Source organism: Lutjanus erythropterus, chromosome 9 (assembly GCF_056507025.1).
Source record: "Lutjanus erythropterus isolate fLutEry1 chromosome 9, fLutEry1.hap2, whole genome shotgun sequence".
NCBI classification, from domain to species: Eukaryota; Metazoa; Chordata; class Actinopteri; order Lutjaniformes; family Lutjanidae; genus Lutjanus; species Lutjanus erythropterus.
Window position 1 is genome coordinate 27,108,184 of NC_139325.1, and position 140,791 is coordinate 27,248,974.

General features: G+C 38.2%; 13 protein-coding genes across 17 annotated transcripts in view; 9 read left to right on the plus strand and 4 right to left on the minus strand.

Annotated features, from left to right (window-relative positions):
• The first annotated feature begins 1,863 nt into the window (after positions 1 to 1,863).
• On the plus strand, positions 1,864 to 18,544 carry mex3a (mex-3 RNA binding family member A). The gene is made up of 2 exons (XM_084726945.1): positions 1,864 to 2,399; positions 9,686 to 18,544. The coding sequence occupies exons 1-2, from the start codon at positions 1,979 to 1,981 to the stop codon at positions 10,837 to 10,839; spliced, it is 1,575 nt and encodes a 524-aa protein (XP_084583071.1). The 5' UTR covers positions 1,864 to 1,978; the 3' UTR covers positions 10,840 to 18,544.
• Positions 18,545 to 18,821: 277 nt separating this feature from the next.
• Positions 18,822 to 37,478, minus strand: rab11al (RAB11a, member RAS oncogene family, like). The gene is made up of 5 exons (XM_084726946.1): positions 37,165 to 37,478; positions 31,102 to 31,297; positions 28,693 to 28,886; positions 24,232 to 24,312; positions 18,822 to 20,628 (listed from the first exon to the last, which is right to left on the minus strand). Exons 1-5 carry the CDS (start codon positions 37,202 to 37,204, stop codon positions 20,489 to 20,491), a joined length of 651 nt encoding a protein of 216 aa, XP_084583072.1. The 5' UTR covers positions 37,205 to 37,478; the 3' UTR covers positions 18,822 to 20,488.
• Positions 37,479 to 41,783: 4,305 nt separating this feature from the next.
• Positions 41,784 to 56,364, minus strand: LOC146321691 (ras-related protein Rab-25-like). Of its 2 annotated transcripts, none has more exons than XM_084726948.1 (5): positions 55,910 to 56,364; positions 47,388 to 47,580; positions 43,306 to 43,499; positions 42,788 to 42,868; positions 41,784 to 42,568 (listed from the first exon to the last, which is right to left on the minus strand). In XM_084726948.1, exons 1-5 carry the CDS (start codon positions 55,944 to 55,946, stop codon positions 42,450 to 42,452), a joined length of 624 nt encoding a protein of 207 aa, XP_084583074.1. In that variant the 5' UTR covers positions 55,947 to 56,364; the 3' UTR covers positions 41,784 to 42,449. The 2 variants fall into 2 exon arrangements, with proteins under 2 accessions (XP_084583074.1, XP_084583073.1); XM_084726947.1 differs by having other exon boundaries at positions 47,388 to 47,583; positions 55,910 to 56,353.
• A 3,532-nt stretch (positions 56,365 to 59,896) lies between these two features.
• Positions 59,897 to 64,715, minus strand: lamtor2 (late endosomal/lysosomal adaptor, MAPK and MTOR activator 2). The gene is made up of 4 exons (XM_084726951.1): positions 64,518 to 64,715; positions 62,398 to 62,560; positions 62,135 to 62,224; positions 59,897 to 60,464 (listed from the first exon to the last, which is right to left on the minus strand). The coding sequence occupies exons 1-4, from the start codon at positions 64,583 to 64,585 to the stop codon at positions 60,408 to 60,410; spliced, it is 378 nt and encodes a 125-aa protein (XP_084583077.1). The 5' UTR covers positions 64,586 to 64,715; the 3' UTR covers positions 59,897 to 60,407.
• Positions 64,716 to 67,040: 2,325 nt separating this feature from the next.
• Positions 67,041 to 73,742, minus strand: ubqln4 (ubiquilin 4). Its single transcript, XM_084726952.1, has 7 exons — positions 73,557 to 73,742; positions 71,468 to 71,619; positions 71,241 to 71,380; positions 70,163 to 70,425; positions 68,493 to 68,608; positions 68,083 to 68,233; positions 67,041 to 67,807 (listed from the first exon to the last, which is right to left on the minus strand). Exons 1-7 carry the CDS (start codon positions 73,701 to 73,703, stop codon positions 67,667 to 67,669), a joined length of 1,110 nt encoding a protein of 369 aa, XP_084583078.1. The 5' UTR covers positions 73,704 to 73,742; the 3' UTR covers positions 67,041 to 67,666.
• Positions 73,743 to 75,157: 1,415 nt separating this feature from the next.
• Positions 75,158 to 77,318, plus strand: LOC146321694 (uncharacterized). The gene is made up of 3 exons (XM_084725726.1): positions 75,158 to 75,241; positions 75,401 to 75,465; positions 76,220 to 77,318. Exons 2-3 carry the CDS (start codon positions 75,422 to 75,424, stop codon positions 77,064 to 77,066), a joined length of 891 nt encoding a protein of 296 aa, XP_084581852.1. The 5' UTR covers positions 75,158 to 75,241; positions 75,401 to 75,421; the 3' UTR covers positions 77,067 to 77,318.
• A 1,612-nt stretch (positions 77,319 to 78,930) lies between these two features.
• On the plus strand, positions 78,931 to 85,917 carry LOC146321695 (uncharacterized). Its single transcript, XM_084726953.1, has 7 exons — positions 78,931 to 78,976; positions 81,184 to 81,378; positions 81,465 to 81,581; positions 82,749 to 82,805; positions 83,393 to 83,608; positions 84,758 to 84,880; positions 85,434 to 85,917. The coding sequence occupies exons 2-7, from the start codon at positions 81,202 to 81,204 to the stop codon at positions 85,488 to 85,490; spliced, it is 747 nt and encodes a 248-aa protein (XP_084583079.1). The 5' UTR covers positions 78,931 to 78,976; positions 81,184 to 81,201; the 3' UTR covers positions 85,491 to 85,917.
• Positions 85,918 to 87,035: 1,118 nt separating this feature from the next.
• LOC146321696 (membrane-spanning 4-domains subfamily A member 5-like) lies at positions 87,036 to 91,502 on the plus strand. Its single transcript, XM_084726959.1, has 6 exons — positions 87,036 to 87,239; positions 87,610 to 87,738; positions 88,381 to 88,437; positions 88,830 to 89,045; positions 90,565 to 90,687; positions 90,951 to 91,502. The coding sequence occupies exons 1-6, from the start codon at positions 87,063 to 87,065 to the stop codon at positions 91,014 to 91,016; spliced, it is 768 nt and encodes a 255-aa protein (XP_084583085.1). The 5' UTR covers positions 87,036 to 87,062; the 3' UTR covers positions 91,017 to 91,502.
• Positions 91,503 to 91,810: 308 nt separating this feature from the next.
• Positions 91,811 to 98,085, plus strand: LOC146321697 (membrane-spanning 4-domains subfamily A member 4A-like). 2 transcript variants are annotated; one of them, XM_084726956.1, is made up of 8 exons: positions 91,862 to 91,921; positions 92,762 to 92,800; positions 93,269 to 93,456; positions 93,687 to 93,815; positions 94,953 to 95,009; positions 95,314 to 95,535; positions 95,886 to 96,008; positions 97,754 to 98,085. In XM_084726956.1, exons 3-8 carry the CDS (start codon positions 93,280 to 93,282, stop codon positions 97,817 to 97,819), a joined length of 774 nt encoding a protein of 257 aa, XP_084583082.1. In that variant the 5' UTR covers positions 91,862 to 91,921; positions 92,762 to 92,800; positions 93,269 to 93,279; the 3' UTR covers positions 97,820 to 98,085. The 2 variants fall into 2 exon arrangements, with proteins under 2 accessions (XP_084583081.1, XP_084583082.1); XM_084726955.1 differs by lacking the exon at positions 92,762 to 92,800 and having other exon boundaries at positions 91,811 to 91,921.
• Positions 98,086 to 98,095: 10 nt separating this feature from the next.
• On the plus strand, positions 98,096 to 104,710 carry LOC146321698 (membrane-spanning 4-domains subfamily A member 4A-like). Its single transcript, XM_084726954.1, has 7 exons — positions 98,096 to 98,652; positions 100,415 to 100,602; positions 100,852 to 100,980; positions 101,949 to 102,005; positions 102,347 to 102,571; positions 103,774 to 103,896; positions 104,385 to 104,710. The coding sequence occupies exons 2-7, from the start codon at positions 100,426 to 100,428 to the stop codon at positions 104,448 to 104,450; spliced, it is 777 nt and encodes a 258-aa protein (XP_084583080.1). The 5' UTR covers positions 98,096 to 98,652; positions 100,415 to 100,425; the 3' UTR covers positions 104,451 to 104,710.
• A 520-nt stretch (positions 104,711 to 105,230) lies between these two features.
• LOC146321699 (membrane-spanning 4-domains subfamily A member 6C-like) lies at positions 105,231 to 112,509 on the plus strand. Of its 2 annotated transcripts, XM_084726958.1 has the most exons (8): positions 105,237 to 105,352; positions 105,866 to 105,987; positions 107,759 to 107,953; positions 108,532 to 108,651; positions 109,828 to 109,884; positions 110,295 to 110,495; positions 111,116 to 111,238; positions 111,820 to 112,509. In XM_084726958.1, exons 3-8 carry the CDS (start codon positions 107,777 to 107,779, stop codon positions 111,883 to 111,885), a joined length of 744 nt encoding a protein of 247 aa, XP_084583084.1. In that variant the 5' UTR covers positions 105,237 to 105,352; positions 105,866 to 105,987; positions 107,759 to 107,776; the 3' UTR covers positions 111,886 to 112,509. The 2 variants fall into 2 exon arrangements, with proteins under 2 accessions (XP_084583083.1, XP_084583084.1); XM_084726957.1 differs by lacking the exon at positions 105,866 to 105,987 and having other exon boundaries at positions 105,231 to 105,352.
• A 1,910-nt stretch (positions 112,510 to 114,419) lies between these two features.
• LOC146321700 (lysosomal thioesterase PPT2-A-like) lies at positions 114,420 to 119,947 on the plus strand. Its single transcript, XM_084725727.1, has 8 exons — positions 114,420 to 114,642; positions 117,303 to 117,456; positions 117,707 to 117,802; positions 117,981 to 118,088; positions 118,210 to 118,293; positions 118,391 to 118,475; positions 118,849 to 118,903; positions 119,074 to 119,947. The coding sequence occupies exons 1-8, from the start codon at positions 114,451 to 114,453 to the stop codon at positions 119,215 to 119,217; spliced, it is 918 nt and encodes a 305-aa protein (XP_084581853.1). The 5' UTR covers positions 114,420 to 114,450; the 3' UTR covers positions 119,218 to 119,947.
• A 5,940-nt stretch (positions 119,948 to 125,887) lies between these two features.
• Positions 125,888 to 140,791, plus strand: part of LOC146321701 (uncharacterized) — a 15,614-nt gene continuing 710 nt past the window's right edge. The window contains exons 1-10 of one of the 2 annotated variants that reach the window (XM_084726961.1): positions 125,888 to 126,039; positions 127,699 to 127,927; positions 128,026 to 129,038; positions 131,528 to 131,674; positions 135,102 to 135,179; positions 136,495 to 136,599; positions 138,487 to 138,636; positions 138,772 to 138,939; positions 139,208 to 139,345; positions 139,532 to 139,723. In XM_084726961.1, the coding sequence (XP_084583087.1) occupies positions 127,756 to 127,927; positions 128,026 to 129,038; positions 131,528 to 131,674; positions 135,102 to 135,179; positions 136,495 to 136,599; positions 138,487 to 138,636; positions 138,772 to 138,939; positions 139,208 to 139,345; positions 139,532 to 139,723 (2,163 nt within the window). In that variant the 5' untranslated portion in view covers positions 125,888 to 126,039; positions 127,699 to 127,755. Of the gene's footprint in view, positions 126,040 to 127,585; positions 127,928 to 128,025; positions 129,039 to 131,527; positions 131,675 to 135,101; positions 135,180 to 136,494; positions 136,600 to 138,486; positions 138,637 to 138,771; positions 138,940 to 139,207; positions 139,346 to 139,531; positions 139,724 to 140,791 lie in introns of those variants that run through there. The other variant, XM_084726960.1, reaches the window with a different exon arrangement.

Sequence of the window (140,791 nt, forward strand, 5' to 3'; positions counted from 1 at the left end):
TTTTAAGAGAAAATGTAAAAAATCATGTTTTCAGCTTCTCAGATGTGAATATTTTCTGGCTTCTTTAGTCCTCTTTGACAGCAAACTGAATATTTTTGGGTTGTGGACAGAACAAAACATTTGAGGACTTCACCTTGGGCTTTAGGACGCAGTAATTAACATTTTTCACCATTTTCTGACATTTTATGAACCAAAGAACGAATCGATAAATTGGGGAAATTATTAACATTTTAATCAATAATGAAAATAAGTTAGTTCAGCCATAAGTGTATCCTCATATCTTTCTTTATCGTAGTGAGAAGTGTTATAATCAGTTACAGCTCACTAATAAAATCATTATATCATATGAAAAATATATAAACTCTATTTTTTCTGACTACTGACTTATTTCTTTGTTGGAAATAGCTCAAAATTTCCAGGTAGAAAATTGCAGGCAGAGATGCAACAATCAGCGATTCATTGATTAGCTGTCACATATAAAATTAATCACCAACTATTTTGATAATCAATCAATCAGTCCTTTTTGAAGAAGAATGCCCAAAGTTTCTGTTTTCAGCTTCTCAGGTGTGAATATTTTCTGGTTTCTTCAGTCCTTCTTTATAGTAAGCTGAATATCTTTGAGTTGTGGACAACACAAGACATTTGAGGACACCACCCTGGGCTTTGGGACACAATAACAAACATTTAAATAATTTTCTGACATTTTATGAACCAAACAATGAATCAATTATTTGATAATGAAAATAATTGTTAGTTGGAGCCCTAGTTGCAAATACTTTGTTACCTGTTTGAAACCTAAAAAATCTCCAAAAAGGGGAGAAGTCTGACTAAATCCATTGACTGTATAATAATACTGATAATAATAATAACAATATTAATAATAATGAACATTGTTGTTATTAATAATGAGCATTACTATTATTATTATTATGACTGCAGTTTGAGTCTTTGTGTTGTAGTACAACCATGCCGTCAGGCGTGGCTTCTGTCGAGGACATCTTGGGGAGTCTGTACGCGAAACGAACGGCGCGGTTCTTTGTTCACCGGGGCTGCTGCTGCAAAACCCTTGTTTTTTTACGGGAAATGTGCGAGGGCTTTTTTGATGTTCCCCCGCTGCATAGGGTCTGCAACGCCTGTCTGACAACTCCCTTTCTCTTCTCCTCCTCGTATACAGCCCCCACCGCCCCCTCCAGACACCCTCTTTCCCTCCTATACATAACATCCTCATGCGCAACGGCGCCCGAGACAACAACGCGGTGACCTGCCGCAAAGCACGGCTACAGAGAGGTGGGCGGACCCCCCAACCCCCCAAAAAAATGTCACTTAAAACTCCTTTACTCTCAAAATTCATATCAGGAGCTCCACGATCCCTTCTCATAATACACAGGAGGTGCTTGGATGTTAAAGTTGACATCATCTTTTGAGCAGCAGCACCAGCAGATGACCATGTGCGCACTGTACTTGCACCTTTTCATACGCAAACTGTTTACATCCTGGATTCTTACATAAGTCGCCGAGATGCGGTTTTCAGGCTGAACAGCAGCTCTGGATGTGAGCGTTCAAACGTTGCAGGAGCAAAAAACGATTAGGTGTTTTTCTTCCTTTTCTATATGTGCCGGGGAGGAAGCTGGATGCGAGGTGCCACGGGCTCGGCAACCTGAGACGGAATGGTACAACGGGAGGGCGGCTCGTTTTGTCTCGGCGAGGAGGGGAGCTGTGTAAACCAGACTGGGTGGAGCAACACATCGCCCGCCCCATCTATCGTGCAGACGGCCTTGTGTCCCGTTCGCCTGGAGCTCGCAGAGAGACTACTGTGCTGAGAGTCTGGCGGATAGAGAGAGAGGGGGCCGGTCTATGGGAGGGACTAGCGCAAAGGGGGGAATTGGAAGGAGGAGGGGGCGAGGAGGAGGAGGCGGCACGGGTGCTGTTTCTCCAGTCTCTTTCCCCTGTCTTTGTCTCACACACTCTTTTGTTAGCCATGCCTAGCCTGCTGGTTCTAGCAGGGATCATGGAGAAAAATGGGGGCTACGGCGGGGATCTGGCCGGCTCCGGCTTCGGAAGCGAAGGTCTCCTTGTGGCGCCCGACGAGGAGGAAGACGACTCCCGTGCCCTCAGGGTCGCGCTGGGCCAGTTGTCTCTGCTGGGGCTCGGGGAAGGCGAGGACGGCGGCGGAGCCCCAACAACAGGAGTACAGGACCGGAGTAACAATAACAACAACCACCACAACCACACGAACAGCGTCGGAGGTGGCGGGGACACGGCGATTCTGCAAGGGAAGAGCAAGTTGTGCGCCCTGTACGAGAGCTCCTCAAGTGAGACGAAAGGACGAGGCTGCAACATAACAGAATGCGTCCCAGTGCCCAGCTCTGAACATGTGGCCGAAATAGTGGGGAGACAAGGTAAACCGCTGGCTTGCAAATAATTCCCCCCCTTCAAACTTGTGCTTTTATCCCACTAACAGCTGTGCATTGTCCCCGCCGTGCTCTCCTGTGTGCTTTGTTTCTTCTTCTCTAACTGTTACCTGGTGTTATTTGACAAAGAAAAGGGAGTGGTGTGTGTGTGTGTGCTCGCGTGTTTTTTGTACTCCCCCGAGACATCAGCCTCCCACTTTTTCTGCCACAATGTTGCAAGTTCCCGTGTACTCATCATAAACACTCGTACATTGAAACAAGTCGGTCGCCTCTTTGTGTTTATTTTCTGCTTTTTTTTTCTAAAAAAAAAATTGAATTTGCACAGAAGGCATGAGAGAGATAGAGAGCCCCGTTCCCTACTGGGCGAATTATTTTACATCCACGCCATCAATGTCAGCGCACAGACACACACTGGAGCACGGAGAGCACTTGCTTCCTTTGTCGTCTGAGACGCGCCAGACTGTTCAAAAAGGCAACGTGCAGCAGGCGAGGAGAGGAATGTCTTTCACTTTGAGATGGTTGTGCAGGAAAACGAGCCATTTTTTTTACACATTTGGTCTCAATGGTGGAGGGTGTTTTGCCTCTTTCCAAATTTATTCAGCTCGTTGTTTATGTTGCGCACTGCCCCAGTGACACAATTGGACAATAGAGCCAGCGTGGTCCACTTGTTTTTTTTCAAACGAGGGAGTTGGAAAGTTCATTTCCAGACACATTGCACATTCTGCCCCGTTTTCTTCCAGTTGGAGGTTTTTTTTTTATTGAACAAAGAGCTGAAGTTGAATGACAGCAGCTGTCAAACAAAGGTGTGAAAGTCGGGGGATGGAGGGGAGGGGCTGCATTAAGACAGTGTTGCTGCTTGGCACACGGGATGGCCTTAAAGGGTGACTCAGCGAGAAGTTGCACCAGGAGGTGGGAATCCTTTTTTTAAAAAACAGAATATTTATTCTGTTGTTTGTGCTTATTTGCAGCAAAGCTGTTGTCAGGTGATTTTTCACTCCATCCAAGTTCCATATTTATGTGCAGTCAAGCTGTGAACAAGCTTGAACCTGAAGTTGGTTTTGAAGTAGGAGTGGGCGATGTGGCTCGAAAAATAATGTAACGATATACGGGGTATTTCTACGATGACGATATTCTTGACGATATGACAAAATACAGAAAACAAATTTTGTTCAGAGCTCACAATAGCTGTTGAGTTCTCCTCACAGGATTTCCTCATACTCAAGCGGGGGCCTGCTGGAAGTGGTGAAATTAGTTTGTTGTGTTGCCCCCTTTTGCAGGTACAGTCTTCTTGCAGTTCTTACATATTAACATGACTTATTGTATAGCTTATGTTTTTTTAATCAAACCACTGAAGTCACTCCCCTTTTTGGAACTAACTCCTCCATTGTCGAGCCGGTACCAGCAGCACTTTTTCTTTTAGTTTGTTGTTGCTGTGTGCAACAGTGTGACGTCATTCTGTCAACAAGCCACAATATTATTATTATCAGGATATGATTTTTTTGGATCATGAAAAAAATCATAATTTATCACAAACTGTGCAAAATGGTGCACCCCTAAGAATCATGCAAAACAATACGTATCAAGATACAGTTGTTATAATTCAATATGTTGCGATGCTGTTAGCCAGGCAAAATATTGCTATTTTTTAACGCTAATTTTAGGGAAACTGTGGTAGAAACCCACCACCATGTACATAAAAATCTGAGTTTAAAAGTTGGCAATTTTATGTAATCAGACTAGTAACGATAGATAACATCACTGCTATCTAGGTTTGAACACGACACAAAATTAACCACAGCAGTGAATCTTTACATATATCATGATACAGTGTTTTTGAGAATCGATATAACGCGAAATATAATATTTTGATACTCAAAAGTATTGATATTTCTTACCCCCCTAGTGTCTTTTAGGCCTGTGTATTGGCAACAATCTGTCAAAATGATACATATCATGATACAGGGGCTACGATTCAATATACTGCAATACTGTAAGCAAGGTGATATACTCCTTTTTTTAAATTTAATTTTAGGAAAACTTTCATAGTATTAAGAACACACCATCATATTGGAAGTTTACAAAGTTGTTTGCAATCAGAACAGTGATGACCGATAACAACACCACTACCTAGCGGTTGAGATTCAAACACAACACAAAACTAACCACTGCCACAAATCTTTGCAGTCATCACCATACAGAGTTTTTGAGAATTCAGTTCAGTATCACAAAACAGAATCCTGCAATACTTCAGTGTAACAATATTTTCTTATACCCCTACGCAGAGGTCGATTTTTTTGTGTGTCTTTTAGGACTGTGTATTGGCAGGAATCTGATGATATCAATACAGTGTCACAGGGATCAACAATAAGGATTGCCTTCGTGCCTGGGGCAAGTAAAATGCCATGTCAGGCTTGTAAATCTAGCAACTCACTTGTCCAGCTCGGCATTAAAATATTAAACTATTTTGAAAGTCAATTAATAGTTAAAGTAATTTTTCATGCGTAAATTGCTGATATGCTGTTTTCAGCCTCTCAAATGTGGAGATTTCCCACTTTTCTCCATTTATTATAACTTAAACTGAACATCTTTGGGTTTTGGGCCGACAGAACATGACATTTAAAGACGTCCCCCTGGACTTTGAGAAACTGGGATGAACATTTTCCATAATTTTCTGACATTTTATAGACCCTGTATTGAACAGGACAACTAACTTTAGATGATGTTGTTATTTGGTAACCGATAATAAAAAAAACTTTTCGGGCACCTAAAAATCAACTTCGGGCGAGTAGATTTGCACCCCGCTTGCCCAGAAAACATTAGCGATAAACCCTGTATCACTAAACAGAATATTGCACTACTCAAGTATATTGATATTTTCTTACACCCCTTGTGTCTTTTTTCCTTCTGCTTGGTGGTGTTGTTTATGTGGCTGCACCCATTGTTAACTGTTGTGATGAACCCATGGGTGAAAGGGGCAGAGAAAACAAGGATGGGGACGGAAGGGCAGTGCAGCATCTAAAAGCTGAATGGGAGTCACGCCTTGGAGCTCCGCACAAGGGGCTCCTCATGAGCCCCACTTCACTGCACACTCTCAATACCACATGGTTGTCTGTCAGGAGAGGGAGTCGGCCTAATAGGCGGTTGGACTGAGCGAAGAAGTACAAAGACTGCAGGGTGGGTAAGGTACCATTAGCAAATCCTGATTTATCTCGCAACAAAAACAAACAGGTCTCGAATGATGTCAAAGGGGGTTCAGAGGAGTCGAGGTGGCTTCTTTTACCGATACTCCCCTTTCTTGCTCCACTGCTGTGGTAATGTGGATTCACTTTGTGCTGCTAAGTGCCCCTTGTCTCCCATTGCGGCTCCTGTTCTTTACTCTGAAGTGTAAGTTTTGAATTTTAATGGGGTAACTGAAGACAGCCGGAGGGTGGATCCAGTGAGCACAAGTGCAGTGAGAGGACCCTTTTGCCTTGACCGAGAAGAAGTGCTGATTTGGGGGGATTTGAGTCGAGCTGCTTTTAAATCAGGCCCTTCGTTAGTTGGCACTACATATACACACCCCCTTCTTCTTCTCAGCACCCTGCATCACAGCCCGCCTGGTGAAATCTGGCAAACGGAGCATCCTGTCATGAAGAAAGGGTTGGATATGATTGTTTTCTGCTGTCAGAGTCACAGGCATTGATTCCCGAGGATGCTCTTGTATCTTCCTCTGGAGCTCTTCAGATCAAGGGGTGGCTTTGTTTTGAATCATAGGCACCTCTTACGCCACAGCCTAACAGCTGAAAATAAATTTGTCACCAGTGACCTCAATTTCTGGTTGCGATTAATTAATCTTTGCCTATTTTGTTTACAGATAATTCTTTAATTGAGACATTAATTTGGACTAATTAAAAGGTGCAGTGTAGTTTGTGAAAAGGAATTTGGCAATTGCTCTTTGATCCCCCATGGCATGAACAGGTCTATTAGCTTAATACCAGACAGTGGCCACAAAGGGCATTTCCAGATTTTGGGTACGAGCAATAACCTTCAGAGTATCATTGTCCTTCTGTTCGTTCCACTTGTCCCTGAGAAGGAAGTGTTCCTGGACAAAGTGGACCTATTTAGTAGCATTAGAGGGACATTCGTCTATAACCTAAGGTGTTTTGATACCTGCAGCTATGATTTCCAGATACGTAAAGCAATGATGTGCTGTGTGATCTAAAGCACCTGGAGTCTGATGAGATGAGCTCACGAGATAGATAAAAAGGTGCCCGATGGTTGTTGCTCGTCAACAAAAGACACACCGGCCTCTTTAAGACACCATCGAGACAGGAAAGGCATGGTTAAGTCATCAATAAATGTGCATGTCTTAATGAGGAAGCTGAATTTCTGAATGAAAACTGACCCGTGCGATGCTTGATGCATTCTTTATGGGCTGTAATATAAACAGAACTGCTCTGTCTTTCTTACCACGTTCCACTTGACCTCGAATGTACTTGACAATCCTCCAAAATAATTACTGATTTACTGTATGTTCTGTTCTGTCCCATTACAACATCAGGTAATTTGTCATGAAATAACATTAACCTGCACTCTCTCGTGTTAAGACTGCCTTAAAAGCACTTAATAGAGTAAACTATTACACACTGATCAGAAACAGGACAGATGTAGAGGAATAAATGGCCAAAAAACGAAGCATACGTGGGTGGACTGTATTGTCTCGTTAAGTTCAAGGAGAGGTCAGAAAGTGATTGCAAATGTATTGTGTCTGCTGTAGCTCTCAGCCCTTCAATACAGCCATGTCTACGTTTGGTCAGTGCCTCTGCACCATCCGCGTATCTCTTTGTCAGATGTGTGTTTGATTTAGAGCTATTAAATAAGTACACTAATGATGTATATTGCTTAGGTGTTGGGAAAACTACTACATTTTGATAATTACTCCTTTGCAAGTAAAACCTGCAACATATTTAAGCTAAACTGGTCATAATCAGTGAATATGTCTGAATTTAGAATGGACAAAGGTGAGCTGAGGATTTCTAAGTGTGTTCTCACTTTTAACCTTTTCTTAGTAAGATGAGTGTCTTACTTAGAGCAAATAAATAAGTACACTGAAGAAGCACACCAATGCATTAGTGTTGGAAACCTCATACATCACGATAATTACCCCTTTGCAAGTAAAAACCTGCAGCATATTAAGTTAAACTGGTCATAAGCAGTGAATAAATCAGAATTTGCAGTGAACAAAGGAGAGTTGATGGTTTATGTTCGCTAAAGTTGATAGATAAACATGTCCTCAGCTGTAACCATTACTTAGTAAAATGTGTATTTGATTTAGAGCTAATAAATAAGTACACTGAGGAAGTACAGTAATGCTTAGGTGCTAGAAAGCTCATAAATTACGATAATTATATCTTTACAAGTAAAAACCTACAACATATGAAGCTAAACTGGTAATAAATGATGACATATCTGAATTAACAGTGAACAAAGGCAAGCTCAGGATTTGTGTAAGTTTAGGTTGATAACTAACCGTGCTCTCACTTGTAACCATTTCTTAGTAAGACGTGTGTCTGATTTAGAGCGAATAAATATGAATACACTGAAGAAGGACAGCACTGCTTATAAATCATGATAATTGGTGCAAGTAAAACAAAAAACTGCAACGTAAGATAACTGGCAATAAGAGATGACAAATCTTAATTTACAGTGAACAAATGTGAGTTGATAACTCCTGCTAGCTAAGTTTGATAACTATTTGTCCTCTGGTAACAATGTCTTAGTAATATGTATGATTTAGTGCTCAAAAATAAGTACGCTGAAGAGGTATACTAACACTTGGATGCTAGAAACCCCATAGATTATGATCATTACAACTTTGCAAGTAAAAACCTGCAATACGTAGAAGCTTAACTGGTCACAACCAGTGAATAAATCTGAATTTAGAGAAAACAAAGGGGACTTAAGGGTTTCTCTTAGCTAAGGTTGATAACTAAGTGTGCTCTCGTAAGCATTTCTTAGCAAGATGTGTGATTTAGAGCTAATAAATAACTGCACTGAAGAGCTACAGTAAATCTTATGTGCTAGAAATCTCATAAACTATGATAATTACATCTTTGCTAGTAAAAACCTACAACATATTTAGGATAAACTGGTCCTAACCTGTGACAAATCTTAATTTATAGTGAACAGAGGGGAGGTGATAACTTCTGTTAGTTAATGTTGATAACTAAGAGTGCTCTCATAACAATTTCTTAGCAAGATGTGTGATTTAAAGGTAATAAATAAGTACATGGAAGAATTACAGTAATTCTTATGTGCCAGAATCCTTATAAATTATGCTAATTACAACTTTTCAAGTAAAAACCTGCAACACATTTAAGCTAAACTGGTCATAACTGGTGACAAATCTGAAGGAGAAAGGAGAATTGAGGATTTCTGTTAACTCAGGTTGATTACTGAGTGTGTTCTCACTTGTAACCATTTCTTGGTAAGATGTGTATTTGATTTAGAGCTAATAAATAAGTACACTGAAGAAGTACACTAATGCTTATGTGGCTGAAACCTCATAATGATATTCATTATTATATCTTCATTATTATTAACATCATCATGATAATTACAACTTTGCCATTAAAAACCTACAACATATTTAAGGTAAACTTGTCATAAATAATGACGAATCTGAATTTATTGTGAACAAAGGAAAGGATTTTTGTTAGTTAAGGTTGACAACTAAGTGTGTTCTCACCTGTAACTGTTTTGTAACAAGATATTTGGCTGATATAGAGCTAATAAAGAAGTACATTTAAGAAGTACGCCAATGCTTGGGTCCTGGAAACCTCATAAATTATGATAATTATTACTTTGCAAGTAAAAACCTGCAACATATTTAAGGTAGAGTAGTCATTAACAATGACAAATCTGAATTAAGTGTGAACAAATTAGGATTTTTTTTTAGTTAAGGTTGATAACTAAGTGTGTTCTCACTTCTAACCATTTCTTCATAAGACGTGGTCTGATTTAGAGCTAATAAATACACTGAAGAACTACACTAATGCTTAGGTGTTTGAAACCTCAAATCATGATAATTACCCTTTTCCGAGTATAAAATCTGCAACATATTTAAGGTAAACTGGTCATAAGCAATGACAAATCAGAATTTATAGTGAACAAAGGAGAGCTCAGGATTTGTTACTGTTCTCTCTTGCAACCATTTCACTTTCTTCTTGAGTCAGAAAATAAAGCCAATGTATCATATTTACTTATTTTAAAATGTATGTTGGATGTCTCTGCAGGTTGCAAGATCAAAGCCCTGCGGGCCAAGACCAACACCTACATCAAAACCCCCGTTAGAGGAGAGGAGCCTGTGTTCTTAATCACTGGCCGGAAGGAGGATGTTGCACTGGCCCGCCGTGAAATCATCTCTGCTGCAGAGCACTTCTCCATGCTCCGGGCATCCCGCAACAAACTGGGAGTGTCCTTTAGCGGCTCCCCGCCCACACCTTTGCCAGGTCAGACCACCATTCAGGTGAGAGTGCCATACCGTGTCGTGGGGCTGGTGGTGGGGCCTAAAGGCTCCACCATCAAACGCATCCAGCAGCAGACCTGTACTTACATCGTCACTCCCAGTCGAGACCGCGACCCTGTCTTTGAAATCACAGGGTCGCCGAGCAACGCCGAGCGGGCCCGCGAGGAGATCGAAGCACACATCGCTTTCCGAACAGGAGGCCTGCACGACCACAACAATGAGAATGACTGTCTGGGGCCGAACGGTGGAAGCAGCCCAGCGGGCAGCAGCGGTGGTCTGGAGAGCCGGTTACAGCAGGTGTGGGGGCTGCAGGGGGGCCAGCGCAAGCCTCTCACCAGCAGCTACCGCCAGAACTTCTCAGATGCCATGGTTGGAGGGGGAGGAGGAGGAGGAGGTGAGGGAGGGGGGATCTATAACAAGGGCAACTTCTCCAGTTCTGGAGAGAAGCCCTGCTCTTATTTTGGATCAGAGGGCACCCAGAGCTGGGGCGACCCTGACTACCCCAAACAGGTGGCCTTCTACGCCCAGCAGCGTTCCAAGAGCTTCGGAGGCCTCCCGCTCCCCCTGACCAGACTCTCCCCTGGCTTACCCGAGCCCTGCGGAGGCGGAAGCACCAACAACTCTTCAGTCACCAGCATTGTGCCCGTAGCCGGCTCACCTCATGCCCAGGCCCGCCGCGCCCACAGTGAGCCCACCTCAGCTGGCGAGGGTTTCCCAGGCCGTCTGCCAGTGCCGGACTCGCCACCGGCCACTGTGCGGGACTGCATGACCTGCTTTGAAAGCAAAGTGACGGCTGCCTTGGTGCCCTGTGGCCATAACCTCTTCTGCATGGAGTGTGCCATCCGAATCTGTGAGCTCAACCACCCGGAGTGCCCCGTGTGCCACACCCAGGTCACACAGGCCATCCGAATATTCTCTTAAGGAACCACATCAGTTTTTATCATTAGTTTTGTCAGTGTTTGTTCAATAATTATTTACTGTTATTATGATTATTATTATAATACACATTTTTGTTTTTCAGAAAATTTAAAAACAATCAAGCAGATATTTTAGAAGGCACTGCTTGCTTTACTAAAAAGTATAAGAAATATTTTTAAGTTTTTCTTTTATATATATATATGCATATATATTTTATAAAAGTTTTGTTTATAAGAGAAGTATAGTACCTTGCATTTTCAGTTTTTTGGACTGCTGCTGTTTTTCATTCATGAATCACAGTGTAGGCAGAGGTAGACAGTAATGTGAACATTTTATTATTCAAATTTTTTATTTTACCATGAAGTGGGTTTATATGGAAGGAAGAAGATGATTGTTGAGGTACCCAATCTGCACCTGACTGACCTAGAAAGTCAATGTTGTTATTAGAAGGAGAAAAAAGCTAGAATTTTCATTGCACCTTACAATCATCTTGGTCTAAAATAGGATTTTCAATCATACCTTGAAATTTCGAGAGCTGATGTGAAGGTGAATTCAGCCTTTTCAGTTTTATTGTGATTGTGGTTTTGATATAATTGGTCCAAAATAGATATTAATTTTAGCAAAACTGAAAATGTGAATAGATTGGTTCCAGTCGAAGCCTTGTAATCTTTACAACAAAAGACATGCCCTTATTTCATACTTGTACCTTAAAGTCTTAGAAACCAGAATAATCCTAAAAAGGGATAGGACACTACATCATTTATTTAGAGTAATTGGTTGCATTTTATTGGTATCCTTACTCACAGAGACAGATGAAAGTTGTACAAAGAATCAGTAAAATTTTCTTTCCAGTAGCCATTGATTACACTTTGGTCACTGCAGTTTGTTGAAAAGATTCAGTAATGCTTGCTCCTCGTGGCACTTGAAAAGCATGTGGTTCCTCGGTTGGCTTAAAGCACTGATTTAATTTGTGAGGCCGAAAGCCTTGGAATTCATCCAGTTGGCTAGTTCTCGATATCTGTCTCCCCAATGGACTTGTTTCAAAGCCACCTTAACCGCGCTTTATTGTCTTGTGTGGTCATTTGGCCACAGTCGCTGAACGATATAGGACACAGTCAACAAGCATTTCTCTGAGGTGTGCACTGTAAATAAAGAGGCGAATTAGAGTGTGGACAGAAGCCGAGCATAACTGTAAAATGTTTCCTGAATCAGCAGCAGATTTACATAGATGACACTGTAAAAATACAGAGTCCCAAATCAGTAATCCTCACTCAACGTCCCCAATTCTAACAGCATTATGCGTGAGCTCCGAGGGGCCAGCTGTCTCCCCTGTAATTAGCAAAGCTGTACAGGAGCAGGTGTTTCATGGCACACTGTGGCTGTGACCCCAAGTTGGAGGTCTCGCCTAGCCCCCTTTCTTTCTCTCTTTTCTTTGGCTTTTATGTCTCCCCCTGCTTACAGTTCGACCGTTTGCTTTCGAAGGCCTCTCTGAGTGGGGTGTATTGTCTGGGCCTGGTAGCGGCGTGGGCTGCGGAGAGCTCGGACACGGCCTGGATCTACTCATTCATAATTAGGCAAATGGGTTGGTCCAGGTGCGGACCGTGTGGGGACTCTGGAGCTGTAGGGTCCCGCAGCGAGCCCCTTACTGCCCCACCCCACTGTTACAGGCACAGAGGGGGCTGGATGGTCTGGATGCAGCTGGGCGAATAGGACCCCCTCCTTCCACTCCCTCTTGCCCCTTCCTCCCCCCTCTTTTTCCTCTCCTTTTTCTGCTTCTCTGAGCTATCCCTACTGGGGAGAGGGGGCCTCTTTTGTCCCAAAACACACACTCACACACACACACACAAAATTTGAAAGACACTAGCTGAATTTGGCAGCGCCTGTGAAATGAGGGGAGGCTTAGCAGCGAAATAAATTATCTACAGTTATCAGGATATAGCAGTTACCTGTTTTCAACGTTAATGTCATACAATTTGAAGTATACCCTTTGCAAATGATGAAAACGTACGTGCTCTCCCGCAAAAAGGAAGATTGCGTGATCTTATCGCGCGGGGTGCAGCATTAACTCCCCCCTCTGCTCCCCCCAACCGCACCGCCCTGAAATTTGTATAGGGTCCTGTTTGTGTGACAGCGCCAGTGCAGATTGTGTCAGCTCGCTACTGTATGGGACATCCTGCAGCTGCCCCTTCACTATGGACACCCGCGCTTCAGCCAATGGCAGCCCCTCCCTCCTCTGCTTTGAGCTTCCAGAATGAAATCAGACAATTGTAATTGACAGGAAAGCAGAGGAAACGCCCCATTTAACCAGCACTCATGCTGAATCAAATTACACACCCTCTGCGTCTGCCTTAGCCCCAGCCTGGGGATTTCAGAGGGCTAGAGGAGAGCGGATGGGGGTAGGGATTAAAGCTGTTGAATGATAGGGAGGGGGGGGGGTCATTTTGGCTGGAGAAAGAGAGAAGTATGCTCTGGAAAAAAAAAAAAATCAACCGTGCTGCAATTTTATTGATCATTCAAGTCTAGCAGTGAGTTTTGTGTTGTTGTCACACGTGTGTTGACAGGGAACACCGGTGATTCAGCAGGCCCCTCGTGTCGTACCAGAGAACAATTCAGCTCGGCTTCTGTCTCAAAAAAAAAAAAAAGAAAGAAAAAGAATTGACAATTACAAACTGTCTTCTAGGACACAAAGCCCCCTCCTTTTAAAAAAAAAAAAGCAGACCACTTGCATTACGTACGTGGACTGCAGGGAAAGCACTGTACTTGCAAAAAGTACCTATCAGATGTAGACATAAAAGAATAGTTATGATTTTTTATGGATGGAGACATTGCACAGTGGTTTGGCTTAAGCTTTCAACATCAAATTCAAGGCAGTATGACACTGTTCTTTGAACTTAGTATTTTTGTTATATTGTTTTCTGCCTTAACGTTTTTTATTAAAATATTGCCATACAAGGTAGCAACTTTGGCCTTTTGTAGTACCGCCCCCTAAAACGACTTTTAAAATACTTATTTTTGGAGAAACGAATGTGAATCAAACTGCTTGGGTGGGGAGTAAAGGGATTCAGAAAATTAGGTCCTTCAAACACTTTACTTAAAATATAAAGTAGAGCACCTTATTGCAAATTATGCGCATTTGATTAATACCAAACCGACCACTGATGGTGAAATACATTTCATAGAATCTGAAAGACATGCACATAAGGATTCCCTATCATTTTTTTGTATTATGGTGGTTCTTGTTCTTCTTAATACTACAGTAGTACTAGTGGTAATTTGGGAGACCTCTCATCCATTCAGTCAATGCTGATGACTTGGTTGAGTTTTGCACTGGTTTAATGAAGAGAGGGCTTATTGGAGATTCTCCCTGTTTAGACGCTGTATAAGTTAATGAGTATTGTACTTTATGGGAAAGCACTCTGAGCATCTATGTAAATACAGTATGTGTATCGGTTACATCCAGACAAAGGCCCCGCTTTAAGTGAGGTTTTGATTATTTTTACAAGCTGAAGGTGTCATTGTCAATGTTTTAGCATATGGAATTCAAAATGAGTTTTAGGGAGAGTAAATCTTTTATATATGCGCCCCATCATCCTTTTGACTATAATAGTATATTAGATAGATCCATACATTTAAGAAATATTATTTAAACTGATTAACTTAGTATTTCATCCAAATATATAGATAAGAAATTAACCAGACGCTACTATAAACTGTAATAATGAATATCCTTTATGAAGCCGCTGATGTATAAATCCAATCTCAAATAAAAACCCGAAGGAATAGTATGTGTAATAACCTAACCCCTAATGAATAAATCAGTTTGTATGTATATTAGGATGAAAAGCAATAATAGGACTATACTGGGACAATAAACAGAAGAGCCTGCTTAGTAAGTTCTTTAAATAATTATTCTATTCAGAAATTGACCTTGATTATTAGGATAATACCGCTGCATTTCTGTCTCATATCTGCTTAAAATTCATTATGGATTCATGCCAGTGTAGAAACAGAGATATAATTAATTAGCAACAGTTTCAGGATAAGTAATTGTTCTTGTTGTGTTCATCAGGGTCTTAGCTATTTGATTGCTTAATTTTTTTTATGTTGAATATCAATCAGATCATAGGGTGGGTCAAGACAAAAAAAAACTTAAGGATTCCTTGTCCTGAGTAGCACTGAAATGATGAAACTGCAATTTCTGTGACTGAAGAGGAAATCTCACCGCTGTAAAAGTGATCCCTCAAGTGTAAACAAACAACGAGACCAGAGCGTAAGCACTGAGAGCAGTCCTGTTTGTTAAAAAGCAGGAGCTGGTGACTTTACTTATGACAGACTGATTGTCTTGAAGGCTTTGGTGGAAAACGTACTCGCAGACAGCAGTGAGAAGTCGAGGGTAGGACAACACTGCAGCCATGTGAAGAACTGTGATTCCTTACACTCTTTATTACATACAGGGGCAGACGTGTTACTTACAGCATATCTTTAAGATTTTTGTTTACATAGTAATAATAACTTTCTGATTTCACGGCTCTATTTGATACTTGCACCTACTTTTTTTTTTTTATCTTTATTGTTTTTTTGTTTTTTTGAAAGAAAAAGGTCAGACATAGCCAAAGAACAAAACACAAGGAGAGGACATGAGCTAACTTATCACTTGAGTTAACTTATTTTAGCATCAAAATCTGCTTGGTTTAAGAGTTTATTAAATCAGGAATATTAACAAATAATCTCATAGCTAGAATTGCTCTGTTTACCCAAAAGTCTTAGAGGCCACTCAATCGATATCTGTGAAATGAAGGCATATCATGTTTCAGTGTTGTAAGATTAGTTTAATACTACAGAGGCGCCGGTAACAGACTTACTTCTCCCCAAAGAGATCAGCTTAAAGCACATCCTGGCACTTACACAGTCCTTTGAGTCGTTTTTCTATTGTCCTGTTTGGTTGTTGGGAGAAAAACAGTCCAGGGAATGTCTTAATCTTTCTGGAAAACTTGACCGATTTTGAGATAAAAAAAAAAAAAAAAGGACTGCCCAAGTTATTGAAAAATAGATTAAGAAGGAATTGTGTTGACAATGTCAAGTCAGTGAAAATTCAGGCTGAATTCCTAATTTTTAAGACCCTCAGAGTAAACCGTTATAGGGATTAGATGTGAACAAGGTGACAGTGTAATAGTGAACAAAACAACACTGTGGTTTTAGTTAATATTGTTTAGAGAGCCATTAAGTGTATCCTTAAGTTCAACTGCATGTTAGTAAAGTATAGTACAGTAGGTAAGATTTATCAGAAAAAAAGTTAAGATCGCATAAAGAATTCATCAGCCTGATACCTGAAGTGTATAAAAAGCTTTAAGACCTTAAAGTGAACATCGGTTTAAAATCATATATTTACCATGTAGTTTAACTAATTGATACATAAAGTTTAATTATGATTCTTAAGAATATGCTAAGGTGTAAGTTTCATTTGTCCAACTCACCCAATATGAAATACTTTTTAATCCAGTGGTGCAACAAAGGGGTGGGGTGACTCACAGTGACATTTGATTCATTAAGTTCTTGTTAGTATTATTTACAATATTGTATTAAGCTTACTATTATAGTAATGGTAGAAACTGTTGATGTTTTTCTTCTCTTGATATGAAAGGGTCTTTATGCATTTATGTAGAATCCCTTTTAAGGAGTGATAGGAAATCCTTATTTTCAATGGATGCACTTAAGCAATTGTACCAACCTGTCTAAATCACACATTGAGCAAGTAATGCATTTGAATGTAAAAAAAAAAGACCACTCAACTCAATGCACTCCTTATGCTTATATTGTTTTTGTCAATTTACAAGTGAGCTTTAAGTTTTTGTTTGTTTTTTGGAAAGGATTTGCGACAGGTTTTCAACGTAGACTATATTTGAGTTCTTCCACATACATTTATAGAAAGTAACTTAAAATGAATAAAAAAAAACATATTACAATTTCTCAAATCTATTTTGCTAACATGGGTTATTATTTCATAGAAAGCAGAGGAAAAAAGTCAGTATCTGGATGTTATTTATGAAAAGTAAAAAAAATGAAGCAACATATTTATGAGTAACCTCAAGACATTTTGTTTTTTAATTAAAATTACAAGAAGTTAATATATTTCTAAACACAGGGAAGTCAGTTTCTACTAATAAGTAAAAATGAGAAAAGAAGTTTAGAAGTTTTATTTATGAAAGTTATGGGTGCTCATCTTTCCCATGTGCTTCATGGTAAATGAAGTAAATGGAACGGGAGTCAGCCATAGCTTAAATTTTAACTTCAGACGTGCACTACTTCAACATCAGTGCATTCACAATGGAATAATTACAGAAAATAATATAATATTTTTTAGAATTTGGAGATATTTTAGTCACAGAGCATCAATTTTGTGCCTCAATTATATATTTTTCCTGCATCAGCATTCTTTGTGTAGTGCTGCTTGCTGTAACCCCTTTTCCCCCCTTCAACTAACCCCATGTTACTGACTGAAACACATAACTCATTTCCTCTGTAATCTAAACTCGCTTTTACTTATCAAACGTATAGAACATGTTATGACTGCAATGCTTGGAATGAATGAGGCAGCTGTGACCCTCTCGCCAATTGGGGCCACACATAACTTGTACACACTTTCATTCATACATTTTCTACATCTACTACTCAGACAGTTTGTGATCACTAGCGACAGAGCATAATCAGCTTAAAGGAAGCCTTTATGAGAGACTTTCCCCTAATGTGTTCATTAGGTGAAGTGTGCAAATCGAGCGGAGGCATCTAGGAGGGGACAACAGCGCACTGTGTAGTAGATCTATGTAACTAGATGCACACATATACACACAACAGATTCATTACCGTACTAGTTTGCATGTATGTTGTATGGTCACTTAGACAGGAGAAACGGCGCAGGTTTCTGTGTTATCTTTTAACATCGGTGCACTTGGGCTGTTTCTCCTCTGTAGATTTTCATAGTTGGAGTCTCTTTGGAAACTGGAGAAGTTGACTAGAGTTTGGAGCCAGGTGAAGAGACCATTTCAGTCCCCACATCAAAGTTGGATTTTGTATTTCTCAGTTACCTGTTTAGCGATGAAAGACTGCTCGCACCTCGTGAATTAACTTGAAGTTCTTAGTTTGCGGAAGAGTTGATACAGATGAAAAAACTTGACAAAACACTACGATGGCACATTTTCTGCTGCATGTAAAGGATTGGGACTGAAGTGGTGCTCGCTGGTGAAACTCGCAACCTTTTCCAAAGAGGCCGATACAGTCTGACAGTTTGTCTTTGGTAGCGTTTCCAATTTTTCCAGCACAGTAGAGGTGTTTCATACCGGTCTAATAGTGGTCGTAGTGCATTAGTTTTTGGGCCAGCATCAGCTGGCGTTAGTTTCTGGTTTCTCTGTGAACAGTGAAAGAGGGTTACCAATGTGGCCCTCTGTGGCTGACCGTCAACTTTGATGGATGGAAAAAAAAAAGAAGTCTTTGAACTCTGTTACAGTATGCCATGCCCTTACAAGGCATGTGATATTGCAGGTTTATTTGTTATAGCACATGTTTTTTTGTGAATTACATTTTTTGGAGACATTTTTATTATTATTATTGTATCTGCGCCATGTTAGTTCTGGTTCTTTGTTATTTTTCCAAGATTCAAGATGTATTGTAAATGTTTCTAATAAAACAAAAATGAAATGATCTCCAATTGAAACCAATTGTGTTTTTTGTTGTTTGAGGGGTTTTATGGCTAAATTGATCCTTGGGTGATGACTATTCATATTTTAATGACAGTGATGAGAGGAACAGCATAATTTTAGAGCAAATATCTTGTGTAATTAAAATTACAGTATTCAATATTCTGTGATTACCTAAACTTATGACTCATGCAACTAACTCTGCCTTCTACCAGATTCACTAATGAAGCAGCCAGCTACTTGCAGCCTTTGTCGTTTAAAAACATCTTAAAGAGACATGAGAAGAGGCAGTGCTATAACAAATGAAATTTATTTATACATATGCAGTCCAAATATACATATATTAGAATAAATGTTAAAAAGCCCTAACCTACACCACCCAGTTTAAGACCTGTGAAGTCAACAGAAGTCAGTGTTGATGTGGAAACACATCAGCAGGATAAACACCATCTGTGTGCATAACCTTTGGATTTAATTAAGCCCCTCCTTACACTACCATCATTTCTCCTTTTCCTCATCTATTAAACTATTAGATACTACAAACCCAATCCTGGCTCCCGAATGCAGCCCCTGCCCCCCTCCACAGGAAATAAAGACAAGTGAGAGCGAGGGCAGACCTCAGGGAGATCCCAGAAGGCAGAGTCCTGTTCCAGTTACATACAGTGTAGAGAGAGACAGAGAGGAGTAGGTGAGCAGGCAGTGGAGGATTTCACTTACAGTAAAACAAGCCATCTCGGGTACATCAGAGACCACAGGAGCAGGGCAGGGCTGAGTGCCCTCACTACCTCATCCCCTGAAACATTATCCATCCATCTATCCCAGCTAGCAGGCAGCAGCAGCACAGGGTTGTCCATGCATTTAAACCTATTCCCTAACCTCTCCCACTGCACCCGAAAGGGTCAGGGCAGGGGGTGAAACAGTCAGAAGAAGAGCCAATACTTCTATCCCGCAGACGTGTGAGGCAGTTAACCCGTTCACTAGTGATGCAATGATCCCATCTCATGTAGAGTTAACGCTGTGCAAAGCTTGCGAGAGCATGACTCATCCGTGGAGTACCGAGTGTGCACAGAGCAGGAAAGCCTTCCAAACAAAGATCAAAAGCAATCAAAAAGAAATTACATGTCACTGTTAGGGAGGGATGTTATTGCTATGAGTGGCCTGGTGGAACACAACTTGAACCAACTTCGACCGAATTCCAGCATGTGGATTTAGGAAAAATGACCTTGCTCCTCCATTAGTGAGCGTCTTCACAGAGAGATTGTGGGGGGAAAAAAGCAAAAGCGTCAAGAGAAAAGAAAGCAAGCTCCCTTTGCTGTGCGGAAAATCTAAACCAACTAGTGTTAAACTGCAAACCCTTTGGCCAAACGAGACCTCAATCTAGTGTTCAATAAATATCGTGAGGGACATTGTTTTCTCAATATTATACATGAAAATGGGAATGACAGTGGTGACAGAGGGGTTGCAGTTCAGTCTTTTGGATGTGGATTTTTATTGCCCAATATCCTGCTAGTGGGAAACTGAGGGAAAGCATTTACTAGCTTGTAAAATAGAGCTTTCAAAGGGAGACAGTTTGCAAAGACAGAAATCATGATGAGATACAAAAGGGGCCTTATAATATGTTAAATTTTTCATTAGCTTGTGAATCTGTTCTGATCATGTACCTCTTTCAAAGTTTAATGCACTAGGTACAGTGCATTTCACCTGTTTTCTTTCCTTTGATACTAATCCTCCTTCACCACACCCCCCCGTCTGTTAATCTAAATGTCTTTACTATCCCTCCTGCACTTGTCCCCCTCTTCATACGGTGTTCTTAACCAGACAGCAGACACATCAACCCCAGTACAAGTGTCCTTGTGTGAAATGGTAATTTCTACCTGTCTCCTCATTTTCCCTGTCTGTTTGTCTATCTGGCTGTTTCTCCAATTGCCTGGAGGTGAAGGAGGAGGTCGGTGGGTAAGGTCTCAGTTGTTCTGGCAGCAGACGCCCTTACTGGCTGAGTTTTGGGTGGGCTCGACTGTGATGGGCACTACGTTGGAGGCTGGTGAGAAGTCTGAGTCGCTTCGCCCTGACATCTGCCTCTGTGACACGATGTTGTAGATGGCTGTGATGGAGAGAAGGGTGAGAGGGAATGAGTTATGTGTAGATGCCTATAAATCCAGCCAACAGTGGGACATATTGTGATAAGGACAAACAGCATGGCAAAACTGAACAACAACTGTTCTATCCAGACTCCTGGCAGCAGTGAAGGATTCTTTCCATCCTAAACTGGCATCGTTATGTCATGTGGCTGTACCAAGTCTCATTTTAGGCATTCCCCAATGCTACACTATGCAATACATTTTACATTTGAACTGCGATACCTACGAAATATTACACTGGGGCTGAAACTAATGATTATTTTCATTATTGATGAACCTGACGATTAGTTTCATGATTAATTGATAATCATGCAGTTTATAAAATGTCAGTAAATTCTGAAAAAAGCTCATCACAGTTTTCCAGAGCCCAAAGTCACATCTTCAAATGGCTTCTTTTGTCCAGCCACGTCCAAAACTCAAACTCATGCTCATGCTGGTAAGCAGAAAATATAGTGAATCTAAAAGACAAGACCTGTTCAGACACCAAGCTGAACTTCAGTGTGTTGCTGTCAGCAATTGCTTCTTCAATACTTTTCCGAATGCCGTTTGCCTAAACTAGAGCTGCAATTATTAAATTGTTTAGCTATCAACTATTATACTAATTGCTAAGTATCTTCATAACTGATTTGAGGTTAAAAAATCTTTGTTGCAAGCATCTTAGATGTGAGTATTTTCTGTTTTCTTTAGTAGTGTGACAGTAAACTGAATATCTTTGGGTTGTGAACAATACAAGACATTTGAGGTCATCACCCTGAGCTTTGGGGAAACACTGACCAATATTTTTCACTATTTTCTCACATTTTATAGATCAGAGGTTTTCAAAGTGGGAGGCGGGCCTAAACAGGGGAGATGTGATTGCTGTTTCAGGGGAGGCTCAGTGAACGGAAGTGAAAAAATACATTAGTGATCAAAAGAAGATCACAGAATAGCCTAAATGTGTGTGATTTGGTTAAAGAGATACTCCAGAGATATGGTATTGGGGAACTTTACTGTTTTTCCCACTTTCCCAGAGTCAGAAACTAAAAAAGGCCTTTGAACAGTCCTTTTTATGTATTTGCTGTAGTCTGAGGTTTGGTAAACCAACAATATTTGGCTGTCTTGGCTCAATTCCTGAGTGTCTATGGGATCAAATAACACAACCCTGATCTAAAAGACATCAGGAATCGAACAAAGCCAAGCAAGTAAACTAAATGAGGCACCTTTTTCCAAACATCATGTGAGTGGAGGTTCACAGTCTCTTTGAAAACCCATGTTATAGATCAAACAACTAAACGATTAAATCAAGGACATATTAATCAGCAATGACAATAGAGCTGCAACTAACAATTATTTTCACTGTCAATTAATGTCTTGAGTATTTTCTCAATTAATCCAATTGTTTGGTCTATAAAATGTCAGAAAAATTTGAAAAATATCGGTGTCCCACAAAGACCAAAAATGTTTTGTTATCCACAACCTAAAGATATTTAGTAGTTTACTCTTATAGAGGAGTAAAGAAACCAGAAAATATCCAAATTTAAGAAGTTCGAGCTAGAGAATTTTGACTTTTTTTCTTTAAAAATGTACTCACATCAATTAATTGATTATCAAGTAGCCTGCAATTAATTTAATAGTTGAAAACTTAATCAATTCATCATTGCAGCTCTAGGTGTAAATAATCCGTTGCAGGCCTAGCCTAAACTTTGATGTCACTGGGCTGGTCAGTTGATAATGTTGAGAGAGGAGAGAAGGACTGGTGCTAACACCCGTCTGACTTACTGTTGCATACTGCCTCTTTAACTCTAAACTACAGCCAGATGTGGAACAAAACTGCCCCGAAATAAAAACTGCCTATGAAGCCAGGAGGTTTAAAGCAAAACAAGACTCCTGGCTGACTGTGACGTGACATGTCAGGTGGTGAAACTGTGACTCATTACAACAGACATTACACAGCACCAGCTGTTGTGCCTATAGAGACAATAATCCATCAGGATGACCCTCTCTGACCGATGATGCTGCTGATATCCACACGTGACATCTTCTCTGCTCCATTGGGTCTAAAGCTCAGTTCTTACCAACCTGCTAATGCACTGCAAACTTCCCCTCTTCTCCTCCCTTAATGAGCCAATTAGCAACGTTAGCTCAATGGGGCTTGTTGGTTTGAAGTTTTTTATGGTTTACAAATTACTGATAATGCTGTGGTTTGGGCAGAATGGTTCAAACAGCTCAAGCTGAGGCATCTGGGAATTGAACATGGAGCAGAAGCAGAATACAAACAGCAAGTGGCACATACTTGCAGACTGATAGCCCCTGGAGCAATTGAAGTGGAAGCGCCACTCACTGTTGGATTGTCCCTTTAGGCACTCCAGGGGTTGACTCAGTCACAACAACCGCTTTTGACTCCACGTTACCAAATCTCCAACACATGAACTTGTTAGCGTGGCTATATGCCTACTGGGGAAACACCTCATAGATATTTACAAGAGAAATCATATCTCTGAGCTGCTACAAGAATTTTTTTTTTTTGAACAGATGTATCTGCTACATGGGTCAAAGTGGATTTGTGACCATAAACAAAGACAAATTCTTTCTGGTTCACTGGCAATTGACCATCTTCATACCAGCCCTCATCAGGACTGATAAGCTGAGTGGTCTTTCAGTGTACCAATTACCCATATTTTTCACCTTAAAAAAGATTCAGGTGGTATTCTTGCCACAGACTACACACCAGTGATGGCCATGGAGAGAGTGATAAGATGGATTTTGCTGCCATCTAGTGGCAGACAAGGGGTGTTGTTATGTAAACCATCACAAATCAGGATAGAAATGTAACACTTAAAGACAAATCAACATTTAATTTATCAGGCCTATTCAACTGACAGCCCATGGGCCAAATCAGGCCCCTGAAGAACCTCAACATCAGGCCCTTTAATCATTTATAAATGTGGGAAAAACGTATATCGTTGTTATTTTAATTAAATAATCTGATAACATTCAAACTTTATGGATGCTTAAAATGTTTATTAAAGAATCACAATTTTATTAGTTTGCTATAAATAGCCCTTTGATTGCTTATGTCTGCTGTTAATCACAGACACATTTATTATTTTAAATAGTTTTAACTCAGGCTGTTAAAGCCGGGGCAATTTAGGGAGAGTCGAACCGAAGGACAAATATGTTAAATGTACCATTTGTGTTACATACATACTAAAACAACAAACTACTTCTAATCTGTGATTACAAAGGTGCTCTGATTTTCCCTGTACTTTTGTACATAATATTTTCTTCCAATTAAAAAAAACAATAAAGTGGAGAGAAAAAAATAAATAAAAAAGGTGCATTGTATTACACATTGAAGTTCCTGCTCAACTTTACAAATCAGTCATGGTGAATGTGAACATCCAGCCCCTTGGCACTTTACTTTTGTCAAATCTGGCCCTTCTAAAAAACAATACATAAATAAATGAATAGGCCTGGCTTAGGAGCTTTAGACATCAGTGCCCTTGACAATCAAATGCGCTTTCATTCTATGATTTGATATGAGCACTAAAAAATGTAAAGAAATTAACAAAAATGGGGCCTCTCACCTGTGAGAATCGTCTGGAAAGCCAGCTCCACATTAGATGAGTCTAACGCTGACGTCTCCAGGAAAGACAAGCCATTCTTCTCTGTAAAAAACACATGCACATAATGCCACAGTATGTTACTGGCCTGTAATAATTTTACCTTTCAGAACCACACTGAGCTGAGGTGTACTGTATGGTTGTACTGTACTGGCATTAACACTGCACTGATTCAGGAATTGATTTCCTCTGCATAATGCACTCGCTCCAGGGTTCTCCCCACAAATGTAGTCATTTCAACCGCTCCTTGTTTGATTGCTCACTATGAACTGCTTTGTAATTATAGAAAATTTAATGGGTTGTGTGACAGCTGACTGGTCTGTTCTGTAATGTAGAATTTCAGTCTGACGAAATACAATGATGTTAACTCACAAAGTAAAGAATATAATGACTTAAATGCTAATACTAAAAAAAATTGTAACGAAAGAATAAGGTCTGCTGGGATATACACATTCCATTAGAAATGATTTACAGGGATAGTTTGGATCATTTCTAGTGGGGTTGTATGAGGAATTTATTGATAATTAGTGTGTTAGCTACAGTAGATGGCGGTCTGCACACTCCCAATTTAGTGAAGCATAGAGGAGTACCAGCATGCCAGCTAACAATGTACTATTGTTGACAGTGTCAGCTACAAAATACATTTTAGCCACTTAAAAAAGGTTCACCCAAAAGAAAAACCCAATCAGTTTAAGTGCACACTATATTAAGAATTTTCACTGCTTTACCTTGCCATCATACAACTTTTTCTGACAGAAAACTGTCTTTAATATTGCGCTCTCCAAGCCAACCAAACTCCATCGGCAAAACCAGTAATTTTACCTCACAAAACATGAGAGTGATGGTCTACTGCTACCTCAATCTGTTAGTTTGTTTGTGTTATTGTGTGACTGTAATGTTTTAAAAGGATAGATTGGATTCAGTGAAGCCAGACAATAACACAAACAAACTTGCAGATCGAGGCAGAAGTAGAGCAGCAACTCCAGTGTTCTGTGAGGTAAAATTAGGACTTTGCCTATGGATCCTGGCTGGTTTGGAGAGAGAAATTTGGCTTATATAATGGTGGTTTCCCTTTGGAAAAGCAAAGCAAAGCGGTGAAAATATTCTAAACTCCTACACTCAAACTAATATTGATTTTTTTAAGGCATACCTTTTTAAGTGGCTAAACACCTTTTGTTGCTGACCCTGTCCACAGAAGAACATTGCTGCACTTCTGTGCTGGTAGCCCCCTCTGCTTCTCCTGTTTGCAAGTTGACTGCCATCTACTGTGGGTATTACACTGACTGAAAATAAGTACCTCATACAACACCATCTCAAATATTTTGAACATTCCCTTTAAGGGTGTTTTCACACTTGCGCTTTTTAATGACACTGGTTCGTTTTACCCCTTTATGTTTTACCCCTCAGTTCGGTCCCAAACAATCTCTGGAGTGGTTTGTTTCTGGTGGGAATGTGACATGACCTTGATCTGACACAACTACCAGCTGTACTCCGCAAGTCTGAGCTATCCAGTTTAACATGTTGATGGCTAGCATATTGTTGTACATGCTTTATATTAGTTCTCTTGTTCTGCTCAGTCAACTGAAGGCAGCACGTCTTCTTTGCAAAGTGAGAAGCATTGTAGTGGTCAAGACATTGCACTCTGCATTCTGTTGGTATAGTTTCGTCTGGTAGTATATTGCCAAGATATTTACCATGGTTATGAGTAAATGCCAACTCTGCCTTTGCTCCAAGTTAAATTGCATAGCAATGTTTCTCTCACAGAAACAGGCACTAGTCCAGAACACAACACCTTCTTCCTGTATTTACTTTCTTGCTCCCGGCCCAGACACATCTGACTAATAAGTGGAGTGAACGCTCTTCCGTGGTTTGTAGTGATGGATTTTGACTTACTTGTATTTTTGTCTGTGTGAAAACAAACTGAACCAAGTGGAAAACAGCAAACAAACTACAGGTGTGAAAACGCTGTAAAAGGTTAAACTACTGTATTATACTAATAGACTACTGTATTACATTTACTTAGTATTTTTTCAAATAAAAAATTATCTGTTAAATCTATAAAATGGTCCTTTTTCCACAGTTAAGATTTCAAGTTGTCATAATAGGAAACGCTCAGGTGTTACTATTAATGCTGATTTTGTTCCACTCATGGGTCCCAGTAAGTCCAGACAGTGAGCCAGCTTGCACAGTACCAGCATTCTGAAAGTGAAACAGCTGAATGGAATCAAGCCAACATTCGTTTTAACATTTAGACCTGTGCTTTCCCTGTGTGACACATGATTTTCCAAGGAAACGGCCAGTGTGAACAAATTCCTATCAAAAAGACAAAAACTATGTTTTTTGCTTTGTTTGTTTTTAAGACAATATTCAAGCAAACCTGCAGGCCATTTCATGCTTTTCCAGCTTCTTAAACATGTGAAATTGCTGCTGTTACAGATCTTAACATTACAGTAAATTGAATAGGTTTTGGTTTTATACTGCTGGCAAAACAAGACATTTGATAACTTCACCTGGGGCTGTACGGAAATTGTAATCAGCATTATTCAGTGTTTTATGATGTTTTATCAACCAAGAGATTCATTGAGAAAATGAATATAATTGCTAATTGCAGTCCCAAATGATAAGATACATTATGAAAACTGAAACAGATCAAATAAATCAATCTGTCAACTGATTTGTTTAATTGACTACTTGTTTCGGCACTAATCATTGCGAATATCACTTACTGAATATTTTTTCCAGATGTTTCATTGTAATCTCCTCATTCCAATTCAGGGTATGAAAGAGATCATGAACGAAAGTAAAATTAGTATAAAATAATTACTATCATAGGTGAGGGGATAATTGTCACACAATAGTGCAATTGGCAAGTGAGACATCAGATTGATTCACTGTTGGTGTTGTGTTCTTTACCTTCATTTGTGATATTATAATACACTTTGCATGGATGTGTCCACCACGTGGTCTTTATGTAAATTAAGTATCATAAATGAGGTCAATGGTATATCAAACAAATCAGTACCAACAGAAAGCAGTGACCGGTAAAAACATTATTTATGTAGCAACAAAAATTTATTTAGTTTTGTCTAATATGGATCAACACAACTCATGCATTTGACTTTCTTTCAGGCTGTCCTATCAAGAGTCATTTACCAGTCAAAGCAGGTGCGATACTGTGTCAGACAGAAACCAGTAAACACAAAGTCAAGAGTGAACACATGGTGCAACCATTTTAAAATAATAAGAGTGGTCAGAGGGTTGACAATTTTACTTAAATTATACTTAAACTGAACTGCTGAACTGCAAGGCTGGGTGTGAAAAATAAACCTGCTCTGAAACAAAGCCCTGAAATTCTCAGGAGGCCGAGATAAATCTAAGTTTAATTAACTTAAATCAAGTCCTTTTGACCTTGTGCTTGTGCTTTCTTAAATATAATCAAACACATTTGAGTCAAGGACATTATATGCCATTTGGTGGACACATTAATGTAAAATGCCTTACAGTATCACAGTGCAAACATTTCTAACATGGGTGTTCCCAGTGGGAATGGCTGTTTTAAATAAACAGTGCAAACCAAACTGAAAGAAAACTTATGACAGAAGTATGAGCATTAATTAAATTCACTGTCAGCAAGATATGATATGTTACTGAGTACTCAAGGACATAATTGACGCAGCTAGGGGGCCTGTCCATCTATGCTCATTATCACAGCTTCAAAGGGATATTTCATATTATTTGAAGTAAGGTTGTATGAAGTACTTATCAATAGTCAGTGTGTTAGCTACGGTAGTCAGCATGCAACCAGTTTGGAGAAGCACAGAGGCACACCAGCAGAGAAGGTAAGCAATGTACTGCTGTGGGTCAGCAGCAAAAGGTGTTTCTGCTGATCTATCAATGCCTCAATCAGTTAGTTAGTTTGTGCTTTTGTGTGACTTTGGTGAATCCGTGCTATCCTTTAAAAACACAGAAGTCACATGATAACACAAGCAAACTAACTTTTTCAAAAGATCAAGGCAGAGGTAGACCAGAAACTCCTGTCTTCTGCAAAGTAAAATTAATAATTTCACCCATGGAGTTTCCCTGGTTTGGAGAGAGCAATATTTCCCATCAGAAAAGCCTCTGGACAGCAAGTTGAAGCAATGTAATATGTTGAATGTGGCTATACACTTAGTATTTCAGCCATTTTTAAGTAGCTAAAATACCTTTTGCTGCTGACCCTGTCCACAACAGTGCATTGTTAAGCCTCCTACACCAGTACTCCTGCTGCTCCGTCAAACCGGGCACGTAATACACTGTCTACAGAGTACCATCCCTTTAACCTGACAATAATCTAATGAAGCAGAACCTTAGAACCTCACAGGCTTACACACACTAGATATTCTGCGCTCACACAACACACACACAAAACCAGCACAGTGACAATACCTGCAAAGGCCTTGGCCTCATCTGTAGGAACTGCCCTGAGGTGGCGTAGATCACTTTTGTTCCCCACTAGCATGATGACTATATTGCTGTCAGCATGGTCTTGGAGCTCCTTCAGCCAGCGATCGGCATTTTCGTACGTCAGGTGTTTGGCAATGTCATACACCAAGAGAGCTCCGACTGCTCCGCGGTAGTACCTGGACATCATGAGTAGAGGTACATAACATAAATGGGAGAAGAAAACTTTCTTCTTGTCACAACTTGTTAATTTCAGGATTCTTTGTGGGTGTGTCACATCATGGGCTCAGCCAGCTTTGAAGCACAAGGATGTCTGATCAACAACAACAACTGTAGAAACTGAGACACACAAGAAATAAAAACAGTAAAGCCAAAATATTCCTGCAGACAAAGCTCATAACATAAATGAACATATAAGATTACATTAAAAATAAGAAATATGGAGCGAATATGATGAAGCAACACGTGAAATGCACAGCTCGCTCCTTTCTCATTTTTAATATAATCTTATAATAAAATACTGCCAATCCTAGTATCCTGGTGGGCGCTGGAACCTTGATTATTTGGTTTACTGAGGTTTACCCTGCGCCAACTGGCACCCAGGAGAGAAGCACACTGCTGTGCATGGGGCATCTTCAGTTTATATTGACTGACATGAGTTATTTTAATTAAAGATGTCTTCCTCAGCGCCTGTGGAGGCTTGACACAGTATATGGCAATGCCTGAGCTGAGTGCCACATCGAGGTAGATAACTCAAAAAGAGTGACAAATAATGAGACGGGAAAACACTTTTGCCCCAAGGCAAAAAGGTGCCTTTTGCGGTCTTAATCACTTCCAAATATCTCTTTCTAGCTATTTTAGGAATAATGAAGCAGTAACTATAATAAATATAAAATTCTTAAAAAAAAAAAAGAAAAAGAAAAGAAAAGATAAAATTCTAAATTTAATTTGTAGATGAAACTTCATGTGACTGTGGATAACAGTTTTGATTAAAAAATGGCACAATCCACATCCATGAAGAAGCAAAACAGACACTTTGACGGGTTAATTTTGACAAGAATTTAAATACAGTTTTAGTCACTTACTGAAAATTGTGGAAAGTTTTTATTTTGTTTGTTTTTAAAGTTATGTTTTGGGATTTTTTTTTTTTATTACATAGGACAGCTGAAGAGCAGACAGGAAACGGGGTGAAGAGAGGGGGGGTGACACACAGCAAAAGGCTGCAGGTGGGAGTCAAACCAGCAGCCGCTGCAGAGGACTAACAGACATGGAGCGATGCTCTGCCAACTGAGCTACAGGGCCGCCCCAAAATTGTGAAAGTTTAAGTCACATTTTAGTCTTTTGCTTTGTTTTAATCACGGTTTAGTGGAACTCATAATTTTGGTCAATGTTAAAGTCAGAATTTTGTCAGACAGTTGCATAATATTGTGAAGGATTTTGCTGAAGGATATTTCTCCTGGTGGTAAAAATTCCTATGAGAAGTAAGCATACTCTGAACTGTGTTTCATCATTTCGGCTGAGAATGTGTGACACACTTTCTCATATCATATAAAAATGAATGTACAAGTTTATCAGTGCGTCTTTATTGATCTTTGAACACCGATAATGTTTATTATCTGACAAAACAGACTTTTAATATATTACCATAGTGTTCTGCTTAACGCCGCATGATGTTTCACTCACTTGCACGCTGTTTTAAACCATTTTAATAACTCAGCAGATATAAACATTTTGGTGTTAGGGCAAACAAGCTATCTGTGAAGCATTGTGTGTCTTCACTTTACACTACTGCTAAACTTAATACTAAATTCTTGTTAAATGCTGAATAAGTTAGTGTCTGTTTATGAGTTTTTAGAAATCATAAATTATCTTTTAGAAGGTGAAAATATGGATCAATAAACAATGTTTATATTTTGCAACAGAACAGTGTCTTAGATTCTTTTTGTGTTTGTCCACCAAGCTTGTTTGTACGTTTTTTCACAACAGAGACAAACATATTTCTTCTTATTGTTTCATCTAACACTTCCCAAAGAGCACCTCTGTTGTTCATGTTGAAAATAGTGTGAACCCACACAACAGTTCTATCTTCATAGATTTTTTTTTACAAATCCATCCCAGTTTCTCAATGTCCAAAGTGCTGTCTTTTCATTTTGTCAGTCCATAAGCAAACATATTCCGTTTAATAGGACAATATGCAAAGAAATCTCCATATTTTCAAGACATAAAACAGCTTTATCAGTATGGACTTGTGTGTGACTGAATGTATGCTGGACATAATGTTCTTTAAGTGAACATGTTCTTGTGTGAAGTGTCTCTGCCTGTGTGTGAAAGCCATTCAGTGCACATCAGTGACATAGTGCTTTCACAAAGGCTTCGAAGATGCACTGTACTCACGCAGAAGTGATGGCCCTGTATCGCTCCTGTCCCGCTGTGTCCCAGATCTGAGCCTTGACGGTCTTGCCTTCTACCTGGATGCTGCGTGTGGCAAACTCCACCCCAATGGTGCTCTTGCTCTCCAGGTTGAACTCATTCCGGGTGAAGCGGGAAAGCAGGTTACTCTTCCCCACACCTGAATCTCCGATCAGCACCACTAAAAGAAAAAAAATGGATTTCAGACAAAGAAAGAAGAACAATCATCATCAGCAGTCACACAGTGTACTGTAAACTCTACCTGCAAACAAAATGTTTTTTTCACTTTTGTTTAATTTAATTCTTGTGTCTGATGGGTACAACAAAATCTAATTTTCAGGAATGAAAAATACAAAGAGAATAGACTACACATAATTGTGTTTAGAGCAGCACAGCATACTTTATATCTGCAGCCGTAAAGCAAATTCATGATAGACCTTTGGTGTAACAGTTCATTAAACCAAAGAGAAGTTAAACTGCACAAGATGGGTTGACTTTTTTAATTAAATTTGATTCTCATATCTGTTAGATAGCCTGCCTCGCCAATGACGCACATGCGTGGCTCCCAGCCGAGATGGAGCAGAAACTCATGGGACTCCCACCGAGTATACAAAATATTAGAACCACCTGCTCTATTCAGGAAATACATGTAGACTGAGTAAATTAATCCAGGTTAAACCAACGATTCCCTGCAGATTTCACCCATCAAATGTAATTCATTCATGTCAGTATTTGACAGAAGGGAAGTATCCTCCAGAGAATTGATGCATAGATTATACCACACTTATATTAAAGTCAATTTGTCTGTTGTCCTGCTGCCCTGCAAAATAAATGTTTAATCTGGGATTTATTGGCAGAATATAGCAGAAATGGAATATAATGTTAATGGGAATGTTTTCATTTGTGTGCAATCACCTGAAAATAAGAATCTGTTTTTGTTACCTTAGAATGAGGGTCAATGAGGGAATGAGGGAATGAATGGTCCTTTTCCACAGACACCATGTTTCTACAGTAGCCCAGAATGAACAAATCAAACACTGGCTTTTTTTTGGCGCAGCAGCAAAGTGGGTTTCTTTTGAATAAAAGAAAACATCTTAAGTGACATGATGCCGTTTTCATGATGCTGTTGAGAGGTTTTCAATAGAAATCTTAGTGAAATGATTTCAACTTGTGTATCATTACTTTTTGAACATTTTCAGCTAAATTTAACAATACCGTGATAATTTAGGTTACTATAATCGTGACGTAAAATTTTCATGCCCATAACAAATGTGTTCATATATTTTGCACTACTGGTGCTTTTTACTCAGTTATTTATAATCATTAAAAGTACTGGTAAAAGTTTACTCTATCAGTGCTATAATATAACTTTGGACATAAAGTTTATTTCTATACTGCAAAATAGTGTTAACCAATTTTCAGGGATCACTGCAAAAAATGTGTTTATGTATATATTCTACTTTCTGTATATTGTAGGCTATTCTATATAAAAAATATCAGCTGATATAACAATATTGGTTAGGCCCTAACGAAAACAATGATTCTAATTTTAAGAATATATTCTATTTCTGCCATACTCTGCCTATAAATCTTTATCTTTAAAACTTTTAACAGGCATTAATAGGATGAGTGTTTGTCAGAGAGCTACTTCCACAAATATCAGGTGAGTCAGTCTGTCAAAGGGAACCTACCACACAAGCACACCACCCTGCTATTAGGAAATAGGAACTTGTTATGGAATGTTGAAATTGCATTAACGGATCTACCACTGTGTGTCTACACTTGCATTTAAGCAATACAGCACATACTAAAGAGAAACTGTGCAAGCACACAAGTAGAAACCTGAATAGATAGATGTCTTATTCATCCCCTGGGGGAAATTCAGGTATCCTGTAGCTCACAGGTATAAACAACAATGGGTTAAAACGGGGTCAAGAACAGACAAAAGATTACTAAAAGCAAGGAGTCACATAAATTAATAAATAGGTTAATAAAAAGGTGTCAATAAAAAGTATGGATTAACGGGAACGACACATCCCAAAAGTATGGCTCTCCTACATGCCAAAAAGGTAACAGTGACACTCTCCATTTTGTCTGACACAAAAGATTTTGGGCGGAGGACAAAAATCATTATGCAACCATCTCCAGGTCCTCTGCCATCAGACAGGTATTATCGTTGCAGCATTACACACCCATTCACTAACCTTTTGTCGGGTTTGCATTCTTCAGCTAAAGAGATACGACACCTCTCTATTATATTATACAACCTTGCACCCAGTGATGTAGCCTAGCCTAAGACTGTATGACTGTAGGAATGAAGAATTAAACTCAATAATGCTGACAATCTGACACCAGTTCAGCTAGATTAACTGATCTCCCCTGAATGCCTATAAATGGAATAAAAGATCACCAGCGCATGTCAAATTTCATCATTTGCATTTATGTGAAATTAAAGCAGTGCATAATGAAAGCTAAGGCTAAGATCAATCTAAAAAGGTAGGTAGCTTTGAGGAATGATATGTGCTTTTTTTTTTTTTTTAGCCAAATAGGGATATACTGGCAGAAGGACCAGATGTGAAGCAGTTGGCATTAGACTGTAAAGTTGCAAAAAAAAAAAAAAAAAAAAAAGTTTTGAGCCTCATACACATCTTTAAAATGTAGTACAAATACTTTGTTATTGTACTTATGTGGAGTTCTCAGGTTTCTGTACTTTACTAGTTTTTCTGACAACTTTCTACTTTTATTTCCTACATTTTGACACAGATATAAAACAAGATTAACAAACTTTTCGCCAAATACAGAGATTTCCTGCTTTTCTCTATTGACTATTATATTAAACTTAATATCTTTGGGTTTAAGACCAACAAAACCAGATATTAAAAGTCATCATCTTGGACTCTGAAAAGCTGGGGTGGACATTTTTCACTATTTTCTGACATTTTATGGATGCTGGAGCCATAGATTAAACATGACAAATAACAAATATTTGTTGTTACTTGACAATTTATTTTCATTAAAAACACAATGGCAATGTTGAAACCTGCCTACATTTTAGCAGAAATATCTGTACTTTCTGCTCCTTGTATTTTAAAAGCAGGCGTGTTGTTTCAGTTTTAATGCATTTGAGAAAAATTATTGTTTTTTTATTTTTTTTTATTTTGCATCACTGTGCACCACCTATCCATCATCAAGACTGATTTTAACTTAAATGGATGGGACAATAACACATATTACATAAAAAGACAGAACAGACAAGAGAGGGAGACACAACCGCAGAGAAAAGGTGAGAGCTACGTTTTACTTTTATACTGAGTTAATTTCAGAACTTGTTTCACTTTAACTTCAGTAGACCAGTTGAATCAGAACTTCTACCTACAGAGTTCTTTTTTACACAAGTATCTGTACTTCTACTTGAGTAAAGATGTTTGCATTTGTTCCACCTCTGCTAAAATGTCAAAGAGCAGAACAAGGACAGAGGTATGACTTCAGCAGGATGACTTCCTGCGCCGATTTCTCCGTGAGCAGGGAAACATTAATGTGACTCACTACAAGCTCACCCAACTTGACTCATGCAGTCTAACAGCGAGGGACAAAAGGAGGCTGTAGGAACAAAAGAGAGCCATAGCAAGAACGTTGGCTCTTTCCTGGTTGAAACCAAAGACTGAATGGCAGCCGATACCTTATCAGTGTCCTTGCACTGCTGCACATGATTCAGATAACTTTGCTATTTGGTCACCAGATATCATGTCATTTAATGGTGAAGTGACTGACTGATGGGTGAGCAAATCTCATCTTTTCTATACTCAGGGACAGAGTGTGTCTGCAGCCACATACAGACACTTCATGCAGGTATTTCCAGTTTGACAACACATGCTTGTTTAGTGTTCTATATTTGAACAGACCATGAGCACTTCACTTCCCTTTGCTTTTGGCAAGGTATGGCTATGAAGTACCTAAACAATAACTTTCCCCTTAAATGCCTGTAACCTTTATACCCGATGACACTTGTGGATGTTTCTCCATATTATGAAGACTTAAACATATCTGGTCAGCAAGCTAGCTTGTTGATATCAGTAAATACGTTGTTTTACTTTGTTAGACCATACGCTGTCGTGTCACAGGTTCTGTGAGTCTGTGAGGTTCTGGGTTCAAACCTGCTCACCTGCTGGGGTCTTTCTCTGTGGAGTTTGCATGTTCTCCCACGTCTGAGTGGATTTCCCCCAGCTTCCTCCCACAGTCCAAAGGCAGGCAGGTTAATTTGAGACTCTAAGGGTGTGTGTAGGTGTGAATGTGAGCATGTATGTGTCAGCTTTGTGATGAAGTGGCAACCTGTTCAGGGTGATCTGACCTCTCCCCTAATGCCAGCTGGGATTGGATAGAACCTCTTACTAGGGATTAGAATGTTATTGATACCAATACCATTATCAATACGAATACTGCTATCTTGGTACCATTGATGCTCTTATTGATACTACTCGCTATCATTTGGTGCAAAAAAATAAGAATATGAAAAAGATAGGATATTTTACCATGATTGACAAGTTAAGTAATTTCCTCAGTTCTTACACTGCATTTTTATTGAACTTAGTAAAGTGAGACCTTTGGCATTTTAACATTTTGCCCTGTTACTGGTTTTTGTAATTTTACATAAAGGGGTTGAACCTATACATCAAATATCACAACAGAAATGACACAATACCATATTGGACTAGGACAATATATACCATAACACATCAAATTTATTATTTAATAAATAACATTTTTTCAAATTGTCATTTTTCTGTTTTTTTAATATTGTGATAAATAACGTCTCATTGACGATTTCTTGTGGTATCATCATACTAGGGTTGTCACAATACCAGAATTTTAAACTCCAATGCAATACTTCTTTCAATGCCACCTGCCCACAGTCCTGGTACAGAAAAAGTCACTGCACACTGTGCTTCTGCTATGCTGAACCAAATTTCAGGCAGAAAAATTTAGACAAGACTTTACATCTTTTCTTATTCATAGCTTTGGCACTTTTGATCCTACTGAATATTAGTATTGTATTGTTTTTAATTGTGTGGTATTAAAAAGTATTTAAGTATCAATACCTTTGACAACCTTACATAGTGTCATGCGTTTTTGGTATTATTACATCCCTCATAACTACCAATAGCAGTATAATTTGTCCAGGAGCTTACTGATACTGGTTCTCGATACCCATTCGTGCCTCCTACTGTCCAAATAACTGTTATAGATAATGGATGGATGGATGTTATATTGATAACTGTTTATTATTACAGTGAATGTGGTGTAACAATTGGAGCAAGTGATAGCCCTCATTGAAAAAATAAGAGATGCTTTTGCCTGTGTCCCAAGACCTGTATGTGCATTCAAACTACAAACATGGTTGATTTCCAGCCAACCATTTAGTCCTCAGACACATTTAATTATTTTTTTCCACAGGCCAAATGGCTAGTGGATATTCAAATTAAACCAACCACTTAAAAGATTCACATTGATTTTCTGGCTGATGAGTGGATTAAATCTATCAGCCACTTGCATATTTTACCAGCATTTGCCTAGTGGCTGGTGATAATTGCAGTCTCTGCCCTCATACTAAGGGCTAATCAAGCCTGGACGGAGGCTGATCTGATTTGTCGTCCTGTGACAGTTTATGACCGCCACCATCGCATCCTAAGGTGATTGCATCATCGGCCTGCAAGATGATGACTCCACCGCAGATACTACTTACTCAACGCCATACATACATAAATTAAGTCCTTATAAGCTGACTGTGAATGGCGTAATCATGTGTCTGTGCGGCTATGTTATAACACCATGTCGTAACTTATGTCTCAACAAACAACAGTCAAAGTTGCAGCGCACAGCAGGTGCCTTTGTCTCTTGCTAGGTCTGATAAATGTCGTCTTATTACACCTTGTTGTTAGGCATGCGGGTCACAACACCTCCGCATCAAATGACACTCACTCACTCACAGGTGTAACGTTAGGAATGATGTCGAAAATTAGCCACCAAGCTAAAAGATAAAAAGCGACTCACCTTTAAAAAGATAGTCATATTCGTCTTCTCTGTTAGTCATAGCTTCTCTTCTTCGGCGATTCTACGTATTTACTCGAAGTCGAACAAACTTCTGGTGTATTCAGCTACTTGGACACCGACTGACCAACGTTCACACGAAACACCGTCAACTGTCACTCAGACGCTGAATCGCCGTGAAAGTAGAAGACTGTGAAACTGTTGTCGTTATCAAGCACAAAAAAAAAATCCTCACAACAACTAGTAACTGAAAAAGTTTCCTCCTCGCGTTGTCTTCCTCCTCACCCTCTGTCACTTGCCATTACCAAGGCTGCGACGTAACGTCAGTTTCTTTGTCCCGCCCGATGCCCGCTCCTACTGGTCAATGGCTGACCGACACCTGTCACGAGCGCTTACGTGATTGGTCCGCCGTGCCGTCGTTCATGATTTGACTGCCGGTCGTTAACTATGCTGACGTCCGCGGCCCCAAGCCTCAACAGGTAATATCGAGCCTTCAGGTTTAGTTAAAAGCAGCGGAGCCCAGCTGGCAAACAGAGGAATCACAAATATCTCAGTGAAACACGTGTCAGTGCAGCCTTTAACTGTATAGATACAGTGAAATAACAACAACATGGAGCTCCTCAGGAAGACAAAGGAAGCTACATTAAGCCTGTTGTTAGGTTTGGGTCCATTATGAGAATTGCTCAACATAATTATGAACTGATGGTATGTTTAAATAATAGCCTATGGAAAGTCTTTTGGGAGTCCCAGCTGTAAAACATGAATATTACACTGTATTTTACTTGTGATGTTTACATACAGTATGTAATGTTTGGTAATGTTTAACAAATACTTTTGCTACTTCTGACTTTTTATTAATGTATTACCAGTGCTATCCTATTTTTTTTTAAGCTTTGCAATTTTGTCTTTGTAACTTGTTTCGTTTCTTGGGCCCTTGGTGCACTGTCATTGTACTTTTGCTTGGCAAAGGTCAGCACATTTTCAAGTTGTTTCATATCCAAACGATCTATCCTTTTTAATTTGATATATTTCATCAAGTATTAGTCTGATCTCTTTTTATGTTTTTTCTTGAAGTTTTGTCAATTTACAGTCCAAGTCATTTCTTTCCTTTTCTTTAAATTTCTTAAATTGCCCCTATCTCCCAATGACTGTTTCAGCCCCCTCCCAAACCACTGGATGTTAGATAAAGTGTCCTTCCAGTTGACAAAATGTGATAAAGAGCCCTCTAAAGTGTCAAATTATGTGGTCTCAGTGTGCCTTTAAATAGTTAAATAGCCACCTGTGTGTTTTTTCTTTGTGCCTTTGTGTTTTTATTTCTGAGTTGTATAATTTTAACAATTTAAATCTAAACCAGGAACTGGAAGTGTCTCACCTTAAATGCACAACAATTTTCGCCATTCTGGTGCCCCACTGCATACAGCTGGTGCTATTTTTTTCACCTCCAGACAGCCTGAGTACATCACTGGCTGTTTAGTTTCCAAACTGATGCACCTTTATGTTGCCAATGTTAGCTTGATATATGACACAAACTGATTATATTGTTAATATAGAATTTTTGCAAAAAAAAAAAAAAAAAAAAATCAATCGTTTGACACAAAATATTAATTTAAAAAATATCATAATGAATTTGCATTTAAACACAAATAATTCCATAATTTTATCACATCTTTTAAGAAAGTATCAACACACAAGTCCAGCTTCCTTATTTAGACAAAAATATTTTCAATGCAACATCAGTGCATTACTTTAAAACAAACAGTAAGAAGCTTTTATTGAAATCTAAGATACAGATCCTGAAATGTGATATATAAATTCATGAGATATCACACAAGACATATCTACACAAACATTCATATGCATTGAATTGATAGTAGTAGTGAATAATAAACCATAATAATTTACAATTATATTGAAAGTTTTTTGTTTTTTCCCACAGGTTATAACTTGGTCGAATTGGAAAGTCCCTGAAATAACTTCAGACTTTAATGAGTTGATTTTTTTTAACATTGTTGCGGTCACAGCGGAACTTTTAATATCATATCAGACATGGAGACATGGATAATACAGATCAGATTATATCTGGTGCCGTTACTGGTCCAGCTTCTGTTTTCTCTGTCTCTATGGCAATCCACTAATTTACCATAAAACTGACAGCTGGTTTGGTTTGACTGTTATTAAATTTACAGCAGGAAGGAAAAACATTTTTATCATATCTCCCCAGGCCTTCAAAGAGGCCTGTGCACTCATGACTCACTCACTGTATGCAGCATCACTCTGGCCAGTTTAGCCAACATTAATTGGGACAGTTAATTATCACAGAGGAAAAAGGAGATATTATGCTTGAAAAGGTTGCCCACCCGGGACCTATTCTGACGGACCGAGATGCTACTGTACATCTAAAATTCATCTCTCAGAACTTTTTCTACATCTGTGCATTCGTATCTTTTTTTAATGTTGAAGTCTCCAGAATTTCCAGACCTCATTATGAAGTTTCTGTAAGGTTATGAACCTCAGACACAGCAAAGCTTTGATGTGAAACAGTTTGAGAAAGATCAGACGCAAACCCTGGTTGAATATGGTTTAATACTTGAACTGATGTTTCCCACAGAGTTGATTTTAACCACAGAGATTATTTGTTTAGAAGTGTGTTGTTGTGAAGGAAAACTACCATTTCACTTGAACTGAATTATTGATGATGAGGTAAACCTTACTGAACTGCAGACGTGGGACCAAGTCATTGTTTTGCTATTTGCTAAGTGAGTCTTAAATCTTTGCAATCAAGTCCCAAGCCATATCCATATCCATATCCATATCCATATCCATATCCATATCCATATCCAGATCCATACTGCCTCCATACTTTTAGTTTGAATCTTCACTGTAGATCCTTAGCATGGGGGCAAGTTCATATGGACATGGACACTGTCTGAACTGGGTGTGTCTGAGAAGAATGGAGGCATTTTATGCTTGTTTTTTCTTCCAGTTGTTTTTTAGGTTTGAAAATTGGTCACTATTGACTTCAACTGTTGACTGTTTTCTTGTGAAACTTCAGAAGTGTTTTGTGCACTAACTAAACCTGAGTAAACCTGACCCTCAATCGGCATGAGCGTGAGGGTGACTGAATTTAAATTTTTGGGTGAACTATCCCTTTAATCCCTTCATTGATTACTGTCACTTTTTAGAAAACTGCCTTTTAAAGTTTGGGTTTTGAAGATGGTAACAAATATTTTCATGTCAAAAAGCTTATCATAAATCTTTAGCATTGTAGTCCAAGTATTTTTGGATTTGCTCAAGTTTAAAGTAATTAAATTCGTGTTTCAAGTGCACACCTCTGCTGTATTCCTAATTTCTTCTCAATGCCTTCATCACTGCAGACATTTTGACTTGTCATAGAGATGAAAAGGCACAGACGCTACTAACATTTATTTATCCAGTGCGATGGTGAGACAGCATTCAGGATACCAGGACCCTGAAACCAAAGCTAAACTGATTTCAACCATCATCCATTTTATTATTTACATGTACGATTTTCTTCGGTGATAAGTCTGAGTGTCTTCTGTGAGAAAAGCCTCTCAAATAACACGCAGCAGGCCAACTGTCTCCATAAATCGTTTATTTTTCAGCAGAAATGAAATCAGACTCATCCTAGATCATCAGCTGGAGCACACACACAGCAGTGACAGCAACACTCACAGTTCACCATCAACCAAACTGTGGACTTTAACAAAACGTAAAACTTTGTCGTAATATTTAAAACATCAAACATGCAATAATGCAGCTCTGTTTGTCCAATCAACCCTTCGCTAAGCAGCTTCTCTGAACAGCAACTGTCACTGCTGCAACTAAGCATGGCAGGCCTGTCAAGCTTTGCATTTCTCTAAATGTTGAGGTGGTGTGCATGGGGTTCTAGGCAGAGCGATACTCTGAGTCTCAAGAATTTGGAGGGTGGTGTCTTTTTTTTTTGTCTTTCAAAAACATAAAAACTCAAGAGCAAATGTGTGAGGAATGGATCAAACTTTGTCTTTATCAGCTCTAACTGCAAGCTGCAAATGTTAGCATTGCCAGCTAACTACCTTAACTATCTGCACTGACATTACCTACAGCCAAACTTGAGCCAAACTTGTCTGGCTGGTCTGGGTGGCTGACCGTCTCAAGGTCTGCTGCACTGATCCCTGTGCTTCCTTTTCCCACATTAATGAGTGTATTTCTGTCGTCTGTTGTATGCATATACATGTGTATTGCACCGTCTGAACAATGTTTGCTGGGATGTAGCTTCAGCCTCGGCCATATTATGTATGCAAATGCAACATGGAAATTGTGCCACCAGGGGTTTCTTTCACATTAAAATAATAACAGAACATGATTTAAGCAGAAATTATGTTCACGGACGAGGTAATATTAAAGTTTTATTCATGTATCTTGTGTTTTTAAGTCATAGCAACTAGCATCTGGCTAGAAATGGCTAGCAGTAATCGCACCGTTACCCTCAATAACTTATGGATTTCTCCATACTTGGACATTGTTGGAAATATTTGGGACACACTTCAACTTCAGCAAAATATATGACATATACGGTATTTTTAAACATTTTAAAGTGGAAGTGCTACATTTTAAGGTTAGGGTTAGGGTTAGGGTTACTTTACATATGTTAGACCCTTTTATAGGCTTCCTGTTTCAGAATGTGTCAGATGGAAACATTAAAAAGTTGGAGATGGATTTCTTAGCTGACTCGTAGAGTTAAAGTATTAGCATCTGCATTAGCTAGCCACACTTGTGAAGCAATAATTGTCACTTTAGATGACAAAATTGACAAAATGCTTTGGAATCAGAGACAGAGTGTCTCAACAATTAAAATGATTTCAATTTTAAATCTGTCACTGTTATTACTGTCAACTGCATAAGTGCAGTGAGAGAATGGAAAGGTTGACAGACGTAGCAGCAATAACTAAGGAGGGCGGGGCTTGGCGAAGGGTCAATTCTCTGCATGGATTATAAATATATCATCTTACAGGTAACACATTTAACTTTTGACCTATGTTTAATAGTCAGCAGGACTCTTAACATATTATTGTTGGTCTCCAGCTACATTCATTCTCATATATGAATCATCTTTTGAATACATCATGCCACCATCCAGCTCGTAAAACTCGTAAATCAGTCATTGCAGAGTGGCATCACTTCAGCCAGGACCATTCATTTTGGCACCAAAGGTTGCCATGACGCCCGCCTCTTGTCAGGCTCCAACACCCTGCACCCTGAGGCCCCTGGGCTCCTGAGGGACCTTGTGATCAGATGTTCCTGCAGCAGGGCTTCTGCTCCTCTGTGTCTGCTGCTCTGGAGCTGTTCAAGGTCACAGCGCTGATGGGACCCCGATTCATCTCTTTACTGCTCACCCTCCTGTGAACCTCTGTGGAAGAAAATTAATATAAATGACACATTTTCATCATGCTAGAATAGAAAGAAGCCGCAGTGCTCCTGAGCTTTGCAAGTATCACAAGCATTATAATAGAAAAACAAAGTACATATGGTAGTAATTCCGGACTTCCACAATACACAAAAGTTAATTAGAACAGTGGTTCTCAAACTTTTTGTTAGTTAGTTAGTTAAATACATTAAAATGAATTACCTGCTAAGACACTGTTGAATGCTGCCTCCACGTTAGTTGACTCCAGAGCAGAGGTCTCCAGATACAAAAGACCATTCTTTTCTAAATAATCCAAATAATCTGTTAGTTACTTCATATGTTACTTATCATTATCTTACTTCTGTTACATTAAAGTGACATTCCCCAAATCAGAAAACTTCACTGTTGATCTGCCCACATAATTATCAAAGAAATGGGAGATTTGGGAAGCAGTACTGGGCTCTATAACTACATCATGGAATAAATCTTTAATCAAAAATAGGAATTTAGACTCACTTTTGTTACCACGAATGAATGAATACAATGAATACAAATTTGATTTGATTTTGTACAGAGACACATTATCAAATTATCAGGTTGTGCAGTTTGGTGAGCAGACTAATTTACATTCTCTGCAACCTTCATAAAGTGAGTCTCCATTAAGCAGTTACGAACAATGAATATATACAAATCCAGTGCATAGATTTTCCACCCACAGGTGACACTTGTTGACTTTGTACCTGCGAAGCTTTGAGCCTCCTCAGTGGGCACAGATCTCTCTGACTCCAGGTCTGTCTTGTTGCCCACCAGCATGACCACGATGTTGGGGTCTGAGTGTTCGTACAGCTCCTTCAGCCAGCGCTCCACGCTCTCGTATGTCAGGTGTTTGGTGATGTCATACACCAACAGCGCTCCGAGAGCACCTCTGTAATACCTGTTAGGAGGAGATTGACGTCACAGGTGCTCCTTATGTGACATTCAGGTACCTTTTTTCAGCGTTTTACAGTCAAAGGAAAGTGATATGATAAAAGTAAAAATACTTGAATGAAACTAATCATTAACAATCTACACTCACACTAAAAAACTGTAATAACAGAACAGGAAGCTGTAAACATAACATTTACATAAGGTCATGTTGAATCCTTTTTTTGAGGCCCTCTTCACATGGCTCAGCTCCATCATCTCTCACCACAAAAACAGTCTGAAAATGTATAACTGTCATTTTACAATCTGGAAAAAATGAATTGACATTAAAAAGCAGTTAAGTTTCATTTTAAATTGTTTAATGTTCTTTATTTGATAATTAAGTGATGGAAAATGGTTTGGAATCTATGGATTCCCACTATGACATTTTTGGTATTGTGTATTTAGGTTTATATGCTGTTCAACCAATATAAGATAGGGTGTTACATTCACTGATAGCTATTTTATTTTATTTTTATTTTAACTCACTAAGCAGTCAGGCAAAGATGGCAGCAGCATAACAAAAGGTGCCAATATACTGAACGCCAAGAAAGACAAACACCCGGAAACAAGCATTTACTTGTAACACAAATGATCCAAAATGTGACTTTCACTATCTTGTTTTGAGGAGGGTTAAGATTGTTTGGTTTGATAGATTCGTTGTCTGTTCCACAAACTGTTATCTGAAGGTAATGTCCAGATAAACAAGTTCATTTTTAATGTTTTTCACTTTCAAATGACAGACATTTTAAACTGATGAGACAACTGAATATTTTTCATTATTATTGTAATGATTTCTAAACAAATTTTAAACAGTAATGCTCTTATTACATTCCTTACTATTATGGTAAGGTGCTGCTTTTCATTTAATTTCATTTAATTTCATTTATTATTATTCAGGAAAAGATTAAAAGTAACACAATCAAATAAATATAATGAAACAGGTCTGACTCAGTTAAAACTGGTTTACACCAGGTTCCTGTTCTGCAGCACATAAAAGTCAAAATCACAAAACAGAGACAGTCGGCAAGAAACAAACACAAAAAGACAAAAACAGCAACACGGACATTCAGACAGGAGAGGACTTAAATGAAGTGGGCAGATATCATGGGTTGAATTGATGGTCCTTCCATCAGATGGCATCTATATGCCTGTTTGGAAATGTATAACAGAAGTTATTGTGTCTACCCTAAGTGTACTCTAAAACAATATTTTTAGAAAATGTCTTCAAATTAAGTTGACTTATCTATTTCATGACAAAAAAATATTTTACCAACTGGTATCATAATGCATAGAGGGTTAAAATCTGACTATATGCTGTATATTGCTTTTACATGTCCCACAAAAACATCTTTTAAACATCTTCTCCCTCGCATAGCTGAGCATACTGCAGAAAACAAGAAAGGAGAAAGCCAACTGAGGCTGCAAAAAGGGACGGGACATAGGGAAGGATCAACTGCAGAGAGACAGACACACCAGCTCACAACTATAAGTGCGCACAACAGCATCATGTAGAGCCTACATATAAGTAAGAGTGACCCCTTTCACAATACACACAGTTATTTGATCCCTTGTCATGATAAAAATCTAAATTATGGATGCTTTAAGCATTTGTCCCATCTTCATTGAGACTAAGCAGTTTCTCCTGTCAGCTGGGAAAAATTTAATGACGGACGGTTGCTCTGAAGTCATGAACCAATCAACACTTCCCTCACATTACGTTTCTGCTCCCCTCTTCCAGAAGCATAATTAATTCCACTTTAATAGGTTTTAGCTGCTTGTTACAGCACAAATGAGAAATTCCATGGGAGTGAGAATTTGCATACTGGAATAAGTCGGCAAGTAATTACTCGAAAAGCCAAGCTGTCAGAGAAGAGCTAATCCAGCGGTGTAGCATATCCTCAGATTTTTCCATGTCTTAAAAATAAAATTGACATGGTTCTATTGTTTTAAAGCCACTTTCCACACTGTTAATCCTTCTAGTTTAATTAAAAAAAGAATGAATCAGGAGCCCCCTCAGATAGTACAGAGACCCGCTGAGGGCTGAGCGTTCAAACGAAGGTCTCTGCTCGAATCAATTGGATTTTTGGAGCCTAAATGTGCCAGTTAGAAACAGACAGGAGACGAGAGTGTGCTGGTTGTTTTTCAGGTAATGTGGGAGGAAACTGAGGATCCGTGCCTGTCCTTGCGTGTGTTTTGGCTGATAACAGCAGCACCACCTTAAGATGCTGACATACTGGTTGCTCAACAACTATGGAGCAAGAAAACAAGCATGAAATGCTGATTTAAAAAACTGTCTTTACTTTCTGTGTGTCTGCTTCAGAAAAAGTGTGCATGTTTGTTAGCACAGCAGACATTTATGTCAGTTACGTCAGTATTAATTCATAGCACATAAGGGAAATTGTTACTGAAACTTGCATTAAGCAGGCTCTTTATGAACAATTAAACACTTTTATCAGACACACAGGAATGATGCAATGAAATCATGTAATTATCTCCACTAATTGAGACTTTCAGGCTTAGTTTACAGTGTTGTAATATATGCTACATGCTTGTTTGCTTTCTTGCTGAGACTTTGATGAGAAGGTTGATATTCTTGTAACTGCACTGTAAATATAAAGCTACATCCAGCTGCTGCTTAGCTTAGCACAAAGACTGAAAACAGGTGGAAACCAGGTACCAGCTCTTCTACAGCTCACAAACACCATTTTTACACCAACATTAGGATGCATATGAGGAGTAACATCGCTAAAAATATGGATTGACTTCTTTCCCATTCCAAGAAGAGTAGTTTGCCTTTCCTTTTTTTTTCTGAAGTGTCACATTCAGCATCTCAAATGTGCTGGAAAACAAGGACTAGCAAACAGTAGAAAGGCAGCATGGTGGCAATCGTACAGTTGGTGGCAAGTAGGTTTATTTTTTAATGTCTTTTAACATTAGTCTCTCTTTAAAACTCAACAGTGACTCATTTGGAACAATGTTTAAGTGTTGCTTAAATGGAGCCCAATGGAATTTGTGGCTGATGACAAATAACACAAAAGTCACTAAAGAGAGCAACAAGCTTTCATAACATTGTCCCGGAAAAGGAGCAAGAATTAATGCTTTCCACCGGGTGTCATGTTCACTACCACCTGAAGCCGGGGCATATAAATACCTGTGACCACTGCAGAGTCATTTGACCTGGGAATGAATGCTGATTGTACCCTTGCCCACTGAAAACAAAAGCCTGGTGTTGGGGGGTGTTAGTGGGTTTTTTGTCTAGTGTGAAGGGGGTTTAATTAACACGTCCGCTGGTTACCTGGATCAGCCGCCAAACCGGCAGTTGTTCAATTTCTTTACTGGTAATAAGACGATGAAAAGACAACCACAGCACACTTTGCAGTTTCAAGTTCCAAGGAAACAGCCAGCAGAGTGCTTAGGGAAGGACTTGTTGCAGATATTGATTGGTGTTTACAGTAGCCAGTTTCATTGGATGACAATTAAGTAACATTCCCCAATGTAGGATGTGTCCTCAATGCCTTCAAATCTTTTGTGGGAAAAATAAAACTTTGAAATACCATTAAAAATACCTGAGAAACACAAAATAACTTTTTGTCATTGCTGGGCCAGCTACTGACATATAAGTGACATATAGTATAATAATTTTGTTATAAAAACATCGATTTTGACTTCATGGAAACTCACATAAATAAGGGACTCTGGCTCATCACATGCCCTTATACCTTAATTGGACTGAAAGGAACCACTCAGCTTTGAACTGATGTAGATAAACTGCTGATTGATGATTCACGCTAACAGTGAGTTTGTGAAAATCAGTACACACGTATATTAATGGATGTTTTGTTTTTCTGACACTTACGCAGAAGTGATGGCCCTGTATCGCTCCAACCCGGCCGTGTCCCAGATCTGGGCTTTGATGGTGAAGCCGCTGAGCTGCACCGTCCGCGTGCTGAACTCCACCCCGATGGTTGTGCGACTGTCATGGTTGAACTCGTTTTTGGTGAAGCGAGACAGCAGATTGCTCTTTCCTACGCCAGATTCTCCTATTAGGACTACTGCAGAGGACACAAAGCACAGGAAACCCCAGCATTAAGGTTAGGTTTTTTGGATTTATTTTGGTTGCTGCAAAACTATTTGCAGTATTTCTTGGATAAAGGAGACAAAACTCATTTTCACAGCAATATGAGCCAGTGCTGTGACGTCCACATCATCCTTTAAAGCCCTTCGTAATAAGGCCTTTAGTCAAGGTGTGTCTTCTTAGATGCTCCATAAATCCTCAGTCTTAGATGTCTAAGTCTGGGGCTAATTACACCATTAGGGATATTATGTACTATTTTAAAAGCAGCAACACGCCTTCATGGTAAATCAGTTAATTATTTTAACTCAAGTATGCAGAGAAAACAGTGCAGAAACAGGACGTGGGTAAAATACTGAGGAACAAAGTGGGATGTTGGTCTATAACAGAATGCACCAGATTATTGATTAGTAAGGTGTAAGCTTGGTTCATCTTGTCACTTTTGGATAAGCTAACAATGTGACTAGCTAAAAATAACCAAAAAGTTATTTATTAACCTAATCTTTGACTTAACACCACATGAAAAATACCAGAGACCTCGTGCCTAATTTTAACTTCAGTCAGAGATGATTTTTAAATGTTTTTGTAATCACTGATTTATATAGACTAAACAAAGTTGAGAAAAAGCAAAATTTCAAGGCAACTCACTTCAAAAGATTTGTAAGTTTTTGAGCAAAACTCAAATTCTTACCCCCTTATGACCAGTAAAGCTAGGAGAGCCATCCATCCTCTGAAGGCTCCGGGTCTTCAGTTTGTGTTTGTCAAGTTTTGTGAGACTCTGATTATCTTAGAGAGGTCAAGGTTGTGAAAACTGTCATGCCAGTTTTTCAAAATGTAGCCTAATTCTGGAGCATTATTTCGCCAACTTGTCAAGCTAGGAGCTGAAAAAGTTAAGGAAGCTATATTAGCAAAACTTAAATATAATTCATATTTTTTTTGACAACTTAGAGGGGTAAGTGTGTCCCTCCCCCTCTAGAAATCTGAAAACCTTTGAGGTGAAAACGTCTCACAAGTGAACCTTTGTTTCTGGAAATAAAACCGTCTCTAAGAGCGTAAGGCGATTCCAATCAGGTGGAACAAGTTGAGCTGCTACTTCCTTTTATCTTGGTCAGAGGAACCTACCTACTGGGCAAACAGGACAAGAAATAACACAGACGCCCCCTCTGTACATTCAGTGACTAATGTTTGGGTTTCAGTTGTTAGTAGTTGACTCAGAGAGAAGAAAAAAAAAAGGCTTGGCTTAATTGGCGGAGAGAGGAAAATATGACCGCGCTGTGAACACACAAGCAGCACTGGGATCTGTGCTCAAATGGATAAGACACAGTCACAGCTTACTGCTGAGGTGTGTGAGCTCATGAACACTGAGATAATCCAAGTTCTTATGGCATCTCCTCAGCTGTTATGTGTGGGGTTTGGGTGCAGTCTAGCAGGAGAACCTGCGGGGGGGTCGCACCAACTGGTCTTTACTGTGCCTGGTCCTAACTGCTGAGTCGGACTTTGCGAAGATCAGTCTTTAGACGGGACTTTATATCAGTTGCACCAACAAGACTTAAGCCTAGTCTTACCTACGCCTCGTCTTAGCAACGCCCGTTAATGTGAACACCCACAAGACTATGGCTGTTGCCTAGCAGCGTGCGTTGCTAGGATACACTGTTAACAATATTTCGCTGTCTTGCTGATTTGTAGGAAATCATTTCTAAATCTTGGCAACGTTATGTAAGATCAGATCTGAATTTGAACAATACCTTTATAAATTGATATTATATAAAATTAATTTGCTGATGAAGTGAACGTAATTGAAAGATCGGTGACATTTCCGAGGCAGAGAATGAAGTTAAAATTGGCGCCCACAGATCACTTGTTCACTATGTACTAACAGGCTTGAGGAGTAATAGATTAAGTCTACATGAAACAGGATAACTTAATTTTGACAGAAAAAAGGTTAACTATATTCCATTAGAGTTACAGATGGAAATGATGGAAAGTTCACCATTATTGTCATCATCCAAGCACTCAACATCTCATTTAAAAAAAAAAAAAGCAAAAAAACATTTACTAAGACCAGCAGCTAACGTTAGCTATACAGGCCAACCTCTGATGTTAGCTACACAGAAATACTTTTCGCTACCTAACCTGTCAGTACAACTACTAATACTACTACTGCCACTACTGCTACTAGCACTACAACTCACTGCTGAAAAATGTTTTGGGACTGCAGGTGATGATGCTGGTGACCAGGACAGTGTGTCGGTATAAAGGGAATAAGTTTATGTCAGCTTGGGTGAAGTTTGAGTGCTTCTAAATGCACATAATTACCTTTAATAACCTAAACATGCTTTCTCACATGACAAAGGAAGGAACAGTTCGGCAAACAACTAATAGACAATTTCATATTTGGTATAGAGGTAATCAAAATGCTTTAATATTGTGATACTGGATTAGGATACTCACTGCATTTTTAACAGGTAATTAGTAAGCTACCTGTATCACATTTTTAAAACAACCCTGTCAACCTGTGTTCTCTCACAGAACCACAGAAAACATGTTGGCATGTTGTTCCTGAACACCTGCTGACTCCCATAAAGGTACAAAGGAGTCGGCCTCAGTTCTTTACTAACAGTATGTTTAACCTGAACTCTAAATTCATGGCAAAGAATGTTTTACAAGCTGCTCTGCTTTTGCTTGTTTAAGGTAATTGTTCACCGCGTCGTCAGACCACTGTACAAAGTTTTTTTCCTGTGGTTGAGGTGAGAATGTTCTCCCCCTCTTCTCCTCCACCACTGAGTAACTTCTTATGCAAACAAAACCCCTGGTTTCTATGGCGATACAGGACAAGAGGCTGTCGAGCTCTGCGGCGACCTGGTTTGTTGATCGGGAGGAAGGTGGCGAGAACTTGATGCGTTGCAGTGAGGATTACATTTTCATTTTGTGCAGTTTTATGACCTTCGGGACTGGAAACTACAGTCACTACAGTCCTGAAACCCTGGTGGAAACTTAAAAACTTAACTTAGGAGCAAGTCAAGTCAAATCAAAGTTCATTATGACTCAAAATCTTAGTTACTTTTTTTTTTATTATTACTTTTCTTTTCTTTTTTCTTTTCTTTATCTACATGTCTTCTAGTTTTTCCAAGTGTTCATTTTTTGAGTTTTATCAATATGTCTTCTTGTAATTGTGGGTGAAATAGAGTATTATTTGCCTATATTAATTAAATAAACTTTTTTTAAAGTAAAGTTTGCAAGAGCAGAGTTTCATTCTGACTTGCTACATACTCATTCATGTTTAATGGTACATATTAAAACAAACTGAGGAGTTTGTTTGCAAATTGAGGAAACATTTAAAAAAGAGTTTATGAAAAAAAAAGAGGGTGACATTATATCAAAGCATCCAAACATATGTTTAATTGATATAACCTCACTAAAATGACAAACAAAAACAAACAAAACAGAACTAAAACCAAAGAGACGAACAAAAAAACACAATTTAGGAAAATAAATAAAATCTGAGATATGTTTTTGTAAATGAACCCTTCAAATGTACATTAGTATGCATATACATATTAGTTTGTAAGTCAACATTAAATATATAGTTCTGTAACTATATTGAGATCAATGTAAAACAGGAGTCAAATTCCTTACATGTGTACACATATTTGGCCAATCAAGCAGATTCTGATTCAGATTTAGTTAATTTTATTCAAGATACAAGAGATTTATATATCATAATACAACAGGCTTGTATGGTGAGATTTTGATGTAGTTAAATCTTTGTTATTCATAAAGAATAATGTAAAATTATATACAGTGGATTGGTTTAAAATGTGAAAAGTAAAAATAAAACACTATTTTACACTGAGGAGGATGATTTAAGCAGTCTCAAAGCCTGAGGGAACAGGCTGATCTGTGGTCTGGTGGTAGCCTTTGCAATACGACAAAGACTTTTAAGCAAAATGAGAAGTTCGTCCGCGATGCGTTCATGTACAGTGTGCGGAGGTGGAGAGTATGCAGGTTTACATTCCAAGCAAACCATAGAATCTGATTTTAGTGATTAGTTTCTCTAAGTTATCTGTGAATCGCTGGGAGGAACGAAAATCTGCTCATACTTTCAAAAAGCTATCACACACACTGCTCAGGACCACTGCAGTTAGTGAGTGTGTTTATTCTGTGATAGCAATCAGTTTGAGAACGTACACATATTCACAATTCACCTAGACTGCTATACGCCACTGAATCCTACACACTGGCCCTTTAACCAAGATTGTAACATTAGAGGATGTCAAATGCTGTACAAATTGTAAAGACATTTTTAAAAAGCATATATACTGTATGTATATATTTGAGGTCATTTTTGTTAACAGTTCATGTCGGTGTAGAGAGAGACAGGAGATGAGTGAATGGAGGGTAACATCTAACAGAGGTCCTCAGCTGTTGTTATGTGATATACACCTTAACCAACAGGCTCTTGGGCTTCCCCCAAAAAGCCCATCGAGGCAATTTTGTTACGTGTGATTTTGGGCTCTATGAATAAAATTGACCTGACCGTCATCTCATGTTGCTGTGGACCTGGCGAGTGATGTTTTTGGACACAGTTACTTACTGCAGAGCCTTTTATCAACATGACATTTTTGTACCCAAAATGTCAAATCACTGAATCTGAACCAAATCACCTTTCTGAGTGACTTTCACTTCTCTCTCGCACATCTGTTAAGAGCCATCTGGTACTTAACTAGCTGCATAGAAGACATGATTCCCATGGCATGAAGGTTGAGTGCAGAATGAAAAGAATAAGTAGCACAAGGTGGAACTATTTTGGGGCATAATTCAAGACACCTTTACCGACGGGATGTGTTGCATTTGGGAAAACTACAAAATAAGTGATATGATTAGTTGTTTGATATATATATATACTGATATGCTGTTTTCAGCCTGACACTTTATGTCACAATCAGAGATGAGCAGTGTAATTTTCATTTTGCTAGGCAGAAAAATAAGATGCAATTAGTAACAAAATACTGTAAAAGCTTGTATGAAATACTTAAAATTCATTATTAAATATGTCATTTTATTTTCAAATAAGACACATTTTTATCCCTAGGTTTAAACTGTTGGAAAAAAAACCTGAACAACAAGCCTTAAAACTAAAATAGGTTAAGTGAATCATGTGGCATGTCCTGTCAGGTCCAACAATCTGCTTACTGTAAACTACCATCTTTCACTGATGTTCCCCGTGATCAGTACCTTAAAGAAAGACGCTGCTTTGGTGTTGGGTGGAAATTTTCCCTCAGATAAAGGTAAATCATTTAAATATTATCAGATGTTGGTGCTAAGTTAAGTTTACTGGATGAAACTAAAATACGACAGAAGCAGTTAATATATGTATGTGCTGTAGAACTGGCAAATAATACAGACCAGCTAGAAACCACCAACACGTCCTCATATCTGAACAACAGAACAGACTGATTGACAATGACTCACAAAACGACACAGCTAACAGTGACTTCCTGTCTCACTGCCTGTCAGCCTCCATTAATAAACTGCTCAACTGAACCGTTATAAACATTTACTCCTTCTAAAAGATTATTAATGATTTCTTTTGGCTCATAAACAGACAATTACTCACTTAGTGAACATTTGACATTAATTTGAAGTTCTAATTAAAGTGAAACATGCAAACTAACACAGCTCAGTCAGGAACACTCGTCATGATTTTAACCATTTACTGCAAAAAAAATAAAAAATAATGGAAATACAGTTATGCTTTGTGCTGATGGCTCCACTCTTAAGATGCTCCCTGAACTGACCAAGCAGCATGCGAGGTCAAAACATGGAGTGCAATGCAAAAACTCCCCAAGGTATACTAGAGGCAGCCATATGCAAAACAATATTTGTTTTTCTTAAACTTTGTGCCCTGACTCTAAAGGTGGAGGCTGGGGTGGTGGTGGCAAGCTTGTCCAGCATTCAGAGGAGAGATATGTGTGAGGAGGGCATCATATTTAAATGGACCGCCTCGTGGTGAAAATGTCTGTGATTGGTGTGTGACTGATGATTCAGTTGGCAGGCTGTCAGCTGATTACTGCTGGGACAAATGACTTCCGTGTCCTGCATGAACTGACACAAAGCTTCATTTATTCTGGCCTGGAATAGAAATTTCATGGGAGGAATATTTCAGTTTAACATGTTTCCTTAATCTCTGATGACATAATGGTCATTTAATGATAAATTACAATAAATAAATTACAGATTTCTCCTTTAAATACATTTTCCAGACCAGAATTTTGTATTTTATTTAAACACATTTGATGAGAAAGCATTAGTAATACGTAACAAGATACTTTATGGTGTGTTTAACCCATCTCTGGTTACGGTGCTGTTCTGCGTGGAATGCTAAGCAGGAATTAAAGTACACATCCTGGTTGCAACAATAACCTGCTCTATGCACACTTGCTGCTTACTTGACCAGGTTACAGTATGCAACAATAACAATTATAAACAGGTTATAACACAGTTTTCATACGTGGATGTGGGCTCATTATTTGGCAATATCCAGTTTATTAACATTATATTTTAGTTAATAGTTATTTTACTATTAACAAATGTTCAAATAATGCTCATATAACTTTAGAACCATTAATTAAGCAACTGTAAATGATCAAGAACATAATATGCGACTTCATAATGACCATCCAGATAATGTTTATAGACAAAACTTTCTCCCTCTGAACTCGTTAAATACAGCAGCTTGATCAGTGGCCCCACACTTCAAACTATGACGCTGCGGGTACTGTCAGTTCTGGTAATTTAATATGTTAAAGCTACTACAAAGAATTTTCAGATTTTGGAGCCCCTTGTGGACAAAAGCGGTATTGTTTTCTACCACCATAATCACAAAAAATAACGTCAAAAAATTTAAAAATGTAGACAAAAACTCCTCCTGCTTCCCTTTAACTGGTTAATATACAACTCACTGCAACTTTGTCTGAGAAAATGTAAACACAGGCTCGTTTAATCTGATTTCACTGAGAATAGCAGGCAGGCATTAGGAATAACTGCACAGAAATAGCTTCTTGTGGATGGTCTTGTTAAAAAAAAAGCTAAATTAAGCAATTGTGCATCCGAAAATGAGTACTGCATTCTAAATAGTGAGTTGGAGCCATAGAGCTTATCTTAAATAGGTTGAAATCCTATTTGATATACAAGTTAATATACAATGGTTGAAGCGAGTTGTTGTCCTGCGCCCCCTCATCCCCAGACTCGAGGAAGCTCAGGCTGGCTGCAGGAAAACTGCAGGAGTGCAAGATGTGCGCAACATTGTAGTTTACAACAAACGATGACAAGTCCCACACTGTAAGTTGATCAGCTGTTTATAACTGTAAGTTGTCCGTCAAAGTAAAGCTAAGCCTGTTGTCCTGAAAACAAAAGCTGACTGCTCTGAAAATACACACAGTTCAGTGGCTGCCTGCCAGACTCCATTAGCAATTTGCTAAATCTAACTGTTATAAACATCCACTGCTTCTAAAAGATTCTTAATGACTTCTTACGACTCATAAACGGGCACTCACTCGTTTGGCAAACATTCAGCATTAATTTGAACTCTTAATTAATGAGAAACAAGCCAATTAAAACAATTATTCCAGCCTGGAATAGAAATTTCAAAGGAGGAGACAGCAGCTGTGGTGTTGTTGTCATAGAAGTGAGTATTTCAACTTAGCATGTAATTGTTAATGAAACATCACAGTCATTTTATTCTCCTTTAACTTCTGCACATCATATAGAGGCATCAGGAATAAACCGAGACTGTTTCATAACCAGTTAAAACCTCCTTTAGCAGCTTTAATGTGATATGCCAAATGAAACTTTTTGACTATTAAGATATGCTGATGGTGGTTAAATGCTGTAACTTATTAACACATATGTGATGAAGCTGACAGGTATGAACGCTGCTGATGGAGAAGACAAAGTCAGCTCAGTATCAATGACAGCTGAGTCCTAACAGTGCAGGTAAATGTGGGATCACACTTTGGATCTTTTTATCTAATGTGTTGTTTCAACTTAATGATTTGTGAAGTCTTTACAAGCTAATAATAAACCATTTATAAATAACCAGGCCACGACAGCCTTATTGTAAATTGCTACAGTTATTACTAATCTATTACATTCACACACATTCCTGTCCCTAGAAATTGCCAACTCAATAATAACCAAATAAGTATATTTTGAAGGACAAATGAACATTACAAAATAACACCTTGCAGGGGTTTTAAGGATGACCCTGTAGATCTACTCAGTGCTGCAGGAGAACACGTACTCACCCTTAAAGACAAAGTTGTAGGCCTCATCTGACCCCATGTTCAGTCCATTCAGTGCTGCGCCTCACAGTTTACTGCTGCGTCTCCAGGACTCAGGGACAGATTGCAGGATGTAAGATGACACTGACTCACAGCACAACCAGCCTGCCCCTCAGTTCCTCAGGCTTCAGGAAAAGAAAATGGCTGCAGAAATGTTTTGACACATGAATGCCAGTCGCCAGCTCTCTGCCCTTCACTACCCTTCCCTCTCTGAGTTAATAGAAAGCTGGCTTGTTTGAACAAGACATGCTGACTGTATCCAGGTTGCTCTGCTGCAGCAGGCGGGGCCAGTGTCAGGGAGTGGTGGGTTAGCGGTGGAGGTGTGTCCTGTAATGGAGTCAGTGCAGGGCAGGTCGGACAGGTGGGGCGACTGGCAGGTACAGCTGAGAGGGGCTGTCAGGCGCCTCCTGCTGGACCAATCAAATCACTACTGCATGCAGGAAGCAGGAAGCAACTCTTGCTTCATCAGTACATGGGGAAAACCATCCTGAAACAAGGGTTTACATAATATTTCTATAATATTGCACCATAACGTTTCACTTTGTGATTTTTTTTCTGTCAGTCTGTGACAGTGAAGGCTGATTTTACTGGAATCTGCACACACACATTTTGTTCTGCCAATAATGACCAATTCTTTTTCTTCTTAAGTGTCATATTCCCTTTATAAAACCTGGGGCCTTATTTATAAAATCAATTTACGATCGATTTTGACCTCAAGTATGGCTTACAGGGATAGTTCACCCCAGTATGAAAATTCAGTCATTATCTACTCACCCTCATGCTGATTGAAGATCGGGTTTGAGTTTTTTTTAGTTCACAAAACACTGCTGGAGTTTCACAGGAAAACAGCTAAAGCTGACCTTTAATTAGCATGAAGGTGAGGAGATGATGACTGAATTTTCATTTTTGGGTGAACTATCTTTAAGTAGAAAAATACCTATTTATAGTTATTTATAAAACCTTACTTTGACGTGGAAATGATCTTATTTCTGAGCAAAGTCCAGACTTAATTGAAAGTGATTTTCGTATGTCGGAGTACTGAAGCCTGTAGTGACCTTTGCATCAGCTTTATGAACAATCTATTAAAGATATGAGGAATGAATAGCGACACATCCCAAAACTTTGTGCTTCTCTTTTTGTTTGTCAACCCACCATTTAGTCCCCTGCATAATACATGTTGTCTGGCTTCTGTCTCATCTACCATCGCTGTGATCTTGTTGTTTGGTTTTCCTCTTTTGGTCCACGGTTATTTACTGTAAAAAATTTAAATGAAAATAAAGTTGGGAAAACTCTAAATTTCAAGGCAACTGTCCTCACAATTTTTTTAAAAGATTTTTTGGGGCTTTTGCCTTTATTTGGATAGGGACAGGTGAAGATATGACAGGAAAGGGGGTAGAGAGAGGGGCATGACATGCAGCAAATGGGACAGAGGCGGGAATCAAACCAGCAGTCGCTGCAGAGGTCAAACAGCCTCAGTACATGGGGCTCACATTTTACCAACTGAGTCACAGGGGCGCCCCACTCACAAAACTTTTTGAGTGTTAAGTCAAACTCAAACTCTCAAGGTCTGAAATAAGGTCAAAACAGTTTTGCCGACCTATAATCTTTTCTTGAGTCAATAAAATTTTGTTTTCTTTTTTTAAATAAACTTTAAACCCAAACAATTCTGTATTTCAAAAATTGTTCACCTGCTTTGAATTGTTGCAATTGAAACTATTAAATTGGTAACCATTATTCACTTTTACTTGTTTAGTCAGCAACTTTTGAAATACAAAAGGTTTTGTTTCCAAAGCTCAAAGACTCAAATTTATTGAAGGAAGAAAAGTAAATTATGTCAACAAAAGATTGGCAAGTGGACTTGGAAAAACCTTTTCTTTTTAGTTTATTTCAAAACATAAGTTTGATTTTGACACAGGACTCATTATATAAGGTGAAATCACTGAATGTAAGACAGGTGCTTCAATAAGTTCATTTCATATCTACAGATCACAGGTGCTTAAGTTACAAATTTTCTTCTTTTTATGCTCAGTGCCTTTTTATGAATCAAACTCTAGCACACTGTTGGAAATGATCACAAGACTAAGTTCAAGAACATTTTTATAAATGAGTCCCCTGGTCTGTTGTTGCCATTTGATCCTTTGCGGTCACAAAGACTCGAGCCTGTAGATTTATTGTGGCCTTTGGCCACAGTGAAGGGCCGCCTACTCAACTGACGTCCTGTAAGTACATCATTTGTCTCACTGTAATGCAAATTATGTGTTGGGTTCTCTTACCTGCCAAGATAAGCAGCAGTTGTTTGTTAGTCCCCCTCACCCTCCAAACAACCTTTTTAATTTCCTTCCTTCCCACAAAAGACCGAGAAGCTTTAAAATCAGATCATCCAGGTTCCAGAGGAGCACATATCCTGAAGCCGTCTGCCTCCTTAACACCTCTTAAACACTCCTTAAATCACTTCTTAAAGCCCATTTAATGACTTGCTTTTATGCGATGTCGCCTTTTTTATGATGTCTGTTTTTTCTTTTATTTCTATCGACGTTTTTTTTCTTGTTTTTATTGTTCTGATCTCTTTTATCTTTTTGTCTTCATTCTACTATGTTTTTGGGTCCTTTGCTGTGTTTTAGTTTGACCTCAATTTTAGCTTAACTTGTCTTGTTTTCTGTTTTTAAAAGGTTCCATATAAATCATATTATATATTATTATTATATCTAACACAGAACTATTAGTTAATTAAATAAATTGTGCAATAAATCGTGCAACAGGGCAGGTGTTTTTAAGGCACTTAAAGCACTTTATCTAGTAGGTAGTTTATGTTGCTTTTAATGTCCCTGCAGGTGCTAGTGTTGTATGCATGGTTTTCCAATGTACTGGATTTTATTTTACCCATGATTTTACGCTTTTATGATTATTGTATTGGTTATGTTTCATACTTTTATTGTGTTGTGCGTTATAAATCAACGGTTTTGTTTTTCTGTCTTTTGTCCTTAAAACTCCTACATGTAAGCAGTAGTATTTCCACTATAATAACCTCAAAATATGATTTCAAAAATAAAATTATCTAAATAAAAGGCTCATCCTGCTTCATTTTCATTTGCTAACATACAGCTCACTGTAACTCTGCCTTGAAAAATCTTCTCACAGATGTTCTCATGAATTTATGTTGGTTATATGCAGGCATCAGTAATAAATAGAGACTCTTTCATGACCAGTTAAAAACTTGCAGTAGTTTTAAGTGAGCTCACCGAGGCAAATTCCAATCCACCATGTTGATATGGCAATCAAGGACTGAATTTGAATTTGTGAACACAATCTTTTTCAGATGATTTCACCAACTAGTGACAGTAATATTGCCAGACTTCCTTAAAAAATTGTGCAATTCTGCAAGTTACTCAGGGAGGAGAAACTTTAGAAACTTTGCAAAACACTGTCTGAGAGAAATTCTTAATTATTTGGGCTTTACTGTAAATTTTAGACACAAGTTGTACTACCCTTCCTTTTTCTGTGTAAAAAAAACACTGTATGCATTTGTCACAGCATGTTGGCAACTTCTGTATTTGTAATGTATTTGATCTCCAAAAATAGATGAAAATGATGCGACCTTCAGGTTATATTTGAATATAGAGCAGGGAAGCGAGATCCAATCACAAATGATCACTTGTGCTGATGTCAGTCAATTAAGGGAACTTGGAATCCTTGTACCATTTTACATCTTTGTTTTTGGCCCACAGCCCTCCATTATGTTTCAGTTTGGACAACCCTGCTCTAGACACTTGTGGAGACATGTTGTTTTTTTTAATGCCACGTGTGAACTGACATACTCAGAGCTGTCCACTTGTGATCGGTTCACCCAAGATGCTTGTTAATACCAGACAGATGTCACCTCCATCTTTGAGCCTGCTCGTGTCACACCAAGCACTCAGTTCAGAGCATAAACACAAAATAAGATTGTGTGAATATTTGTCCAAAAAGTGTTTATTCGACAGCTTTGACACAAAACGTAGCAAATAATCTTAACTGCATTTCATCAGGCAGAAATTCTGATGAAGGTTGCCACAAATTTTTGTGTTATGCGCATTTTAGTCCTCTGATAGGATTCAAAATGTTCAATTTTCTGCTTAACTGTTCTCAGCATGCCCGAACTAAACCCGCAAATGAATGAATCAACCGCGGAACCAGTTGATAATGGAATCATTTCAGCACTCAGACTTCCTACCGACAAATTAAGTGGACTTTCAGAACAAGCCATTAGATGAACAGCGTCACAAGGGAGGGCAAATAGTTGAAAACGCCATACAAGTTATTAGTTTCAATACCATGATTATAAATACACCGACTTCCCCGGCCCACACACACACACACACAAACACACACAAACACATGTTCACTCACTCACTCATAGATATAGGCATGTACACAGGATGTTACAGAAGTCCATTCCATTTTCCAGGCAGAGTTTCAGTCTCCACTACGATGCTGCCACTTGGGTTAAAGGTTCCTCCAGGTACTGCACCAGAGCTTCTGCCTATAGACACAACATACACACAGCTGTGTTAATAAAGGTTATATTTAGAGCAAAATGACTGATCAGTAATTGCCTGTAGAATTAAACCAAAAATGTATTAAACAATAATGTATGTATAATTTTGTGTAACATTGCTCCCAAGCTCACAGGTTTTCTCAACAGTTTGGTTTGGTCTGTCTTATTAGTCTAGAAATGTCGTCCCCACTCGACATCATTTTGTTTGGTGGAGTGATTTATTGATTAAGGACAGGCGGACAAGAGCCGTTGATTTGAGCGAGACCCTATTATTTTATTATTCTGTGCATTTAAATGGTTTGTGCTTCATGAATTACTCTTTCACATGACTAACGTGCCACCAGAACTGTTTAAGTAAAACCTACACTGACAAAAAGATATGCGTTTTGTATCTTATTAATTATTAATAATTATTCAACTACGGTTAAGTAATGCTGATTATTTGTTATAATTTGATAATGTGCTATGTTTAATTGTAGCATACAAACTGCACTATCAGGCTTCCTTCAATACTGAACTCTGAGGAAAATCTATTATAAAACAGCTTTTTTTGTCAAGTCAATATGACATTATTGGTTTAAAACGACTTCAAGCTGAGCACTACATCATATAGTACAATATACAGAACTATTTTGATGATCATCTCGTTTAAGTCACAGATGGAACTACAGATGGAAATTAGCATCTCGCTAAATTTGGTGCAACCAAATTTTAATTTCTTAAAAATTATAAATGTCATTGCACAGTGTCTTTTTATAAATCAAAAAAACTAAACCAAAGCAAACTAAACTTATTTAGGTCCTCAAATGTGTCTTACATCCGAATAATGTGACTATCTTTGGTTTTTGGACTGTTGGTAGGATAAAACTTATTTACACTTACACTTATTGACCATCGTGGTCGAAGAGCATTTTTCACTGTTTTACGATGTTTTGTAATCATTTCATTTAATTGGGAAAATAGTCAACAGATTTAACTATAATGAAATTAAGTGTCAGTTGCAGCCCTAGGGAGTAATGATTTCTTTGAGTCTAGTCTCATATTTTTATCTTTATATTTCTGTCTTTGTCTTTTTTGCACATTCTCTCTCAACAATGGGATTAACTCCGTTTACTGTCACTGCAATTTTTTTCCATATGAGTTTTTTTTTTTGTTACACTCTTCACTAAACTTCCCAAGTAAAATATGTGTCCTTGTAAATGTTAAATTCCTCCAAAAGACACATACTTTCTGCTGAGGTAAACAGAGCTGGGTGGTTGGATGTGGTCTCTGATTGGCTCTCAAGAGAAAATGTTCAAATCTATATGCAAACCAATTTTTCATCAAACAAGCAGCTAGCCTGTTGCCAGCCTTGGTGGCTGAATAAAATACATTCAAAATCATTCCAGTGGTGAAAAGCTGCACCTTCTCCTTTATATTCCACACATCCCCACATGTCCAATTAATGATTTTTTTTTGTTGAATATGATGAATATGACATGGTGGAGGTCAGGGACCTTTATCAAAGCTGGAAAAGGCTATAACCTCAGATATACAAAAGAGCCACTTTATAAACTGAATGTTTAAAATACAAAGCCATTGAAAGCAGGACATTGGTTGTATAGAGAAGCCATGACTGATGACAGCATTGACAGTAAAAGTATTAAAACTCTCACCTTGGCTTTAAGCATTCCGAAGCCCACTGTCTCTTTGGCGTACATACACAGCAGAAGGTTGGCCACACGAGTGATGGCCACTCTTCCTTCCTAAGAGAGAAAAGAAAAGAGAGGGTGGCAAAGTGTCCCAGTGTCATGTGTCTGAATTCACCGATTGATAATCAAGATCCTTTTTCCAGAACTGAGTTTGTTACAGTTCAAACACACTCATTATGCACGCCTGAGAAAAACTGCGACGATTCTGAAAGACCTGCACTTCTTACCATGCAGTCCATGAGGATGAATTTGAGTTTGTCTTCATTAAAGGCTTGATGGCCGTTCTTGTCGTAGGCCGCCCAGATGTTGCTGGCGATGGCGGCTGTCACTCGTGCGTCCGTGTCCCCATATCCAGAGTAAGCCAGAAGCGAACCTTCATTATTCAGTAAGCTGGCGGAAAAGTAAAGATGGATGTATCCATATCAGGAGCCAATTTACTATTGACTGTTAGCATATTGCAGATTTTAATCAAACTATCATTATGAGTCTACCATACACTGTTATATAAAATATATATATAGTGATTATTTTAACAGATATTATACAGATAGAAGTTTTACTTTTACTGATAAAAAAAAATTAAAATCAAGATGATGCAACATCTGTTTTGGCCTGTACCAACAAACTAGTGTTATCAAAAATACAAAAATATCAAAGCTAAATATCTGAAATATTTTCAATACTTATTTTTAAAAGTATCAATACCCTGGTACCAGCTGTGTTTTCTCGCGCTCTTTTCACTCCGACAGCACACACACCACTGCAGTGCCCACATATCTCCTGCTGCCTGCTCTCACTTGCTAAGAGTTCCATCTTCTTCTTGTCACTCATTTCATTTGCTCCAGTTGAATATCCACTATATTTATCTTTTCATAAAAATCAAACATTTTATTCCCTCAATGTTGTGTCAATTTTTCCCCACGAAAACGCTATTGCATATCGAAATTTTCACGGTATTGAACTTAAGTTAGAAATTCCAGTATTGTGACAACACTACAACAACATCCGTAGAACATGATTTGCAGGCCAGGGCATCTCTGCAGCACTACAGTACTTCATTATAATGCTGTTTTGTCCAGGCATAATAAGACAAAATCCAGTAGCCAAAACAATCGTGAATGCTTAACTAAACTTTGAGCAACATGCTGTAAAGACAGATGTGTCACAGTGACACAGATGAGCAGCATGTATCTTTGAACAGCAGCTACGATGTGAGGGAGACCTGTCATCAGGTCAGCTGAGTGGAGTTATTTTAAGCTCAAGGAGGAAAAGAGTAAAACAGCTGAGCGCAATTTCCGCACTTCTGCAGATTCATTTAAATTTAGTTTTGAAAATTTGTATAGAACTGAACTGAGTCGCACTGTGGGCTGTGTATTTCTTCCTTCATAGGAGTAGTGAGAGAAACATGGTACTGGATTGGTATCAGTGTTGGCAGATGCTCAAGGTTGTGATGTCAGACAAGAAAAAGTTATATAGAGCCATACCTATATTATATACTATAAAGCAATAAACTGTATGAACTATGTACAAATATATGAACTGTTTTATTATTTATTATTATTTTAAGAGTTACAATGATCATGTGGTGTTTACGGTTTATCCAAGGTGTTTTAGTTTAGTTTAATTAAGACTATTTTGCGCTGACATGATTCATACTGAGAAATAATTACAAATGAAAGAATCTGTAGAAATGCAGAGATAGTTTAAATTCACAAATTGACCAATCTGGCCAAGCCAATTTGTGAATTTAGATTAGTCATCACAAAAAAAAAAAAAAAAAAAAAAATCAGAAAATATGTTAATGATTCAGTAATTTGTCAAGTAAAATGTCAAAAATCCACTGCTGCTCAAATGTGTGTATGTGGTGCTTTCTAGCCATGTAGGTCACATGTGTCATTACCTTAATATCTCTGAAATCTGGACTGCTGGTCAGATAAATCTTCCCACTATATATAAATTAATTTCCCTACTATTTAATGACATTTCACACACAAAACGGTTACGATAATTGACATATAAATCGACTATGGAAATTCATTATCGCGAATTAGTTACGACGTAGCAACCACTTGCACACGCCATGTAAAGTGTAAAAACAGATTTACTAAAATGTCATTTGTCAAGAGCTATCACTGTAAATATGTATTCGTTGATTGGTTTTCTCCATTCAGGAGGGGGGTTATTGTCTGTGCTGTCTCTGTAGCTGACTCTATAGCTCCATATTTGTGAAAAAATCAATTTTTTGTAACCGTTACAGTAAATAAACTGGTCAAAAACCACCTCAACTCTTGTACCTATTAGCATGTCGTTAGCATGTTGCTAGCTAACGTTAGCTGGCTGTACTCACAGTGTGCTCTGGACTCCGTTTGTGTTCGCCTGGCTGAGGACCTGCGTCAACGCCTTCGGTCGTAACATTACTGACAACTCACTGGCAACTAATAATTAAAATAAAATCGATTGTTAAACGACTAAACAACAGTCAAAAACTACTCAACAACACACAGTCAGGTGACTGTTTTCTTCCCTTTCCGGGTGCCGTCTCATTGCATTGTGGGAATTGTAGGCATCAATTCATTAAAAAAAAAAAAAAAAAAAACTTTGACTGATGAAAGAATATCGTTTTTTACTCTTATTTACTCACATAATTACGGTTTTGCTTTATGGAGAAATTAATTGTCAGAAACTTGGATCCCTGGGGAGAAATTCTGTCTTGTTAATGATTAAAAAAGCTAATAGTAAGTAAAAGTAATTATGTCTTTGATAACTTTATTGCGGTGGATTTTGACTTTGAATTACTTAATCAATTTTTCTTATTCCTCTCCTATCTTTTGTAACTTATATGTATCCCATAGATGGACAGTTTATTTTGTGTACACTGTAAATATGCATTTTCTAAAATGAAATAAAAAACAAACTTTACCATGTTTATCTAAATGTGCACTGTAAATTTACTCATGAGAAGTATTGCACTACAGTTTTGAGTGACACTTGGATGTGTGGGTATTTTCTTTTTTTCTAAAGACTGCACACTTTTCATCCATTAATATTAGGCGGGGTAAACACTGTAAGTTACTTAACTCACTGTATTTATCTATAGCTACTAGTCTGCAGTTTCAGATTTTAAGTGCAACAATGAACCTCAGAATACATTAAAGACTGAAAGACAAAAGAAAAGGCCCTGAAAAAAATGAGCAATAACAACAAAAAGGTAATTTAACTTTTAATATTCAAAACATTTGTGTACTTACTGTACATTTGATGAAGGCACAATAGAGACTTTTACAGTTCCTGGAATAATATTTGTCATATTGCTACAGAACTGCACAGATGACCATCAGTGATAAAGAAGATAAATTCTTTAAATTTTTAAATCTGAAGAGGAATAACATGTCTTTAAATTTAATTGGAAACGGTAAACAACTTGCCATAAACTATAGACAAAAACACACTGCAAGGACAAAATGGAAATTTCAATCAAGGATTAAATTCAGCGAAATACACCTGTCACATTGCATAACCAAAGAACATTATTCTCACATATGTAGAATAGGCAAGACACACAGCAAATAATTTATTGGATTTAAAAAATACAAATAGATTTTGGTTACTTATCTGTTTATTTCACAGATCATTTTCCAATAGACTGCAGAAACCAGCACTGTACTGAGGCATGACACTGCTTGCATGGACATTTACAGCAGTGATATTGGGAAAGGGATCATTGTAAAAACAATGTCCTAAGGCCTTTTCAGAATTTCTTTTGAGTAATCAATAACCACAATCAATTACAAGATCATCAGAGCACGTATTCTTAATGAGATATCATTTCATAGATCCAATCCAAATGCGTCCAAGTTTACTTACTGATGTTAGCCGACAAATAATCAAGAACCAAACCTGATTAATAACAAAGTCAGTTCCAATGATATTAAGGCAATATAGTGATTCTGGGACTTCCACTGTTGAACAATTTCTAGATTAAATATATGATGGAAATAACTATTTCGACTAATTCTGTAAATGACAAACTTGAAAAATGTACTCTAGGAAAATCCTGCAAGTCCAACATTAAGTTCTGCAACACTGCCGGCAAAACAACCAACGATATTAAAGGGATAATTCCATTTTTTTGAGTGGGGTGGGTGTGAGCTACTTATCCACTGTCAGTTCATTGCCTATAGCAGATGGTAACCCCAGTTCGGAGAAGCAGCAGGAGTCACCGTGTAGGAAGCAAAGCCATGTACTATTGTGGACAGGGTCAGCAGCAACATGTGTTTTAGTCACCTAAAAAAGTCCTGTCTTTACAAACTCAATATCGGTTTCAGTTTAGCATGTTTTCACCACCTTACCTTGCCATCAGACAGCATTTTCTGCCAGGAAACTGCCATTATAGAATTAAAGTATCACTCTCTCTAAATAAACCAGACACCTGTGACAAAGACAGTAATTTTACCTTGAAGAACAAGTGAGTTGATGACCTACCACTGCCACGAGCGGTTCGTTTGTGTTATTGTCTGACTTTGTTGAATCTGACCCAAAAAAAATCTAAATACCATGTACACTTAAACTATTATAGACTTATAGATTATTTAAAGTAGCTAAAACATATTTTGTTGCTGACCCTGTCCACAGCAGCACATTGCTTAGCTTGGCTTGCCTGCAGACTGCCATCTACTGTCGCTAATACATTGACTATGAATAAGTACCTCATACCCAACTTCCAAAAATACAAACTCTCTTTAAAGGGATGGCCAAAAGTATCTGTTCTCTCACTCTCATATAATATAATGTCACCTTGTCCATCCGTCATCATACACACACATCTTTTGGTCCAACAACCTGAAAACTTTCACTTCCTCCTCCTTCCACAACATTTAGGCAGCAGTGACATAACATGAAGATTCAGGACAGTCCAGAGAGACATTTTGAGGGGAAATATACAAAGAACCTATGAGAGTAAAAAACTTAATTGAAGAGATAACTTAAATAAATATCAGACAACCAGGCAAGAGGATGAAATAAACACGCACGAACAAGCTGATTCTCCAAACAGAGAGCACAGATAACCATCATCCAACGTACTGCGACAACACCCAGATTCAAAACTCTTTATGTAACCACCTAAATACAATCTGTTAAAATTAAATAATGTGAAAATAAGTAACTATTAAAAGTGAATTTCTTGGTAACATCATGTAAACTTCCAGTGAATGAGCATTTGTCAGAAGTCATCTTCCCAGCTGCAGGAGTAACTGCAGTAGTCATGGACCAATTCTGTTAGAAACCATCAACATTGTGTGGAACAACCTCTGATTTCCAAACCTGTTGATCTCTACTAAGATTTACAGACCTGCTGAGATAACAAGTGTTTGGACTACCAGCGAGACTGTCTGGGTGTCTGGTCAGGGTTGCATTCGATAGAGGACTGTGTTCACAAAATCTCCCACACCGGTCCTCATCTCCACCAGTCTTCCACCCCAGACTGGACTGAGCGAGTTAGGCCAGCAGTCTCTCAATGGCGGCGTTGACATCCCCTCCTGTAGCGATGAGAGCCTGCAGGTTCGCTTCGCGGTTGATGAAGCCCATGGCGTTGAGCTGGTCGAGCTGCTGCTGGAAACGAACCTCTGGCGTCTGAAGCTGTGAGGGAAGAGACAACACATGATGTCAGACACAGCTTTTCTTTTTCCTTTTTTCACATTCTGATTTCGGGACTTTACTGATTTTAGCTAAACTAACCTTCTAGCAAACTCTTGCATATTTACACAAACTTTTATTCATGTGCACAATGCCTATTAAATAAATAAATACATACATACAAAAATACACTAAAACACAAGCCTAGTTAACAATAACTTGAATTTGACTTTAATTTTAGAAAACTGGACAAATTTAGGCAATTAGATGAAACATACTGATGGCCCTCCGCCTGCAAACATCTGTAACATCTGCTGCATGAGCTGCTGCTGAGAGGGGCTGGATCCTGCTGCCATGGCAGCGGGGTGAGGGTTCTCTGGTGGGATGCCGCCCCTTGCGGTTGGAAGAACCGTGAGACCTGCAGGAGATCTAGAGAGGGGAAAGAAATTTTGACGTCAAAAATCCAGACAACTGTTGTGATTCCCGTAGAACTTAAACATGATATTAAAAACTATTACATGCACTGTTAAACAGAATTCATACAGTATGCTCATAACAGCTGGGTTTACCATTTCTTTTTCTTAGCTTTTGTGTTCTCTTTCTTTTCATGCTTTAAGTGATTGAAGACGCTCTGATTAAGACAATCACAAAGGGTTTAAGTATTCTATTTAGAGCAAATATCCGGCACCTTGACATGAATCCTGGGACTTCAGCCTCTAAGGTTTGCAGGCCCTGTTGGACCTGCATGAGGGCCTGCATGGCTCTGGGGTTGGTCAGCATGGATAGAGTTTCAGGATTCTGCAGCTGCTCAAAGACAAACATGACAAAAGTCATCTCTAGACTCAACAGCGTCACCAAAGTCCTGACAGATGTTACTATTTTTTTTTTCTTGTGCACACAAGATACCAATTTAGATGTCTGTATAAATTCTCCACAGAGCAGCATAAACCCAGAGGATGCTGTCAGGGTTACTAAGCGCCCAGTCCCGGTTACACATCATAGCTTGCATCATGGCTGGGTTCCTTGCCAACTCTATGGACTCTCACGGGAAGAGATTCAAATAACAAACACAGTGTGGGATCAGGAGGGCTAGAAGAAGAAGCAACTTCTGACTGCAATGATGGCCATCAGCATCAGTTCTCAAGCTTGTTATGTCCCATTAGACTGTTGATTTTCTTTTATATTCCTAAACATTGCACCAAAAGTTGCACTTGGTATTTCATTCTGTGCAGAAATATTAAGCCACACACTAAGTCACCAAATTACACAAAAATAACATCATGAAACCTTAACTCTCTCTGTTACCAGCATGTAAGCAAGTAAATGGTCTCAGACAACAGGGGTCAAAACAGAAGAAGCAGAAGAAGAACAGGTGAAACCAATATTTTTGTACCCATCCAATGGTCAGTGAAAACAGGCAACTGCCATGCAAGGACATAAACACAGGAAGAAACAGTAAAGGCAAGGAAGGAGATCAGCATCAAGGACTGGGTGATAATTGTGATGTAAAGATAGCAAAGATAATATAGCTGCAAATTTCCTTATGTATTTTTAGTAATAATAAATTAATAATAAGACATAACCTTGGGATCTGTGAAGGTATGGATGGTACTTTTCACCTTTGACATTTCATAGACTCAATGATTTAAGGAAAAAAAATGATACAAACACCCACCAACACTAATATGTTTTACCATTTTTTTTCGTAAAAATGTAAAAGAAATATCAAATGTCTGATGTCTCTGCTGGCCATATACATATTTCTTGACCTCTTCTCTTGTCTCTGCTACACTTGGCTGGCAGAACACATCAGACGCACGATACCGACAGAAGAAGGAGATGCAGGTAGTGTGTATAAAATCTGCCAAGTAATTAGATATCCTAGATTAACCTGCAATACGAATATTCTCCTTCTTCAGATTTTTGACTTTTTTTCCCCATAAAAAAAGACTCACACCAATTAATCTATAATGAAAATAGCTGGTGGTTCATTTAATATTCGATTATTCAATTAATCATTGCCAAAAAAAAGGATAAAAATAAAACAAACACTGATTGCCTAACTTACTGATGATGAAAGTGTAAACTGACAGAAGGCAGTCTGGAATGATCCAAGGCACTCTGATGATAAATGTAAAAATCCTTCAGGGATACGCCAACATGTTAGATGGATTGGGCCAAGCTAAGCTCTGCATCAAGTGCAGGCATGTATGTGATTTGCCGGGGTGGCGGGGGAACACAGAGTAGAACCTTTGGTCTGTTAAAGAACTGCCAGTTCGAACACAAGATGTTCAATTGTTGCATGAACATGTGTTCTGTTGAGGTTAACTTGAAGCTAACACGAAGCTCTGCACTGACCTGTCTCATGAGCTCAGGGTTGCTGAACACACGGGAGACGTCCGGGTTCTGCTGCATGAGCTGCTGCATCTGAGGATTGCCTGCCATCATCTGTCTCATCAGGTCTGGGTTGGACATCATGTTCTGGACCATCGGGTTCGCCATGATCTGCGACAGCATCTGTGGGTTGGACATCAGCTGACTCTGTACCTGCTGCTGCATCTCCATCAGGCTGGATGAACGCATGCCCAGACCCAACAGGCTGGAGAGGTCACCGAGTCCACCTGAGGAGGAGGAGGAGGAGTAAAGCCGGAGATTAGTTTCTTGCAGGTGTGTGTTGACGGGGAACGCCCACATAGTTGAGATAAGACATTTTAATGATAATTTGCTGTAGGTCCTCGTGGATATGTGCTGTCACTCAAATGTATTTTTGAATTGCTAAATTTATGATGTTTCTGGCCAGAGGCCTGTTTGGAAATTCAATTGAAAGTTATAGATTGAGTCTGCAAGAATGCTGCATTCATGTTAAGACATATAAATAAAAAGCGTAACTTCCCTCATCAAATATCACCTTGTGAATGCAAGAGCATTTCCCAACAACTTTCAGGCATCAAAGATTTCTGTATTAAAACAAGCCCTGATGTTTTTTGTGTGGTGATGCAGCATTACTACACAGGAGTGACAATGTCTGGAAAAACTAAAGGAATTTATAGATTTCAACAAGTTGTTCAAATCAGAAGAAGCAGAGTACTGTGTGTGTTTTCAGGTCCAAAATCTAGAGATGTTTTGTGAATTTGTAGATCCACTGTGATCTGTACTGTAATGCACATGTAATGACCATAGACTGAATGTAGAAAAATGGAGATGAAATGAAATTGAATGTATTTTTCTTAAGACATCTCAGGCGGTTCATCAGTTCTGTAAATAGATGGTTCATTATTATTACTATCTAACAAGGCAATGCAATGACTTTACTGGTCCAACACACTTGAGATTGAATGGGGAGTAATTGCAAATGCATAATGTGATAAGAATCAGAAAGATTAAAATCAGGGATGTGCAAAAAGCAAGTAATTTACAAAAATGTTTCCACTCTTACTCATTGCATGGGCAGGTTCAGTTGGTGTCCGACTCCTTGCACCTCCTGTTCTGTCTGCTGCAGTGGCGTTGGAGCTGCTGCTGTTACTTTGCGGCGTTGCAGAACTGGAACTGGCCTGAGATGTAGCGCCGCCTGTTGATCTTTAGAGGGAGCAACCATCAAATAAGACTTCAAAGAGGTTTGACCTTCGCCTCTTAACTAACATACATCTCATGAATTGAACTTACTTTGGGACAGACTTGATAACAAGATGAACCGTCAACCCGTCTTTGATGCCATGCTGCTTTAAAGTGTCTCCATCCTTCAGAATCTTTCCAGCAAATATCAGCACCAGCTGCTCCTGCTTGGCCTCAAACCTTTTAGACACCTCCTCTTTAAACTGGACAAATGAGACAAGAGCACTGATACATTACCAGTCAGGCAGTGAGAGATACTGCTAAGTTGAGCAGTTGCAAACTTGTTTAGAAATTTGTACAAATAAAGTACATTGTCAACTTTTTCTTGCATTATTATGTAATCACATGGCTCTTTTTGTAGAGCAGGGCTATTATTATTATTTTATTTATTTTATAATGAGACTGCCATCTACAGTGTGCACTATTGTGTTGCCTTAAAGGAAAACAGAGGGGACATGTTTGTGTCAGAGCTATCAAATAGGTTAATGCTAGTGATGCTTGATCATACTGGCATGTCTCTAGTGATCAGATGATAAAGGCCTTACAATTAAATATCTGTATCTACCTGAAATTAACAGTACTGCAAATATGATGATGCCTTAATTATGTGGACACAATGCGAGTATTTCTGCATTCCTTTAACCGCAGACGTCAGAAGTTAGAGCTGGGAATGCTGTCACACCTGAGTTGACCATGTTACAACACAACAAAAAACAAATATAAACGCCTCCATGAAAAACTTTGATTTCACATAGTACTGTCTACAGATATAAGGTGTACGGTACTGTGGGCACAACTGATTTAATGAGACACAAAAGACTGACACGGATATCACAGTTACTATTTGCAATGATTTCTCACTGTTGGCCATGTGAGGAAGAGCCAAACTGTTATCGCGATCATGATGGCAAACTTGTAAAAGAAAGGGAAACAGTCACCAGCGAAAACACCTGTCAGCAGTAGTTTTCTTATTTTGCCCACTGCATGTGTACATTTTGAAAACCACTGTATTTTATGTCTGTGTTAATTCCACTACAGGGAAGACCTGATGTTCTGTGCAATTAGGTAGAAAAAATATATGTGCATGCATATGTTGGTATCAGTATAGGCAATCAGCCAAAATGATCTGAATGATTTGCCATATCATCAAAAATCCACTGTTTTGCAACTGATGGTCAACAGTGTAAAGGTAAATAGGTCACTATATAGTTTCATATCAGTTTCAAAGTATGTACTGATCATTATCAGCACTTCAGGTTTGTTGGTCAACTTCACCCCTCCCTGTCACTGAGATATGGTCACCTATCAGCAACCTGTCACTCTGAACAGTGACTGATAATGAAAAGTCTTTATCACTTTAGGACAAACTGAACAAACACTATGTATTTGTAACTTTTGTTCCACATCTATGCCAGTGTCAATCGTGTCTAAAAGGGAACCTGCGAAAGATCTGGCAAGAGAGGTAATTTTAACTAAAACCACGATCTTTTTCTAACACTTACGAAGTGTTGTCTGTCCCTGAATCCATCAGGAGGTAACCATAGTGTAGTCATATTATAAAAATGAATTACTTTGTACAATCAGGAAAATCACGTACAGATCTCGCGAGAGTTTCGCAAATCTAGAGTTTCCTTTAAAACGCAACCGGTGGCACTGATACGTCAACTTTCCTACTTTTTACATGACAGAGGTCTATTTCGCAACGGAAACACAGTTTATTATAGCTGGAAGACAACACACATCTTTTACACCACGAAAATAATTGCAATTCGCCGATGGACAACACACAGACAACACTTCTTGACATTTCCCCTCAATTACAGTTTGCGAGGGGGAGGCTTTAAGGGTCGTGTCTAGAAGGGAACCCCCGGCCCGTGAAAAATCTCGCGAGAGTAACAGTTTTAAGAAAATAATTTAATCCCTACCTAATATAATTTCTGTCTCTAAAATCTCTAGATAATACCGGCGGTGTCACATTATGAAACATAATTAATTTGTGCAACAAGCACAATCAACAGACAATACATAAAAATCTCGCGAGAGTATCGTAAATCAACAGTTCCCTTCTATGCACGACCCGTTTTCTGATCGTAGCATGATTTCCGCCGCCAGATGTTGAAAAAAATGTCAGTGAACGCACCTGAGCGACAGAAGAATCCTCTGAAATCTCAATTTCCTCTTTTCCGTTGGGGGTTTTCACGGTGACCACAATCACAGATGGTCCAGGAGCAACATTTGTATCTACACTGGCATCTCCGGTTTGGTTCGTGCTGCTGTTTTCCGCCATCTTTACAGCTCCTTCTTCTTCTCTGACAGAGTTGAAGCTTCATTGTGGAGTTTCTGCCATCCAACGGTCATTAGTCAAACAACAGCTTTACAGTTTGGGATAAAGCCCTGTTGAGAAAATTTAATACTTCTCTTGTTATTTTAAGATTGTTCTTACACGTTTTTTTATTCTATTATACTTGATATTTAATGGAACTGAAATGTATAGTTGAATTTCTATTTTAATTTTCTTTTCAACATATTTTTTAGTCTATTTCAATATTCTGTATGTATTCCTCAGTTCTGCACTGTTTTCTATATGAAAAGCCTTTTAAGGATATTATGTTATTATGTTATTTTCATTATTGATTAATCTGCCAATTGTTTTTATGATTGATCCTTTAATAAAATGTCAGCATTTGGTCTTTTCCTCACAAATACTTTATTACTAATACCTTTAAAATTTTACAGAAAATTTACTCTGAAAAACATTTCCTCAAGAAATTTAAGGATGATATAAATATAAATTGTTCTTTTTGCATAGCACAACCTGTCCCATATTTTCTGGCATTGTCAGTACTCTATTGACTTGTGGAAAGATTTTATCAAATGTAAAACTGACATCTTGTGTAAGATTTTGAATGGTGTATAGTTAATTTATGTTACATTCTCAATCTTTAACTATGATGAAAATTTAAGGAAAAGTCATGTATGTGTCTAGTACATAAAAACTGCTAAATCTTCAATGATAAAAAGGCCATAAAACTATAAAGGATATATGTACAATTACAATTTTTCTTCTTCTTATCATTATTATTAATTATTTATTTTTTTATTATTTATTTATGTTTTTAAAATATTTTATGCATGTATGTTTTACTTTTATTTATTTCTCTAATGTGTATGAATTATATTTTTATATAGTCAAAATGTATGACGTGCAATGTGATTGATAAAAATTTATCTAAAAAAACAGCTGTCCAACAGCCCAAAAGTCAAACACACACACAAAAAAAAGCAGCCAGTTCTTATTTAAGAAGCTGCAGACAGCAAATGTTTGACACTTTTGCTTGAAAAATGATTGAGACCACTAATTAGTTATTATAATAACTGGCTAATAATTTCCTTTTGATCAACCAATTGATAAATTGAGTAATAATTGCAGTATTTGTGTAGTTATTATAGGCAAATGTTCAATAATGTCACCAACCTTACACATTTTTTGGCTCCTTGAAAGTCTTATTTCACAATTTTGTCATCATATTGGTGTGGCTGTCAACATTCAAGATAATGTCTGTTAGAAATTAAATCTAATCTGACCCAATTTTTTGTTCCAATAAAGCGACCCACCTTCTCAAACACTCTGGAAACAAACTGTACAAACATGTGTGATTACCCTACATCAAGAGCAATCAGACTGAATCATAGAACTGATAGCTTATTTGTGGTCCACGCCTTGATTTTTTCAGATAACCAAGCAATATAAGACCTGAATGTGATGTTGAACAGTCCACACTGACCGCTGGAGTGGCTTTGCTGTGAAATCCTCCTGGCTGTAAGGTATAGTACAAAAAAAAAATGGTTAATTTTATCTGAGAATGTTAATTAAAACCTTTCAAGGGTTCACCTACCTTGATTCTTAATTCATACTTTATTCATGCATGTCTTCGGTTCAAAATTTGATGTGTTAAATCATACTTATTTACAATTCTTTGCTAGATTGCTGAAAATTCTGCCAGAATGAAGACTGGTCTGCTTTTCCACTGTATTTTGTTGTCTCTCACGTAAGTATAATATCAAAGATTTACAAGTAAGATGCAAGGATAGATTGTTTTAGACAGCAACTTTGGTCTCACTTTATTTTACAGTACACTGATAAAACCTAACAATCCATACTTTTTATCATATTAGACAAAAATGAGAGATAACATGTTCTTTAGTAGATGGTAGGGTGAAACATTACATTTTAGTTTACAGTACAGTTCTATTTTATGTGTCCCTTATTCTCTTCCAATAAAGTCTGATAGGGGTCTAACTGTAGGAAATAATACACTTCAGTTTACAGTACAGTTATCTTGTAATGTGTCCTTAGTTACCTTCCAATAAAGACTAATATGGGTCTAACACTTTAGTTTGCAGTACAGTTATTTTGTACTGTTACCTTCTCGTGAAGACTAATAAGTGTGAAATAATACATCTTAGTTTATAGTACAGTTATGTTGTAGTGTTACCCTCTAATAACAACTAATGAGGTTAAATAAATAATACATTTTAGTTTACAGTACAGTTCTGTTGTAATGGGTCCTTCATTACCTTCTTATAAAGACTAATAAGGGTCTAACAGCGTGGATTAATACACTTTAGTTTACAGTACAGACCTGCTGTGACATTTTTGTTAGTGTACTGATAGCTGTATATTGCCTAATTAGGATATGACTACTGCCTAAAAAGAACATATCACTTCCACTTTTGTCTAATTGAATACAAAGTACAGCTTTTTACAACTTCGGGGCATAAAATCTTTTTCTGAATCATCAGTTTTCTGTGCCATGGGAAAGACCTGTTCTTCAACGACAACGGAAATCTCATCCTCCCCGGCTCCTACAATATTCCATGGATGGCGGGCGTTGAGAACTTCCGTACCCTCTCTCTCCTCACCATCCCTGGCACCCATGCCAGCATGGCCCGGTACGGCGGCCCAGAGACCGAACACCAGGCCTTGTCCCTGAAGGATCAGCTCAGGGCCGGCATTCGTTTCCTGGATCTCAAGGTGTTTGGACTGGGCAGCACCCTCTACGTCATGGATGGGATTAGCTACCAGCACAGCACCCTCAAGGACGTCCTCGACACTGTCCGAGCCTTCCTGTCCGAGTTCAAGACGGAGGCCGTGCTCATCAGAGTGGAACCAGAGTCGTTTGAGAAGAGCACGGTCAATCAAATGGTGCAAAGTCTGCTTGGTAATGACCAACATGTCTGGGTGGCCTCCGGGATGCCTAATATGGGTCAGGTCAGGGGCAAAATAGTGTTTTTGCAGAGGAGCACCTTCACACTAGGAATCCCTCTCATAGACACAGCTGGGAAAACTAACAGTGAGGTTAGCCACATTAAAGATAAAGACAACAGAATAATGCACCAGCTGAATCAAGCCACTGAGGCCTGTGGAGGCGATAACGCTGTTCTGACCTACACTAGCGGCACTGGCTTGGGTACCTTCTGGGGAATGTTTCTGACTCCAAAAAGAGTAGCTGAAAAGGTGAACCCATGGCTCAATCAATACCTGAGGCAGTTTTACCCCAATCAGCCCAGACCATGCTTCGGTATCATTGCCATGGACTTCCCCGGCATTGACCTCATTCAAACTGTTATCAATTTAAACTGGTGGTAGAAGTTCAGTAATCATGTGCAAGGTGCCCCACTGTGTGTTTACAAGGTTGGGGGTTTTAGTCTGATTGATCACTATGAAATCTTTGCTGTATCGTAGCTGAAATATCTGTAAATCCAAAATGTAACCTGAAGTCTGATACTCTCTTTGTCTTTGTTAGTTGAATCCTGAACTGTGTGATTTTGGAAGCAATGGCAGTAAATGTGTTCTGACCATAATTCTGAGAAAAATAAATTTCCTTCTGTTGCATCCTCATTAATCTGAAGTTTGTGTTACTCAATGATCTTGCATCTCAATGACTTTTTATTATTTTTTTATGTTACCCATAGACATACATACATTCATGACCTTCTCATAGAACATCAGTGCTACGACAAGACTGATTTGTGAACAAATACAATTAAATGGTGCAGCTTCTGTTTTTCTGGATAAAAAGTGCGATAATTTCAGTGAGTCGTATTCAAGATATAACATAACACATTGGATCAGCTGAGAAATGTAAATGTTATAGTGCTTTTTAACAAGAAAAATAGCACCTCCCCCTGTATTCAACATGTATACTTGTTCTCAAACCAGTTTCGCCTGGTTCAGTATGGCGAAAATATTGCTGTACAATCTGAAGGCCGTTACGTCGTCTTTGTATAGATGTCTATGGATTTAGGCGTACAGACTAATGTCCTCTGCAGTTCCTAGCAGGTTGATTGCACTGAAAAAAAAAACATAAAAGAAAACACACAAAAGCAGATAAGCACAGACAAATAGTAAAAGGATGTTTTGTACTTAAAAGTTTACTCACTGAATGGATATACATGATGTGGATTATTATGTGTATATATGTCGGCCTGTGGGGAGAAACTGTTCTCGTGTCTGGTTTGTTTTGGTGAACAGTGTTCTGGTGTCTGTCGGAGGGGAAAGTGCTTCACTCCACCCAACACCAAACACAGAGGCAGGACAAAAACTCAAAATAGAAAATAACTTAAAAATCAACCAATAAATAGGCAAAGAAATAAGATGACAGTAATATTAAATAAATAAGATAATAATCAGTTACCAGCTAGAAAAACAGATTAATAAAAATTAAGTAAATAGATAAATACACAATAATAATAATAAGAAAAAACAATAAATACATGATAAATAACCAGATAAAGTTCAAGTAAAGGCGAGACTAAAAAGAGAGTTCTTGAGTTTGCTTTTAAAAATATCAGAAATACTATGGCAGATGCCGATATTTAGAAAGCAGGTCAGCCAATGGCCAGTAACATTCAATTCAATTCAATACTTAATTGGCATCGTAAAAACCAATGAGATAATATATGTAGGCATCATCCAGACTGGCAAAGCAATGGAAATGCATTTAGCAATGCAAGGTCCAGTTCACAGTTCTTGTGGTTGTGTGAAAGATGTAGTGTGTGTGTGTGGGGGGGTTCATCACAAGTTTCTGAGGAAGATAAATTGTCCTCAGTTTCCTCATGCTGTCTAAGATGGATTTTTTTATTGATTGATATAATAGAAAAATACTTCGGGGTATGACTGAAGAAATGTAGGTTACAGCAGGATGCATAAGAGTTACAGCACAGGGCTTGAACCTAACCTTTTCACCACCTTCCCAAAACTCACAAAAGAGCAGTGCAAATATCTTCCCACATCATCCACACTGTCCACCAGGCTGCCTGCAGATGCATCTGCAGACACTTCTTGTTTATTGGCATTAAATAAACTGCTTAATTGGTTTCGTCCATCATTAATAAGGGTTAAGCTTCTGCTTCGGGGGAAGGGGACGTCCCACACTGGCAATCCCTCCTCTTCCTCGTCCAAATGTTAGGAACTGCAGAATTAATTCCCAGACAGACGCAGTTTTAGGTGAAGCTCAACCTGTTGACCCTGCTGTACAGACGAACCATCTGAAACAGGTGAGATCATTTAAGACAACTTGTAATATTAATGTTAGAGTTAATTTATTTATGTTGTTGTTTAATGTTGTTTATGTTATATTTATGTATCGGGTTGAGGGAAAAAATGTGTTTTATCTTAGGTATCAAGTTTTTTTCTCCCCAAAATGCTTATTTAGCTATTTAGGAGCTTTCAAGCATGATTTAAACATGATTTAAACATTCTGAAACTGCTCTGTTAGATTCACATCAGTCACAAGATTTTCTTGTAGTAGAGAGACAGTAAATTTGTAGATGTGTTCATTTTTCCAAAAGACATTGTTTTGATTAATTATGATATTAATTATCGCAGACTATAATCTAAGTTGCCCAAGTGGTTGTTATAAAGCTCCCCTTGAGTCTTGAGAAAGGACCAAGACTTTAGTTTTTCAACAAGTGTATTTGTCATTCATCATAACATTATCTTTTAGTGATCTGGAAAGGCCTCTGTGACCTCAATTTACTGTTACCTTGCAGAACGTACGCATGTCATTAATGAACTTAGATAAAGAGGCGCTTGAAGGAGGGAATTTCCAAAAAGAGAACAACATATAGAGTTGATTTATAATAATAATAAAATAGTGTAACACCGCAGCCTCTTTCCTTTCCTTCTTTTAAATAATCAAAAATCTTTCTTTGTTCAACAGGTTGCAATAAAACATGTCTTATGCTGACATTACAGCTTGTAGTCGCTGATGTCCATATCGTCATTGTGAATTGCAGTTTCATGCTCAGTGTTTAAAGCCTTTAGGGGTCATTTTGTTTTGTCATATTCACCGCAGAATGTAGGTATTTCAAAACGTAAATAATTTGATATTTTTGCCAGAAGGAGGAAGAGAAAAGCAGGTTGAAAAAAAGAAAGGTTCTTATTGAAAGTCTTATCAACTTACCGAAAGTTACAGCTCTAAACGATAAGATTCAAATCTTTTGGATGATGGCCATTTGTTTAGATTCAACATTTACCGAAACTGCATTAAAAGATAAAAAGCTGATATACAAGATCTTATCTAAGGATGTGTCAACAGTGGTTGAGCAAGTATTCAACAAACAAACAAAAAAATCTATTGCAAGTGAAAGTCGTCTATTGAAAACGTCACTCAGTGCATGTTTGAAACATGAACTTTAAGTAGGCTATCAAAAGTAAAAGCAGTAAATTCAAACACAGATGTTGTTTGCAGTAATAATGGTGACACACACTGATAAAGGCCAGATGGCTGAAAATGTCTTTTGTGATTTTGTACAAGACATGATCACGTAAAAAGCTCGTTGGATATTAGTCCTGAGTGTGACCCTCGTTTCTCTAAACAACGGTGGAAGATTTAACATCGAACTTCAGAGTAATTGCTGAATCACAAGGTCTTTGATTCCACAGAGAAGTAAGCAGCTTTTCATTTCTTGTTCATAATCTTGCAGTTTGTTGGCTAACTCTCACTTGTAGTTCTCATAAGTGTAGCTGGCTAATGTAAGCTAATACTAATGCTAAAACTTCTTGAGTCAGCTGAGAAGTCCATCTCCAGGTGACTTTTTACTGTTTCCATCTGACACATTCTTAAAAAATGACCATGTGAAAGTATATTAAACATGTAACGTTACTTTACAGTTGTGTACATAACGCTAATGCTAAAAGACTGAGGCTAAAGCTAGCTTACACCCCACCAAACATTAGGCAGATGGTGAAATATGAAACATATATGTATAAGACAAATGAAAGAAATACACTCATTAATGCGGGAAAAGGAAGTAAAGAGCTTAGGTTAAGTGTAGCAGACCTGGAGATGGTCACCCAGCCTGAGAGCCAGGATAAAAGCTAAGCTAACCTCTGCTTTGACCTAAAAGACCATTTTCCCCATGGTACTGAATATCCATATTTTTGAAGATATTTGCATTTAAATTAGAAATTCCAGTATCGTGACAACACTAGTGCTGATGCATAAGAGCATGTATAGCTGGTCAATTTTAAGTTTTTAGCCAGGCTACATGCTAGCGTCATGGCTCTAGCGATGGCAGCATTGTTATTGTCTGTTAATCAGTCACCAGTGCACTACCAACAGGGCAACTGCTCTGAACATTTCTGTGTATGTATAAGCGTGTTTTTCTCTTCTTTTCTGATGAGTCACTACTTAAATTCATCCTGCTGGGTTGCTTACATAGCTTTAGAAAGTATATAAGTAGTATTCTTCTGTTTTCAGCCTCCACAAGTGGGTGAGATGTCAATAACCATGTCCAAGAACGATGGGCTGACTACGGTCACTGTGACCTCTGACCCTAAAAGCGCCTGGCCTCCTCTGTGTCAAATCCTGAAGGCACTTTTCAACAACCCACTGTGCTGCTCTGTGTCTCAGCAGCTGAGGAGGGTCCAGGATACCTCTCAGTCGGCACTCGGGGTCAGTCCATGACTATCTTGTCTGTTTTTAAAGATGTTTGTGAAAGTGAGCTGTAAAAGTGTCTGATGATGTTTTTGGATTCACAGGCTACACAGATCATGGTCGGGGGTATCAACATCTGCCTTGGGGCCATCCTTGCTAATAACAATGCCAGCACTTGGCAGTTGCTGGAGTACTGGTATCCTTTCTGGTTTGGTGCTTTGGTAAGCATGCTAATATTTGTTATTTAAGCATGCAGTTACAAATGTCATACGATTATGTTGGGAGATATGAGGACTATATTGTAATGTACATTTAAATTGCATTATTTATTCATTAATTATGCAAACATTAATTATTATAAACTGTCACTGTCAGTTTATTACAACTCGGGTCTTATTTTCATTGCTATCAGTAATAATAACACCGTGCTTACCAGAGATCCAGTGATGAAGTCAGATGGGGCAAGACATCCATCACAGCTTCCTGGTTCAACTTTGACCTACTATTCTTGCCATAGTTATAGAAATAGGAACTTTTACTGACATTGTGTGCTCACTACTTGGGTTTTACCTCCAAATAAAGTGGTTTCTTTCTTGCCCTTTGTCGTAGTGGTAGTAGTAGTGGTAGTAAATTAAATCAAGAATGTCCTATTAACCATTAATACATGGCCTATTAACCTAATATGGACCCAGTTTGGTGAACAGATTGCTATCATAACAGACAGAGATAATCGAATGGTTTGATGATAAAAATACAGAAATATACAGTTTAAATAGTGTAGTATTACTCTATCATTTAAAGCACCAACTGCATAACTTCAAAGCACTTTAAACTGGAAAAGTATCATGGTGTATTAGGGCGACTGTAGGCTGAAAAAAAAATTATGGAGCCAAAGGAGGAGGTCATTATTCTGAGAAAAAAAATGACACCAAAGTTGGAAATTTACAGAAAAAAATTAGATATTCTGCACAACATCAAAACAAAAAAATGTACAAAAATGCATAAAATAGTTATTTTTTTGTCGAGGCCAGGATAACTTACATTAAAAACAATTTATAACAATTTGAGAACATTTTACACTACAGCAGCAGACAGCAAACATGAACACCAACATGACCAAGCAGCCACAGCAACTACAGTCAGCAACACTGTAATAAGGTCAAACAAATCCTCTGAATCAACAGAATCAGTTTTTTGTTAAGAGGACATGTTGCACAAGCGTCTCTTATTAATTTCTCAAACTGCAGTGTTGAGTCACCAACATCAATCTGTACAAGAGAACCGGTGGTGCTCACAAATATTGTTCCATCTGTCTGTGAAATAAAATTATAATTTATGATTCAGGAGTTAAAATAATAATAATAAGGTTTTTGTTTTCTTTTCTCTAGTTTGCTGCCTTCGGGATCATGAGCATTCTGTCTGAGAAGTACCCCAGTTCATGCCTGGTGAGACAGTAAAGGCCTTAGTATGCTTCAAATGAACTAAATTGTATTTTGATAATTGATTAATCATTTAGATCATTTTTCAAACAAAAATGCCAATCATTTGACGGTTCCAGCATCTCAGATTTATTGGTTTTCTCAGCCTGGTTTAAACTGATCTGAGTTTTGAACTGCTGGCTGGACAAAACAAAACATCTGGTGATGTCACTTTGGGCTTTAGAGAATCGTGATGGACATTTTTCAACTAATCATTAGCAATATTAAAGGGATAGCTCATTTGAAATGATTAATAAAGAATTTTTGTGAGTTGTTTGGTCCATAAAATGTCTGAAAATATCAAGTCATCAATGTCTTCCAAAGCACAAAATGACGTCCTGAAATGTTTTGTCCATAACCCAAAGATATTCAGTTTACTTTCATAGAGGGATAAAGAAATACAAGAAATTACAATTACAAAACTTAAACCAATTAATCAGTTCTCAAAATAGTTGGTGATTGACTTAATAATCGAGTAATTGTTGCAGCTCTTTTGCAATTTTGATATAACCTTTGGACAATACTGAAAGACAGATTATTGTTTTTTACTTCAGGTCATTGCAAGTGTGATCGCAAACCTGGCTGGAGTTGCTTTTGCCATCGCAGCCATCGTTCTCTACCGTCTTAACTTCGTACGCGTTGCATTGCGGCTGTGCGACCGTTATAATAATATATACTGGCATGGCCAATTCATAACAAGGCCTCCGACTCTGTCTGTGGAAGAGAACATCATGCTGGAGAAATGCTTGGAGGGAAAAGCAATGGTTGAGGTAGGTGTAGACAACGGTGCAACAGACAATGTTTCAGACCTCTAGGTATTTCACAGATTTCATTAACATATTCAGTAGTTCAACAATAGAATAGTTCAACATGTTTATGCTTGTTCATTTTCTTCCCAAAGGTTAGATGAAAGGTGCAACTACACTGGTTAAATGAAATAATGACCATTATACAGATGTTTTTGAAAATTTGTTTAACTCTCTTTTTTGTCAGCAGGCACAGAAAACTACAAGGAAATAAAAGACATCAAAGTGTCAAATTTACGTCACTCAAACATTTAAAAATCTCTCAAGCAAGTGTCCATTGATGAGCAACACATATGTACACATATGTATGTATGTATAGGGACTCACAACCATAATAAGATGCGTAGTGCTTCTAGAGGTGAAACATAGAGATGTCACAATACTGGAAATGTAGTGGTTGATACCAGTACTAGGGAAATTCCAGGATTACGCAACTGTGATATTTACTAAGCCTGAGACAAATCACCGTCAGAGGACCATGTGTGGAAAGTAATGGAGTGCAAAAGTGATTTCTGCTGCTTAACTTTGGATATAAGTGGAACTCAGAGTGGAGTAGTGGTTTATGTTTACCGGCATAGTGACAGATCATAAGTCAGGAAATATTTATTTAAAACTTAATGTTTGATGACAGATGACTAAACAGTAAGGAATCAGGACAGCAGCACACTACTATGAGCTATGGGTAGATTATGTTAGTCTAAACTGGGGGTCTGCAACCTGCAGCTCCAGAGCCTCATGTGGCTCTTTTGCACCTCTCCAGTCCCTCCTCATGGATTTGACCAAAAAAAAAAAATTGAGATGGAAACTAGCAGTTATTTTTTTAGCATTTTTCTTTTTCATTTTTTAGGCATAAAGTGATTCTTACATTCTCCAACTGTAAAAATGTGCAGCTTATACACTGAATAACAACAAATGTTTTACTTTTTCATCAACTAAACTGTGTGTAATATGTCATATCCTATGGCTATGGCTTGGCACATTTTCCTCTAAAGCCTGATAGTTATGAATGCCAAATCGGAAAAAAACAGTCTTAATGAATATTAGTTTAGTTATCATTAATAAAACTGCGTACATAAGTGGTAAAAATTTTCACTGGTTCTTGTGTACCACCAGGTTCTTCTGCAAAGCATCTCTTTGGTGCTGATCATCATGTCGATCCTGGAGCTTTGCGTCGTCATCACCTCTGCTGTTTTGGGCATCAAGTCTCTGACGAGGGCTAAAATGGAAGTAAACAAGGTGCAGCATGTGAAATATGTCCTTTCCTGTTAAAACTTTATTTATCCAGGATGGCTGACTGAGTTGTTCACCTCCATTAATTCCCTGAAAAAATGAAGAAGTATTTGTTATTTCCTGTGCCAAAACTGCAGTTCATGAACTCCTGTGTTTTTATTAGTGATGCTTTTTGGGCCTCCTCAAATTCAGCCGCAATTAAAAATTCCTTTACCCATCTGTTGTATTGAGTTACACTGTATTGTCAGTTTTCCCTGATATTTTGTGTACACAGTAAAGTGTGCTCTAGGATGCTCTTGCAGTGGACACATAGCACATTGATGCCCCACCGCATACAGCTGGTGCCCTTCTTATTTTTTTTCACCCCTGTCTCTCAGATAGCCTGCGTCTGACTTTATGCTGTATTTACATGCTGCTGCAAGTTGTTATTCCTGTCTTTTTTTGTTTGATGAAGCTATGCTCTGTCTCTGAGTGTTTCCCAAACATGAACCTGAACTTTTTCCCTGAGGCATAACTCTTGGCCTGTCAGCTTTATTGTTTGTGTGTTTTTTCTCTCCAGGGAACTGATGACCACAAACTGCCCCTGCTGAAGGAGGTCACCACTATCACAGCATAAAATAAATAAAATAAAATAAATGCTCTCTGCAGTGCTATCATGAGTTGAAATCCTATGCATTTGTTCAAAAAAATATGATGAAAAAATAAAGTGGGGTTGTGCTTGAACTCATGACTCATGATCTCTAAACTTCTGGTTATGAGTATTCACACAATTATCTTCGTGTTTGAATGATGAGTAAAGGGTTAAGTTTCTTATGTTCCGTCATGATCGGGGGAGGAACTTCTGGGAACAGGATTGTTGATACTAGTTCTCTCTTCTCTTCCCACTTTTCCAACAATAACTGTGCAACAAATGTGCAGTCAGACAAGTTTTATCAATTGGAGCTTCTTGTCTAGGTGAAGCAAAAACGTGAGTCTTTATTTTATGTTTAATTTGTAAAGTTGTAAAGAACTCATCCATTGAAGCCATTTATTGCTGATCAAGTTTGTCTCATGCTATGTGATACTCCAGCTGTTACAGACACTGAAAACCTGGCTTAAAATAGTAAAAATTAATATATGATATGAAGGTTCAGTTTATTATTAAGCATCCATACAGATCTGAATGAAAATTAGCGTTCATAAGTATTAGAAAAACGAGTTGAAAAACAGCTAAGTTTGCTGTTTGCTGCAGGGTCATTATATCCTGACTTTCACTTCCCACTTGGGTCAGAGTCAGAGGCGGATTTAGGGGGTGACTACTGAGGCTCAAGCCTCAGAAGCCCTGTATCTTTTACGTTTTGAAAATTATACGTGATTTCTTTCAGTGTCTCTCTGATTCTCACTTGCGCTTATCCTGCAGTATGGACATCCACAGTTTTCAAAAAAGCCAAAACACAGAAAGCTGTACATCAACAGCAGCAGCCAGTGATATTTCAGGTGAAACTACAGGTGTAACACTTAATGTAACAGATAATCACAGCCGATCTACCCAATACACACACTACGCAAGTTATGAGCTACGCAAGTGCTTCGCTTCCCCTCCATGTCGTTTCTACAACTTTGATGAGAGGAAGAAGCAGAACTGAAGACAAAATAACATCCTGAGAGTGAACAGTATCAGGTGATCTGTTCCCTCTGTCTGTCTAATGTCAGCTGTGCTGCGGTCTGTCTGTCTGTGTCCTGCTTACAGACACATGCTGCTCTGTGACTTTGTGTCTAACAGAAGTGAGAATGAAATAAAACTATTTATCACGTCTGATGAGAGCCAACGTGCAGCTGCGTTTAAAGCCTGTAGCTCAAAGAAAATCACCGCGTCGCGCGTGAACATATATATTATAAAAATTGTCTGTCCAGTCAATGTATGGACATGATGTTACTCCTGCGAGGTGTCCAGGAGTGTAAAAGTATTCAGATCCTTTACTGAAGCAAAAGTACTATATCAGACTGTGAAAATACATCACTACAAGTAAATGTCCTGCACTGACAAAACCTTACTGAAGTAAAAGTATGTAAATATTATCAGTTAAATGCACTTGTTTGTGTAAATTATGTACTGTGGGTGGGATGGGACAGCGAGTCACACAACTTGATTGAACAGATTTAAAGTTTAAACGCTCTTTGTCTCTTTCGGTCTACAGGAGCAGGCAGGATGTCTGTGACCATGGCCAGGACTGATGGGGTCACTGTGTTCACTCTGACCTCTGACCCCCAAAGTGCTTGTCCTCCACTGTGCCAAATGCTCAAGGGTCTTTGTTACAGCCCCATGTGCTGCTCTGTGTCTCAACACCTGAGGAGGGTCCAGAGAACTTCTCAGTCAGTACTGGGGGTGAGTTACCATGAAGTTTCTCCATGTCACTCTAAGAGAATTTTTCCATCACAAAACTCTACTCAATACTATTGCATTTCGGGCGTAAAAGGCTGTACCTTAATTTGACCTTATATAATTTTGATGGTGTCCAGTAGACTGTTTAAGAGCTTAAATTGAATTGGTTTTTAGATCTTTGTACATCTTTTTGAAATTTATTAATGGCAGAGTCAACCGCTCTCATATAAATGATGTGCCAAGATCATACAAGACACCCACTACTCTAATTCCTCTGTCAAACCACAATTTTCAGATGACAGGTGAGTGAACTTTACACAACTTGTGGTTTAACATACAGGGGTTGTTGTTCATGCTGTTTCCTCCTCCACAGGCTCTTCATATCATGATTGGGTTGCTCAATATCGGCCTTGGAGTGATCCTTACAAGTCATCGTATAGCCGGTGGCCCTTGGGCGGGGCGAGTGCAATACACAGGGTTTCCTTATTGGGTAGGAGTACTGGTAAGCAAGCTAATGTTTTATTTCCTTGCAAAGTTTATATGTTTAGTACCAAGTCATTCCAAAAGCTAAAATGCAGATAAATATAATTTTATTGGGGCTCTTTAGTTGATTCAAAGGAGATCCACCTGAAGACTTTTCCCATACTGAGTTGCACCGTCATGTTTCTACAGTGGTCCAGAACGGACAAAACAAACACTGGCCTTTCATATTCTCTTTGTGTTCCTTGGTCCGTGACCACTAGGCATCCTCAGAGTTGGGAATACTGCAGCCAGCCAGCAGGGGGCGATCAAGATGTTTTGGCTTCACTTTTGGGGAGCTGTCATGTCGTCTCCTTTATGCAACCACACTGCTGGATGCCACTAAATATATATATTAATATATTGAAATATATTGAAATAATGATTTAATAATTATGACATAGACTTATTGCAAAAATAAAATCTTGCTACAAAAACAATTTTTTTTCATGATGAATGATGATGTCAATCAATGCATATAAATGCAATTTATACAAATTCTACATCCTCAGAAAACCTTAACTTCTACTCAGGTTGCATCATTTTGATCACAACTGTATATGAATTCTAGTGTTTGTGTGAAAGAATGGAAGTTTAAAGATTTTGTTTTTTGCCCTTTCTCTAGTTTATTTTATTTGGCATCGTGAGCATTGTGTCTGAGAAGCGCCCCAGTCCATGTCTGGTGAGTAGTTCAATTTTATAAATTATTATCTTTCATTTGATTGTCATATATTCTTGGTTTTTACTTTATTTCAAGACTGATAAAATTGAGAGTTTTGTACGTTGTAACATCACATTATTCCTCAACAATAGACACGCCCACATTGTCTCATGTGTATCCAGGGTGTATTTTGATTTGAAAGAGCAGAATATAAGTTCAGTGTCTTGCTCCAGGGTTCTTAAAATTAATACCAAGCACCCAGCTGTTTCCACTGCAGGAATATAAAAGTATGAGTGTAGAAGAGTGAAATAGTCTGTGACTTTTTAAATCCTATGATATGTACTGTATGCTGTTTACTGCCTGGTGTGTTTTTGTGTTTGGTTGTACATAAACTGACAAGTCTTGTGTTTTAGATCATCGTCAATGTGCTTCTGAACCTGGCAGGAGTTGTTTTTGCCATCACAGCCATCGTTCTCTACATCTACCACGTAGTGGACATATGGCTGGGCTGGATGTGTGATGATTATTATTATGGTTACGGCTACAGATCACAATACAATCGGCCAACTCAATCTCCTCATGAGGAGCTCATGAAGAAGAAATGTAAGGAGGGCACAGACCTCGCTCTGGTGAGTGTGGAAAATGTCATCTCAGCAGTCAAAATAGTGATGAGTGAGAAATAGGCGACTTTAAAAATTTGTTAGATACTGTTTTAATAAAAAGTCTTAATAAAAAGTTTATCATGATGAACCTCTGGAAATTTACATCAGACCTTACAGAGAATGAACTGATAAAAGTGATAAAATGATCAGTTGATGAATTCATTATCCATCAACAAAAAATAAATCACCAGCATTTTTAATTATGGTTAAAATGTTGTTCATGCTGGAGGGAGGTTTATTATAAATAAGATTACATATTGTGGACTGTTGTCAGCCACACTGCCTTCACAGTGAGGCAGTGGATTATTGACTGACTGAATACTTACTGAATTTTAGAGACTCAAAATACAGTACAGCTGTTTCAAATGTGTTTAAAGCTACTGCACAATTACTGTATGTACACTCCTAGAAATAAAAGTTCCAAAAGGACTGTTGAAATCCCTGAAGATCTTTTCCATCAAAGGATTGTCAGGGGTTCTTTGTACCATAACATAAAAGATATCTGGGAGAACCCCATGGGTGTGTTCTAGATAAAACTCTTGGAATATATAAAGGTTCTAAGTTGAACACCCTGGTGGGTTCTTGTTAGAGCCTTTAAAAGGTGGAAAAGTTCTGAACAGAACCCCCAGAAAGGGTTCTGGGTAGAACCATTACACTATTGAGGGGTTCTCTGTAGAACTATTTATAGGGAGTCCTAGGTGAAACCTGCCACAGATGTTTCTAGATATAATCCTTTATGTTGGGTTCTAGGTAGCACTCTGTGAAGGGGCTCCAAGAGGAACCTTTAAAAAAGATTCTACCAGGAAACACAAAGGGTTCTCCTATGAGGACAAGCTGAAAAACCCTTTACGGTTCCAGTGAACACCTTAATTTCTAAGAGTGTACTCTTTATAATTGAAATACATTATAATACAGTAATCTATATAAAATATAGCTTCCTGCAGTTTTGCTGCAACTTCTAGCTGCATCTAGTTTGTCAGAAGCTTTTAGGAAACTGTGCTTTTCATCAAATAATGATTTTCTTTTCCTGTCAGGATTTAATGTGCTTGCAGCAGCAGCCTCAGGTAGCCAATCAGAAGTAGACAGGTTACTACTGCCAGAGGAGTAAAGTTAAAGTTATGTTAAAGTTATGTTGTCATGTATGTCAAGTCCCAAAATGAACACTAAGTGGACAACTTGATTACTTAAAGCAAATTATTTAAATCTGATTTGTTCTGGAATGATTCTTGAGTTAAATCCTAAAGGACTGTTCAGGTGGAAAGCACACTGATCTGCTCTGAGTCACTCTGTTCATTCAGCAGCAGATAACCCAGTATGAGATGCTTCATGGATCCAAAGTCATACATCAGAAATGCATCTAAGCTATCGAAACATGTGACTGTAAATACTACGGAGCCATTTGGTTACAGCTGTCAAAATAAAACATGCTTCTGTGTGATAACAATCTTTGCAGTGGCAATACAGCTGTTTTGTTGTGTCCCACCAGATGCTTCTGAAAGGTATGGACGGTGTGTTGATTGTCCTGTCAGTCCTGGAGCTCTGTGTCGCCATCAGCTCTGCTGTCATGGGGATCAAGGCTCTGTGCAGCAGTGAGAAGAGAGAAGACAAGGTAGAGTCTGCACAATCAAATCTGACTGTTCGACCTGTTGTTCAGCCAGGAACAGGGATTTTGTGCCACATGAAAAGATATCATCACAAGACACGCCAACCATTTAGCATTCAAAAGAATAAAGTGGTTATTAAAATGTAAATTAAATTATCTTGATTGGAAACAGTGCAGTTCATGATTGGATGTGAATATGTGCCATATTAAAAGGTTTGGAGTGTTCACACCTTTTTGTGTGGTTTTCTGATATTATTTTTCTCTTGTAGAGCCCTGATGACCCAGAACACTACAAACCACTGATGGAGGAGGTCAGCAGTAACCCTACAGTCTGAATGAAAATCTCTACTTTGTGCTGTTTGTTACCAGCCTGGGAACCAGACGAATCTGCCAGGCTCATGTTTTCATTTGTGCTCTGATAGATTCACTTTTGTGAATTATTCTGGCAATACCAGGCTAATCTGCTTAATCCGTTACTATAATCCTGTGCATTTATACCACTGATTGTATGTACTGTAATGTCAATGATTTACACAAATTATCCAGTACAGCCTCTGCCAAACTTCTGGTCTTTTTCTGCAAGTTTGCTCTTAATTGTACATGTTACTGACCATTTCATTCTCTGATGACATTTTTCAAAACAGTGTTCTTGTTTATTATGATTTTCTATTGAGTAATGTGACTTACAGACAGTAAGTATGTTTGTAGGTAAAAGGGAACCTCCCTTTTCATGCATGTGTGTGACACTGATGAAGTTATATTTTACTGTTTTTAATCACAAAATATAAATAAAAATAAAATAAAAGGAATTAAGTATTTCATCTGTTTGTCTGTTTTTTTCTGGCAGTGAAGAAGCTCTGTAATCTGCATTTAGATAACATTGTAGTGAGATAAATCTCACAGATTAAAAACAGTTAAATAAGAGATAAAAATTCTACAGGGGTTGTGCTGGGGGCAATTTAGACTCACTATGTCTAAACTTCTGGTTACGGCCCTGCTTATCTCTGCCACCTTTCCATTGTTTTAGGCTGTAAATTAAAAATCTCATTATTCACACTATTATCTTTGTGTTTAGCTGAGTGATCAGTAAAGGGTTAAGTTTTTTATAGCGTCATGATCGAGGGAGGAACTTCTGGGAACAGACTGTTTTTCTCTTCCAGCATCAACCGTGCAGTCAGACAGGTTTTGTCAAGTGGAGCACAATTGTTTAGGTTTTGCCTCTTGTCCAACAGAAACAAAGGTAATTTTTATATTTATTATAAAATTTTACTATTTTTTATAGTATTTTATGTTTTATTTGTCAATTTAGCAAATTAAATTTTAGCCAGTCCTTATATGTTATGGTCTTGTACTGCCTGTGTGAACCCATCCATTTAAGCCATTTATTGCTGATCAAGTTTGTCTCATGCTATTTGATACTCCTGGTATTAAAGACACTGAAAACGTGGCTTCAACCAGTAAAAATGTGTATATGATATCAAAGTTCAGTTCTCGTTAAGGCTTAAACACACCACCACCAGATGCCGCGAGTCAAAACAACTGCCCCCGTTATTTTCTATGAAAAAGCCCCACACTGTGCGCGCCGCCGCGCCGCCCTGCAGCCGCAATTACAAACAAATGCCCTTTCCTCCCCGAGATACAGCTGTTTCGTGTCTTATTACAATTTTGGCCTAACTACAGACGTTATTTACTTACTTCCTCTTTACATACACTGGTGCTGTTAGTCTTGACTCAGCCCAGCAGGGATTCAAGTCTACAGCTACACTGTTGTCTTTAGTCAAGGGACTGGTGCTGGATGTTTCACTTCCTCAAGTCCCCCATTGTTCTGTAATGTAAAAGATTTTATTATGAATCAGCAAACCCAGGAAGTGTTGTTTTCATCAGCAGGAACTTAAAATGACTCCTACCAGCTGAAAGTGAATGTGATGAAATGGTAAAATAAAGCAGAAACCTGACCGTTCAAAGAGCGACACAGAAGATAAACTAATCTTTAAACCACATGTTCATTTAGAAACTACAAAGTACTGAGAGCTGAACACTTGATGCTTCTATAGACCACTTTGTCTCTACTCTCCGCCAGATTCATCTGAGAAGTCTATAGGAAATGTTTGGGAAAGCGGTGAGTACTTTTGAGAAAACCTCCGGCACGTGATTGGATGAACCATCTGTCACGTCTAACACAGGCTAACTTCGGCCAATTAGATCAACTCACCCAACCGAAGCCGAAGTCGGCAGGAAGAAGAGCGAAAACGTTTCCACTGATAAAAAAAAAAGAAAACAAAATCAGTGCTGTTTTTTGCCCTTCTCTCAATGAAAAAATACTCTTCAGTTCACAGTCTCTACATTAAGTTTATTCTGTCACAGTCTACATTCACTGTTATTTCCATGTCCTAGATTAATACACTGCCAAACCGCACTGCTTTTACGAGCTGTCGTCTGTCTGACTTTGCTGATAGAAACATCCGGGGTTGCGGGGGTTTTAATGTTACGATTTACTAAGTTTATGATTAAAGAAACCACAAAGGCAACCACAACCTGATTCAATACATTTAAAGTTTAAACACTTCTTGTCTCTTTCGGTCTACAGGAGCAGGCAGGATGTCTGTGACCATGGCCAAGACTGATGGGGTCACTGTGTTCACTTTGACCTCTGACCCCCAAAGTGCTTGTCCTCCACTGTGCCAAATCCTGAAGGGGCTTTGTTACAGCCCCGTGTGCTGCTCTGTGTCTCAACACCTGAGGAGGGTCCAGGGAACTTCTCAGTCAGTACTGGGGGTGAGTTACAACCTCATATAATGGAGTTACTCTAAGAGTTTTTCCATCACACTGTCACAGATCTGTACCTGCCTTCACATGATGTCTGTTTTTTAGAGGACAGTTTCATTTAGAAAACACCTTGAAACTCAGACAGTTGTCCAGTAACAGTATGTTGTGCACCGCAGATGTGATCCTGTAGTTACACTGTACAGGTGTTTGTTGTTCATATTGTGTTTCCTGTTCCACAGGCTCTGCATATCATGGTTGGGTTGCTCAACATCAGCCTTGGAGCGATCCTTTGCAGCAGTGGTTTCGGCAGGGGCCCTTATTGGTGGGAATTCCGAGACATGGGCTTTCCTTACTGGTTAGGAGTAATGGTAAGCAAGCTAATGTTGTATTTCTTTTTTTCAGCGTTCCTATGCCAAAGTCTCTCCCAAAGTTAGAGTGAAGATAAATACAACTTTACTGGGACAGTTTAGTTGACTCCAGATGTCCACCTAACAGCTTTTCTCATACTGTGTTGCACTGCCATGTTTCTACAGTAGCCAAAAACACAATCACTGGCTCTAGAGGGCGTCTTTCACATTTTTCTTGAGTTTCTTCAGGTTCTCCAACCAGGAGGATGCTGATGGTGGGTTAAATGATTTCCAAGTAAAATCCTCCTTTGTGCCATGAGGGAAGAGGAAGCACTAACATTCGATTGTATGGAGTAAATGTTTAGTTTATCTACAGGGACCCTGAAGATGGCAATGAGGGGACACAGGTGTAGATCCAGATTTAAGTCCTCTGAAAACTCGACATTCAGTTTCTTTTCCCAAGCACCTTTAGACTTGGAAACATGTTAATTGTTAAATGACATGAGGTGAGTAGAAATCTTAGAGATGAGTGCTTTCTGGCTGGGCCCTAGTTCAAGTAGCTCTTCCCAGGGCAACATAGACGGTGGTGAAGGAAAGATGGGAAACTGAGTGGACAGTGTCATATCTGAAAATAACGAAAAAGATGAGAGCTGGGTTGTGTTTGATTGATAGGTATGCAAAACTAGAACAATTGTTTTCTTAATGGGAAAACATTCACTTTTATGAAGATTTAATTTGGAACTAGAAAAGGAGCCAAACCCCAAATGTGTCTAGTATTGAAGTTGTTGCAGGAATGAAAACTACAGGGTTTGAGACAAAAAGGAATAGATCATCTGCATATAAAGATACCAGATGTTCTATACCCCCACTGCAGATGCCATGAAATAGAGAAGAAGAACACAAGGCTATTGATAGAGGCTCTATTGCTAGAGCGAATAAGAGGGGACTGACAGGGCAGGCTTGATGGGCCCCACGTGACACTGGAAAATAATCAGGTTGTAAAACATTACTGTGGATCTTACAGACCCTTCTCCCTTCTAAATGAGGATGTTATTGGCAAAGTTGCTGGCAGGTTGTCTGGAAACAACTGTATATGAATTTTAGTGTTTGTGTGGAAGAAAGGAAGTTTAAAGATTTTGTTTTTTGTCCTTTTTCTAGTTTATTTTATTTGGCATTGTGAACATTGTGTCTGAGAAGCGCCCCAGTCCATGTCTGGTGAGTAGTTCAGTTTTATAATATCTTCATGTTATCTTTAATTTTATTGTCATATATTGTATTTTTTTTTTTTTTTACTTTATTTCAAGACAGATAAAATTGAGAGTTTTGTACTTTGTAATATCACATTATCCCTCAACAATAGACACCCACATTGTCTCATGTGTATCCAGGGTGTATTTTCCCTTTATAGAGCAGAATATAGGATCAGTGTCTTGCTCCCATGATATGTACTGTATGCTGTTTACTGCCTGGTGTGTTTTCGTGTTTGGTTCTACATAAACTGACAACTCTTGTGTTTTAGGTCAACGTCAATGTGCTTCTGAACCTGGCAGGAGTTGCTTTTGCCATCACAGCCATCGTCTACTACAGCATCATGATGGCGGACATATTTATGGGGCCAGACTGTGATAATGATTATGGTTACAGATACCGACACCGATACGACTATGATTATGGACCAACTCTATCTCCTCAGGAGAAGCGCATGAAGGAGAAATGTTTGGAGGGCAGAGAACTGACTCTGGTGAGTGTGGAAAATATCATCTCAGCAGTCAAAATTCAAGTTGACAGCTGTCTATAAGCCAATGTGTCTCTCCGGGAAATTAAGCCTCTACTCTAATCTAAGAGTGACAATACAAGAAGCTTAATAATTACAGTACCATATCATGTTCAGGTGGAAAGCACACTGAACTGCGTTGCTCCGTTTGTTCAGCAGCAGATAACCCAGTATGAGATGCTTCATGGATCCAAGCTATCAAAACCTGTGACCCTAAATATTATAGTGTCATTGGGTAACAGCAATCAAAATAAAATGTTCTTATATGTGATAAAAATCTTTGCAGTGGCAATACAGCTGTTTTTGTGTCCCACCAGATGCTTCTGAGAGGCGTCAACGGTGTGCTGATTGTCCTGTCAGTCCTGGAGCTCTGTGTCGTCATCAGCTCTGCTGTCATGGGGATCAAGGCTCTGTGCAGCAGTGAGAAGACCAAAGACAAGGTAGAGTCTCCACAGTCAAATCTGACTGTTAAAACTGTTGTTTATCCAGGAACAGGGATTTTGTGCCCCATGAAAAGACATCACCACAAGCTACGCCCACCCTGTGATATTGCTGTAACCAGAGCCGGTTCTGATCTCCATGAGGCCCTTAACAAAATTCTGCTAAGGGGCCCTCTTAACTGTCCGGAGAGCCATGTGAACCATTTGCCACACAGTCACACCCCAGTGTTTCCACTACAATCCTCCCTGCCCAGTTTGCTCCATTTGCCAGTCAAAGAATGAGATCCATGTAGAACAGAATGAGATACAAAAAACCCCCAACATTTATTGAATATAATATTTTGTGGAGAATCTTGAGATGTGTGAATACTGATATTAACATAAATAATACATTTTAGAACATATACAATATAGAAAATCCGATGATTTAATTGATTTTAAATTAAATTAAATATTTTATCAATCATCAGTGAACGTCAGTCCATTTTTTCCCATCTTGCATTAGTCTGGATTTGTAATCTGTGGTGGATTGTAACTAAGTACATTTACATCAAGTTCCAATCTTTCTAGAGATTCATGGTTCTCACAGGACGGTGATGCTACAGACATTAAATGGTCTTATAGACCATGATGCATTGCTTTAGATTACACTAGCCAACAGTGGTCTCTGAAGTAGTTAAAATGAGCTTAAGTTTAAACAGCAGTAAACAGCAATAACATTAAAGCAATACTATTAATCCAGAAACATCAGACATAATAACACTGACAGGGAACATTTTACTGCAACATGAATACTTTTACTTTAAGTATATTTATCTGATAATACTTCCATATTTTTATTTCAGTAAGGTTTTGTGAATGCAGGACTTCAACTTGTACTGAAGTATTTTTACAGTGTGATATTAGTACTTTTGCATCAGTAAAGGATCTGAATATTTCCACCTCAGAGGAGTAACATCATGTCCATATATAGTCTGAACAGACAGACAGACAGACAGACTGGTCTCTACAGAGGCTGCTGTGGGAAAGTGTGCATGCAAAAATGAATTTGTGTTCAAGTGCAAAGCGGTGATCTTATCTGTGCTCCAGTTCATAAACACAGCTGCACGTTGGTGCTCATCAAACATGATAAATAGTTTTATTTTGTTCTCACTTCTATCAGACACAATGTCACAGAGCAGCATTGGATGTATCTGTGAGCAGGACACAGACAGACAGACAGCAGCACAGCTAACATCAGACAGACAGAGGGAAGAACATCAACTTAACATCACTGTGAATGAATGATATCAAACATGGAGAGGAGGAAACACAAGTTTACCTGGTTACTGTTCACTCTGTTCACTCTCAACATGTCATTGTCTCTTTAGTTCTGCTTCATCTTCTTATCAAAGTTGTAAACACTGACACCAGGGAGAGCGTACCTCGCGGGGCCCTATGCAACTTGCGTAGTGTGCGTACAGGGCTGACCGGCTCTGGCTGTAACCAAACCTCCAGAGCCCCCAACACCCTCACTGCAAAAAAAAAAAAAAAGTGTTTGTGCTGAAAAATTTGATCGAAATGATTATCATTTATGTAGTTTGTTGCCAAGTTGTGTTATAGTTACAAAAATGTAAATTAAATTATCCTGACTGGAAACAGTGCTGTTTATGATTGGATGTAATGTGTGAATATAAGCTGTATTAAAAGGTTTGGAGTGTTCACACCTTTTTATGTGCTTTTCTGATATTATTTTTCTCTTGTAGAGCCCTGATGACCCAGAACACTACAAACCACTGATGGAGGAGGTCAGCAGTAACCCTACAGTCTGAATGAAAATCTCTACTTTGTGCTGTTTGTTACCAGCCTGGGAACCAGATGAATCTGCCAAGCTCATGTTTTCATTTGTGCTCTGATAGATTCACTTTTGTGAATTATTCTGGCAATACCAGGCTAATCTGCTTAATCTGTTACTATAATCCTGTGCATTTATACCACTGATTGTATGTACTGTAATGTCAATGATTTACACAAATTATCCAGTACAGCCTCTGCCAAACTTCTGGTCTTTTCCTGCAAGGTTAATTACTATTTTTTGGTGATTTCAATTGAGTATTGTGCCTCAGTGCCTGAGTATGTATGTAGGCACATGTGTGTGACACTAATGGATTTATATTTTTTTACTGTTTTAAATCACAAAATATAAATTAAATTAAAATAAAAGGAATTAAGTGTTTCTTCACTTTGACTATCTTTCTGGCAGTGCAGGAAAGCTCTGTAAACTGCATTTAGATAAAACTGAAGAGATAAATCTTTACAGATATTGTAATTGAACAGTTATCTAAGAAATTTTAAATTCTACAGGGGTTGTGATGGGGGCAATTTAGACTCATGATCTCTAAACTCCTGGTTACGGCCCTGCTTATCTTTGCCACCTTTTCATTGTTTTAGGCTGTAAATAAAAATCTGAGTATTCACACTATTATCTTTGTGTTCACCTGAATGATCAGCAAGGGGTTAAGTTTCGACCTGGGGGAGGAACTTCTGGGAACAGATAAGATGATACTTGTTCTTCTCTTCCTGCATCAACTGTGCAGTCAGACAGGTTTTGTCAGGTGGAGCACAATCGTTTAGGTTTTGCTTCTTGTCCAACAGAAACAAAAAGGTGAGGCTTTATTTTATGTTTTATTTTTCAAGTTAGCTAATTAAACTTTAGCCAGTCCTTATTATGTATTATGGTGCTGCCAATGTGAACCCATCCATTTAAACCATTTATTGCTGATTTTTTATGGTTGGTTTGAGAAATTAACTGTGTAATTTTCATAATAAATCTTGAGCACAATTCAAACCCAAGACAGGAAAATGTACAAAAACTTAAATGATGATATTTAAAATTTGAATGAAATTTGATTTCAAATAGTTTTTACATGCTTACTATTAAGAACATAACACCCTGAATTACTTGGTTAGAAGACTACAGTGGACTTGGATTTGCAGAGGCTTTAAGTACATAAATAAATGGATTCAAAAGAAACAGATTTTAAAAAAGAAATTGTGTGTGAGTGAGTGTGTGCGTTTCTGTGTGTGTGATCACCGGAACTGTAGCTTGTTTGCAGCAAATTTTGAATGCTATTGGACGGATGAGTCGAATTGTGTTTTGTGAGTCAGAAATCTTTAGAAACCCATTTTTAAAATAACTTTTATGTCTTTATGTTTGTAATGTTCAGAGGCATTATGTTTTCGGGTCATCTCATTCATGTGAATGCCATATCTCAGTAATACTCTGAGGGAATTTTTGTAAGCTTTAATCAAACAATAGGTCCGCACACCAAAAACTGCTCCTTGAGAAATTTTAGTAGTATCACCACATGTGACGTCACATGTCCCCCAGGCCTTAAAAGACCTGTGATTGGTTTAAGTCTACCGTCACAACAACCGTTGCAACCTGATTTACAATATGCTGAAAGGTTTTTATGAAATTATTTTTCAATTATACAAAAACAATGTTGCCTACTGGACCTTTACTTACTTCATGCCGAGTGATCACAACAGTGAGGGAGGAGAGACGAGCTGCAGAGAGGAGGGAGGGAGGGGGAGCGAATGAATGAAGTGCCGACCGATAGAAAAACTTTATTGATCATGAATCCTGATGTTACTGTACAGTTCTGTGGTTTAAACACTATAGATTAAAATATCTGTTGCTGTAAAGGCCAAAATGACAGACGCCTATCTCCTCCACAAAACGTTTGTCATTGTGCTGCGTTATTGTAAGTCATGATGACAGACAGATATAATGTCGTTAATTTTTGTATGTTTTTGATCATATGTTTTTAATCCTTGTTTTTTTGGATCACAATACACATGCAGACACAAACACTACAGCTGCTCCAGCTATCATGCTGACTGATCTGTTAAAGACAGTCTGACCACTGTGATCCCGTCTCATGCACACTTTGCAGGTCTGTTGAGATTTTTTAGGCCTTACAATTACAATAATAATTCCTTTTTCCTTATCAGTAAGATTCACTTTAAAGACACACACATACACATACACGACTGTCAAACATAAATGAAAGGTGTTTTGTGATTGTGGAGATGTGTGTGTGCCTCGGCCAAATGCGCTGGTTGCAATCTGGTGCATTCAGACCTACTGCACCACAGACTTCAACCAGGTTTTAGCTGGTCTAAGGCGCAAGTGGTTTTTATTCCAGTGCGCCGAGCACAAGATAGCAAATGCACCAGGTCACACCTTCATTTTTACTTTTTTCTTTCTTTTTTTCATTTTCATTTTTAAACTTGGCCATGTGTGCACAGACCAGGGTCAAGTGCATTTGCTATCTTGCAGATGTGGCAAACGTGGTACTTGTGCTGATATAAGATAGGGCCCTTAATGTTTAAAGGCTCTCTTTGTCTCTTTCGGTCTACAGGAGCAGGCAGGATGTCTGTGACCATGGCCAGGACAGATGGGGTCACTGTGTTCACTTTGACCTCTGACCCCCAAAGTGCTTGTCCTCCACTGTGTCAAATCCTCAAGGGTCTTTGTTACAGCCCCGTGTGCTGCTCTGTGTCTCAACACCTGAGGAGGGTCCAGAGAATTTCTCAGTCAGTACTGGGGGTGAGTTACAACCTTATATGATGAAGTTGCTCTGTGTTTATGTCAATCTAAAAGAGTTTTTCCATCACACTGTCACAGATCTGTACCTGCCTTCACATGTCTGTTTTTCATTTCATGTCAAGTTTCATTTAGAAAACACCTTGAAACTCAGACAGTTGTCCAGTAACAGTATGTTGTGCACCACAGATGTGATCCTGTAGTTACACTGTACAGGTGTTTGTTGTTCATACTGTGTTTCCTGTTCCACAGGCTCTGCATATCATGGTTGGTTTGCTCAACATCGGTCTTGGAGCGATCCTTTGCAGCAGTAGATTTAGCGGAAGCTCTCACTGTTTGAAAATGCAATACATTGGGTTTCCTTATTGGTTTGGAGGAATGGTAAGCATTTTTAATGTTCCTTTTCCTTGCTGAGTTTACAGTCTCTCCCCATTTAAAACCTTACTCAAGTAATTTATGTATGTAAACATTATCAGTATGAAAAGTAAAAGTAACCACTGTGCAGTAAAATGGTCCCATTTCAGTAACAAGTAACTGTACCTGTCGGGTAAATGTAGTGGAGTAAAAAAGTTAAATACAACTATAAAGTAATATAACATGGATGAAATTTAAAACTGGCTTTAGGTAAAGTACTTGAGTAAATGTACTTAGTTACATTCCCCCACTGGAGATGACAGAAGCTGAATGTGTGGTGTTGGTCTTTTACATACTTCTAAATAGTCTTGTTTTGAACAGAAAAGTGGGCAACACCTTAAAGTAGGTACTTTATATAAACCTGTCAAAGACATTTAACCACAGAGTCACTGAGACATTTACATTTCTCAAGGAGAATTGATGTGCAATTTTGAGCCACAAGATGGCATTTTTTAATTAATTAATTAATTATTTTGTTGTTAGTTATTTTCTTATAGGTTTTAGTGTGTTCATTATTTTTCTTTCATTGTCTGAAGGTTTGTGGTATCAGATTTCTTTCATGATTATTGAGGTACTTTTTAGTCTTTCAGCATAAATTGTAAAATAAAATATATTTATTAAAAAGGATTTGCACAAATTGAAGTCCATGTGAAAAAAACGTGAATATCAATAAAAATAAATACATAAATAAGGGTTTAATAATTATCACATGGTTGTATTGCAAATAAATATTGCTACAAAAACATTATGTAACACATTTTCATGATCAGTTTGATGATGTCAATCAATGCATACAGATGCATTTATACAAATTCCACATCTTCAGAAAACCTTAACTTCTACTATGATCATTTTGATCACAGCTGTATATAAATTCTAGTGTTTGTGTGGAAGAAAGGAAGTTTAAAGATTTTGCTTTTTTGTCCTTTCTTTAGTTTATTTTATTTGGCATCGTGAGCATTGTGTCTGAGAAGCGCCCCAGTCTATGTCTGGTAAGTAGTTCAGTTTTATAATAGCTTCGTGTTATGTTTAATTTTATTGTCACATATTCTTGTTTTTTTATTTCAAGACAGATAAGACTGAAAATTTTGTCCTTTGTAACATCACATATTCCTCAACAATATACACACCCACATTGTTGCATGTGTATCCAGTGTGTATTTTCATTTTCATATTTGAGAGAGGAGAATATAAGTTCAGTGTCTTGCTCCAAGGTTCTTAAAATTAATACCAACCACCCAGCTGTTTCCACTGCAGGAATACAAAACTATTAGAGTACAAGAGTGAAATAATGTGTTTAGTTGTACATAAACTGACAACTCATGTGTTTTAGGTCATCGTCCATGTGATTCTGAATCTAGCAGGAGGTGCTGTTGCCCTCACAGCCATCGTCTTCTACAGCCTCATGAGGCCAGACACAAGCATTGGGTTGACGTGTGATGATGATTATGGTTACGGAAACAGATATAAGTATGGATCCAGATACAATCAACCAGCTCTATCTCCTCATGAGAAGTTCATGAAGGAGAAATGTTTGGAGGGCAGAGAACTGACTCTGGTGAGTGTGGAAAATATCATCTCAGCAGTCAAAGTACAAGTTGTACGAGGGACGAGTGAGAAATAGACAACATTAATTAGTTTACAGATAGTATCATTAAAGTTATCATGCACTGTTACCATCAGAATGAACTAAATTAAATGTCGTAAAATGATCAGTCAATGAATTAATTATCCATCAACTAAAAAAGAATCACCAACAATTTAAATCATTGATTAACTGTTTACATCAGTGTTTCTCAAACCTTTTGCAACGCTTAACACTTCCAAAATTATTAGGCTCTCAAAATACCACCATTATGACCGATAAAATACAGTAATGTGGGCAAAACCTATTGAGCTACAGACAGTTCATGCAGGAGGCAGGTTTATCACTGATAAGATTATTTTTTGTTGGCTTGTCAGCCACACTGCCTTCACAGAGAGACAGTGGATCACTGAAACCACAGTTTAGCTCATAACTGATCAAGCTGATATTTTAATAATTTATAAAATAATAATAATAAGAGGAAAGCCAGAACTTCAAAGTTTGTAGTATTCTGATTATTCGCCTTTAAATAAATTGATATCATTTTTGAACTTTTAGGAGATTTCTCAGTCTACCACTGGAGGGAGCTTGACAGTTTTGAGTACTGCTATTATAAGACAAAGGCATGATGGTGCAAGCTAATTTAATTTGCTTTAATTCATTTAAAAAAAAAGGCAGACATTGATTTGGCACAAAATATTAATTTCAAAATGATTTTAGTGATTTAACAATGATTTTGTTGTTCCTCCAGAGTCTATGATCAGAACTGTGTCTATAGCAATGGTCTGTTCTTATAATAATGGTCTACTACAAAGAAATAACAAAACTTAAAAGGCTGTAATTAACCAATCAGAATCAAGTATTTAGGAAAGCCATGTAATAACACCATATAATCAGAATCTAAGATGATATCTAGTTTCATCACAATATCGATTGCCCAGCCCTAATGGAGAGTTTAATGTATTAGACACTGTTGTCACACAGTGACAGATCTGCTGTGAGTTGCTGTATTCATTCAGCAGCAGCAAACCCAGTATGAGATGCTTCATAAATCCAAAGATATAAAAAGACCATAAATAGTGCCATTTGGTTACAGCTATCAAAATAAAACATGCTTATGTGTGAAAAAAAAATCTGTGCATTGGAAATACAGCTGTTTTGCTGTGTCCCACCAGATGTTTCTGAGAGGCATGAACGGTGTGCTGATTGTCCTGTCAGTCCTGGAGCTCTGTGTCGCCATCAGCTCTGCTGTCATCGGGATGAAGGATCTGAGCGACAGTGAGAAGACCGAAGACAAGGTAGAGTCTGCACAATCAAATCTGACTGCTGGACCTGTTGTTCACCCAGGAACAGGGGGGATTTTGTGCCCCATGAAAAGATATGACATTGGGACCCACCACCACAAGCCACGCCAACCCTCTGCTATCGATGTAACCAAACCTACAGAACCCAACCGACCCATCCAAAACTTTACATAACTCGACATTTGCTGGCTTTTAACTCTTGTAGTCCAATACTTCCTGTACAATATTTACTGACAGCGAGGTGTGAAAATATAACCCTGTGCATTCCTTTAAAAATGTATGGATAGGCATACATAATAATAATAAATATTCATTATTTAGTTTGTTGCCAAGTTGTGTTGTGGTTACAAAAATGTAAATTAAATTATTCTGACTGGAAACAGTGCAGTTCATGATTGTACGTAATGTGTGAATATGTGCTACATTTGAAAGTTCACACCTTTTTATGTGCTTTTCTGATATTATTATTTTTTTTCTCTTAGAGCCCTGATGACCCAGAACTCTACAAACCACTGCTGGAGGAGGTCACCAGTAACCCTGTAGTCTAAATGAAAATCTCTGATTTGCGCTGTCTGTTACCAGCCTGGGAACTAGACAAATCTGTCAAACTCATGTTTTCATTTGCTCTGATAGATTCACTTTTGTGAATTATTCTGTCAGTGCCAGTAATTTGCCTAATCTGTCACTATAATCCTGTGCATTTACACCACTGATTGTATGCACTGTAATGTCAATGATTTACACATATTACCCACTACAGTCTCTGCCAAACCTCTGATCTTTTCCTACAAGGGTTAAGAATATTTGCACTTAATTGTATATGCTGCTGTCCATTTCATTCCCTGGTGATTTTTTTCAAAAAACATCCCTGCTTGTTATGATATACTATTGAGTAAGGTGCCTTACAGACAGCATGTTTGCAAGTAAAAGGGAACCTCCCTTTTCATGTACATGTGTGACACTGATGGAGTTATAATTTACTGTTTTCAATCACAAAATATAAATAAAATTAAAATAAAAGGAATTAAATATTTCTTCACTTTGCTTTTTTTTTCTGGCAGTGCAGGAAAGCTTTGTAAATTGCATTTAGATAACATTATTGAGATAACTTTTACAAATATTTTAAGTGAACAGTTAAATAAGAGGAAAGTAAAGCCACAGGGGTCGTCTGGACTGATAACATCTGGATATGGTCCTGTCACCTTTCCTCGCTTTTTAGGTTGTAAGAAACGACATATAAATAAACACCAGTATTTTTGTGTTACGCTGAATGATCAGCAAAGAGTTAAGTGTGTTTATATTTTCCAGATGGAGGGAGGTACTTCTGGGAACAGACTGGCATTAGTTCCTGTCCTCCTCTGTCAAACTGCGCAACAAAAACCCTCAGTCAGCTGTATTTTGACGGGTGGAGTACTATCGTTTTTGCTTCTACTCTAACATACACAAAAAGGTGAGTCTTTATTCTATGTTTCATTCAGTTTGTAAGTAACATAATTACATTTAGCCAGCCCTTATTGTGTATGTTGTCATGTACTGCTTCCTAAGTGAACCTGTACATTTAAGCCATTGAGGACTCGTCAGTTTTCATAATGGATGCATATTTCAGGGTCGAACTCACTGGAGGATAGGTGAAGTTATTGGCAATTCTTCAGGAGAGAAAATTAGTGTTTAAGGCGAGTGTAAGACAAGAAAACAGCGCATCTTCCGATGAAATGCAGAGGATTTCTGTTACTCCTCTGCGGTTACAACTCCTGTAAAATCCAATATGGCGTCTTCCTCGCTCAACTAGTGCAGGGCTTCAGAGGCGATGCTCAGTGCTGCCGCTTGTGGCGGGAAGTTATATTACTACTAATAATACTAATGCTGATATAGGACTGTATTAATGTATGCAATATTTGACAAAAATGCTACTAGCTCTTCTCAGTTGCAAGTTACATTTTTCCTGTGTCAAACTGTTTTTAAGGCGAAGAATAAACTTCAAGGCTCAGCTAACGCAGTGTAGTTTCTGACCACCGGTGGCAGCACTGAGCTGAGTGCTACTGAGTGAACTACCCTCCAATCTGTGAGAGAGGAAGACATCAGGACGTAAATATGTTGTATTTTCTTAATATCCTGTAATAAATCTGAATAATACTGCCTGATAGGTCGCAAAGAACTTAATACAACGTTTTTCTGTGTGAATATGTCCACAGGTTGATTGTCCACAGTGGTCCAGGACCGATATTAACGTTATATTGGAGATACATTGATTGTTTAAACCTTTTTGTAACTTTTTTGAAGTTGGTGTGAAAGAGATTTGTGCCATTTAAACCCCAGTGTTTGTTGACAGGGAGGAGGCGGAGTGAAAGCTGGCTAACATTTACACTTCTGCAGGGCTGTGGCTTTAAGTCAAATTTAAGGTATTATTTCATAAAAAAAGCTGAAAACTAATGCTGTCTAACACAACAATTATGCAATGAATTATAACTTCATGGCGGTTATAATCGTCAGTTTTTGTTGAAACTGATGTTGAATCAACTATATGGTCATTTTTCGAGGATGTGACGTTTGTTTGGTTGAACTCGTCATACAGAAAAGTTTGTTTGCTACTCAGCCTGTACCCTCATTGATGTAAATGATAGAAACAGGGCCACAAGTACTGATTATTTTCATTATCAAATAATCTGTAACACGTCAAAAAATGGTTGGTAGTTGGTGAGTAATTTAATAGGATGTAAGACAATATGCAGTCTCATAACATTATATTACAATATGCAAAATTCAACATTCAGAGAATATTTTGCCCAACATATTTAAGGAAAATATACCAGCAGCAATGATAATGACAAAAAATATAAATAAAATAGATAGAATAGAACAAAACATCTCAATTTCCACCTGGAAGGAAAGCTCTTAGAGAAGAAAATAAGGCACAGATGACTAACAAATCAAGTTTCCAGGGACCCCTGGTAGGGTCTGTAAAACAATAAACAACAATACAAACAATACGCTTACAGTATAGCACTGGTTCTCGGTGCAGGAACTACTGCATGACCTTGTGTAATCTGTCTGGTGGTATGACTGAGTCTATTATTAGTATAAAAAAACATAAAGTAATAATGGCTGGGTGAGCCATAATGCAAACAACAACAAAAAGCTAGTAAACTTCTTTTTTAGTTGCATTTGACCAAACTACAGAACAGTCGTCAAGCTGAGACAAAAACAGCGATTTGGGGGAGTCACAAGAGACAGATCACAATCAAAGCAGAAGTGCTTGTCATATCCCAGCTCTCAGAATGCTGGATCATTCTGTTCCTACAGTATTATTGAAATTGATAGCAGATGTATCCTTCCTGTCTGGAATATACCAGTGTCTGTTGAACACTCTGTTTATAATGAGGGCTTTTTATAAACCTATATTTAGTTTTCTGGTGGCAACTAAACTGCAGAATTGGCCCATTTAAGCTCAATTGCCATTACATAAATTGATAAATTCCACACTTTCATTAAAAGAAAGGGCACATATCATGTTGCACTAAAATAGAGTTGTCAGCCCTCTGAAAAAAAAGCACTACTTAATTAATGAAATAATTCATAATTGCATTGTTTTTCAGTCCCCAATCTATCAGTACACGTGAAGTTACCTGTTTTTGAACGTGACAGGTTATATCACATTGTTATTATTGTTATATCACTATTTCGTGCACTATAATGTAAACTATGTCGTGTACATTAATTTTAACAGCCCAAATTACAAAAATTATGAGGATTTAATACTTTGAGGGAAGTGTTTAGTTTAAGGTTAAAGAAACCACAAAAGCAACCATAACCTGATTTCGCAGATTTAAAGTTTATATACTCTTTTTCTCTCATCCAGTCTACAGGAGCAGGCAGGATGTCTGTGACCATGGCCAAGACTGATGGGGTCACTGTGTTCACTGTGACCTCTGACCCCCAGAGTGCTTGTCCTCCATTATGTCAAATACTCAAGGGTCTTTGTTACAGCCCTGTGTGCTGCTCTGTGTCTGAGCACCTGAGGAGGGTCCAGAGAACTTCCCAGTCAGTACTGGGGGTGAGTTACAACTTTACATGTTTTAAGTTGCTCTGTGTACTTCTGTACATGTCACAGTAATTGTTTTTTACACTGCATATTCTTAGCTGTGGGTTGTCATTAACCCTGGGATGACTTAGCTCCCTTCACACACAGAGTTAAGCTAAGCCCTGGGTTATATATGCACACTGCACTTCTACTAGCTCATAGGGTTAAATGATGGTTGGTGCAAAAACTGATGTGAACATTTTAGAAAGTTCAGATCTGCTTTTTTGATCTTTTAGTCCCTTTCCACACTAATGCAGATCTATGCTAAAGTCGGGTTTATCCCACTTTGGATTGTGTCAGTGTGAAAGCTGTCTTAGTTGTCTTAGCTGTCTTAAGGGCAGCCTACATGCAGTTTGAAAAGCCTTAAAGAGAAATTTTCCATTACATTACCACAGCTTCAGATAAAGTTCTGTGGATGGATATAGGAACATTACATTTAAAGAACATGAGAAAATGTGGCCCGATATAACAGTATGTTGTGCACCATCCATTGTAACTACAGTTATACTGTACAGATGTCTGTTATTAATACTGTGTTTCCTCCTCCACAGGCCCTGCAAATAATGGTTGGGTTGCTCAACATTGGCCTTGGGGTGATCCTCTGTTGCTGTGGTGGTGCCTCTGGGTGGCAAATGGATGAATATGGGTACCCTTATTGGTTAGGAGGACTGGTAAGCAAGTCCCATCCTCATGCACACCATATCAGTCAATGGAAACAGAGCATCTTTAAACATCTGTGTCTCACTTTATGGAGCAATCAGTCTTTGTAAAAATGAATGTTGTTTACAGCATTGTTAACAACCTTGGGGTTGCAAGATAGTTTCTAGGGGTTACAAGATGGTTGTGGAGAATTAAAAAAAAAAAAAAAAAACACATGTTGGCATAGAATGAGCAAGGACACAGCTCTCAGCAATGACAGCCCCTTGGTGACATTCAAGATAAGGGACGAGCACTCAATAATGTGCAAAATACAGCCTCAAGAAATTAAACAGCCATGTTCTCTAACATAAAATAGCTGGGAAATGATTTTTACATTACATCATCTGTGCCAGTGATTTCACTTTCCTTTGAGTAGATTTCATCGAACGTGTTGGTGAGAGTCAAAGCAGTGGTCTTCCTGTGTGAGTGTGGTAGCTTTTAGATGTTATACAGTAATCCCTGATCAGTCTTGAGTGGGTGGGGGGCGTGGTCACAAACGAACCTGATCCTGCTGGGAGTGGTCGCAGTTTGAAAAGATTGAGAACCACTGGTCTACATCAGGGGTCTGCAACCGGCGGCTCCTTTGCCCCTCCCCACTGGCTCCATGTGACTTCAATTACAAAAAATGAAATGGAATGGTACTTATTTAAACATTTTCTTTTATTGTTTTAATTCTTAAGTGATTCTTAGATTTCTTTTGCTGTAAAAATATGTAGCCTATACACCAAAAGGAAAAATAAAATAGCTTATATCTATGGCTCAGAGCCTTTTCCTCTAAATTTTGCCAGTTGCTAGTTTGTCTCCCTTAGTTATGGATGCCTAATCTAAAAAAGAACCTCAGAGGGAAGAAGAGAATTTAACAGAAGCAGATCCAGCCAGATTTACTCCCAACCACATCTCTTGGAACTTTAAATATCTTGTCATCTGCCCAGAAAGACTATTTGCACATTTTCATTATCCATTAAAATTATGTCACTCATATCAACCAAACTAACTTTAAAAAATTCTAGATCCTCAGAAAACCTTAAATGTGTAAAGCTTTTTATTCTCAGCAGGGTTGAATCATTTTGATCACAACTGTATATAATCATTTTAGTGTTTGTGTAGAGGAATGTAAGTTTAAAGATTTTTTTTTTCTTTTTCTCTAGTTCGTTTTATTCGGCATCATGAGCATAGTGTCTGAGAAATGCCCCAGTCCATGTCTGGTGAGTAGTTCAGTTTTATAACATCCTCATGCTGTCTGTCATCTTATCATCTACACTTACTCTTGTTTTAATTCATGACAAAAAATGGAGGAGAATTTTGTATGAGGTATATGTAACATCATATATCCTTCAAGAATATACACACCCACATCGTCTAATACATGGTGTGTATTTTTGTGTATTTTCATCAGAGAGGGCAAAGTGGAAGAGTAAAGGTTCAGTGTCTTGCTTGAAGTTACTCTGGCAGAGTTACGGGCTCTTATAAGCCGCTCAGTTGTTTCCACTGTAGGAAAATGTAGAAGGATGATATAGATCTTGACTTTTTAATTCCACTAATGTCCTTTATGCTGTTTACTGCCTGGTGTTCTTTGTGTTTGGTTGTACATAAACTGACAACTCTTGTGTTTTAGGTCATCGTCAATGTGATTCTGAATCTGGCAGGAGTTGGTTTTGCCATCGCGGGCATCGTTCTCTACAGCATCAATATAGCGAACATCTGGTTGTGGTGGATGTGTCATTCAGACGATTATATGGAGGACACTACACCAACTCTGGCTCCTCGGGAGAAGATCATAATGGAGAAATGTTTGGAGAGCGAAGCACTGGTTCTGGTCAGTGTGGAAGATATCATCCCAGCAGTCAAAATACAAGTTGTATAATTGAAAGTGGAAAATAGACAACTTTAATTATTTTTACAGCTATTTTATAATGAAATTTTGTTCTTGTTGAGTTTGAGGCACCACACTTAGAGCTACTACATGGTGTATCTAACCGGTTATGAAACAGTTTCAGGTTAGTACTGATGACTTTATATGAAGTACATAAGTTAACGAGACCATCTTAATGGCTGCTACTGGGTCATTTTCTCTTTGAAATCTGACTGAACAGGCCTGTGTTTATGTTTTACCTGGCAGAGTTACAGTGAGTAGAACACTGGTCGGGTGAAAAAAGAAGCAGGAGTTTTTTTTATTCAGATAATTTTATTTTTAACTTTACACTTTGTGGTTATTACAATTGTAACGCCACTGCTTTTGTCCACAAGGTCCTGCACTATGAGATAATAACTATAAGATAATGTCTCCATTTTATTCCTGTGGTGAATGAATGTACTTCTAACTAATGATTAGTTCCAGTCTGAAGTAAAAGTCAGGAATAAAAAGGAAAAAAAGATCTAATAAAACAAAAATATATGTTTAAAGATGACACTGTTGTTTCTTTTTGGTCCCACCAGATGATCGTGAGAAGCATCAACGCTGTGCTTATTGTCCTGTCAGTGCTGGAGCTCTGCCTTGTCATCAGCTCCGCTGTCATGGGAATCAAGGCTCTGAGGAGCAGTGAGAAGAAAGAAAACAAGGTAGAGTCTGCAAAATAATATCTTACTGTTAGGGCTGTGCCAAATGTGTCAAAGCTCTTTTTGATGCCATGGTATGTGAACAGCAAAATCAGTATTCAAATATTCATATACATATATTTTATTCCCTGCTGGCTGCCTTGGTCTCGGTCTCCAGTGGGTTGCAGTGCTGCACATATGCTTCGCTGTTCTCACCAGGCTGCAGCTGTTTATAACTGTGTCTGTCTCTGATGGAGGCAGGGTGGAGGTGCTTCCTCCTCCCGTCCCCTGCTGCCCAGCTCGCACCAAACCTGCTGCAGCAGCAGTCTTTGCCGTCTCTCTAAGTCAGAGACAGACAGGCAGTGGAGGAGAACAGGGAAGCAGGCTGGAGGAGGCACCTGCAGGGTGCTGCCAAGTCGTATTTTCTTAATATTGTGAAATTTAGGATGTGCCTAAATTCAAAAGAGAAAAGTGGTAAAATGATCACCACTGGAAACAGTACAGTTAACGATTGTATGTAATGTGTGAATTTGTGCTATTCTTAAAGATTTGACTGTCCGCACCTCCTTTTTATTTGTTTTTCTGATATTATTTTTCTCCTTTAGAGCCCTGATGACCCAGAACTCTACAAACCACTGCTGGAGGAGGTCACCACTAACCCTACAGTCTAAATGAAAATCTCTGCTTAACTATAATCTGTTACTATAATCCTCTGCCTTTACACCATTGACTGTATGTACTGCAATGTCAATGAATTAACCAAATTACCTGCTACAGTCTCTACCAAACTTCTGATCTTTTTCTATAAGGGTTATTGAAAAATATTTGCACTTATTATTTTAGTATTTTTGTAATAATCTGCACTAAATGCTGTCTGTGTACTGCATGCTGCTGTCAGTTCAATTCTCTATTGATGCTTTTAAAAATGTTTTGTTAGAGTTTTCTATCAAGTAATTTGCCTTACTGTCGGTATCTTTAAAAGATGTTCATGCGTTTTTTTCTCAAACGATCGACTAAGGTTCTTTTTTCTTTTTACTATTTTATAATATAAAGCTATTTCAAAAAACAAGGAATTGAAATTTTTGACTGTTACATATTTCATTGTTTGTATTTCTGTTCTAGTTGTAAAAAAAAGTCTGTTGTTGAGCTATAGTTTCTAAACTGAATTCATCATAACACTTGAAATGTTTTTTTGTGGTATCATGTCTTGTCAGCAGAGCTCTAATTATCTGTTGTTAAAGTCCAGCTCCAGTCCTGCTTTAAATAAAATAAAATACTCTGCAAGAAGAAATAAATTGCCTCTTTTTTTTAGTAAGTTCAGTTAATATACCTCGTTAAAATGGCTTACACATAGTTCTACAGAAAGTATAACTGAACAACTAAATGAACAAAGTGAAAAATTAAATAAAAAATACATTGCAGGGGGTTTCTGGACAAATTTGGACTCATGACCTCTAAACTTCTGTGTCCCTGCCGTCACCTTTTCTTTGATTTTGATTGTAAGAATAGCATATAAACTAAAATCAATATTCCAAATCATGTTTGTATTTAGCCAAATGATGATCAGAGGATTTCTACAAAAAAAAAAAAAGAAAAAAGCCAGATAGCTAGATTTTGTCAAGTTCAGCTGTTAAGGTTTTGCTTCTACACAAACACACAAACAGGTAAGTCTTTAGTCTATGTTTGATTCAGTTTATAAAATAACCTAATTAAATTTAGGTATTCCTTATTGTTTATTATTATATGGCTTTGTTAATTGCTTGATTCTCGTTGGTCAATCAAAATAAATAAAAGATAAGTCTAGAAGACCATGGACACAGTTCTGATTATAGACTCCAGAGGAAGAATTAAAGTAAAATCACTAAAATAATTTAAAATGTAAATAACAAAAGCAACAGGAAAAAAACTAAATTCTATTAATCAGGACAGTTTCTTTCAACACCCTTAACCAATTAAACATATTGTTTAGGCTCAGTTCTTCTATACCATGTTTTCTGACTGGAAGATATATTACCAACATACTCATGTAGGACAATATTACTGTTGCAACTATTGCAACATTTACCCAAACCGCTTTTATCCAGCTATCTTCGGAGTCAAGTTTATTTATTTTTTGTCTGTCAAATGGATTTCAAGGTGAAGAATGAATTTTAGGGCTCAGTTAATGCAGTACAGCTTCAGACCACCGGGTGGCAGCACCGAGCGGAGTGCTGCAGAGTGAGCTGCACTCCAGTCTCAAACATATATATACCCTGTTGTCTCTTTCAGTCTACAGGAGCAGGGAGGATTTCTGTCACCATGGCTACGGCCGATGGGGTCACTGTGTTCACTTTGACCTCTGACCCCCAAAAGTGCTTGTCCTCCACTGTGTCAAATCCTCAAGGGACTTTGCTGCAGCCCCGTGTGCTGCTGTGTGTCCCAGCACCTGAGGACAGTCCAGACAACTTCCCAGTCAGTACTGGTGGAGAGTTACAACTTCATAAAGTTGCCCTGTGCACTTATGTCCGTGTCACTCTTAGGGTTGGGTATCGTTTGGGTTTTATCCAATACCGGTGCTGAAACGATTCTTTTAAAACAGTACAGATACTTTTATATTTTAAAAGCCAAATTTATGATCTTTAAGGTCATAATTATGAGATTTTAAAAAAGCTATAATAATGACATAATCATGAAAATTATGAGATATAAGTATAATTATGACAAAAAGTTATAATAATGAGATAAAAGTCATAATTGTGATTTAAAAGCCAATATTTTTTTGAAAAAATATTAATTATGAAGTAAAAATGTATTATTATGAGCTCAAAACCCCTAATTATGAGATTTAAAGTCACAATTATTAGATAAAAGTGATAATTAAAAGATTAAAGGTAAAAAGTCATACTTCTGAAATAAAAAGTCAAAATTATTACAAAAGTCATAATAATGAGATTACAAAATCAAGTAAAAACTATGTAATAAGTGTAAGTCATAATTTATATTGCATAATTTTAATTTCATTGTGTCGTAATTATGGTTTACCGTGGAGATATTTTTATAATATACTGGCTTCCATACAAAATGTTAAATTACCAGGTAATAAAACATTTATATTTACGCTGATGCCGTAAAGTTTAATGCCGTTGTAAAAGCTGGTGAGTAGGTGGGATGGTAATGCTATAAACCAAAGGGATGTGTGATAAACTCCACCAACGACTCACTACTTCAGTTGCAGTGATCAGGAGTGAAGTGTTCACATGCTCTCTGAGTCAAAGCAAAAAGTGACAGGCAGAGAGATGAAGACTCCGCAGATCATCCGAGGATCATCAGTGCTGCTGCTGCTGATGCTGACCTGGGTTTGCATTGACGGGTACAAGCCTGTCATCATCGTGCACGGCCTGTTTGAGGGACCAAAACATTTCAAAACTTTGTCTGGTTACATAAACAAGGTAGGACACTTCTAAGATGAACGTGTGCAAGTATGTTGAGGGGGAAAAGTGCTTAATGTGGAGAGAAACTTGTAAAGTTTGTCTGTCAAGCTGTAACCAAAAGAAATCAGTGGTGGAGGAAGATCTTTTACTGAAGTGAAAATGATAAGACCACAAATGTTACAAAAGAGGAAAATATCGGCATCAAAAGATACTTAAAGTAACAAAAGTAAAAGTACTCATTATGCACAGGAATCTGGTAACATCAACTAATCTCTCCTCATTAACTTGTAAACATGTTTTATTTTTTCAAGTTAATTAAATCTTTTTCAGACACTTTTAGAACTTATAAACATGAGTTCAATCAACTCATTACGTAAAGTTTCTAAAGAAACATGATCAGGATATTAGCAGACTTCCCAGCATGCATTGTTTGAGAGTTAAAACTCTCCTGAGATCCTTCTTTATTATGGCTCGAAGAAAATATATCTGATGAAACCTTTCTGTTCGTCTCTAATACACTTTAAGATATGTGAAGTTCCTTGTTTTCACAATAATGAAAAAACTGTGAGCCATGATGAATTCACTGGGAGCAGTTTCACAGTTGTTTGTTCAACTTAATATCTCAAGCTTATTGAACAAGTTATCTCAATTACAACTGCATTCATATCAAGTTTAAACATTTGTTTGTTTTGAATCATTGCAAAATTACCTCAACTTGTCTTTTGAAATCCAGTCAGCTTGAAATTTTAAGGCAGCCTAGACACTAACCTTTTAAAGTTAAAACAATTAGTATCACTTCAGTGTTACAGCTGGTAAATTGGGATTTCAACTGATTACTGGGTATTGCACAGTAATCTTTAATAATGGAAATTAATTTATTTTTTAAATATATTTTGTATTAATAATCTGAAACTGCAAAGTAATTAGAAACTAATGTTATTGATAATAGTAGTGGGGTTAAAACTACAATACTTCCCTTTGACATATGGTGGAGTAAAAATAGAAAGTAGAATAAAATGAACATACTTCATTAAATGTGTATTTTAACTGTGTTACAGAAGTAATTAAGTGGTTTGATGTCCAAAGCTCTATTTGAACCTATGACAGTTAAGGGCCATGAGGTGGAGCCAGTGAGCTCCTTCACATACCTGTGAGGACTGTTAGACCAGTATTTTACCTTTACAGATCATATGAATCGTAGAGCAAAGACTCTTCTTGTTGCATTAACTAAGGAAATTTGTCAGCCAGTGCACTTCAAGTATACCAATCTCTAATTCAACATATACTCACTTTTAATATTCTGTCCTGGTTTGAGCACTTAAGTGTCAAAAGCAAGACAAAGCTTTCCAGAGTAGTTCAACTGGGCAGTACAATTACAGGCTGCAAACAAACCCAGCTGTCCAACGCCTAAGTAGCAAAATCAGCCATCCTCTAAATCAATACTTTGAGCTGCTGCTGGTCTCAAAGGCACAGAGTCCCCTTTGCAAGGAAAAATATCGACAGAAAATAATTTAATCCTGTTGCCATAAAATATCTTAATCAATAAGCTGTGGCTCTTTCTGTTGTGGCTTCTATTGTGTCTCTCTGTAAATGTATTTTTAATGCTTTGTTTGGTTGTGATACCAATTTTACCAGTTTTTCTGCACATGTAAGCAATTTTCTGCCATTTGCCATGGTTGGCAAAGTATTTTCTGTTCTATTCTATTCTGTACAATACAGTGTTTTCAGTGATTGCTTTTGAAGTAATCCAAAAGTATTCAGATTGGATTACTTTTTTGTAATCTAGTGGATTATGTAAATTTGCCATGTACTTTGCATTTAGTAACTGAATACAGGTCAAAATAATCTGCACTATAAAAATAATTATTTAAAAAACAAATAAATATTTCCAGTAAAATAGACTTGAGAAAACATGTTCACTTATCTTAAAATATAGAGTTGAACCGTCAGCTGCTCCGTTGTGTGGACAAACATTTCAAATATGATTTCCTTTCACATTTTCTCAGTTTAATTCCCCCATTTGAAAGAACTTCCAGCTGTAGCTGCTCCTGTTGGAGCTACTTTTTCCAGCATTGGCACAAAGACAACATGTGAAATAAATAGTAAATAAATAAATAAATAGTAAATTTATTAATTGTTATCATCATTGTGAAAACACACAACCATGACTGATTTTCAAGTGTATTAGATGTTTTCATTATATGTTTTCTACAAATTATAAAAACACAGTGCATGCTGGGAAGTCTGCTAATATGCTGATGCATGTTTCTTTAGAAACTTAATTTAGCGAAGTGATTTAGTTTAATTAACTTGAACAAAGCTATTTTTAAGCTAAAAAGTTTAAAGTTTAAAGATTCCACTAAATTGCTTTGTGGTTTTTCTTAGTGTGTACCAACCCTTAACCCTCAGCAGTTTATTTAAAAGCAGTCAGATATCAAGGGAAGTGAAAAACAGCGAGCGGTTTCAAGGTAATAATTTCTGCTGACCTGTCATTTTCTATTCCTCAAGACCAGCTTTGTTTTGGAGGAACGAGCCCACATCTGACTGAGGTGGCAGATAACTTTATCAGTCCTCTGGCTGATAGTTTGTTGCCAGTTGATTTAATCAGAACTACAGTTGTTCAGTTAATCTGTTGCTCCTCTGTCACTCACTTCCTTTTTTAAAAATGTTATTCCCAGGTGCATCCAGGCACTGAGGTGAAGGTGATTAACATGTATAACTACGTGTTCAGTCTGAGGTCAATATGGAAGCAGGTCCAAGGCTTCAGGAAGGCCATCGACTCCATTATGAAGACGGCTCCTGATGGTGTCCACCTCCTGTGCTATTCACAAGGTCCTCTCTCCCATTTACACACAGTATACACTTTTTAAACATACGTACTAAGGATGTAACAATAACAAAAACTCTCTACTCTTAACTTTGAGGAAAAATTCTTAGAAGATGTCATAATTTTAGGAATTTTCTGCAACTCTTTCTACAAGCAAACTTTGTGAATATAGCCCCAGATAATTTAGTAGGTGTTGATTTGTCTGATCTCTCTTGATGTTGTGACTCTTTTGTTCTCTCCTTTTTTTTTTCTAAGGTGGCCTACTTTGTCGAGCACTTCTCTCCACGATGCCAAACCACAATGTGCACACCTTCATTTCTCTGTCATCACCGCTGGCTGGACAATATGGAGGTCAGAGAGCTTTAGATCATATTTTAATCTTAGATAACCCTTGTGCTTAACGGAATCATGACATTTTAGGACTCTGATATTGATATTTTAAAAGTTTTGGTAAATTATCTCACACTATTGTATTTGTAATAGACCCTAATTTGCAAAATACTTGATTTCTCACCATCTTACTCCACAGAAACAGACTGCCTGAGGTCGTTATTTCCTAAACACATCAAGCAGACGGTGTATCGTATTTGCTACACCAAACTGGGACAGAAAGTGTCTATTTGCAGCTACTGGAACGGTGAGAATGAGGACGGAGGTTTGAAAAGCGAAAGATATTAACAACCTGAGGAGAACCTGCACATCATTGCTTTACATTCTCCCTGTTAAAGATACTACAGCCATATATGTTTTCTCTGCAGACCCTCACCATAGAGCCCGCTACCTGGAGAAGAACAACTTTCTGCCGTTGCTTAATGGTGAAAGACCTCATGACAACATGAAAGGTAATGGAAATTAATTACTCTGAAAGTCATTATGTACTCTAAAAAATGAACATTATAAAAGAAAAAAATCATGCATTTCTACATTTCACCTCCTCAGCGTGGAGGGGAAACTTCCTGCGCATCAAGAAGCTTGTGCTGATTGGAGGACCAGATGACGGCGTGATCACACCGTGGCAGTCCAGGTTTCACTGTCATCAGAGTTTTAATATTCACATGCACACTGCTGATCCTCTTTCATTTAATCAACCTGTGACAGTCTGTGACAAGTGTTGTTGTTCTGTGTAGCTAGCTAACGTTAGCAACTGGTCTGCGTAGCTAATGTTAGGGGTCATATTTAGGAACTTCGGACACTCTGGTTTAAGGACTTTATCAACTCAGTGGACAGATGAGCACATGCAGGAGTTTCCAGTTTAATCTTTTATTTTAAAGCAGAAGCAAACAGGATAATGAATATTAAAGTACACATCATAGTTCCTGATTTAAGCAATAAAAAAAAAGCAACAAATGCTTCGAGTCCTCTTTATGTGGACTGACTGTTTCCTCTTTTCCACACAGCCTCTTTGGATTCTATGACAGCAACGAAAATGTTGTAGAAATGAGGAACCAGGAGGTAAGTTTAAAACTAATGTGCATATTTCACTGAAACTCTGTCAAACCCTACACATAGAGTAAATTATATTATCACCTCTATGTTCACTGGAAAACATTCATTTTTACTTTCTTTCTCCCTCCTCTTTGTTTGTAATAACCTGTCCTTCTCTTTTTCTCTCCCACTCAAAGTTTTACAAGAACGATATGTTTGGACTGAAGACGCTGGACACTCGCGGGGACGTGACGGTGTGTGTTCTCTCTGGAGTGGAGCACGTTGAGTGGCACTCCAACTTTGCGGTGTTCATGAGCTGCATGGAGAAGTGGCTCATATGAAAACAGTGCTAAACTAAGATGGCGTGTATAGCAAACATGATGGGACTCCCTGAAATCTCGTTATTTCCCCTGAATGGGTGTGATTTGCAGGAGTGCACGCTTCAGCGAGCTCTGTGACCATCATTCAGTGCATCTAAACATTGATATATTTGCGTTTAGTTGTGCATGTTTTTGGTGTAACATTATAATGGACAACTTGTTTTTAACAGTCAGGTAAAAGTAATTTTGCAATCAATCCAAGTCAATTTGAAGGAATGTCTATTCTACTCTGAGTGTAAATCAGTGATCACAAAAAAAAAAAAAAAAAATCATCTCTGATAGAAGTTACAATCAGGTGTGAGCTCTCTTGTATGTTTAATTTTGGTATGAAAGCAAAAATTTGGTTAATAAACGTTGGTTCCAGACCACGGTTTTGCTAGTTTATCCAAAAAGTCACACGACAAGCCAGTGTGATGTGCAATCGGCGCAGGACATAAAGCACTGCCCCTGGGTGCAATACCAAGTTTTTAGGGAGTCACAAAACATTACAGCTGGTTAGCATCAGCATATTAGCTACTAAAACTTTACTTTTATTAACTTTTGTCTACTGTTGTTGACTTTACTTGGGTTTACAAGTTTAGACAAGAGTTCTGCCAACTTAGATCTTCTTGTTCACCAAATTTTGTTATTCTTGTGAGGCTAACAATGAATTTCTTGCTTCAATGCCATGTATTTCTACTTTCAATAAACACAGATATTACTATTGTAATATAGTTCTAAATTCAGTGAAATAAAATGTAAATGTGCCTTAATAAAAGTAAATTTAATAAAGAGTACACAGCTGAAAGATGGTTGAAGGCTTGTTCATTCCTCTTGTGTATTATGGTTCTGAACATGTACACACTGAGTTAAGTTTGGTCTCAAGTACAACCTGGATGCTCCTTGTCTGCCAGTCAACTCTGTCTCTGGGTCGAGGGTCTGGATGCTGTGGCATCTCCTTCCTCCTCCTCCTCCTCCTCCTCCCCTCCTTACAGCTCCAAGTCCTCTTTCTGATGGCATTTTGTTCTGTGTTCGAACAAAGTTGTAGTGAGCAGCTTTCCTTCCAAACAAATTATCATTTATAGCTGAAAATGAACATATCTGTATCATTTAGACTTTTACACATTCTGGCTTACTTTTTTGGGGGAGAACAGAAGAGAAAATACAGTAACCATCATCATCATCATCATCATCATCATCATCATCCCCCTTCAACTTAAAAGACAAACATGAACCCAAGAAAACCAAAGCTAACAAACCTTTTAGTCTGTTTTTAAATGATGTTGAAGTTGGAGCATATACAGTGAAATGCTGGTAGCAGCTACTGTTGAACCAGAGGGACTTTGCCTTTTAAATTAATTCTAAAAACATCAGGATGCCAAGAGAAGATTCAAATATTTATTCACCATGAGTAGATATTTGTCATTCTCACAAAAACCTTTCCATGAGCCTTAAAGGGCGAGGTCAGTTATGACTGGTAGATGTTTTACTATAAATGTCTTTTGATATGGACGTGATCATAAATTAAAGACAAATGCAGGCTTCCTTTTAGACAACAGTTAAAAAATAAGGGACTACTTTGTGTTAACAGCCCATTGATATAGAGCTCACTATAATAAAACTGTATTAAAGCCTTGTTCTCTGTGAGGCGTGAGTATCGACATGCTGCTTTGATAAAGTGCAGTGGAACTTCTGTTCTGTAAATATTAAAATGAGAACTTTAGACATGGTGAGTCCTTCAGTAGTGTTCAAACCAACAAACTGGCACTGAGCCCGTCTGACCTCGCAGCCACTGAAGCAGCAAGCAAAGATCTGAAAATAAGTCATATTTACTGCTCTCTCGTGTTGTTTTGTTGACCGTGATATAGAAAGATACACTGTGGATACTGATTAACCTAAGCTCATACTTTGCAGGGTGTTAATGTCAGAAAACTGAAAATTAAAGACTTTCATTGCTGCTCTCTTATCCCCTGCCTGTACATGCTCGCCGTCCTCACCTTGCAGATCAATGCAAACAAGATACTTTAACAGAGACACATGAGGAGGTGTTTAATTCTTGCAGAGAGAAGGTGTTTATCATTGCACAGTATCATTACACAGTCACTCTTACATTATATTTCATCACAGTTGAAATTAAAATGAGCTCTACCTGGACAACATTCAGACGCTGCCTAGGAAGCAATGATCTACCAATAAACGTTTTTAAAACTATTTTTGTGAAATTTAACAATGACTTTTTAAAGTAATTCTTTTTCCAGAAACTTGTGTAAATGAAGATGTTGCTCAGACCTCTGATTTACAGTCTGAGGGCAAAATTATTAATTAATCTATTGAATAAAGACATGTTTATTACAGATGTGTGTGTGTGCAATGATTATAGCCAAAATAGCTTATATACAGTATATGGTTGTATATAGTTTTTTCATAGTTCTTGGAAGAGGAGGGCCCCCAGAGAAAATCTTGCTCAGGGCCCCTTGTTGTCTTAGGCTGAGCCTGATGTATTAAAATGAGCTCTACTTTGACAACAGTCAGATGCTGCTTTGACAGCAATGAATCATGAATAAACTTCTTATAATAAATATATCACAAATGTTACATTTTTGCATAAAGAAGTATGTTTACTTGTGAAGTGTATTTTGCGACTTTTTTTCCTTCAGTATGAAACAGATTCTCCCAAGATGCAACACGGAGCGCTACAGGAAGTCATTCCTGCCTCCAGCCATCAAACTGTATAACTCCTCCCTCCGAGCGTCTGACACAGAGTGAACAGATTGATCCTGGACTTATTTCAACACTGTCAGAAGCTACTTATTTATATATTCAACTCAACAGAAGCTAATTATTATTTATATTTCATTGCAACCTTCATCTGTGCAATACTGATCTCGCAATATGGCAATTTGTGCAATAATTCAACTGTTTAATAATAATTCAATAGTGCAACACACTGCATTTATTTATTTATACTGTAAATGTAAACCAACCTATTCTCTTATTTATAACGCTCCTGCATCCTAACACACTTATCCCCCATCTTCAGCATTATTGTTGTTTTATACTGTTTCTGTGTTCCACTGTATATATTGTTGTTTACATGTTTTTACATATCCTTTATTTCTATTTTTTGTACATAGTAGTATAATGCACATTTGTTACATATGTTTACATGGTCAGGTTTCTATTTCTGTTCTCATATATACTTCTATTCTTGAGTGGGAGCAACTGTAACATAAACACTGATTCTCTGATTTTAGTTTTTTTTTTTTTTTTCCACACACATACAGTATTGTGCATTCTGGTAGCAGCTACTGTAAAACCAGGTTGAGAAATATGGAGCAAGTAGAAGCAAGATTCAAATGTTTATTCATTATGAGTAGATGTTTGTCATTCTCACATAAACCTTTCCATGAGCCTTAAAGGGCACAACACAACTTTTTTTTATTGTAATTGTCAGTTATGACTAGTAGATGTTTTATTGACCCTGTTTAAAATGTCTTTTGATATTGACCTGATCATAAATTAAAGACAAATGCAGGCTTCCTTTTAGACAACAGTTAAAAGATAAGGGACTACTTTGTGTTAACAGCCCATTGATATAGAGCTCACTATAATAAAACTGTATTAAAGCCTTGTTCTCTGTGAGGCATGAGTATCGACATGCTGCTTTGATAAAGTGCAGTGGAACTTCTGTTCTGTAAATATTAAAATGAGAACTTTAGACATGGTGAGTCCTTCAGTAGTGTTCAAACCAACAAACTGGCACTGAGCCCGTCTGACCTCGCAGCCACTGAAGCAGCAAGCAAAGATCTGAAAATAAGTCATATTTACTGCTCTCTCGTGTTGTTTTGTTGACCGTGATATAGAAAGATACACTGTGGATACTGATTAACCTAAGCTCAAACTTTGCAGGGTGTTGAATAAATGTCAGAACATTAGAAAAATTAAAGACGTTTTGGTCTTTAGGTGTTCAGAACAATTTGTTTTTTGCCTTAATGGATGAATTTATAGGCAGCTGTGGAAGAAGTGCTCAGATATTTTACTGAAATAAAAACAACAATACCACAATGAAAGCCTAAGCTGCAACCTATTAACTATTACTATTTTAATACCAAAGAGAGATTCGATAACCTTACATCTGCTCACAGACAACTTATTAACTATTGCCCTATGTCACCTTAGAAATGTTTGTTCATGTTATGGACAGGTTAAGACTTTCCAAAGGGTAAAATGTGACTTGATGACCTTGTTAACACTCTTGAGGTGGAGAGGATTATATATATTTAGGTCACTTACTGTGATAACTTAAAATTGTGGAAATGGAAAATGAAAAGGAGGAAATGGAAAAAGGGGAGAAAAATAACAAATACACGAGGGTTCATCAGCACAACTGTCGAAACCAATAATTATTTAAACCTTCTAAAATTAAAAATATCTGAAATCATTTGTCTGTAATCGCCAAAGCACGATGCTTTAGTAAACATTAGCACATTACTTTTACATCACCCAAGACTTGAATACTTGATACAACTCTGAAACGTAATAAATCTAAATCCTGCTGGATCGTTTGTGGAGAACTATCTTAATATGCAGTGGAGCAAGTTTGGTGTCAACTGAGCAAATGTGAGAAGAGAGAGATTTAATTAGATTTACAGATTTTGGAAAAAAAGAGCAATGGACTTCAAAATTCCTGCCAGCTCAAAGCACGTGAGAGTTTCTGCTCAACTAGGCCACACTTTGGTGTAAAAAGTTGCAGCACGTGCGGATGATTTGCTGTGAATTATGAAAGTTTTAAAGTATGCTGTAGCACCACCTTCAGGACTATTGGCCTACACAGCCAGTTCTGGAAGTTTGGCATAGGACTGGATCTATGTGCAAAGTTTGGTTTATTTTCATGCATGTGAAGACAGATTGCCAAGGAATACTACTAATATTAGTACTAATAAAAACACTGGAAAAAGAACAGTCTCTTATTTAATCTTTTAAGCTTTATGTTTCCTTTAAACATGTTCTGTTTGTTACAATGTTACTTTTGCCCATGTTATATTTGTTGCTTTAAATAAACCAAATTATGACTTATTTCCCTAATTACACTCTATATCAACATCAGCAGACTGTTACATGAAAGTAAAAGCACATTAATAATCACTGAACATTTGAAACATTAGAAAGAGCTGTTTCCTCACAGTGTTCAAAACCAGATGATCAACTCTGTGAAGAACTCTTGCACCACCTTGTTGTCATCTAAGGCAACAACCTGTAACAGTATATATGAGAAGTTTCTCTGTAGTATTGGCTTTTTATCTGGAAAACATCCAGCAAGTGTTTAATGAGCAAATAACAGTGAAAGTTCAAGTAGTAGGTAACTGTAACAGGATGAAAGAGGAGGATATATTGTCCATTAAATGTCAGAAAATGTTGAAAAATGTTGATCAAGGCTCAAGATGATGTCCTCAAATGTCTTCTTTTGTCCACGATTCAAAAATATTCAGTTTACTGTCGGAGAGGAGTAAAGAAACATTTTTCTTTTTTGTAAGTAAATGGCTCAAAACGATTGACACTGGATATTAGAGTATGATGAAGTCTGTCTTGTTGAGACTGAACAAAGGCTGTAAATACACATGAGGGTGTGGTCCAGAGCCTTAATAACACCTGGGAAAACTACTAAAGTAAAAGGAGAAAAACTCACTAAAAATGACTGTAATGAGATTTACAGTAATAATGTATTTACTGTAAAATTCTCCTGCCAGTTATAAGTATATAGAAACTGACTGTATACATATTATACAGTAAGGATGTCTTCATTTTGCAGTAATATCAATATCTATCTATCATGACTTACCTGACAACATTTGATTTGTTCAACACAGCACATTGGAGCAGCACATCACGATATAAAACATGTAATTTCCTCTTGTCACTAGGTGGCACTGTGACTATGACTGAATATTGTCATACAGATGTATTCAGGTCTGGACTCTGATCAAACTCGTTTACTTTTTTTTGTAAATTCATCCTTTTATTTCCCATTCAAATGTAATATTAACAATACTACTACAACTACTACTACTACTACTACTACTACTACTACTACTAATAATAATAATAATAATAATATAAAACTAAACAAATAGAATGATCAAATAAATAAGTGAAAGTAAAAATATATTGGAAAATGCAAAAGAGAAATAAATAACTGGATTCACAAAAGAATTAATTAAGAATACAGATTTTAATTTAATAATCTAAACTTTGGAATTTTATGTATCTATAAAGCGTAAACAAAATTATTAACGTCTATTATTGTTGAAAAATCAGTAATTAGTTCATGAATTGCTTTATTACTATTTCTGTGACATTAAATCAAATTATGAATTACACTGGGATTTAGTCTATTTATTTATAGCTGAATGGATTATTTTGTAAACAAATTCGCCTATTTTTAGTGTACAATTAGTTATTAATTAGGCTAATAAAACCCTTTGATAGTATTTCCGTGACACGTGTGGTCCTCCATACACCTCAGCTGGTGTCGGCGGACCTCCTCCCTCTCCTTTTTTTTTTTTTTTTATATTTGGACCTCCTCCCTCTCCGGCGCTGCTCAGGTATGACCGATGACGTCAGCAAGGTGACACCCACCTCTCCTCCTCTCCGGTGTGTTGCAACGCGGCTCCAGCTCAGTTCCCGGCGGAGATTTCTCTGTTAAAAAACTGCGTGCGACTTCGCTCCATTCATTATGAGACGACCATGAGGACTTCTGCGTCGTTTGACGGACTTTAACGAGCGCGAAGCCCGGAGGACTCAAAGGTCAGACCTGGGAAATACTTGATTTAAAGGCTGTGAGTGCGCGTTTGAAACCTGCGTTAAAAACCGGACTGAGCCGAACAGAGCAGAGGGCGGTGAGGGATATTCTTGTTTGCATATTGAAACACTGAAGCTCCACTTTCACAGACTGACGTTACTTTTACAGTGAATCGCTGCACCTCATTTGCTTTAAATAGAATCAGATAGACGACAGTTCAACTATTTTCCACTGGATCATGAGGAGTTTCCCTTTGGAAACACGTCGCATGCTTCCTGGAAAAGGATTGTTGCCTTAAATTGTTATCTTCAAACAGCTAAACCCTGGTTTATGGTTCTAATTCATAGTTTCCATATACATATATCACATTATGGTGTTCAATCAATGTGCCGAAATGCTCTTACTTCTTCTTAAAGGGGTTAAAGTGGTTCAAGGATGCCTCATATGATTTAGAAACGTTTTCGGACGTCCTGTGAGGAGCGAAAGGTTCACGGAGAGTCTGACTGTTGAGGAGAAAGTTTCATTCATGGGCAGTCTGACTGAATTCACTGTCAGCGTGGCTCAAGGTCGACGTGTCCCGCCCTGTGGGAAGCTCCTGTAAACACACAGCAGCTGTGAGCAGCAGCAAACCGGCCAAAACATCCACGATAAGACAAAATCACAAGCAGAGGTAGCAAAAGTACATACAGTCTTTACTCAAGGTGAAGATACTTGTATGAAAAAAGAAGGTACTGATTCAACTTCTGCCCTCAGGTAAAAGTGAAATGGTTCAGGCTCTGAGATGTACTCAAAGTATAAAAGTAAAAAGTCTTCCTCTATCAGCTGTTTCTGTGCAGAGCTACCTGAACCTCACCTTTTCTCTGCAGTCAGGCAGATTCTCTGTTTTATCTTATGTTTTTTACAATGTTAAGTTGTTTATCTCTTGTTACGTTCTTAACACCTTGTTACGTCTTTTACATAATTTTTGTCTTGTTGGCTTGACAATGTGGCTTGTCTTGTTACATCTTTTATGTCTTTTTTTGTCTTATTACATCTTTTATGTTTTTTGCCTTGTTACATCTTGTTTATCCTGTTATGTCTTTTAAGTCTTTTACATCTTCTTACGTCTTTTACGTAATTTTTGTTTTGTCAAGCCTTTTACATGCTTTGTCTTGTTACACCTTAAGTCCTTTTCATCTTAATACATCTTTTATGTTGTTATTTGTCTTGTTACATCTTTTACACCATCTTTTACTTTGTCTTTTGTCTAGTCGAGCCCTTTTCGTGTACCATTTAAAAGTTAAATCTCCTCACGTGTAAGCTTAAAGTTAGTATGGGATCACTGTTTAAATTGAAGTTTAAATCAAAGTCTTGGTGCAACAGAATTTAACTTAATCTAGGTGAGTGGTTCCCAACCCTTTACTGGTAGGCTCCCCACTTCTCTTAGTCCTAAGAGTAAGAATTAAACTCAGGTTTAAAGACAGGTTTAAATGTAATCTTACTTCATTTTAAACTGGTTTGGTTCAACATAATTTAATGTTAAAACATAATTTAACTGTGTTCAAAAATGAATCTTTGTTGGTTCAACAGAGCCTTACTCTGGTAATCATCTTGTGACCCCCTCCTAACCAGTTTGGGAGCCACTGCTATAAATGTGCACTTGTTTTTTCTGTTTAAATCCACAGAGACATCTACATCATCTACCGGACAACAAGGGGGACAGTATCAGCCTTCTGTCCACGATGTCCTCCAGAGGTAAAAATGACTTGTGCCGAGTTTGTGGTGGAGTTCTTCAGGGAAACCAAAGGCGGTGGCTGTTTGGGGGACAAAATAAGAAGACTGGTCAGCCTCAGACACCGACAGGATCCCTGAGAGGAGGAAGCCTGTCCCAGTCCTCACAGAGCAGCCCCTGGGGTGAGTTTGAACCATAAAGAAATAAAAATTTTGCTCACATACTTCATGCCTTTTAAGAGTATAAATATGTTTTTTTCTTTTTTTTTTACTCCTCATAGGTAGCACATTATCTCTGAGTTCCTCAGTGTCTCTCTCCAAGTCCCAGTTATCCCTGAGCTCCTCATCCAAAGGAATGGATCTGCTCTCAGTGCTGACCCACATACTGGGGCAGTCCGTACCACGGGGCAGTGGGCAGGGGGAGTTTGTTTGTGGCAAATGCGTGTGCGTCCTCGAGCGGGTATTCAAGTTCGACACAGTCATAGCTAGGGTGAAGGTGCTTTCGTCCGAGAGGCTGCAGAAGCTGACGCAGGAGAGGGACAAGATCAGACAGTGGGTGCGCCAAAACTACCACCAGAGGCACCCACGGGACCTTCAGAGCAGGGGCAGCACCAGCGAGGAGGATGGAGAGGCAGAGAAGGAGGGCTACAGAGAGATGCTCAGAGATAATATGGCTCTCTCCGAGTACGAGTTCTGGTCAGAGAAGTGGGACACGTGTCCATATTTCATAAGAACGGGTAAAAGATGCAGGAAGGGCAAAGGGTGTGAAGGCTGTGATTCCTTACGGGTGTCCGACTCTGATTATGAGTCTGTTTGTGGGGTTCCTCGCCGCTTGCCTTTTCAACCTTTTTCTCCTTTGGCATTATCACGGGATAAATCCCAGAGCATGCCCCTCCACTGGCAGAGGGTGGCATCTAGCTGCTCCAGTCCAACTTCACTGGTGGGGTCCTGTCTCTCCTTACAAGCGTCTTCCCGCACCGAGTCCATTCAGTCTCTGGACTCTCTTGAGGGCAACGATCCGTTTGACTCCCCAGATGTTCAGTCAGCCAACTTTGTGCTGAAGGGGCTGAGGAGTATTGAAGGGAAGCCGGTCAATTCACCATCAGGGAGTAGGATTCCGGTTCTGGGCAGGAAGGCCGGGAGGTACTCAGGAAAAGCTGGAGACACGCCGTCACCCTCAGTGAACAGGGTGCTGAACTTTGGGGATGTGGAGAACGGAGGCGATGCAATGGATGAAGAGGACGGGGACGTGCTTACAGAACTGAGGGACGAGTTCATGCCTCTTCATCGAGAGGTGAGTGTTTTCAGTTATGTCAAGACCAAGAACTCTGACCAGATGCTGTGTGTGCCAGTAATTGTAAATATTGACAGAGTGTGCTGCAATAGGTAATCCGGGATCAACTGAGGCTAGTCAACAAGAAAAAAATATAAATTTGACTTATGGTTTCACTGAATCATCAGACAACACTAGTCTGGAAATCAGACGAATCTGTCAAACTCACATACAGCTGCAACTATTAATCGATTATAAAGTTAATCACCAGCTGATTTGATAATTGATTAAGTGGTTTGAGTCATTTGTTCAGGAAGAAAACTCCAAATTTTCTGATTTCAGCTTCTTAAATGTGAATATTTTCTGGTTTCTTTACTCCTCTCTGACAGTAAACTGAATATCCTTGAGTTGTGGACAAAACAAGACATTTGAGGATGTCATCTTGAGCTTTGGGAACACTGGTCAACAGTTCTTGACATTTTATGGACCAAGCAACTAATTAATTCATAGACAAAATGAATGACAGATTAAGTGATAATGAAAATAATAATTTCAGGGAAGACTTGAAAAATAGGTCTAAACGTGGGGAGCACATGGACATTTTTGGACCTGTTTTTCAACTTACAAAATTAATTAATTAATCAATCAATAAACCAAGAAAGTAATTGAGAGATTAATCAACAATTAAGATAATCGTCAGCTGCAGTCCTGCCAGTCACAACCATGTATCAAATATGGAGCAGGTCCTGTATGATGATTGATTTGGGCTGAAGTGATACACTTATCTCCCAATATGATATTGTTATGATACTTGGATGTCGACTCTTGAATATTGCAATTTGATATGAGGATTGATTGCATTTTTTTTAAACTAGACACCAGGAAAAAGAATCATACACCTCTGGAAACAGTATGTCATAAGTCATATTTCTGATAACAGTGAACATCATGTCAGTCAGTCTTTGAGTTTTATTTCAGCAGCATTATTGCTATTGTGCATGTAAAAGTAGCAAATACTTAAATACTTTGTCAAGTAAACTTGAGCTGGTGCCATAAGAAAATGATAAATAAAACAGGATGTTAGGCTAAAATGAAAAGAGCCCCTGAAAACTGCACACAGCAGTGTGAGCATTTAAAATTGAATAGAGAAAAAGTGCATAGTTTTAAATAGTTATCCATATAGTTTTTTAATCTAGCTGTTCGTGGTCATCAAGAAGTGAAAAATAAATGAAAATAAAATATAAATATATGTCTTGCTCTCTCCTGGCAAGTAGTGGCTGCATTTTGAGTTTGAGTTTTGACCCTTTGAGGTTGCTGTAGCTGGTCTGTGTGCAGTGCTGTGTGCAGCTAGTTTGTTTTAGCCAATCAGAGGAAGGTTCTGCCTCGTGTGTAACTCGTTATGAGCACCCATGTCGTTCTATGTTAAGCATGTGGAGTAGAATGGATCCATTTGTTAAGATATTGCTGTCATCGTAATGCTAATTACTGTTAGCAATCAAAAGGAATTTCCATTATGTGTTAGCATCAAGCTAATAGATCAAGCTGGAGTTATTTATATATATATATATATATATATATATATATATGTATATATATATGTATATATATATGTATATATATGTGTGTATATATATATATGTATATATATGTGTGTATATATATATGTATATATATATGTGTATATATATATATATGTATATATGTGTGTATATATATATATGTATATATATATATATATATGTATGTATATATACATATATATATATATGTATGTATATATACATATATATATATGTATGTGTATATATATATATATGTATATATATATATATATACATATACATATACATATACATATACATATACATATATAAAAACAATGCAGGAAATAAAAAAAAAGATTCAGGAATCATAAAAAAGAATCATGATACTAAAGAGAATCATTTTTTTTGTCCAGTGCAACATCTTAGGCTCACAAAACTCGGATCAAATTGTCAAACTAGGCAAAGATCAAAGATCCTGTTACTGCATTGCCTTTTTTTGCCTCAAATGTTTTCAGAACAATATTTTAGTAAACCGTTTACCTGTAATACAAGAAAAATCCCAACCAGATGACCATCATTTTGGGTCCTGCCTGAAATTGGACCAAGCACCACTACATCACAAGTTTTGTTGCTCTGATTGGTTGTAGACCTGATCCCACTGACCCTTTTCTAAATCGGCCTTCCTTAGTTACTGTTGATATGCATGTCAAACTTTCTGTTCTTACATTGTACATATGCTGCATACAGTGGTAACTGTGACAGATTCAACATAAAAATTGGTAATAATTGTTGAAACACGAGGTCTTTGATTCCACAGAGAAGTAAAAAAAAGCAGCTTCTCATTGATGTCAGCCATTTGAAATAAAAAATGATCAGAGTTTCCAGACTAATTCACGTGTGCAAATAAATCTGGCGATGCAAGTCTACCTCAACTCATGTTTACTGTGAAATCATTTGTCATTTCAGAGCACAACCGGCAGAGTTCATCATGCCGTCAGGCACCTGCGAGGTCAGCTGGACCAAGCTATGTCCCGCATCAGGACCCTGGAGGCCGAGCTGAAACACGGGAGGAGCCAACCAGCTGAAGTCAACGGATCAGAGGAGTGGGCCCCTGTAAGTATTCAGTTTATTTTCTCTCATTTGCTCCATTTGAGACAGCTATGTGTGAAAATAGTAATTTGGGAAGTCTGTTTATTTACTTTTCTTTCAAGCCAGTTGGCTTAGCTTGGACACAATTCATCTGAATTTGTCCAAAATTAACAAAATCATACCAGCACCTTTAAAGCTCACTAATTTCAAGTCTGTCTTCAAACATTGGTCAGATGTCCATGTGTACATTAAAACAGGTTTTGCTTTATGTAACTATTACTTCTGTTCATAGTGGCATTTATGATATATCCTCTAAAAGCTATTTTAGTGTCATTGATGGGAGGCGAAATCTCCTGTCCTTGCTATGTTTAGATTTTTTTGAGGCACTGTCCCGTCTCCCTTCTGATCTCAAACAGTGTTTGGTAGCTAACTTGTCAGATTACAAGATCACTGCCATTAAAAGTAACTTGTGACATCGCCACATTACCGCCTCATCGCAAAGTGAGCACTACCTCAGTACTGCAAAGCTAACATATTACATTGCTTGTGCAGATGCAGATTTTTGGAGATGTTGGCTGTAGAGTTTTCTGTCTTCTCTTCAATATTATGTAACTAGAAGGCTCTAGAAGAGACAGCAATGTCTCTTTCTAGAACTTGTGACAATATTGCTCAAAATTACCCTCGGTCCTTGTTGTGAGTAGTTCATGTAGGAACTACTTTCTTTCTAATACAAAGAACATGAAACTGCTCACAACACGGTCTGTGGATTGTCTTGAGTAAGCGGGTCATGATTGTTTTTTTGCCATTTATAGTCTTATTATATTGAGAGAAGTCGGACATAACTATGGCAGATATCTCCAAAACTCTAGAATTCACAGATGGATAAAAAGCATTTTGGGATGAACTATCCCTTTAATAATTCATAACATGGATAATAATATTGTATTTATTAGATATATTGTCTATAAACTAATACAAAATGTGTGAACTCTGTAAAATAATTATAAGTGGAGATTGGGTTGACATGTCTGTGAAGTTGACATTTACCCTCACAGTTGTTATTACCAGCTGTCATAAGAGATGATTGCCTCTAACCTTTTTTGGTACAAGAAAAGCAGGTTTATTACACAGTGCAACGTTGCAACGCAGCTCAGCGTCAGTCACATGTCCAAACAGCTCCATAAACCACTCTGTGAATGTTGACTGAGCACAAACACAACATTGTGAAAGGAATGGAGGGCGGGTGTGCTGTTTTTTTTTTTGTGCCTGTGGAAGGGTGTGTCCACGTTTCTTCTTTTACAGGTGCAGATAAAGACACTTACACACACACACATACACACACGCAGCCTCTCTCTGGAATCTTCCCCGGCCGGTGGAGTTTGCCCCGGGCTCAGTAGTCTTATGATAGAAGATATCATTAAAACGCTTCTCAGCTGCTTTATAGCATCTGTGTCCTCATGACCTGATCTCTGTCAGAACGAGGGACGCTGTGTTCACATGACGAGTTACATGTTAGTAGGAATTCATGTGTGAAATGTGTTGGGGTGGCAGCAGGTTTTAACATTGGAGGCGTTCAGTACATGGCTGAATGAACCTTTATGAACAAATTTTCAAGTGAACTGACTGTACTCAATCGCCATGCATGCTTCCTTGTTAAAAACATATTAAAAAAGACACAGAAAGCACCATAATCTGATAACCCTGTTGTAAATGAAAGGCTGCTGAGCCGTTAACCTTGTGCAGTGCTTATGAAGGCATTTTTTTTTAACTGAACTTGAACTAGCGACAGACTGAACCCAACACTGAAATAATAACAGTCAGAATCAGTACTGAACATGAAGGCGTATGAATGGTGATGCATTACTTACCGATGCACATCCTGAAGTGCCTTTGATCAGTGAAGTTGCAATGCTGCGATCACAACAACAACACAACCTTGTAATTTTGTCCAATCACCACAACTTTTTCTGCAAATTTGACCAATGGAAAGTGCAATTTTCGCTTGCTACCACATTTTCAATGCAAAAAATTATTTTATTTTAGAAAAACTGCTGTGAAATCAGGTATTTTAGGGGGTTTGGAAGGATATAAGGGAACTTTTGGGAGTAAAAAGTGAATAAACTGTCCCCCAACTATATAGACACGAGGCTGATTTGAGAAAATTACCTTAGTTATAGATAAATAACTCAGACACCAAATTTACTCCTCAACAGAGGGAGAAATCTCAAGTGTCTCAAGTGTTTACTTGGACAGATTTTCTTGATGTGGTCATTTTCCCTGATTTTCTTGGTTCTATCATGGGTAAGTGGTTAAACTGCTTATTTTTTGTCTTTTCATGATGGCAAGTCTGCACAGGATCTCTTATTTTTAGAAATTGAGCAGATTCTCTATGCTGTTTTTGTGTCTGTCTTCCTGCCCGACTCGATCTGCTCTGTGCAGCTAAACACGGCATCTGTCAAAAATAGGATCGTTGCCAATTTTTCCTACTTGACTCTAATGTGATTATTTTTAGTTGTTAGAATATTTCTTATTTCCTTCTACTGTTGTCCAAGTAATATGCAGTATTGTAGTATTTTGGCTTTGGACTGTTTGTCGTTTGTCAGAGACATTTGATGATGCCATCTTGTGCTCTAGATTATTGTGACTTTTCACTGTTTTTTTTTTTGGTGTTTTACTGTAACAGCCTCTTGTCTTGTCTTAATCAAATCACATCACAACTGTTATAGGCTCCCTACATTGGCTCCCTGTTTGTTTTGGATTGATTTTGTTGTTTACCTTTAAGGCTCTGCATGGCCTGGCTCCAGATTAGATTTTAGACATTTTAACCCTGTATGAACCTTTGTATTGTTTGAGATCCTCAGGCAGCGTCCTTCTGTCTGTTCCGGTGTTCAGGCTCAAAACTAAAGGGTACAGAGCTTTTACCACCAGGGCCCAGACTCTGGAACAACCTGTCCAAGAAAATAAGGCTGTCTCAGTCTGTGCTTTCTTTTAAGTCTCTTCTAATACCAGACTTTTATTGGAAAACATATCCTGACTTTACCTGACTGTCTATTTTATTGTGTCTTGTTTATTATTTTAATTATTGTTATTTTAATTGTTCCCTTCATGGATTTTTATCTCTCTCTCTTGGTATTTTGTGAAGCATGTTGTAACTCTGTTTTTTCAGTGCTCTATAAAGTAAGTTTACTATTTATCCTTATTTATAGCCTGGGAGCCAGATGAATATGCCAGGCACACAGGTTCATTTGCTCTGGCAGATATTTTATGCACATTTGCGTCTATGGTGTTTTATCGACCAAACGATAAATTCAGAAATTAACCTCTAAAAGCCCTTAGCATCTGGAGTATATTTTCCTCATCACAACCCCTGAATCATTTCATTAAAACAAAAGTTTGATCAACCGTTCTGACTTTTAACATAAAGTGTCATTTGTTTTCCTCTTTCCCTCAGCTGGTCCAGGAGGAGGGTGGCTGTTCCCTGCTGCAGAGCCTCGGTCACTCCCTCCACAGCCGGGAGCGTCTGATCCAGGTGGGTGAGGTGATGAGGGGAGACGGGACTCAGTCATGCACGCAGCAGTCGGATCTTCTGCTGCTGCAGCAGCAGCTTCGGCTCAAAGCTCACTGGAATGTTGTTTGTCTTTGAAGTCACTGCACGCCCTTAAAGTGGCAGTGCCAAAACTGCGCTCGCTTCTGTCTGTTCACCACATCGTAACAGTGACACTGAAGTATGTTTTCTTAAACCTTCATCATGACTTTCACTATTTTTAGCTGCTGGTTACGTTGATGATTTACAGCAGGAATTTTAGATGACTGTCATTTTAAGGAACTCTGGATAAAAGGTGACAGCTGTGTGGTTAAAGCAAACAGCACTGTCCTATCAGAAAGATAACCAATGACTTTGTTAGCTGAAACAAAAGGTGCTTGATTGAATTACAGCTTATTAAAGACAATCAGTACATGACTGTATAACAAACCCCCCCCCCCGTCACATTTTACCTGTGTTGGAAAATGTTGTGCAGTGGTGGTTTTATTCGGTGCCACACTAGTAACTTATTTTATTTGTAAAATATCTCAGTGAGCTCAGTGAAAAGATCAATACCAAACTCTCATATTTGTCCGTTGAAGTTCCAGTGTTCAAGATGTACGAGGATTTACTGTCAGAAGAAGGCGGAAATGGAATATATTATTAATAAGTGTGTTTTCATTAGTGTATAATCACCTGAAAAGAAGAATTGTTGTGTTTTTGGTTGCCTTAGAATGACACGTTTACATACACAGAGGGCGCTGGTCCTCTTTAATCGAGGCCGTCATGTTTCAGCGAGGGGTGCAACAGATCACAAAATTCACGGTACTTTGAATCGTATCAAGGTTGTTCTCTAAAACATTAAGTGAAAAAGGAAAAAAAAGACCACGTTCCAAAATCCTTTTAATGAGTCTGAGTTTGAATTTTATACAAATCAACAACTCTGTTCTTTCTGATCTTGTGCAGTGAGTGTTGTGGTTTCACACAGATCTCAGCAGGTTTCAACAGATTTTAGTTTCAGGGCAGGTAGATAATTAACAAATGTGGTAGCATGATTTATGACGGCACTATCTGATGTATTTGCATATACATCTGCTTGGCTCTGGCCTCTATAGCCGCATTATTCCAGCCCTGCATTCTGATTTACGCTTGAAATGGCTTTCTAAACTCAGAATCTTGCAAAAAAAACTTTACTTTATGCCTTAAATCTTTAAACTCAAGACATCCAAATCATATAAAGTCAAGACTTTCCCCAGCAATGCTGCTAGATGAGTGTGTTTCTAATTTTGCGCTAAGCAGACAGATATTTCCTCTCTTCCAGGAGTGTATGGGTCTGATCAGAAGGCTGTGTGTGGACGAGGGAGCAGGGACTGAGCTGGCCAACAAGCTGACGGAGAATCTGAAGGAAATTCTGTCTGACAACAAGGTTAGAGCTGACACTGATCATTGACATCAACTGCTAAATGCTGGGTCTGCTTATGATGACACAATTCAGACACTCGCTGAAGCGTAGCAGTTATCGGCATGAGCAGACAGACTTTTGCTGATAGTCATCAGACTCACTCCTCCTGTCCCTGAAGGTTTTTACATGAGCAGTGCAGGTCTTGTGATGGTTTCTTCCCTATCTCAGGCCTGCAGGAAGTTTTTTTTAATATTATGCACTGTGTTTTGAGTTTGTGTCTGTCATGAAAACACAAAGATCAACATACAAAGAGCTTTTAATGGTGTAGTCTTGGAGACACTTCGGCCTGTAAATATGGTATCAGCTGATTTAAGTGCTGATCCGGTGACTCTCAGAAAGAAATGGAGATGAGTAGAGACTACAGCTAGGAACTTTATTAAAAAATTACTGTCATGACTCTCTCTTACCAAGCTCATTTAATCAAATCAGTGTGTTGTATCACTTCAGTGGAGGGTGGGCCCCCTGGTGGGGGTGCAGAGCCACTGCGAGGGGGACGTGGATGACCAGGGGAGATATATAGAGTGAATGAATATGATTTATGTAGGGAAATAAATAAAAAACGATTTTGCTGATACTATCATGCTGACCTTTATTATTCTAAAATTCAACTTGAATCTTTAAGTTGCTTCCCCAGATATTCTTAATGATAACATAAATTGATAACAGCTGTGGGGTCGGGGCAGCTTGACCTTTTTTTGGCTTCTGAAAGGGGGCATGCCACAAAAAGTGGATCAATGAATCCTATCAGGCAGACCATTTCCTACCCATTTAAAGGGGCTATAAACGTATCACGTAAATGTTGATTGCACAGCGTAACAGCTACAGAATAATAACATCATCTATGCTCAGAGTGACTGTTTCCCCTATGAGCGTCTCTCTCGCTAAGCAGTTCTGTTCGCCACCGGGCATGATTTTTCCTGGGAAAATCATGACTCCATAATACACTAAATTAATGAACAAATTCACGCTTTTCTCCCAATGTTGTCTTCTAATGTTACTCCCCCTCCACCCCAATGTCAACCCCTGTTGGTTCGAAGCAATGTTAGTGCAATTAACATTATTAAAATATCTATGCCTCTTCCCAAATTCAATATAAAATAGTGACAATTTCAGCGTACCTCTTCAGTGAACATGCTTCTTTCTTCTGTCTTATTTCTGTTGTGGTGTTGATCATTTCTAGGGCCATATAATAAAATCATGAAAAATACTTTTTGTACTTAAAAAAAAAAAGTCAAAAATCTTGTTTTGTCTCATGAATTGTCCACAACCAGAAAATACTCAGGTTACATCGGTAATAAATGGAGAAAAGCAGAAAATCCTCTCATTGAAAAAGCTGAAATGAGGGAATGTTTGTTCTTTTGTTTTTTGAGTGAGTGTGTTGCCCCTAAATTTTCTGTTTATATACTGTTAGATTACAGATGTCACAATAATTAAATTTCTCATTTTGATACGATACCAGAAGGAAAATTGACTCAACATTGAGAGCATAAAATTTTAGATTTGTATTATAAGATAAATATAACAAGGCTATAACATGATAACGGATATTCAACCAGAACAAATGCGATGAGTGACAAGAAGAAGACAGACAACGCTGTGAGTAAGTTGGAGGAGGCGGGATTGTGACGTCTCTGCAGCCGTGTGTGAAAAACTCCCTGTCAGAGAGAAAAGAGAGCGAGAAAGTGCAGCTGGTACTGGAGTATCGATACTGAAAAAAATGACTATTGAAAGCATTTCAAATATTAAGTACAGATATTTTTGACAGCACTGTTCGATTAATCAAAAGTTCTACAGACAGCTCTGTTTAAATGTTATGTGGATGTAGATGTAACATATTTTTGTGATCAATAGGCAGCGCTGCAGACTTTGAAGTCTGAAATGATGGAGAAGGAGAAGGGCTTGGAGAAAGAGATCGAGGCGCTGAGGAAGGCTGGAAGAGACAGAGAGAGAGACCTCGACACACTCAACACTGTGCTGCAGTGCAACCAGGATATTATCAATGTGAGAACACACACACACACACACACAGTAGAAACCAGGGTTGGAATTGCATGCATTTGTACTGTCTCCAGTACACAGGTCACTCTGCACATGCTTTATTCAGATAGACCTGTATGTTGTCCGTCTTTCCCACAGGAACTGCGAGTGGCTCTTGGGGAGAAGGAACAGCTGCTGAAAGAGGTGGAGAAAGAGAGGGAGGTGTGGAAACAGAGGGACCGGGCCCTCGACATGGTCCTGCAGGAGAAGGAGGCTCTGATCCACTCCCTCAAAGAGGAGCTGAAGAGCTGTCAGAAAGATTCTCAGGTAAAATACTTGCACAAGGGTGTCATTTCCACTAGGGGTGAGGGGCTGGTGTGACAGCCTTACTTCTCAGAATCGTCATTAATATAAAGTCACATATGGGTTCATTTAACCTCCTCACCTTGAAAACAAATCTGCAGAACTTGAATTCTCTCTGTATTACTGAAAGCAGAGCCTGTTCTGCAGTCCTCAGATGAGGTTTGTCAGTAAATACTGACCTCAGTGACCACGAGGAAACTTTGACTCATAACAACATGTCATTTTCCTCCAGGCTCTCTCTGACTCTGTGATTGGTCAGGGGTTGGCTGGGGGAGGAGCTCAGGAGGACAGAGAGGGAAACGGCGACATCTTGTGCAAGGAGGTCATCAAACTCACCTCAGCCCTGCAGGAATACCAGGACTTGGTGCAGGTGAGATATTAGGAGCAGGAGAGGATTTGAAAGTTTTATACGTTAAAGAGAAAGCTGAAAAATAAAAATCTGAATAGATATTCTGAGTTTAGAATAACTTCTTAAATGAAAACAAAGACACACACAACACAATGAAGCAACAACAAATCTCAGCCTTCCTAACGATTCATCTTGCTTTTTCTCCAGAGACAGCAGGAGAGTCACAGTCAAACGGTGTCCTCTCTGACAACTCAACTCAGAGACACCCGGCAGGAGCTGAGGGAGAAGGAGAAGGAGAAGAAGGAGGCCAGTAGAGCCTGGCAGAACAACAGAGAGGACCGAGAGAGGGAGGCGAGGAAACTGAGGGACAGCCTGGAGAAGAGAGACAAACTCATAGAGGTAAAGAGCAGGAATCTGCTGCTTATTCTGCCTCAAAGTCGGCTGTCAGTGGTTGGTCATAACAAATATTTGATTCATGCATCTGAACAAGGAACACATCATCCAGTGTTTATATACTGTAGTTAAATGACAAGTCTCACCCTCCCCTTCCAAGCACATAGGAGAAACCTAGGTTGGTCGCAAAACTTAGAGCGAGTGTTTGGTTTGTCCATTCTGGGCAACCATGGAAACATAGTCGTGCAGTATGGCAACTTCCATGGAAGAGGGCTTTGGACTGCTGGTTGGACAAATTAAGACATCTGAAGACATCAACTTGGACTCTAAGAAACTGCAAACTGCATTTTTCATTGTATTTCATTGTATTCATTTGCATGAACCAAAAAATAATTGAAATGTTTGCAAAATATTGCCCTAAAGTCAAATTATTACCATTGATACCAGATAAATGCCAGTTGAAAAAAAGCCTCCACATTTATTACTTAACTTAAAAACTGCAGGGTGTGAACTTGCTTAAACACTGATACAAAGGGAAAGAAACACAGATGGTTTTGTTTTAAAGACAGCATCACAGTCTGATATCTGTCACAGGTTCAATGTACAAACGCAGTCATGCCTGTTTGGTTTGGTCCATCTTTAGTGATCCTAAAATTAGATCAACGCTTTTTGAGATGATTCATCAAGTTGCTATTGTTGTGCACATAGTGACATTCCTCTCCTCCACATACCTTAACACTGACCGGCCCTGTCCGTGTACTATTGCTATTGAAGGTAATTATCTGTAGAAAGACAACAAAAGAGCAAGAAGTAAAAATACACTCAAGATCAAATTTGTGTTTTTGTGTGGTTGTAGATTCTTTTTTTTTCTTTTTTTTTTTAACTAGAAACTACAATCCCAGTCATTAGTGTCAGGTTTCAATGTCTGATCCTCTGCATCAAGGTTTGATGGCTTTTTATAGACTCACAGTCACAACAAGAAAAATATACTGCAGAAAATCCGTCCATCTATTTTCCTCTGCTTTTCTGGGGTTGGCCATGGTGGCAGCAGGTTGTTCCAGACGTCCCTCTCTC

What these genes read in the sequence shown, in the direction of transcription:
- LOC146321691 (XM_084726947.1), bottom strand. Translation starts at nt 55,946, where the DNA reads ATGGGGTCAGATGAGGCCTACAACTTTGTCTTTAAGG. An exon ending in CTACAACTTTGTCTTTAAGG is followed by an intron (nt 47,584 to 55,909) that starts GTGAGTACGTGT and finishes TGTCCTCTGCAG; the next exon opens with TAGTCCTAATAGGAGAATCT. An exon ending in GGAGGCTCAAAGCTTCGCAG is followed by an intron (nt 42,869 to 43,305) that starts GTACAAAGTCAA and finishes TGGATTATTTAG; the next exon opens with AAAAGAATGGTCTTTTGTAT.
- LOC146321700 (XM_084725727.1), top strand. Translation starts at nt 114,451, where the DNA reads ATGCTCTCTGAGTCAAAGCAAAAAGTGACAGGCAGAGAGATGAAGACT. An exon ending in ATCACACCGTGGCAGTCCAG is followed by an intron (nt 118,476 to 118,848) that starts GTTTCACTGTCA and finishes TTTTCCACACAG; the next exon opens with CCTCTTTGGATTCTATGACA. An exon ending in TAGAAATGAGGAACCAGGAG is followed by an intron (nt 118,904 to 119,073) that starts GTAAGTTTAAAA and finishes TCCCACTCAAAG; the next exon opens with TTTTACAAGAACGATATGTT.
- mex3a (XM_084726945.1), top strand. Translation starts at nt 1,979, where the DNA reads ATGCCTAGCCTGCTGGTTCTAGCAGGGATCATGGAGAAAAATGGGGGC. An exon ending in CGAAATAGTGGGGAGACAAG is followed by an intron (nt 2,400 to 9,685) that starts GTAAACCGCTGG and finishes ATGTCTCTGCAG; the next exon opens with GTTGCAAGATCAAAGCCCTG.
- ubqln4 (XM_084726952.1), bottom strand. Translation starts at nt 73,703, where the DNA reads ATGGCGGAAAACAGCAGCACGAACCAAACCGGAGATGCCAGTGTAGAT. An exon ending in GTTATCAAGTCTGTCCCAAA is followed by an intron (nt 71,381 to 71,467) that starts GTAAGTTCAATT and finishes CTCCCTCTAAAG; the next exon opens with ATCAACAGGCGGCGCTACAT. An exon ending in TGAACCTGCCCATGCAATGA is followed by an intron (nt 70,426 to 71,240) that starts GTAAGAGTGGAA and finishes CCTCCTCCTCAG; the next exon opens with GTGGACTCGGTGACCTCTCC.
- LOC146321698 (XM_084726954.1), top strand. Translation starts at nt 100,426, where the DNA reads ATGTCTGTGACCATGGCCAGGACAGATGGGGTCACTGTGTTCACTTTG. An exon ending in TTTCTCAGTCAGTACTGGGG is followed by an intron (nt 100,603 to 100,851) that starts GTGAGTTACAAC and finishes CCTGTTCCACAG; the next exon opens with GCTCTGCATATCATGGTTGG. An exon ending in AGGGCAGAGAACTGACTCTG is followed by an intron (nt 102,572 to 103,773) that starts GTGAGTGTGGAA and finishes GTGTCCCACCAG; the next exon opens with ATGTTTCTGAGAGGCATGAA.
- LOC146321697 (XM_084726955.1), top strand. Translation starts at nt 93,280, where the DNA reads ATGTCTGTGACCATGGCCAAGACTGATGGGGTCACTGTGTTCACTTTG. An exon ending in AGCGCCCCAGTCCATGTCTG is followed by an intron (nt 95,010 to 95,313) that starts GTGAGTAGTTCA and finishes CTTGTGTTTTAG; the next exon opens with GTCAACGTCAATGTGCTTCT. An exon ending in AGGGCAGAGAACTGACTCTG is followed by an intron (nt 95,536 to 95,885) that starts GTGAGTGTGGAA and finishes GTGTCCCACCAG; the next exon opens with ATGCTTCTGAGAGGCGTCAA.
- LOC146321696 (XM_084726959.1), top strand. Translation starts at nt 87,063, where the DNA reads ATGTCTGTGACCATGGCCAGGACTGATGGGGTCACTGTGTTCACTCTG. An exon ending in CTTCTCAGTCAGTACTGGGG is followed by an intron (nt 87,240 to 87,609) that starts GTGAGTTACCAT and finishes CCTCCTCCACAG; the next exon opens with GCTCTTCATATCATGATTGG. An exon ending in CTTATTGGGTAGGAGTACTG is followed by an intron (nt 87,739 to 88,380) that starts GTAAGCAAGCTA and finishes CCCTTTCTCTAG; the next exon opens with TTTATTTTATTTGGCATCGT.
- rab11al (XM_084726946.1), bottom strand. Translation starts at nt 37,204, where the DNA reads ATGACTAACAGAGAAGACGAATATGACTATCTTTTTAAAG. An exon ending in ATATGACTATCTTTTTAAAG is followed by an intron (nt 31,298 to 37,164) that starts GTGAGTCGCTTT and finishes TTTTTCTTTTAG; the next exon opens with TGGTGCTGATCGGAGATTCA. An exon ending in TGAGGCCAAGGCCTTTGCAG is followed by an intron (nt 24,313 to 28,692) that starts GTATTGTCACTG and finishes TGTTTTTTACAG; the next exon opens with AGAAGAATGGCTTGTCTTTC.
- LOC146321699 (XM_084726957.1), top strand. Translation starts at nt 107,777, where the DNA reads ATGTCTGTGACCATGGCCAAGACTGATGGGGTCACTGTGTTCACTGTG. An exon ending in AATGCCCCAGTCCATGTCTG is followed by an intron (nt 109,885 to 110,294) that starts GTGAGTAGTTCA and finishes CTTGTGTTTTAG; the next exon opens with GTCATCGTCAATGTGATTCT. An exon ending in AGAGCGAAGCACTGGTTCTG is followed by an intron (nt 110,496 to 111,115) that starts GTCAGTGTGGAA and finishes TGGTCCCACCAG; the next exon opens with ATGATCGTGAGAAGCATCAA.
- LOC146321695 (XM_084726953.1), top strand. Translation starts at nt 81,202, where the DNA reads ATGTCAATAACCATGTCCAAGAACGATGGGCTGACTACGGTCACTGTG. An exon ending in CCTCTCAGTCGGCACTCGGG is followed by an intron (nt 81,379 to 81,464) that starts GTCAGTCCATGA and finishes TTGGATTCACAG; the next exon opens with GCTACACAGATCATGGTCGG. An exon ending in AGGGAAAAGCAATGGTTGAG is followed by an intron (nt 83,609 to 84,757) that starts GTAGGTGTAGAC and finishes GTGTACCACCAG; the next exon opens with GTTCTTCTGCAAAGCATCTC.
- lamtor2 (XM_084726951.1), bottom strand. Translation starts at nt 64,585, where the DNA reads ATGTTACGACCGAAGGCGTTGACGCAGGTCCTCAGCCAGGCGAACACA. An exon ending in TCATCCTCATGGACTGCATG is followed by an intron (nt 62,225 to 62,397) that starts GTAAGAAGTGCA and finishes TTTCTCTCTTAG; the next exon opens with GAAGGAAGAGTGGCCATCAC. An exon ending in TCGGAATGCTTAAAGCCAAG is followed by an intron (nt 60,465 to 62,134) that starts GTGAGAGTTTTA and finishes TTGTGTCTATAG; the next exon opens with GCAGAAGCTCTGGTGCAGTA.
- LOC146321694 (XM_084725726.1), top strand. Translation starts at nt 75,422, where the DNA reads ATGAAGACTGGTCTGCTTTTCCACTGTATTTTGTTGTCTCTCAC. An exon ending in TGTATTTTGTTGTCTCTCAC is followed by an intron (nt 75,466 to 76,219) that starts GTAAGTATAATA and finishes CTGAATCATCAG; the next exon opens with TTTTCTGTGCCATGGGAAAG.